At 43.9% G+C, this 106,970-nt stretch overlaps 2 protein-coding genes and 2 long non-coding RNA genes across 7 annotated transcripts; 1 reads left to right on the forward strand and 3 right to left on the reverse strand.

Annotated features, from left to right (window-relative positions):
* Window positions 1–33,493: 33,493 nt before the first annotated feature.
* Window positions 33,494–50,281, forward strand: pnoca (prepronociceptin a). The gene is made up of 3 exons (XM_062446883.1): window positions 33,494–33,609; window positions 46,223–46,373; window positions 47,988–50,281. Exons 2-3 carry the CDS (start codon window positions 46,251–46,253, stop codon window positions 48,606–48,608), a joined length of 744 nt encoding a protein of 247 aa, XP_062302867.1. The 5' UTR covers window positions 33,494–33,609; window positions 46,223–46,250; the 3' UTR covers window positions 48,609–50,281.
* A 1,469-nt stretch (window positions 50,282–51,750) lies between these two features.
* znf395a (zinc finger protein 395a) lies at window positions 51,751–63,290 on the reverse strand. Of its 4 annotated transcripts, XM_062447021.1 has the most exons (11): window positions 63,087–63,287; window positions 62,881–62,978; window positions 60,715–60,984; window positions 58,718–58,932; window positions 58,514–58,620; window positions 56,435–56,634; window positions 56,141–56,241; window positions 55,759–55,990; window positions 54,038–54,091; window positions 52,853–52,971; window positions 51,751–52,621 (listed from the first exon to the last, which is right to left on the reverse strand). In XM_062447021.1, exons 3-11 carry the CDS (start codon window positions 60,973–60,975, stop codon window positions 52,510–52,512), a joined length of 1,401 nt encoding a protein of 466 aa, XP_062303005.1. In that variant the 5' UTR covers window positions 60,976–60,984; window positions 62,881–62,978; window positions 63,087–63,287; the 3' UTR covers window positions 51,751–52,509. The 4 variants fall into 4 exon arrangements, with proteins under 4 accessions (XP_062303005.1, XP_062303003.1, XP_062303006.1 ...); XM_062447019.1 differs by having other exon boundaries at window positions 62,881–63,287; XM_062447022.1 differs by having other exon boundaries at window positions 56,435–56,631; window positions 62,881–63,279.
* A 25,183-nt stretch (window positions 63,291–88,473) lies between these two features.
* LOC134007938 (uncharacterized) lies at window positions 88,474–89,124 on the reverse strand. The gene is made up of 3 exons (XR_009928087.1): window positions 88,929–89,124; window positions 88,733–88,835; window positions 88,474–88,568 (listed from the first exon to the last, which is right to left on the reverse strand). It is a non-coding gene; the product is annotated as an uncharacterized LOC134007938 (long non-coding RNA).
* A 161-nt stretch (window positions 89,125–89,285) lies between these two features.
* On the reverse strand, window positions 89,286–90,390 carry LOC134007939 (uncharacterized). The gene is made up of 3 exons (XR_009928088.1): window positions 90,344–90,390; window positions 89,477–89,527; window positions 89,286–89,366 (listed from the first exon to the last, which is right to left on the reverse strand). It is a non-coding gene; the product is annotated as an uncharacterized LOC134007939 (long non-coding RNA).
* Window positions 90,391–106,970: the final 16,580 nt, after the last annotated feature.

Genomic DNA, 106,970 nt, shown 5'->3' on the forward strand with positions numbered 1-106,970 from the left:
ACTCTAACCAAGTTCGAGAGTGATGCCCTAGGACAGGGGTGGCTAACCAGTCCAGCATAAAGAGCCACAAAAAAAAACACACCATAGCAAAGAGCCACACAATACATGCACGCCCGCACTGTGCACTGACTCAAACTTGGGAAACTTGGCAGTCTTTGTTATCCACAAGCCTTTTCAGGTCTGGCTTGTACTCAGTTGTGGCCACTCGAAGCAACTCCTTCACGTGTGTGTCGGTAAGAAGAGAACGATGTTTTGACTTAAATTGTTTAAGTGTAGAAAACACTGATTCACAGACATAAGTTGCTGCAAACATTGACATTAGCTTGAGTGCAGCCTGTTTAACATTGGGATATCTGTCTGTGGGCACTGTTTTCCAGAACTCTGTGGTTCCTTCTCTCAACACAGATTTCAGTCTGTCATCCTCACAAAGTTCAATCATCTCCAACTGGGACGCTGCTTCATCTGTCACTAAAGGGGCTTTCAAACAGTCTGATTCAGCAGTGAAAGGGTTAATGAGGAAGGTGATCTGTGGCCGTTTTTCCCTCAGGTTGCAGAATCTGTCCTCAAAACTCTGCTGCAGATTTTCAACCAGTGTTGCATATTATGCCGTGCTCCTTTGTAAGACCTCAGCTGCTCCTGCACTTGCCTTCAACAAGGAGGGGAAATGTGTGAGCTCTCTCTTTTGAAGATGGGTCTGGAATAGCTTGAGCTTGTTGACAAATGTGAAAACACTTTGCACCAGGTCAGGCAGCATTTTTAACTTTCCTTGCAGATCTACATTCAGTTTGTTCAGATGATGCAGCATGTCAACCAGAAACCCCAAATCTGAAATCCACTGGGGGTCATGTAGCTGAGGATATTCCTTATGTTTCTCTGCCAGAAACAGCTTCACTGGGTTCAACATTTCAAAAAAGCGGGAAAGCATGTTACCTCTTGAAAGCCATCTCACAGTGCAGTGGAAAAGCAGATCACTGGGAAGATCTTCATCAAGTTCAGCTATGAGGTTTTTGAACTGTCTGTGATTGAGAGCATGAGTGCGAATAAAATTCACAATTTCTAGCACTGGTTTCATGACGTGGTCCAAGTTCAGCTTCTTAGACACCAGCTGCTCTTGATGGATGATGCAGTGAAATGTCCAAAAATACGGGAAACGGTCGTCAGCTTTACACAGCCCAACAAGGCCATTTGCAGCTACTAACATAGCTGGCGCACTGTCTGTGGCTATTGCTGTCAGTTTTGACAACTGCAAATTTGCCTTCTCAGCAACAGTCATGAGTGTCTCTTTCAGGTCGATGCCACGGGTCCTGTCTTTTAACGGCACAATGTCAAGCAGCTCTTCCTTAATTGTGCAGTCTTTTGACACAGACCGTACAAATATTGTCCGGGTTTCCCAGATTCGTTAAGAAGCTCTTAACGCTAAGAGCTTCTTAAGAGCGTTCTAAGAACGCTCTAGAACGCTCTTAGAACGCTCCTAAGAAGCTCTTAGCGTTAAGAGCTTCTTAACGAATCTGGGAAACCCGGCCATTGCCAACTGAGGCTTATCTTGAATGTCACAACTCTCATCCAAAGCAATGCTGAAATGCAGGCATTTCTCAAGGTCCGTATGTAACTGTGTTTCAATGGTGTTGTTAATATCCGATATTCTCTGTTCAACTGTCTGCCGTGACAGCTGCAGGTCTGACACAGACCGCTTTAAACTGTTATTTTCAGGCGCGAGGATAGCGATGACATCTTTGAGACATGTCTTCACAAAGTCCCCTTCACTGTATGGCTTTTTAGCACGAGCAATGTTCCATGCTACCTGATATGATGCTAACGTGACAGTCTCTGAGTGCTTTGAAAATGTTTTAAGAGAGAGAGAGAGTCTGCTTCTCTGACTGCCGTTTCAACATGTTTACTTTGTGCTTGCGAAGTTCACTACCTTTGGGGAAATCCTGGGCGATTTTAGCATGCGGTGAGGTGAAATGGCGCTCCAGGTTTGATGCTTTAAAATGCGATAGCGAAGTCTCGCAAATCAAGCAAAAAGGCTTCCCATTTCGTTCCACAAAAAAATACAGTTCCTCCCAGTCAGATAAAAATGTCCTATGCTCCTCTTCATACTTGCGCTTAGCTTTACTTTTCCCTCCTGACTTTGACATTATTCACTCATTCACTAGCAGCAACTAACCGTCGCATGTGTAGTACCAACTGTACGACTGCACATGGCCTCGCGCCACTGGGGCCTCGCGCCTGCCTGGTTTGCAATCACAAATGTATTTATTTTTCTACTTTCAATTTTTTTTTATTTTTGTTCTTGACTCGATGTGCTCTAAAATGAAATGACCGTTTGTCAAGAAATCTTTTATAATATTTTTTCGTTCATGATTTACGTTACACCACAGGGCGTTAGTGCAAGCCCTGTGAGATTGCGAGGAGGAAGGAGACGGCCGGGAGAAACAAACGTCACCTACAGGAGAGCAAGACCGATTTTGCCAACATGAGTCGGGTGCTGAGAAAAGGAATAAAACTAAAAAGAAGCAAGAATTTCACAAGTCGATTCGAGGATCGCTGGATAAATTTGTCAGCATGTCTTGCAGAAATGGTGTGGCTCCGCGCGTGCGCAGTATATGACTATATAGCTGTCGGAATTATGGACAGCTCCCTGTGCGGGTTGAAAGTGATTCTTGTGAGTGGATCACGGGGCCTCGAACCCCCCCTGCGACGGCTCAATGATGTTGAAACTATGATGTTACCGACCGACGCAATACGAAAGGAATATATATACAGTATTTTTTTTTATTTTTTATTCTCCCAGCCGCTCAGTAAGAGCCTCACAGGAGCAGGCAAAGAGCCACATGCGGCTCGTGAGCCGCAGGTTCGCCACCCCTGCCCTAGGACCTTTGCTGAAAATGCACATGGGGTACGTTTGCAGAACAGGCTGCATTGGAGTGCTGTCATTCAAACAATGTTCGCCTTCACACACAGCAGCGGTAACGTTGGTACCTAGAGACAGGGAAGTGCTTCCACTAGGACCAGCACGCTCTGCCTGCTCTGGAGTATGAGTTTAATATCCCTGGTCGCAGGGGCAGTAGTAGATGGTTTGGGGATCAGAAATCGATGCATGATAAATAGGGATGGGTATCAAGAACCGGTTCTTGTTTAGAACCGGTTCTCAGTGAACCGATTCCTTGGACTCGTCAGCCAAATTCTTTAACGATTCTGCTAACGATTCTCTGTGCAGTTGCGCATACGCAAACGTGTATAGTTTATTCAGACTGCAGCAAACATGGCAACTAGGCAGAAGCGTTCTAAAGTTTGGTTGTATTTCATACGACAAAATGACAACAACGCCACTTGTAACGCGTGTAAAAAGTCTATTTCGTCGAAGGGAGGAAATGCAACAAATATGAAGAAGCATTTGAACACAGCATGGAATGAAGTTACTGGAATGTCATTAGCACAGCTAACGTTCACGCTTCATCTCTAACTATCCAAGGTAGAGCTAAACTCTATCTTCTGTCCCGTCGTTTCAAGCATACATTTTTGCTCTGACATTCGTCTCCCATTATTGATCACTTCACGTTAATTATCAGAGGGCGTGTGTTATCAGCAAACGTTCGCGTTGTCGTGTTATTGGGTTGTAACCCAATATTAATCTGAGCGACACTGTCATATTATATGATTTGACTTTGGCTGTAAATGGAAGATTCTAAAGCTAAGCTAGCGTAGCTTAGCGTAGCTAACTGACATAGCTTAGCTATAGAATCTTCCATTTTCAGCCAAGGTCAAATAGAAGTGTAGAAGAAGAGCAGCGACAAAATGTAAATGTGTATGTATACATACTGTAAATGGTGTGTAGCATTATAGAAAATGATATAAAAGAAAATTAATGTAAATAAACCCGTGTGTGCTCTTTTTCCCCCCCTTGCCCAATAAGAATCGATAAGAGAATCGATAAGGAATCGAATCGATAAGCAGGAATTGATAAGGAATCGGAATTGTTAAAATCTTATCAATACTCATCCCTAATGATAAAAGTTCTTTCTTTGTACAAACACGCACGTAAAGAACAATCGATGGCTAACCAAGCTAAAAGACTATTGTACTGTTAACGTCTTACTAACCTGGCTATCTTCGATGAAAACAAATAAAGATTAAAACTGAAACAGAAGTATGAAATTCCAGGGTTTAACGTTAAACACCAATGCTACACATTACTATTCGGCAAAAGCCCTCCACAAAAGACCGATATACAATAACTTCGAGAACAAGTGAGTGGCAAGAGATTCGAGGTCGATTTCACTTTTATCGGTAAACGTGGAGGCGGAGCTCTAACCTACGTTGCCCATTATCAACCAGACAATCACTGGGGAATCTTAAAAAAAAAATGCATTACTGAAAGCACTAACAGACTTTTTCATAGCTTCAACAATTAACATGTAACCTTTTTGGCTGAAGTCAGAAGGAGCTAGGGTGGGGCGCTGGGGGGGCGTGGCAGAAATCTGGGGGGGCGTAGCCCACCCCAGCCCCCCACTGGATCCGGCCCTGCTACATTGCCAACAGTCTTGAATGTGTTTCTCTTTTACCACAAGTATATGCACACCCAACAATCCGCAGAAGGTGCCCTCCACAAACAAGATAAATCATCAGGGAATTGGCAATTTGACCTTATGACCGTGTCCTATTGTGTATGTTTGTGTGTGGGTGTGTAAAATGTAGTTTAGAGTGTTGAATAATACTTGTAATCACAATGTAAATAACAGAGCCCCTGAAGGGACCTGTGCAAAAAAACAAAACATTTACTTTCTAGTCCGCAAGAGAAACTTTCTTGTCCGCACAAGAAATGTTTGAAAAGTTTCTCGTCCTCACGTGTGTGTGTATAGCTCATTTCCTATACCGTCATTGCCATCATTAATTTACACAAAGACACAAAAATCATGGATGCACATAAATGTATAGATATGTTATTTTAAACTTGGCATAAACACTATATTACCTGTTCCTCTTAAAGTCTCTCAATTGATCTTTCTCATCCCTTTCTCCTCTCATCCTCTGCAATGATGCAATCGGAAATAAGATATAAACACACCGGAAACTGAAACGTGTGTGCACAAGAAACCTGTCTTGTGCGGACGAGAATGTCTCAATTATTATTATTTTTTGCACACCTCCCATAAGGGGCTTCGTAGTAAAGAGCTAGTTTGACCAGAAAACACACTTTCTCAATCCCAATCTTTTTATCCATTCACCAGGCAGAATTTGTCCACATGTAACTGTCACAGACCATTTAGAAACCTATTTAGATCACCACTAATGTTGTTTTTGGCAGCCTGTTTTAATTTTAGTCTAGTCTTTGTGTCAGGCTGTCATTTTAGTTTTTATTAGTTTTAGTCACGTTCATACTCTTTTAAGTCAAGTCAAGTTTCAGTTGACTAAAAGTCTGAGTGTTTTAGTCTTATTTTAGTCAGAATTATCCATGACTATTTTTGTCTAGTTTTAGTCAATGAAAATTGTATTTTAGTCTCTTTTTAATCAAAACAGAAGTATTCTAAGCAGGGGAGGCAGGCATGTTAATGCCAATAGCCTACCATTTGTTTAAATGTATGTATTGGTCTAGAATAAGGTATTCAAAGTCATGTTGTTGATGCCAAATTCAGTTCAGTGTGATTGCTATGTGAATGACTAAACTAGCTACAGTATTTGGCCAACAAGGGATGCTTATGTAACGGATGTGAATCTGTGAAACTCACTCCTCAAGTATATAGAAGGCCACCCGCGTCAACAAAGAGCTAGCTTTTCGTTGGCGTAGCTGGTAGTGGTCGCGCTTGGCAAGTCAGAGGTGGCATGTTCGAGTCCAGCGAGTGGCGAACATCGGCCCGTAGACCTTGTGACGGACCTCACGCTACTCCTGAGCTACAGCTCCAAACTTTTCCCAAGCTTTTGTTCTTGCTCCTTGTTAATCGAATATATATATATTACTTAGTTTATTCATTTATTTTGTCCTTCCCGATTTAACCTATACATTTACTATCTTACTTATAGGTTTACTCGCCGCGGTTTTCTTCGCGGCTTCCTTCCTTGGAGCCCGACACTACTGTTCCTGTTGAACTAGCCAACTCAACGCTCTTGACGGATTTCCCTGGCTGGCATAAACTATTAACGTAAGTTAACTATAATGTCTCACACCCACTCACATTGTCCTACATGTGTCATTTTGCTCGAAAAGTTGACTGTTAGAGAGTCGCATTCAGTCGCTTGAGGAAGAACGTATGCTAGTAACTTTAGATGCGACTGGCGCAACATCACTGGCAGGGAGTCCTAGCGCTAGGGAGGACTCAAGATTAGCCCCACCGGTTTCACCTTTGCAGCATGGTGGGAGTGGGACTCCTCAGACGTTAGTGATCGGTGACTCTATCACTCGTAACATTAGATTGGAGCAACCAGCGACAGTTTACTGTGTACCTGGGGCCAGAGCTACCGACATAGAAGCTAATCTCAGGGTGCTGGCTAGCACTAGGGCTAAGGCAAAGGCCCAAGCTAAGGCACATGGCGCACGCACTGATGATAGGTATGAGAATATTGTCATTCATGTCGGCACCAATGATGTTAGGCTAAGGCAGTCAGAGGTCACGAAGGTTAATATAGCTCGGGCATGTGACCTTGCCCAAAAGATGTGTCGGCATCGAGTAATAGTCTCTGGCCCATTACCTGTTAGGGGGACTGACGAGATCTACAGCAGACTTGTCTCTCTTAACCGCTGGTTGGCTCGCTTCTGTTCAGAACAGGGTTTTGGATTTGTAGATAATTGGTCTTGTTTCTGGGCCAAACCTGGCTTGTTGAAAAGTGACGGGCTCCATCCGAGCTGGAGAGGTGCTTTTCTATTGTCTAGGAATATTGAAGCTATTTTAGAGCAGGCCTGACACTCACTAGAACAAGCCGGGCCTCAGTCTCTTAGAGAGTCTGATAGGTATGTTGTGAGCTGTTGGGGGCCCGATAGCCTAGCTTGTAGTGTAGTCAGTGAGGTTGCTGATGTCGTTTCTCCCATTGAGACGGTGTCGGTCCCCCGCCCTTTCTCTAAATTTCGGCCTTCAAGTATTAGGAATTATACCAATTTAATATGTATTCAGCCTTGCTCCCCCGTTGCTCTTCCTACTAAGTTTTCTGATGACAGTGCCGCCCTCTCTGAAGTATTATCTACGTCTAAATCTGCCAAAAACCCATACTGGAATGTTGGGCTCCTAAACATCAGATCTCTATCCACAAAGGCCATTTTGATTAATGATCTAATGTCTGAATACAGCCTGGACTTGATTGGACTCACCGAAACCTGGTTAAAACCTGATGAATATTCCCCCCTGAATGAAGCATCGCCTCCGGATTTTGCGTACTCACACATCCCTCGTGTATCAAAGAAAGGTGGTGGTGTTGCTATGATATATAAAGCTAGCTTCAACCTCAGCCTAAAATCTGTAAATACCTTTAAATCATTTGAAATAATTTGCATGAAACCACCAACTATTTTAAAAAGGAATAATGCTACTACTCCTGGCCCCCCTCCCTCATTTTGTATAGTTACTCTATACCGGCCCCCCGGCCCGTATTCCCTCTTCCTGGAGGAATTTGCAGATTTTAGTGCTGATCTTGTGACATATACTGATAACGTCTTGATTATGGGTGATTTTAACATTCATGTGGATGACCCAAAAGATCCTTTAAGTAAGGCCTTTACTGCTCTAATGTATTCCACAGGTCTCACTCAGGTGGTTTCCAAACCTACCCATCTTCACTCGCATACATTAGATTTAGTTCTCACGCGGGGAATCAAGATTAGTGACGTCATTGTCCACCCCCACAATCCTATATTATCAGACCATTGTCTGGTCACCTTCAAAATGGACCTCTGCCAGAGCCTTGGAGGCACTAAGAATATTTCTACTAGCCGCTGCATAACCCCAAACACAGCTCTGGAACTGGCTAATATTCTACCCGCTGCACTAGAAGTCCTTGACGTCCCAAATAAATCATTAAATACTAAAACGAGGGATCTGAATTTGGTTCTTCAGCTATCCCTAGACTCTGTTGCCCCTCTCAAACCAAGGAAAAGAAAGGACAAGAAACTGGCTGTATGGTATTCAGAGGAAACCCGCACTCTTAAGAGGTTCACTAGAAAACTAGAACATAAGTGGCGTACCACTAAATTGGAGGTTTTCCGCCTGGCCTGGAAGGACAGCCTAATGGTACAAGCAAGTCCTCATTAGGTCCAGATCAGATTATTTCTCTAGGTTGATTAGTAAGAACAAACACAACACTAAGTTCCTATTTGACACTGTTGCAAATCTCACTAAGAAAAGTACACTCTGTGTTAGTTCAGATTTCTCTCCCAATGATTTCTTATATTTCTTTGACCAAAAAATGTATGCAATAAGGGACAAACTACAGACTAGTCCTGGAGGAGTGGCCATCAACACTGAACTTTCCCCTATACCAAGCATGCTGCATGTTGAGGCTCTCACTCACTTTAACCCTATTTCTATGGAAGCGTTCATCGAGCTGATAGACTCCTCGAAACCCACTAGCTGCCTTCTCGATCCTCTCCCTGCCAAACTCTGTAGGGAACTTCTCCCTATTATTGGACCACCCATGCTTAGTATTATTAATGAATCTATTGTAATTGGCCAAGTCCCCAACTATTTCAAACAAGCTATTATTAAGCCCCTTCTTAAAAAAACAAACCTGGATCCAGGTTGTCTTAGCAACTACAGGCCAATTTCAAATTTGCCATTTATCTCCAAAATTTTAGAGAAGGCTGTGGCACAACAGCTCACTGAGCACCTCTCCTCAAATCAGCTTTATGAACCTCTCCAGTCTGGATTTCGTCTCCACCACAGCACTGAAACTGCATTAGCCAAGGTAGTCAATGATCTACTGTTAGCCTCTGACGCGGGTTCTTTCTCTGTCCTGGTTCTTCTAGACCTAAGTGCAGCTTTTGACACGGTGGATCATGAGATTCTCTTGGAACGTATGGAGAACTATGTTGGGATTTCTGGTACATCACTTCAGTGGTTTAGATCGTATCTATCCGATAGATCACAATATGTCCACTATGATGGCTGCTCATCCAGGAGCTCCACTGTAAAATACGGAGTACCACAGGGTTCAGTTCTAGGCCCTCTGTTATTTTCTCTCTATATGCTGCCTTTAGGAAACCTAATTAGAAGCTCTGGGGTAAATTTTCACTGTTATGCAGATGATACTCAGCTATATATGTCTATAAAGTCTGGAGAATTTCCACATGCTATGGAAAAATGTGTTTCTAGGTTGAGAGCTTGGATGACTGCAAATTTCCTTCTTCTAAATTCGGATAAAACCGAGGTTCAAATTTTCGGTCCTAAAAAATATAGAAATAATTTTTCCAATCTGACCTTAGACCTAGACGGCGTCAAAGTCTCTCAAAGCCAGCTAGTAAAAATTTTAGGAGTCACAATGGACCCAGACCTTTCGTTTGAGTACCATATTAAGCAAATTACTAGAACTGCATTTTTCCATCTACGTAATATTGCCAAAATACGAAAATTTCTCTCAAAGGATGATGCCGAAAAACTAATACATGCATTTGTTACGTCCCGATTGGACTATTGCAATGTGTTGTTCTCTGGCCTCCCAATTACCCACCTAAAAAATTTACAGCAGGTGCAAAATGCTGCTGCTAGACTATTGACCAGAACAAGAAAGTTTGATCACATAACATCTACTCTTGTCTCTCTACACTGGCTCCCTATCCAAGCCAGAGCTGACTTCAAAGTTCTACTACTAACCTACAAATCTCTGCATGGATTGGCACCACTGTACCTCTCCGGTCTCCTTGCACCCTATTGCCCCGCAAGGACACTTAGATCTCAAGATGCCGGCTATCTGGTGGTTCCCAAAATTAAGAAAAAAACAGCTGGAGGTAGGGCGTTCTCATATAGAGCGCCTCTTCTCTGGAATAAACTACCCGTCTCAATTAGGGAGTCTGATACTGTTTCGACGTTTAAAATTAGGTTAAAAACGTTATTGTTTAGTCAATTCTACGACTGTTAAAGGTAAGTATGTTACTAGTTGGAGGCAACGGGGGACGGGTTGTTTCCATCCTTATTCTTTAAGTATAACTTATTTTAGAGTTCTCTTCCCCTGGAACAGATTTCATGTTCCAAATGAGGGGGGCTGTCGCTGTCTTGGTGTGTGGGGTTGCATCAAATTCCCCTTTTTTGCTCTGTTAAATTGCTGCACCAGTCCACACTTGACCGGTGGGGATCTCATTCTATTATGACTGTAACTGTTAGCTGCTCCTGGCATTCTCTAATCCCTGCTCTCCTCTCTCTGTCCCCCCCCACACACATCCCTTGTGGTGTGGGGGGTTTGAGTTGTCAGCACCTGCCTGGTCGTCGGTCAGCCAACGCTGGACCTGGTCGCGAGTCTCCCGGTCCTGTCCTACATCTATAAAGTTGAATAATGGATTTTGGTGTTTTAAAAACCCATCGACACTGTATGACTATGTTTAGCCTGTGTTCTGCTCCTCTCTCCCACCAACCGTCTCTGGAGGAGGGGATCCCTCTCTGAATTGCTCCTCCCAAGGTTTCTTCCATTTTTTTTTCTCTTGTTGAGAGTTTTTTGGGAGTTTTTCCTTGTCTTCCTTGAGGGTTTAGGTTGGTTGAGGGGCAGTTCTATGGGCATATGTGAAGCCCTCTGTGACATGCTTGCGTGTAAAAAGGGCTATACAAATACATTTGATTTGATTTGACGGAGCGTGGCCACGTCTGTTACATACCTGTCACATTGATGCCGTGACCCGGATCACCTGCCGAAGTGAGTTCAGAGGGGTGAATGTAACGGATGTGAATCGGTCAAATTCACTCCTCAAGTATATAACAGGCCACCCGTGCAGGGGCATGTCTAGAACATTTTGAACAGGGTGGCCAGGCAGGGGCACAGCCTCAGAGCATGGTGGCCATCAACCACGTATCGAGACTCAAGTTCAATTTTTTTTATCTACCCTTTTTGTTGTAGGTAATAAAACACTGCGTGTTGTCAATAAACTAAGCATTTTCTATTAACATTTTCCTCCTGTGTGTAGTTGTTCGTAAATGGTCACATCCTTAATCTAAATTGAGCATCCTGCATATGGGATTTCCCTATTACAAATTATGATTTATTCTAATGTATTTATAATAATTTTCAACAGTCTAGAAATTAGTCTACAGTTTCTTTGATGGATTCCGTAAGTTCTACCAGTCATACACGTCAGAAACATTCTAACTGCAAACTTGAATATAAACTTGAGTAATAACAAACATAAACAATAATATAGCTGCAAGCAGCAATGAGGTGGCCAAGCAGTCAAATGACCCAGAAAACATTTTAGACATCCTCAGAACAGGGTTCCGAGTGCATGCAGCAAGTTTGGTGTGAATCCATCAAAGATTTGCTCAGATACGACCCAACTTCCTGTTTGAAGGATTAACTGCACATTTTGATTGGCTGTAACGGGCAAACGATTTCGAAAATCAAAAAACCATGTGATGGGCTTTGTTAGGCTTGGTCTGAAGATAATCTCTGCCGAATTTGGTGAAGATTGGACAACATTTGTAGGAGTAGAGAAAACGTGCTTTTTCTGTAATTCAAAATGGCGGCCGCATCAATTCGGCTGTTATCACTAATTATCATGTGTCACACACGGGATGTCCCAAGATATCATGAGACAAAGGAATCACTTAATAAAGGCAAACAAATCAACAGTTATTGGCCAAAACACATTTTTGCTTCCTGCGGCCACGCCCAGTTATCACATGACACCAAATTTATTGGACATCCTCAGAAGAGGGTTCTGAGTCATCATTCCAAGTTTGGTGTTGATTTCTCAAGGATTTGCTGAGATATGACCAAACTTCCTGTTTGGTGTCTTTGCTGCCGAATTTGATTGGCTGTACCGGACAAACGGTTTTGAAAATAAAAAATAATTTCGAAGTTTATAGTGAGGGTTGCTGTGACGATGCTGTATGCCAATTCTGGGGAAGATTTGACAAAAATTCAAAATGGCGGAAGATTTCTAGTGCAATGTTCTCTCTATTTTGCACACCAACCAGCTGCGTTCTCAGATGATGGGGCACGGATAGCCTTTTTGATAACGCTACTACGCGGAAGAGCGCTACAGTGGGATTCAGCCATCTGGTCCAGTGGAGGAGAGCTGACACGTTCATTTACGGACTTCACCAATAATTTCCGGGAAGTCTTCGATCATCCAGCTGAAGGACGGTCTGCGGGAGATTTTTTTTTTCTGCTACTCACGCTTCGGCAAGGATCGCAGTCAGCAGCCGACTACGCTATGCGCTTCCGCACACTGGCAGCTGCCAGTAGATGGAACGATCAGGCCCTACTGGCGGTCTTCCTTCAAGGACTGTCTCGTGAGTTGCAATCCGAGCTTGCCTGTAGAGACCAAGATGCAGACCTTGAACAATTCATTCAGTTAGCCGTACGCCTTGATAACCTGGTTCGGTCAAGAAGACACCCGCTGGTAATGCCCACTGTGCAGACGTACAGTTCTCAGACACATGCTTCCGCTCCCCAAGAACCTATGCAAGTCGGACGTAACCACCTCACCGTGGAAGAACGAGAGCGCCGGATGGCCAACCGGCTATGCCTGTATTGCGGAAAGTCCGTCCACTTTCGCAATCAATGTTCCATGCGAACAAGGACCGCATCCCTGAGACCTCCTCTATCGGTGAGTATAATTCAATGCCCCTTAGTGTCTCTTAAGCAAATGAAGGTGTCCGGGGAAATCAAGTGGAAGGACACGTTACTCTCTGTCTCCGCCCTAGTGGATTCCGGGTCTGCTGGCAACTTCATAGATGTCAACACTGCAGAACGTCTTGGTGTCCCCCTCCTGCCCTGTAAACCCCCTCTGCAGATCAGTTCAGTAGACAACCAACCAATTGGGACAGGACATATTTCTTATCGAACGGAAACCCTGTCACTCACAATAGGAGTCCTACACCAGGAACCAATATCAGAATCAGAATCAGAATGGGATTTATTCGCCATGAAAGTTTGCACAGACAAGGAATTTGCTTTGGCAGGAAGGTGCATACAATAAACATATAGGGACCTAAAATTTAAATATGTGGACTATCTATACTAAGGGTACATAAACTAGCAGTACTAAGTGGAATTAGAATTAAATAAAATATACAATAAAATAAAATATAAGTTGCCGTAATTTACAATATAAAAATACAAAAATACAAAAAATACAAATGTACAAGATAAAATTTTGTAATGCTGTGCAAAAAGCAGTGTGTTTTAAGCAGGAAGTCATTAGAGTCAGTGTGGTCCCTTGGCCTTGTTGAAGAGGCCAACAGCGGAAGGGAAGAAACTGTTTTTGTGGCGTGAGATATTGGTCCTGATGGACCGCAGCCTTCTGCCGGAGGGGAGTGACTGAAACAGGGAGTGTCCAGGGTGGGAGGAGTCGGCCACAATCTTCCTCGCTCGCCTCAGGTTCCTCGAGGTGTGCAGGTCCTCGAGGGTAGGCAGATTGCAGCCAATCACCTTCTCAGCAGTGCGGATGATACACTGCAGCCTGCTCTTTTCCTTGGCAGTGGCAGCAGCGTACCAGACGGTGATGGAGGAGGTGAGGATGGACTCAATGATGGCTGAGTAGAAGTGCACCATCATTGTCTTTGGCAGGTTGAACTTCTTCAGCTGCCGAAGGAAGTACATCCTCTGTTGTGCTTTGTTGATGAGGGAGCTGATGTTCAGTTCCCACTCCCGTGGAGTCCTTCCGCCCAGGAAGCGGAAGGACTCCACAGTGTTGACTGGGGAGTCACACAGGGTGATGGGGGTGAGTGGGGCTGTGTTCTTCCTGAAGTCCACAACCATCTCCACTGTCTTAAGAGCATTGAGCTCTAAGTTGTTCTGGCTGCACCAGGTTGGCTGCTTCCCACCTATAATCAGACTTGTCTCCACCAGAGATGAGCCCAATAAGGGTGGTGTCGTCCGCAAACTTCAGGAGTTTGACGGACGGATGACTGGAGGTGCAGCTGTTGGTGTACAGGGAGAAGAGCAGAGGAGAAAGGACGCAGCCCTGAGGTGATCCGGTGCTGATGGACCGGGAGTCAGAGACTTGTGTTCCCAGCTTAACGCACTGCTTCCTGTCAGACAGGAAGTCTGTTATCCACCTGCAGGTGGAGTCGGGCACGTTCAGCTGGGAGAGCTTGTCCTGAAGCAGGGCGGGGATGATGGTATTGAAGGCAGAGCTGAAGTCCACAAACAGGATCCTGGCATAGGATGCTGGGGAGTCCAGGTGCTGTAGGGTGAAGTGGAGGGCCATGTTAACTGCATCGTCCACAGACCTTTTGGCTCTGTAGGCAAACTGCAGGGGGTCCAGCAGAGGGTCTGTGATGGATTTAAGGTGTGCCAGCACCAGACGCTCGAAAGACTTCATTACCACAGAGGTCAGGGCGACGGGTCTGTAGTCATTATGTCCTGTTGGCCTTGGCTTTTTGGGCACAGGGATGATGGTGGAGGACTTGAGACAGGCTGGCACATGGCATGTCTCAAGGGAGGTGTTAAAGATGTAGGTAAACACCGGAGACAGCTGGTCAGCGCAGTGCTTGAGGGTGGCTGGAGAGACAGAGTCCGGCCCAGCTGCTTTGCGGGGATTCTGCCTCTTGAAAATTCTGTTAACTTCACCCTCCTGATTGGAGAGAGTCGTCACTGTAGAGGGGGGGAGGTGGGAGGCCTCCTGGGTGGGAAGGGGTAGTTCAGGACTGTCCAATTGTCTTTCAAATCTGCAGTAGAACTAATTCAGGTCGTTGGCCAGGCGGGAGTCGTTAGTGGAGTGGGGGGCTCTGGGCTTGTAGTTGGTAATCTGCCTGAGCCCTCTCCAGACAGAAGCAGAGTCGTTTGCAGAGAATTGGTGTTTTAGTCTCTCAGAGTACAGTCGTTTAGCCTCCCTCACCGCTTTGCTAAACCTGTTCTTCGACTCCTTGAAACTGTCTTTGTCCCCACTCCTAAACGCAGCCTCTTTCGCTGACCTCAACCTTCTGAGTTTAGCTGTAAACCAGGGTTTGTCGTTGTTGTAGCTCACCCTGGTGCGTGTTGGTATACAGCAGTCCTCACAGAAGCTGATGTATGATGTCACAGCCTCTGTGAGCTCATCCAGACTATTGGTAGCAGTCGTGAACATGTCCCAGTCAGTGCAGTCCAAGCACGCCCGCAGATCCTCCATAGCGTCACTGGTCCACTGTTTTGATGTCCTCACAGCAGGCTTACAGTGCTTTAGCTTCTGCCTGTATGCAGGAATCAGGTGGACCATGGCGTGGTCAGAGTGACCCAGTGCTGCTCGGGGGACCGCATGGTATGCTTTGCTGATTGTAGAGTAGCAGTGATCCAAGGTGTTTCCTTCTCTGGTAGGGCATTTGATGAATTGTCTATATTTTGGGAGTTCTTGAGTGAGATTGCCTTTGTTAAAGTCGCCTAGCACAATAACCAAGGAATCCAGATTTTCATGCTCCACACTCAGTATCTGGCTGGCGAGCACACGTTGAGCCTCGTTGACGCTAGCCTGCGGAGGCATGTAGATGCCAACCAGAATGAATGATGCAAACTCTCGTGGCGAGTAAAAAGATCTACAGTTAATAAAAAATGATTCCAGATCAGGAGAACAGTGCTGCAGAATCACTGTCACATCTTCACACCAGCCACTGTTAATGTAAAAACAAAAACCACCGCCTTTCGTTTTGCCAGAGAGCACAGGGTCACGATCCGCTCTTAGCAGTTTGAAACCTGCTAGCTGTAGCGCAGACTCTGGGATCAGTTCACTCAGCCATGTCTCCGTAAAGCACAAAACGGAAGATGAATGAAAGTCTCTGTTTTTCCACACCAGAAGCTGAAGTTCGTCCAGTTTGTTGCTCAGTGAACGCACGTTGGAGAGAAATATCCCCGGTAACGCTGTGCGTGCCCCACGCCGACGGAGTCGCACCAGAGCACCGGCTCGTTTGCCTCTCCTACGACGCTTCGCTGCTAGGACAAAGCCGAGGGTGGCTTTGACTATAATTCCCACTAATTCTGCCGCTGGAAGCAGAAAAGTGGGAAATAAATCCACAGGAGTTGTAGTCCTGATGTTTAGAAGTACTTCTCTTGTTAGAGAACTTCGGAAATCTTGGCAGAACACTGAATTAACAGACAAAACAAGACAAAAAAGAGCGCACCTAACGACCGAGGCAGCCTTCATCGGCGCCATCTTGTGAATGTATGATGGTGATCACTGATGGTTATCGATTCACCTGGTACCGACCTCATCCTAGGGCTGCCTTGGCTCTCCTATCATGAACCGGTCATCACCTGGAGCAATGGGGAACTGCAATCATGGGGGAATCGCTGTTTCTCTCGTTGTATACCTGCTGCCTGTGGTGCTACTCATGTGGAAAGTCCCGAATTGTCAGCGCCATCAGAATTCCCATCCGAATATCAGGATCTGAGTACTGTGTTCAGAAAGACCCAGGCAACGCATCTGCCCCCACATCGCCCTTGGGATTGTGCCATTGACCTCCTCCCAGGAACCACACCGCCTAGAGGTCGTGTATATCCCCTGTCCGTGGTAGAATCTGAGGCAATGGAGGTGTACATACAAGAGGCGCTGGAATTGGGTTTCATTCGCCCCTCCACATCGTCCGCCGCGGCAAGTTTCTTTTTTATTGAGAAGAAAGGAGGGGGCTTGAGACCCTGTGTGGATTATCGGGGCCTGAATGATCTGACTGTCAAATACCGCTACCCTCTACCGCTGGTTCCTGCTGCACTGGAACAAGTAAGAGAAGCCCGTTACTTCACCAAACTCGACTTGCGTAGTGCCTACAATCTGGTCCGCATACGAGAAGGTGATGAGTGGAAGACTGCGTTCATCACTACCAGTGGGCACTGTGAGTACTTAGTGATGCCTTATGGACTTGCCAATGCCCCTTCTGTCTTCCAGGCGCTGTTAAATGAGGTCCTGCGTCCGTTTCTGAACCGGTTTGTTATAGCTTACATCGATGATATCCTCATATACTCACCTACATGGTCTGATCATGTCTCTCAAGTACATCAAGTCCTCGCACGACTGCTTCAGCACCAGCTCTATGTCAAAGTGGAAAAATGTGAGTTCCACCAAACCGAAGTCCGCTTCCTGGGCTACATTCTGGATGCCATGGGCAGTCGCATGGATCAGACCAAAATCACAGCAGTGACAGATTGGCCACGTCCGCAGTCGATAAAGGAACTGCAGCGCTTCCTAGGATTCGCAAACTTCTATCGGCGGTTTATACGCAACTTCAGCTCGGTCGCGGCACCTCTGACTTCATTGCTGGGGGGTGCAGCACGGAAGCTGTGCTGGACGGACGGGGCTGCCCAGGCCTTTGACAAGCTGAAGACCCTGTTCACCACAGCCCCGGTATTGAGACATCCAGACCCCGTGCTACCCTTTGTGGTGGAGGTAGACGCCTCGGAGGCCGGAGTTGGGGCCGTCCTCTCACAACGTCAGGGTAAACCCCCGAAGCTGTTCCCATGTGCCTTCTTCTCTAAGAAACTTACTACAGCAGAGCGGAATTACGACATAGGGAGCTGCTGGCTGTTAAGCCGGCCTTGGAGGTGTGGAGGCACTGGCTGGAAGGAGCCAATCATCCGTTTTTAGTCCTGACTGACCACAAAAACCTGGAATACAGCCGCACTGCCAAACGCCGGAATCCCCGTCAAGCCCGCTGGGCCCTTTTTTTCACTCGCTTCCACTTCACTCTGTCTTACCGTCCAGGGTCCAAGAACACCAAAGCAGACTCATTATCCCGCCAGTTCGATGGCTATCAGGAACCCCTGCCACTGAACCCAGTAATCGTCTCACCCATCCGCTGGGAGATGGAGGACCAACTCCAAGCAGCCCTCAGACAGGATCCTGCACCACCTGGATGCCCACCAGGACTGACCTATGTTCCAGCCACTATGAGGCGCCAACTCGTCCTCTGGCTCCACTCCACTCCAGCATCTGGTCACCCGGGTATTCAACGCTCTATAGCCCTCACACAGACAAAATACTGGTGGCCCTCGTTGAGATACGATGTGAGAAACCTGGTCCGGTCCTGCCAGGTCTGTGCTCAGGCGAAGGCATCTCGCCAACTGCCAGCAGGACTGCTGGAACCACTTCCCATTCCACAACGCCCCTGGTCCCATATAGCTGTGGACTTTGTTACAGACCTTCCCCGCTCCCAGGGCCACACCACCATTCTAGTGGCAGTAGACAGGTTTTCGAAAGCCTGTCGCCTAGTGCCTTTGAAGGGACTACCCACAGCCCTAGAAACTGCAGAGGCACTCTTCACCTATGTGTTTCGGTGTTACGGGCTCCCTGGAGAAATAGTGTCGGATAGGGGTCCTCAGTTCACCTCTCGTGTCTGGGCATCTTTCTTTTGTCTGCTGAATGTCACCGTAAGCCTGAGCTCATGGTATCATCCAATGGCCAAACCGAAAGGCTGAATCAGGAGATCGGACGCTTCTTGAGATCATACTGCAGCAACCAACAGCAGGACTGGTGCCAATATTTACCATGGGCAGAGTACGCACAAAACTCATTGGTGAGCAGCTCCACCGGTCTTACTCCGTTCCAGTGTATGTTGGGATACCAGCCCCCGCTATTTCCGTGGTCCGGAGAGACTACCAACCTGCCAGCTGTGGATGCCTGGATGAAGAGGAGTGAGGAGACGTGGCAAGCAGCCCACGTCAGACTACAGAGAGCCGTCCAAAGACAGAAACAACAAGCCGACAAGCGTCGTTGCCCTGCACCCCAATACAGCCCAGGTCAGGAGGTATGGCTCTCGACCCGAGACATCAGACTCAGGCTTCCCTGTAGGAAACTCAACCCGAGGTTCATCGGACCATTCAAGATAATCCGGCAGGTGAATCCGGTTGCCTACCGCTTGCAACTGCCTCCTCATTACCGTATCGCCCCCACGTTCCATGTCTCCCTGTTGAAGTCGGTGGTCCGTGCAGCGGGTTCTCAACCTGACCCTGACGCCATCCCTGCTGCCAATCCACCTCCTCCATTGCTACTGGAGGATGGGCCTGCATAGAACCAACCCATCAGTCCACTCCCTTCTGCTCTGTATTTAAGCCAGTCACTCCCTTCATTCTGTGCTGAGTCTTGTTAACGTTATAGTGACATTTCTATGCAATATACGGATAGACCCTGTGATATACTGACCTTATTTTTGCCCCCGACCTCGTATCTGCTCCACCTGAACTATTCCTAGACGCCGTGATCCAGACCCTTCCCTGTGCTGTGGAACCTGACCAAGCCTTGCCTTCATTGCCCAGTCCGCCCCTGTTTGACCTACGCCAGTGACCTGACTACCCTTTTGGATTTCCTCTCTGGCTCTGATAACTGTGTATGACCCCTGCTTGTCCGACCACACCTCAATAAACCTGCACTTGGATCCAGTACCCGTTGTCTTGGGAGTCTGTCCGTTACACTAATGTTGCTAATGCTCTGACATTCTGGTTCTGCTTCGGATGCCATCAAGCGGGATCTCTGGTCGTAGTCAGTCCTTCACTAACCAATCAGCATTTGTTAGCAGAATGCTAGCGTGTTATGGGCAACAACGACTTGCCCACTCGAAAGGACATAAGTACTCGTTCATTCAACTTTCGACCTGTAATCCATGTTGAACATGCAAAAAGTACAATCAAATCTGAGATTTCTCAACGACAATCAGGTGAAAGAGGCAAATTTAGCCGTTTAGCTCCATAGACTCCCATTCATTCTGCACTCGACCGCCATCACTCCCAGGGGAACTCTGGTGGAACTGCAACAAAATTCGGTACAATGGGGCTTAATAGGGAGTGGCCAGGCTCTCCTTAACCCGTTAAGGATCCGTCACACATATGATCGTTCGAAAGCGGGCCCCACAGAGTACCGTCACACGTGTGATTCTGAACATTCCAACCGACTATTTTCCGATAGACAAAAACTATATGACAAACGCTATAGTATGGCTTCAAAATTTACAATTAGGAGGCTAACAAGTAACACTAGCAGGTAGTAGCATTGCTACGAGTATTATACTAGGTTGCTAGGTAACGGAAGCTAACTAAAGCTAGCTAGCTTCCGTTTTGGAAAAATAACTCACTCTGGTGGAAGCGTCGGTAATATTTAGAACTCACTCCTTAAAAGGTTAAACAGGCTCTGGTCATACGGTTCAAAAGTTACGTGTGTAAACACAAGTCCAACTTTGACCAGTTGGTGGCGCTAGAGTGCTCCAATGGGAGACATGAAACTTGGTGAATATAAAGAGGGGACTGTGCGTAATGAAATTTCACAACTTTTTACCATACGGTTCTAGGGGCTGCCATAGACTCCAATGGGAGAAGATGTGTAACTAGAGAGGGTACAATTTCTGGGGAAATTGTAGGGTGTGCTTGCTTGCAGATGGGTCCGTTTATTAACTGCTATTTTTACAACTGCTATTTCTGTATATGTTATATAAAAATGCCTACTTATTATTTATGCATAGATTTAAAAGCATAGTCTACATTTGTTGCTGCTCATGTACAATTCAAAATACAAAAAGGGAAGTGTAGCATGTCCCTGTACTTATTGTAAGTCGCTCTGGATACGGGCGTCTGCTAAAATGACAATGTACTGTAAATGTAGAATGAACTTAACCTATATGACTAAAACGCCACATTAAGTTTTTCCCTTCTACAGTAGTGATATTTTCAAGCATTTAGCCCACTCATATTGCATTCATTCATTAAGAACCACCTTTGAAACAAGCTGAAGCCCCTTGAAACAAGCTTTTCTAAGTAACAATGTTCTCACCGGCAGTATTATTAGCTAGATGAAAATATGCCCCCAAAAAACGTAAATAAGCTTGACATTTATTTAGGCGGAAATGGCTAATTCAAAAGAAGTTTGCTGGAAGCGATCATTGTCAGTAACAATGCCAAATACGACCATTTGATCTTAGACTAGAGCCCTGCACGGTGGAGAAGCTGACCTCAGTAAATTGTGCTACGAGCAAGCTAGCCTAGCTGCTGTTGCTAGCCAAACTTAAGGGGATTGTTTGACTGCGCCGGAAATCCAAAACGTTTCTTTTGACATCAAGTTTAGGTTGTGGCATTGAAGACAGCGACGCACCACACAAGCTTGAGTTTAAATACATTATTTAAGGTGACATTACTTACTGTACATGCAAGTCTTGATTTGCTTAAATGTAACCTACGTGTGCTGTTAGTACACCACGGCACGATACGATACTCGCTGTGCAACAGCACATCTATGCACGTTGTATCCATGCGTCGTTGCTAACGTGTGCTGACGTTATGACGTAGGCTAGCACCGAGTACCCTTTGTTAACAAAAGGCACTTTTTGCCACCAAAACGTAATTTCAACTTAAACCATGCAACGGAACGTAAATAAAAATACAAGCAACTCAATCGCTAGCAAGACGAAACTTTTGACATTAACGTTGTCTATGTAGTTCAAATATTGACAGATTAATATTTATTATCAGGGGTGGGAAAATAAATAATAATAATAAATAAATATATATGATAGAGAACAAAGGTTGTGCCCTTGCCGAAGGCAAAGCACACCCAATAATAGTAAGAAAAGGTAGAAACACTTAAGTGGCTCCGCAGCTTCGCTGCTTGGCCACCAATAATAAGAAAAGATAGAAACACTTAAGTGGCTTCGCCGCTTCGCGACTTGGCCACCAATAACTGATATCATACCTTTACTGTATTACGTACTTATTAAATCTTACTGATGTTCAGAGGACATACCTTGATGAGCAGACACTGCATCAGGCACTGTTGGGGGCTCATTGCTTCTGTGTCAGTCATTTCTTTGTTCTTCAGAAAGTTCACATTGTTCATTAATATTATGTTCACCTCATGTCAGCCGTATGTAGAATTCCAAAGATTTTTTCTTTTGTACTGTATGTGGAAGTAGGCCAGACATTATTTGTTCAGCTGTTTGAACTTGGACCAAATCTGACAATGCTTGCCATTGGAGAAACTGCTTTTTTTATTATCCAGTTGCTGAACTTTGTGTAATCCATGTCTGGGAATGGCTCAATTGGCTGAGGAGCTCAATTGGCTGGCTAAATTGGCTTACATTTGAATACCTGTTTAGTTAAACAGGATGACATCGTTCTGAAGTACCATGCACAATTTTACCTTGATATGTCAAAAGATCATTGAATTACAGCTGTTTAAATTTTGGCTGAATTTAACAATGTGTGCTACAGGAGAAACGGCTTCTTTGTTATATACAGTAACTGACCACACGTTCTCATCCTTGACGGTAGCTCAGTGGATTGAAACGGTGTCCTGCAAAGTGCAAGGTCACGGGTTTGAATCCAGCCACTGCCTTTGGGAATGTCATAATTTTGATTATCTGTTTAGTTAAACAGGATGACATCATTCTGAAATACCCTGCGAAATTTCATGCAATTTTACCTTGACATGTCAACCGTTTCTTAACCTTTGTCCCAAAGCTGACCAAAGCTAATACTCATATCACGCAGTCGGAGCACAGATAGATAATCAGCGTCAGCACCCTTGTGTACCCAGCATGCAGTGCGGCATGTCAAAAAACGCAAAGACTTGTGGAAAATAGTTTGGTTACAACAGCCGTGCGAGGGATTTCAGTTGTTGTGTTCATTCAGTTAGATGTTTGTAATGTTATTGTTTGTTAGTTAATATAATCTTGTTGGTCACCCTGATTGTGCATGTTGTGTAGTTTAATGGGACCAGAGAGTCGGCTGCTGTACTATCACAAGCTATTCTCGTAAGCAGCTGACCCTAACCCTAGCAACATGAGCTCTGCCTAGCCCCGTTGCCCACATCACTATTGTTAATTGTGCATTGACTGAGATTCTGGAAAGAGATCAACTCAAGAAGAGTTTTAATATCCTATAAAAAGCTAATACTCTACCCTTTCTATTCATAAAATCTCAACAGTTGCTGTGTAGCAGAGAGGGTAGAGAGACTGACTTGTAACCTTATGCTCATGAGTTCAAATCCCCATTCAGCCTATTGTCGTTGGCCAAACATGAAGTAGTTTTGCTCTCATGTTGTCCAAGTCTCGATCTTCTACAGTGTACATGTTTATAATATTTAGCCATTTTGCGGAGGAACCCGCATCGCTGCTTGCAGCTATATTTAGTCATAATTTTTGTTGACCAAAGCAACACTAATCACAACCATCACCTAATTATCTTCACAATCGTCATCACAATCATAATTGTAACAAATATCATCACCATCATCTGGGGCCTCATGTATAAACATTGCGTACGCACTTTGTGATGTATAAATTTACTTGACGTGAGAATGTGCGGGCCGTCACGGAAAGTTTTGAGCAGACGTGAGAATGTGCGGACCGTCCGCAAAGTCTTGTCTGGCTCTGTAACATGGCGAATTCTAACTGAAAAGTGCCGAAACTCACCAAACATTACAAAATAAAGTTTCAACTACTACGTTTATGACGTTGACTATTCAAAAAACATAAAAATAAACGTTTGATCATTAATGTGGATGATCACATAAAAATGCCAAAACCCAAAACGAGAAATGCTATATAGCCTTCTGTTTAATCCGCCACCACTTAATAACTTCTGTTAAACTTGAGGGTGTCAAACGAACGACAAAATCACTCAGGAAATGCATGTCACTAACCCTATAGCTGCCATGCTGTTACGATGCGCCACCACTTGTTTCTTCATTTAAAGTTTTACATCGGACCATTTCTTCTTAATTTCTGCCATGGTCCGGTTCTTTGAACCCACATCATTTATTACCCTATAATAATAATAATCATTTTATTTGTAATGCACTTTACATTTAGCTAAATCTCAAAGTGCTACAGGTTAAAAACAAGAAAGGGCGCAAATAGTGACAGTTTTCCACTCCGCCGACTTTCTTTTGTCGCTAATACCTGATGACAGACCGACAAACAGGACACATTTTCTCGCCTCTACCTCTGTTGTCAGAACCTCGATCTCACAGTCACCGTATTTCTTAGAATAAACGCTGCGGTGTTTATTAAATAACGTTCATTTTTGGTGCAGCGTTTATTCGAGGGTGGCGTTTATTCGAGGAAATACGGTAATTCAGACAAAAATGACCTCAGGAGCGCATTTATAGTCAATCTGCATATTCATTTATGGGAGGAGGCAAGGCGGGGTCAGTGGCTCGTTCACGTGCGGTCAATCTCACGTTGATTGTGATTTATAAAGGAAAGGTGCGCAGGACCTGGCGTACGACCGGTTTTATACATGTGAATATTTCTGTGCGTAGGTACTTTTCGAGTTTTGGCCGTACGCCATCTTCTGGTATGAAAGCTGCGCAATCCTTTATACATGAGGCCCCTGGTGATTCAGAACTGTAACTCCAGTAGAACTGATAGTTAGATCAATCTCTGTAGAACGTTTTTTCTCTATCACCCACGGGCGCGCCCACCCACGGGCGCTTGGGCACCTCAGGATGAAATACATATTTTGAATTCTCCTTCTTCAACCGTAATGAAGCAGCGATGGACGAAAAGAAAATTTTAGGACAGGAGAGAGACTAGTAAAAAGAAGAAATGAGAGTGGGGAAAGAAAATACTTAGAAGAAGATGGATAGAGCAAGTGTGTATGTGAGTGAGAGAGAAAAAAGAGAGAGAAAGAGAGAACAAGCAGAGTAATAGGTTATTGACCTCTTGTCCATATATCAACAGCAGCTAGCCACTATCTGTATCTTTCTGCCTGACTTCTTACCTACCTGCTTGGCTGTATGTCTGTGGAGAGAGTGACATAGGAAGACAGGCGTCATGTGTCTTCTCTATCAGCCTGTCCATGTGTGGGTGGGGCCTGGAAGTTGGGAATTTCAGGACAGGCTTGTTAGATGACTTCTTACCTCAATCACTATCTCATAATGAAGCAAAGATGAAAAGAGATGAACTGCCTGCCTGTCAAAGAAGCAAAGTTTTGGCACCCTCAGGATTGCCAGGTCCAGCAAAAATGTCCAGGTCCTGCAAAAATTTTCAGCAGTTCATTACAACAAATAATTTAATCATGACGCTTCCTATCACCACAGAACAGAGACACAGAGCAACAATTACTTTATGAAAGTGAGGAGACACTTTATTAAAGGAAGTGTGTGTAGGTTATGAACTCTGAACTCTCCCCACACACTTTCCCCATCCGTGCTGTTTCCCTCTCTCCCAGCGCAGGACACCACAGGGCAGAAATGTGGCGGCCGCATGTAGCCCAAAAACCCGCCACCCGTGACCAATACATTTTCACCTGCGCCACTGTTTTCGAAGTAGCCCAATTTGGCTAGAAAACTGAGAACATGGCATCCCTGGGCACCCTGCTTTTTCCGGTATTTTTATTCTTTTGACTCCAGTTAAAAAACTAAACTCTTTATAGGGAAACTAGCACCCCATTTTTTTTGTTTACATCAAGAAAAGTTGTAATTCCTGAGCGCCTGCTCAGCTTCCTGAGCGCCTGCTCAGCTTCTTGAGCGCTTGCTCAGCTTCTTGAGCGCCTGCTCAGCTTGGAGGCCTGCTCAGCTGGAGTGCTATGCCTGCTCAGCTTGAGCGCTATGCCTGCTCAGCTTGAGCGCTATGCCTGCTCAGCTGGAGTGCTATGCCTGCTCAGCTGGAGCGCTATGCCTGCTCAGCTTGAGTGCTATGTCTGCTCAGCTGGAGCGCTATGCCTGCTCAGCTTGAGCGCTATGCCTAGAGTAGATAGTCGCTGGGCATTATCCCAATGCAAGCCTCTTGTGTACCAGCTGAAAACATTGCCCGACACACAGTCAGTCTCTGATCTCAAGTGCTCATGAGTTCTGCGCTTCCACGACGTCCAGCGCGTCGTGGAAGACGTGGACACCAGAAGCAGCCGATCCGGAAGGAATACGCTGTATGCAGCTCCCGGGACAGGCCACAGCGCTCACACAGAACTCTGTGGCGTTGCGTGAGCACGATCTGGTCGTGGCCTTGCTGGCTGCGTCACTGGTAAACAGGGGCTCATCAGGTGTCGCCCCGGGATGGTACAGCAGGTACCGGCGCATGAAGGAGAGGGGACAAAGGCAGTTAGTTTAGACCATCACAATGGGGGTGCCTTTACACGTCACATCAGTTGAAGTAGGCCCTACTCCGTATAATAGAGAACATCCCACTTCCCTTTATGAAATTGGACATGCATTGTGAAATCGCAAGACGGATAGAAGTAGCGCCTCTAGAGGGGCATGTAGACATATTCACCGTACAGTAGAAACCCGTGAGAAACACTATTGAGCAGGGTGTCGACTTAGCACGAAGCACCCGTGTCTCGGAGCGGACACTACAGTAGTTGTGCAGTAAACACGGAAAAACGCTATTAAAATCGTTCAGTGCAGATCGCTCGTTCAACAAAAACCAACACGGCACTCCCGACAGCTTGTCGAAGATGCGCGGACTGCTGTGGCAGCCGAATGTCAACCGAACAGAAACTGTTACCACGCCAGCGCACACTGAACAGACTTTCACAAGGGGTTGTCGGTATTCACTTGCCCTTTTGACGAGGGCCCAGATCGGGGAAGCGTCCCCCGCAGGCTAACTGCAGCATGCAGATACCTATTGCAATCAGCATAGCGACAACCATTTACGTTGCAATTGATATTCAACATTGGGCCAACAGCGGACGACTGGTTCAGGGCTCCTCGGACGGAGAACCATCAGGAAGCAGCTCGAAACCTTCCTCCAGATCCCCAAAACACACACACGCCGTCCGGGTCCGAAGAGACGGACAGGGAAACGCGAACGACAGACAGGCCAACACAACACAGAGAACGGGGCGCGACCAGCAATGGCAGCAGCGCAGAACACAAAGGTAATCGAGGACACGTGTGCGTGCATGTGTGTGACTTTATAGCACCGCCTATCAAGCTAAGCCTATGGGCTGAGAACACGGCGATGGGTGATATGGCGTGCGCTGCCCGAGTGCCATGCCTGAACTTGCTATGCTCATTTCTTATTTCTGGGGTATTGTTCCTGCGGTGGAAATGCGGGCTCATATGACCACTATAGAAGAGAAGGCCCTTTGAAGAATCAACTTTCACTTGCCGGCTGCTTTGGGCTGGCTGATCAAAATAAAAGCAAATGGTCTATACTGGCTAGTATCTTTAGTAGATGTAGCAAAAAAACTATTGGTCAAGCATTTCTCCATGAATTTATGTAATTTTGACAGGAAGGATTTTGACTGTTTTCATGTGTTGCCTCTGTTCTGTTTTATCCTAAATAATATTATATTACTTAAAATTGATCATTACAGGTCCATGGGTGCATCATGGTGCAGGTGCCCTCCTCTTTTTGACAACATGTTGATGCAAAAAAAGAGGTTTGGAATAATATATGCTCTCAGCCTACACAGTAAAAACTATTACCTTAATCTAACTAAGAAGGAGAAGGAGGTAACATTTACCATTCATTTTGTTGGGTGAACTCCTGGGTATTTTTTACTTGATTACTGTATTACTTACTGTAACTAGAGAGGGTACAATTTCTGGGGAAATTGTAGGGTGTGCTTGCTTGCGTCGGTTGCACAGGGGTCCGTTTTTGAATGACATTTTTACAACTGATATTTCTGTATATTTTATATAAAAATGCATACTTATTATTTATAAAGATGACATAGATTTAAAAGCATTTTTTTTTTGCTGCTCATTTACAACTGAAAATACGAGTGAAGTGTAGAATGAAATAGATGTCTTCTCATTTCCCCTGCAAGAGGCAGCGTCATCGTTGAAACAAAACGAATAAATTGGGCAGACCGGTGTAAAAATTGACCTAATCTCTATGACTTAAACGTCATTTTAAGTTTTTCCCTTCTCATGATATTTTCAGGCATTTAGCCTACTCATTGCATTCATTCATTAATAAAGAACCCCCTTTGAAGATTATTCTACGACGTTGCCCTGCAGTAGAAGATGGAATCGCGATTCAAACAGTACCATCTGCTAACGGAAAATATGCCCCCCAAAATGTAAATAAGCTTGACATTTATTTAGTGGAAAATCGCTCATTCATAAAAAGCTCACTGGTAGCGATCATTGTCAGTAACAACGCAAAATGCGATATAGCCCTGTGTGGAGAAGCTGCCCCGGTAAATTGTACTACTACGGCACAGTACTAGACTACTGCTGTGTTCGTCTTGGTAGCGATTGCGTTGGTTGAATTGGATTTAACGTTCCGTTGTACGGTTTAAACTGAAATTAATTATTTTCATGAACAGATTGACAACGTTTAGGCTGTGGCAATGAAGTTCAGGTTAGTAGTTAGATAGACTTTTGATTTAAGTAAGGGGTGTGCCAAACATGTTCTGTCGCCGTTTGACTTCCTACAGCTGTGTAGATGTTTTTGTAGTGTCTTGCGTAGGCTACAGCGTTGCAGTGAGCAACACTGGTTTGAAACCACAGGTAATGGTAATTTCACCAACAAATCGTTTACTAATGTCAGAATAAATCCTACAACGAAATGTATATGTGAGGAATGTTTATTTTAACGATTGAAAACAGATAACGCTACATCATAGACCACTGTAGTATGTGTTGCCCGGGCAACACAGGCTAATGTCATGATGCTAATACTTCAGTGAAATAGTAGACTACTGTTTCCGAAAGTAGATGTACTTAATAATATCAGCTTATATTGTACATTACACATCACAATTGTGTGTCATATCACAAAGTAAAATTAGTAAATAGTTATCACCTGGCCTCTTTGCTTGTGGCGTTTCTGCATCTGCCTTGCAGTAAAGCTATAGTTAGCCTAGCTATCTCCCAGAAGTTAACGAGCTGCTAAACTAATATTCTGCTAGAGGTAGTCACACGAGTTTTCGTGACGTAAGTAGCGTCATTGACTGTGGTTAGCAAGTTAGCCACCGTTAGCTTCACTTTTCGACACAAAAACGTAATTTCTACTTAAACCGTGTAACGGAACGTAAATCCCAATACAAGCAACTCAATCGGTACCAGGACGAAACGTTTGACACCTAGGTTGTCTATGTAGGCCAAATATTGACTGAGTTTTAGGGGGGCAAAAAGAATAATAATAATATATATGTGAGAGAACAAAGGTTGTGCCCTTGCCGAAGGCAAAGCACACCCAACTAGAGAGGGTACAATTTCTGGGGAAATTGTAGGGTGTGCTTGCTTGCGTCGGTTGCACAGGGGTCCGTTTTTGAATGATATTTTTACAACTGATATTTCTGTATATTTTATATAAAAATGCATACTTATTATTTATAAAGATTAAATAGATTTAAAAGCATTTTTTTTTGCTGCTCATTTACAACTGAAAATACGAGTGAAGTGTAGAATGAAATAGATGTCTTCTCATTTCCCCTGCAAGAGGCAGCCTCATCGTTGAATCAAAACGAATACATTTGGCAGACCGGTGTAAAAATTGACCTAATCTCTATGACTTAAACGTCATTTTAAGTTTTTCCCTTCTCGTGATATTTTCAGGCATGTAGCCTACTCATTGCATTCATTCATGAATAAAGAACCCCCTTTGAAGATTATTCTACGACGTTACCCGGCAGTAGAAGATGGAATCGCGATTCAAACAGTACCATCTGCTAACTGAATATGCCCCCCAAATAAGCTTGACATTTATTTAGTGGAAAATCGCTCATTCATAAAAAGCTCACTGGTAGTGATCATTGTCAGTAACAACGCAAAATGCGATATAGCCCTGTATGGAGAAGCTGCCCCGGTAAATTCTACTACTACTGTACAGTACAGTACTACTAGACTACTGCTGTGTTCGTCTTGGTAGCGATTGCGTTGGTTGAATTCGATTTAACGTTCCGTTGTACGGTTTAGGCTGAAATTAATTATTTTCATGAACAGATTGACAAAGTTAAGGCTGTGGCAATGAAGTTCAAGTTAGTAGTCAGATAGTTTCACCTATTGAAAGACTTTTGAAATAAGTAAGGGGAGTGCCGAACATGTTCTGTCGCCGTTTGACTTCCTACAGCTGTGTAGATGTTTTTGTAGTGTGTCTCGCGTAGGCTACAGCGTTGCAGTGAGCAACACTGGTTTGAAACCACAGGTAATGATAATTTCACCAACAAATCGTTTACTTGTAATGTCATAATAAATACTACAACGAAAATGTATTTGTGAGAAATTTTTATTTTAACGATTGAAAACAGATGCATCATAGACCACTGTAGTGTGTGTTGCCCGGGCAACAGAGGCTAATGTCATGCTAATGCTTCAGTGAAATAGTAGACTACCGTTTCCGAAAGTAGATGTGGGCCTACTTCCTTAATAATATCAGCTAATATTGTACATTTCACAATTGTGTTTCACATCACAAATTAAAATGAGTAAATAGTTATCACCATGGCCTCTTTACTTGTGGCGTTTCTGCAGCTGCCTTGCAGTAAAGCTATAGTTAGCCTAGCTATCCCCCAAGTTAACAGATGCGAAACGAATGTTCTGCTACAGGTAGTCACGCGTGTTTTCGTGACGTTAGTGACGTTAGTAACGTCAGTGACTGTGGACAGCAAATTAGCCACCGTTAGCTTCACTTTTCGCCACAAAAACGTAACTTCAGCCTAAACCATGCAACGGAACGTAAATAAAAATACAAGCAACTCAATCGCTACCAAGACGAAACTTTTGACACCTAGGTTGTCTATGTAGGCCAAATATTGACAAAGATTTAGGGGGGCAAAAATAAATAATAATAATAAATATATATGTGAGAGAACAAAGGTTGTGCTCTCACCGAAGGCTTGAGCACACCCAATAAGCGGAGTTAGTTCAGGCATGGCAATCGGGCAACGCGCGTCATCCGCCCATTACTATACCAGTGTAACCCATTGGGCCACGTCCGATAAGGCGGCATTAAAAGCCACGCGGATACGCACACACTCACCCTGGTTGTTGTATGATCAGTGCTGCTGCTGCCACCCTCCACCATCCCCTTCTCCCCCATGCTGTCTGTATGTTCTATCCATCAGGGGGATTATATCTCTATTGCTCCCTGCCTCATATGTCATGTATGTGTTGCATCGAGGAGGCAGGGAGTGCTTCCCTTAGATCATCCACTCCACCAAAGTCAATGTCCATATAATGGTATCAAAAAATGGTCAAATCTAATACGTGAGTGTCTTGATTGGACTATTACTAGCTTAACAAAATCTACTTCACAGTCATCCGCACAGCAGCGGTGAACAACAGAGGCCACTATAATTATAATACACTGATACATAAAACTTTGTGTTGTACTTGGTAGAATTACAAAAAGGCTAGTGGAAAATGTTTCCTAATTCTTTTTTGCGTTGACCCATTTCTTATCTTTTAGAGTGTGTGTGCGCTGCGTGGGTCATATGTTGATACATTTTCATTGAGTTTAATGAACTTAATTTATCAACATGTTCTAATTTGTTGCTTAAAATATTTGGATTTTAAAGAAAGTAATATGTTGATTGTGATTTAAAAAACATGAAATGAAAGTTAATTTTTTGGAATCAATTATACACATAAAATGTTTGTAGCCTAGATAATGCAATGAATTCATTTTACAGTGTTGTTTTGCCCTTGTTGATCTTGTTTTCTCCTCTGTCAGAGGGGAAACCATACATTCCTACTCCTTTCTCAGAGCGATTGGAGCATCCCTATGCAGCACAGCAAACCCTGGTGGAAACAATAGTGCAGACCCTGTCAGACCCTGCCCCGGAACCTTTACGGTTCTAAATTGTCGGCCCTAGAGTAAACACTGGAGGCCTGCAGTAGCCTATTCTTTTTAAAGAAGCCAATTTAAGACTGCCTTTGTTGACACAGGGAGATAGAATGCAACAAGCATTGCTGTAACACACACAGCCTTCCAGAAGTTGAGTTGAATGAAGGATAGATGGCTTATGTCTACATGGGATTTTAGATTCTCTGAAGAGAGACATTTGGTGCTCTCCACAGAACTGAAACATTCTTGTTCTTGTGTCTGCACTCTTGTTGAAAACCTCTACATATTAACATTTACCTCCCAGTGCAGACTTCAGAATTTAGTTTTCTGTTACTGTTTTTCAGTCATTGAGACTCAGAGGTCAGAGGGGGAGTGGTTTGTCTATGAGACAAACAAGAATGGCAACAGCCTAAAAGTGTTTTAATTGGATAAAAATTAGATAATCTTATTCCCAGACTAGCCAGGTGTGCACAAAATGTATTGCAAGGCCAATCACCTGTCAACATGCATGATGACGTGTGTTCGGTTCAGATCCGAAATAGGTCAGATTTGACCGGGCTAATGGGACCTTGCATAAGTGTGCGTCTGTGTACAGGGGATATTGGAGATATTGAGCAAACCTTTCTTTGATTTTGAAGTGGGATTGTAAAGAGGCTGTATCAGTCTAAATTAGACTCTTCTATCGAGGCCTGATTCTGATGGGCTGATGGATGTTGTTGTTGTGTGTTCCTCCTCTCAGATCTTCTCTGCACCGGATGAATATAATGAGAGTTTTTTTTGTCTCAAGCATCGAGAGTGGTCTCAGATAAGCATGAACGATTTATGTATTGGCTCATTGATTCAGACCAGGGTTTAAAGATAACACAAGGAGATGAAGAGGAGAGTGCTGTGTCATGTCACAATGTCATGTTTTGAAAGTAAACAGAATAGTTAGAAAGAGAGATTGAAAGAGAGAAAGGAGGAAGAGAAAGTACCAGTTCTGTTTTCATCCTTCATGGTCTCTCCATTCTGGAGGTGTCTTGGGTGAGACCCTTACGAGGGATGGAAGGATGAAAGAATGGATCGAAAGATGGCATGACATGGAGGAATGGACAGAGGAAGGGACAGACGAAGAACTAAACATGGGTACAGAAGCTTGGAGAGAGAGAGGGGGGGGGTGGGGGTGGAGGGAGGCACAGTGTCGGGGGGGGGGGGGTATATGGAAAAAGGTCTTGGGGTGATGATCGTAACCACAAACTAGGAACTTCCGGTGTATTTTTAGCCTGATAGTGCGCAGGATGTGTGATGTCTGACGTAGGATGTATTAGGCTCTACCTGCTCCATCCGCCTCTACACACTGTTGCTCCTGCTCCATTTAATACTGTACACTTGTTTCCTCCCTCTTACTTCCTCCCTCTTACTTCTTCCTCTTTCCTCCTCTTACTCCTTTTCCCCCTTCCTCTCTCCCATTTCATCTCATCCTATCCCATCCCACTCTTTCACTTACTCCTTCCCTCCTTCCCTCCCTCACACCTCACATCTATCTCTCTTCACTCTCTCCCTCTCTCTCTCTTTACAGCTTCACTCACACATCTCCCTTCCTCCCTCAGACCCCTGCAACCCTCCCTTTCTCTCTCTGATGAAAGGGGGGAGTTTTGAAAGAGGGGGATGCAGGGGGGCTGCACCATAGAGAGAGGGAGGGGGTGTGTCTCTATAAAAAGGCTTAACAGCAGCCTCTACATAGATGAAGCAGACTGGGGACAGAGTACCAGACTACCATAGAACCAGGACAACTGGACACATACAGCCACTGCCCTACACCTCCCAGACTCCCAGGAGCCACGCCTCAAGCTCCGCTACTGAAGCATCGGTAAGACCCCCGGTTGGGTTCTGACTATAGAAATCACTACTGCTCAATTACTTATGAGTAAAAAGTGATAGTTATTATTTTATGTATATATCTTTATTTATTCTTATTTTAATACATGAGTGATGATAAAGAAGTGAGCAACTGTCCATGGAGAGAGGAGTGGGTATTTTGTGTGAACCTTGGCATATTGTTTCTTTTCCTCTGGGTTAAACATACTTGGGGTGGAAATTTTGCATCTCTGACCTTTTATTGTCTTTAGAGAATCAATGGACTTGGAACACAGAGTTTTGACTGTAGTTTTTAAAATGTGCAAGATAGGTATAATCTCTTCACTTTGAGTTTGTCTGTCCCATGCCTGAACAGATAGTAACTGGGATAGAGACAGACAGGACAGAGGTAGTGACAAAGAGGGTGACAGCACATTTGCAAAACAGGTTTCCCTTGAGGGACTTACATTACAGTTTTCATGACATTTGATTTTTTTAATGACTACATTATAGTAGTTTATGATCACATAACAATTGTTTATTATTACAGTATAGGTGTTTACAGACTTCCGGGAGTGTTTGAACTTAAATCCAGAGTAAATACTGTCTCAGTGGCTCTCATCTCCTTTTCCCCTCCTGTCTGTCTGTCTGTCTGTCTGTCTTCTCTCTCTCTCTCTCTCTCTCTCTCTCTCTCTCTCTCTCTCTCTCTCTCTCTCTCTCTCTCTCTCTGTCTCTCTGTCTCTCTCTCTCTTTCTACATACAGTATTCCTTTTTCCCTTTCATCCTGTTTGTCTGTCGCTCTCTCTGTCATTCTCTGTCTCCACTAGGACAAGAATGTAATGCTCCCATCTTTCTCATTTTCATTCTATTTATTCCATGTTGGAATCAATGTGTCTTCACTGAGGCTCAGTACTGTAACATGATTATTGTTTTCAATGTATGTAGGTGTGTGGAGGCAGAAAGAGCAGATCCAGAACCTCAGTAGAACATCACTGGTTAAATCAACACAGGCTTTCATCTCTGCTACTTTTGTCAATGGACCCGCATAGTTCACTCAGTTATGTACAGAGAAAGGCTTAAAAATCACAATGGAATAAAACCAGGTCATTTTTTTATGAATGGGAGAGAAAAGCCATAGTGTTTTCCTTCATGGAATAACATTCAGCCAGCCCAAGTCAATCAAGGTGAGTGCAAGGATCAGACTAATTTCTGGATTTAATTCATTGCTCCATTACAATGATCATTGTAGTTGCAGTATATTACTAGATTTTTTGCAGTTAAATCAAAATACTTTGTCTTCTCCCTTTCCCTTTGAAGTCACGTGTATGCATATTGATTCTAAAAGGCTGTTTATCTAATCACTTAAGCCTGTGGAATTTCATTTGAGGGTTATTTCTGTGTAGAGTGGGGAGTTTATTTTGTGAAGGGTCTCCCTCCTGAGAGGCAGAGGTTAGGAGCAGAGGATCTTTCCCTGAGAGGAAGGTTGGAAGCAGATTGTGTCCCCCCTGGGAGAGAGATGACAAAGGAAAGAAATATTAGAATTATACAGAGGTTAGAATAATATGGTCTCCTTTGAGAAAGACAAGCTGTGGGGGGACTTTAAGGGTCAAGTTCAACCCTGTTCTGGTGGACTGGTGGAGACACTATGTTTTCACAAGAGAGATGCGTGTTTCTTGGAGTGGAATCAATCAAAACAAATGTTTTATAAAGCGCACAATTAAATTTTCTTTTGAGTATCTAATTCCAACTCTCAAGAATTCTTCTTCTAAATGTTATTAGTTAACTGATGCAGATGTGAGCCATTTTGAAACAGACGGTTTTAAACTGAAAAGAGGTACATTGCAACAAGCTAAACGGGTGCAGTGTGTAAATGTGAATTTAAAGTGATGCAAAGACAATTAGATAGTGCCTACTACTCTACTAGAATTCAAAGCCTCCCCTGGCCGGCACGACTCAGATTTGGGGGAGCTGTGAAATCAGATTTTGATGAGATTCCTGGTGCGTTCCTCCACAGCAGCACATATGGGAGGATGGTGGAACAGATAGAGATAGGAGTAACCAGTGGGTGATTAAGAAACATGCTTTATCTGGTACTAGTTGGGTGACAGTTTAACTAGCTCTTTTTGGAATTAAATTTTTGTTGTTGCTTGGTTTCCTGGACACAGTAGATATACAAAAGAATAAACACATTCATGAAACATTTGGGACACATACAAAAAAGAAAATATGTGAAAGGAAATTATGTGAGAAAAGGGCTTTTTTTGTTCTGGGCTCTACTTAGAACAACAATGGGGTATGATTTTATGATACGTTGCCACTTGAGGAATTATTCTAGGCTAAGTAGGTAACCATAGCTTTAAGTTACCATTCCATGTACCATACACTCATATATAAATTAACATTCAGATTTTGTCAAATTCATGCAGACAGGCCCAGCTTTCAGTTGCCGATGTACATTGTGATTTTCCTTTGGCCTTTTAGGAGTGTGATTGGCTGTCAGCAGGGGCGTAGCCAGGACATTATTTCTGGGGGGGCCAGCTCTGGCCAGTCTTTTATTTGGGGTGGCACTTTATTGTCAAAAACTACTATTTTAAAACTCACACACTGCATCACTCAAAGCAGCAGTTTTCTAACGGTATCCAGTGGTTAGCTGCTTGTCTCCATTGAAGCGCTGTCAGAATGCAGGTATGTTGGTTTGTGTCTTGCGCTGTTGATGGGGGCGTGACAAATGCCAATATAAGACGACTTTATAAAAAAAAATACTAATGCATTTATTTCAGGTTCATACCGTTTCTGTCCAGGAAGGTAAAAAAAAAAAGTGAGGTGGGGGGGGGGGGGGGGGGGGTGGCAGGGTGGCCATTCTCTGACCAATGGTGGCCGTGGCCCCCCCTGGCCACCACGTGGCTACGCCCCTGGCTGTCAGAGAGTTCACAAGTTCACCAACAGCAGGCTTTACTGAAAAACAGATCAGGAAGATTCCAGTAAAAAACATCTCATCTGAAGGCGTCTTACTTCTTCAGGAAAAAGAATGGAGGAAGTGAAAGGAGATGGTTGCCATGCTCTACCCGCTAACATCCCAGCAGGTGTCTTTTTTTAACAGGGATCAAAGATCATGAGGCTGCTGTACACCTGGAGATTGAAGAGCTGTTGGGGGTTTTGTAGATTAGATCAGATTAATGATGTTATAATCCAGACACAATAGACACATGCTGTGGGGTTTTCCTCTCTTCTTTTTCTATGTCTCCAACTCCTTTCTCTATCTCTCTCTTTATGTCTATCTCCTGCCACTTCATGTCTTTTCTCTTTTTCCATCCACCTTCATCTGTATTCCACCTTCTCTCTTTCTTCTTCAGCCTTTCTTTGATTCTGTCTTTTCTAGGTATATTATCCTTCAGTATGTTTGATAAACAGCCACTTCCAGGGCTTCCTGGTAAATAGACACTAAATAACGCTTTCTGTGTGTACGTGTGTTTTTCTGTGTGTGTGCCCTTACATCTTTGTACTCTGAAACTCACACCTTTTTACAATCAACTTTTTACAACCACCTTTGCTTCAAAGTTCCACCTTAATGTAATTCAAATCAATAAAGGGACATATTGATTAGCGCCAATGTGTATCAGACCCATAATGCCTTTCCTATCAGAATCCCCCACAACGCGTCACGCATGTCATACTGCATCATGTCTGGTCTTTACCCCGACACGACCCATGCCCACTAATATCATCAGCCTTTATTGGCTAATCATCACGGAGGCATCCCAGTTTCACCTCAGTGGAATGAGGGCCGAGGGTACATTTTTGTTTTCAATTTCAGTTTGTCTGTTTCCATTTGCGTGTGCCGACACTTGATTTTTAGGAGTGTTGTAAAGCTTAATCTGAAAGGACAGGCAAGGATTCTGGTATGGCTCTCTTTCCAGCCACTCAAATGAAAATAAGCATGGATAATTGCTAGGTGACATTGAGCACTGAACGTGTACGTGTATGGTTAACAGAAGGGATTTATTGAACTCTTTAAGATATACAATACACAGTTCCGTGTTGGCCATGCAAGCCCTATCCATCCGCATTTTATTGGGCTCAATCTTAGGAGGGCCCATCTCCAGAATGCTGGAGACCCAATTGTATGGGGCTCTGTTGGATTTGTTAATGTCACTGATCCATAGGGTCTGACAGTGAGCAGTATCTATCTGTATTGATCTGACTCAATGTATGTGTTTGCTTCTGCCCAAATGGATGGATTGAAAAAAGATTTAAGCCTGTTTAAGCCAGAGCTGCTCATTGATTAAAGAAGTTTAAAGCAAAGTAAATCAGTGACCTCATAAACATCCATCTGGTCATTGATCCTGTCTTCCATGTTTTAGGTCAGGGGTTTGTTTGTATGTGGAGCGGGTAGAGGAGTTTCCCGTGTATATGTTATGGCCTTAGCCAATTCAGTACCGTGGATAGCATGTACAGACAGTGTCTTTGTTCCCATGTCCCAGTCAGCAGAGCAAAGACATGGCTGGGGCATATCAGCTCATTGGTAAGGCAGCAAAGTAAAAAAAAGAGCCAGTTCACTTGCACAAGAGCGTCAAGTACCGAGAGAGAGGGTGAGACCCAGATGTCAGCCAAGAAATTGTTTGAAACCTTGTTCTGCCTTATTGTTGCAGACAACTGTTGACCATGGTGGAGAGTTAGAGAACTTCTATGACTTACCCACCGAGAGGAAGACCCTATTTTGTTTGTTTTTCAAACTTTAACTTGTGTTAAAGTTGAAAATAACTTGCCTTGACTGCGTTGTCTGCCTAAATTGTATGTGGCTCATGCCGGTATTGCTCAGTGATTGCCACATTGTACAGTGTGTGTGTGCTAGGCAGAGTGTGTTTGTGAGTGTGTGTAGTTAACATCCTGTCTATATTGTTAAATGGTTAATGGACAACTGTTATCCTTTTATACATTAACATAAAAAGGGGGAAAAAACTAATTTTGAAGATTAAACGACAAGAGTCCAAAATAATTGATTGTGCAGCAAATCAGAGGATTGTGTTGAACTCGTGGAGCTGAACCAAAGGGCCCTGGTTGTGTCTGTGACCAATGTGTAATGGAGGTAATGGCCTCCTCCTCTCCTCTCTTCACCTCACTGGTGCTTCTCCTGAGGTTTTATTGGTCCTAGACAGATAAATAGAGAGAGAACGAAGTGGGGGGAGGAAATGATGGAGATTCTTTGTCAATGTCAGGTTGGAGAGTGGAAGTAAATGGACCATAAAAGAGGACCGTGTGTGACTGTATTTGAGGTGAGGTGAGAGTTATAATTCCTGGTAGTGGAGCATGCAACAAAAAGTTATCATCATGTCATGGAGATGGGCAACTCGGAGGAAGTTCAGCCAGCACTTCCTGGTGATGTCCAAAGAATGTGCAAAGAAGCTCCAGAGATGTTCCACGTGAGGCCATCTGGTTACAGGGACTTGGTTTCACTTCCTCTTAGATAGATTTATGTACAGCCGGGGCCAAAAGTATTGGGAGCGACATACATTTTGTGTTGGCAAAGCTTGCTGGGCCTTGGTATAAAATGACTGCTAACATAATTTCAGTTCAGTCAAGACACTCACGTGATTGATTTCACCATTTATTCTTACACATGACAAATGGTTTTACATTGGCGGAATGGATGTACATGGGGAAGCGCTGCCCGCCTTCACTGCATAGCAAGACATGAGGCAAGGAGCAACGAGTTAAATCCCCCACGGGGAGCACAGACAGACAACACGGGGGTGAAGGGGACGGTGGTGGGTGGCAGCAACGCAGACGGCAGGTTCGACAATGCGTGTGCGTGCATGGAGCGGCTTTATAGCGCCGCCTATCGAGCTACGCCTATGGCCTGAGGGCACGGCGATGGGTGGTATGACGCGCGCTGCCCGAGTGCCTTGCCTGAACCTGCTTCGCTCATTTCAGTCAAGACACTCACGTGATTGATTTCACCATTTATTCTTACACATGACAAATGGTTTTACATTGGCGGAATGGATGTACATGGGGAAGCGCTGCCCGCCTTCACTGCATAGCGAGACATGAGGCAGGGAGCAACGAGTTAAATCCCCAAACACCGACACTCCGCCAGTCTATACTATGTGTAGAGCGGAGCGTCGCTCCTCTTGAGACCGCATGACATCCCACCATTTACTGGTGATAAAATTCTGGATGCCCGGTCATGCTACCATTACAGTGGCTACGGCTATGTGTGCGTATCCTTAACGTCACATACCATCCGATGTGCGGTCCGCGGAGCCGGCCCACGCGCACGTCCCGTCAAGACCTAGCGCTCAACGCGACGTGCGCCCGCAACCGCCCCCGCACCGCCCATCACTCCGGTATCCTTCTCATCCGACGCGAAGATGGATGTACGGGAAGGCAGCACCATGCCGGAACGGGGATACGTTATCTAGTGGGAAGGAACACAAAAGAAATGTGACAGCACACAGGCGCCACGCCTCCACATGCTGATCCCGGCCGGTGTCCGGGCATCTCCTGAGGTACTCCCCGCTTACAATAGAGCGAGCAGCTTGCATTCGCACTGGCGGCGGAGTTCCCACGAGACATTCTAGCACTAACGGTCCAGTAGCCTTCTCATCCTGCACGGGGCAGATTTATGCTACCTCTAGAGACCCGTCCTCTAGCGCCCGTCGGCGACCCCAGGATGTACGCAAAGGCGCCTGTGTTCGTGCACCAAATATGGGTGTTACATGAGGATGTGAGAAAAATGTGTCGGCGGCGCATCCGCCGTTCCCTGGATATCTCAACGGATATCTCCATGCAAGCAACGTGGATTCTGATGGCCACTAGCGCATCAGAGCACGTCTGCGGATCACCACTGCTGCACGGAGATCCAAAGAGACATCCTAGCATTAGCAATGTACAAAGCCACCCAACCACCGGATACGTGCAGACCGCGTAGGTCGCTTAGTTCTCAGACCCACTCAGCTTGAGCGTCTACGTTGGACCACTGACCAATGACTGATTATTACTTGTTTTATTTCTTGCAAAACTGCTGTACAGACATGGCTCACGCAGTCTACACATGGGTGTCCATTCATGCGCTCATCAGCTTCTGAGCCTCCACAACGTCCGATGCGTTGGGGCGCACGTAGCGCTCGTAAGCCGATGACGACCAACGGCCCATCAATTTCAGCGTTGACATGGGCACCTTCGCAGAGGCCGAGGTGGCTGCCCCGATTCGGAAGGAATGCGCTGTGTGCAGCTCCGGAGACAGGCCACAGTGCTCGCACAGGTTCCGGAGCCGCTGGGTGAACCATGGTCTGGTCATGGCCTTCCCAACCGCGTCGCTGGCGAAAAGGGGCTCATCGGGTGTTGCCCGAGGGCGGCATGACGGGTACCGGCACATAGAGGAAAATGGACAGAAGGCACAGTTAGTTTGACCAACCACAATGGGAATCGGACATGGTGAGATCACGAGAAGGATCGAAGGCAGCGCATCTAGTGGTGTATTCGCCGCACCGCAGAAACCCGTAGAATGCCGTGAGAAACACCGTTTCGAGCAGAGCGTCGACGTACACCCCGAAGTATCCCCGTCTTAGAGCAGACACCAGTTTGTGCAGTATGGGGAGTGTGATGGGGAGACGTTTGTCTTTCCTTTCGGGCCTCTGCTTGCGTAGACCGTTCATGAGGAGGCGGACAGCCGGGCTCCCCAGAAGGCTGCCTGCCGAAGGATCCACGCACCGAAGGTGGAACTGGACACCTGCCACCAATGCCTTGATGGACGATGGTTGCAGCTTCCGGGATTCGAAGCAGTGCACCATGAAGGCGCACAGCACGGACAGATTCACAGGCAAAGGGCTCACAGAGAAAGCACTGCAGTACGTCGAAAATTGAAGCCAGGCAGAATCGTATGATTTTAATGTGGAGGTGCACACACCCAACCTCATGTAGCGACATGCAGACAAAACATGCTGTTGTAGCACCTCAGCAGACCCAACCGACCCTAGTCTAGTACGGCTTGGTGGAACATGGGGCATACCAGGCCGGTCGGTGACGAGTGAGGGCGTAGCACGTGGAAGTCCTGCAATTTGAATCGAGATAGGGCATCTATCAGCTTTGGTTGGCAAGCCCAGGGATGTAGGCTGCGCGCAATACAAAATTGCCCAGGACGCTTGTCCAGGTGAGGCGTCTGACCAGTCGGTTAATGAATGGCACCGAAGACCTCCCCTTATTAATAATGCAGACCGCTGCTTCGTTGTCGCAGAACACGGTGATCTTTTTCCTGCACCATAAATGCCCCCACAAAAGACAGGATATAACGATTGGGTATATTTCGTGAAGCGCGCTTGAATGGTGCTCCGGCGGAAGAGACAGGATCTCCTCGGGCCATGCAGCACAGAACCACTCACGACCGTGGTAACCCCCGAACCCGACGGACGGGGCGTCTGTGTAGAACTCCAGGGCGGCAGACGTTTCTACTTCATCGTTATAGAAAAACGAAATGCCATTCCATTCGGCGCACAGGAGAGCCCAAAAGGATAAATCCGACCTGCACCCGACGTCGAGCGCCAGGGTGTCCTGCAGGTTTTCTACGGTTTTGCATAGGTCGAGGAGCCTAGAAACGAAAGCGCGCCCTTAGCCTATGGGGCTAACCCTGAACGAGGAGAAAGGGGATTCATCGAAAGGCCCGATCATGAACCCTTTAGTTGTCTCTTTTTGAAGGAGTGTGTCCACGACCCCCGGCTCACGAAGTGCGCTCTGCAGGTTGTTACATTCATATTTGACAGTTGGCAGCTCAGATAGACCAGCACGAAACCCATGAGTCAGACCATTCAAAAGGTACGTTACAAAACACCGATCTGGATGCTTGTCCAGAGCAATTCTGAGTCTCTCAATGTTAATAGGGGTTGACACCAATTTATTCACTTGCCCTTCGGAGCCGGGCGGGCCCAACGAGGGCACACAGCTCGGGGATGAGCGTCCCCGCAGAAACTGCAAGCATGCAGGTACCTTCCTCCGACCACCTCTAGACACGGCCTGCAGGGTCGCCTCAGGTGTAGTGACGGGCGCATATGCGGTTCAAATCTAGGTCCCTCACTGACCAGTCCAGCCGCTGATTCCATTTCTGGAGGTGCAAGGCCGCCTTAGCGGACAGACATTTGTGGTACTCGTAGAACAAACTACCACCGTAGCGCAGGGCCAGATCACAAATAAGAGCCAGGTAGTCATCCATTTCGACGTGACGCTCGGGGTACGCCTCGCATAACGTGTCACGGTACACCCCGAATGCCACGCAAAATTCGGCCAAAGTCAAGTTCTTGGACATTCTGGGGTCGCTGCCCTTAAGAAACACGGACACTTCCCCGCAGTCGACCACACGCCGGTCCAGAAGGTCAGTCGCACCAAGCAATATCTGGACTAAGTTGATATCCATACCTGCAAGGATTTGGCTCCTCAGTTGTACGGACACGCCAGCCGCGGGGGACAAGAACGGTACACCGGAGGCCGCAGCCGGTACAGCCGAGGCCAGGCTCCTCCGTGGCACCACGGCTCGGTCGGGGGCCGCAGGAGCACCCACGAACCCGGAGAAGGTCGGAACGGGATCCCTCGACACCCCGGCTTCCAAGACGGCGATGCGGGAACTCATGTCGCCGAGGGAGCCCCGCTTCCCTTTCTCCGACGCTTTTCCCGGGGGAGCACCCAGGGGTGCGGATGGAGCAGCCGAGCCATGTTCCAGGAAGAACACGTACAGATCCTCGTGGCTGCATCCAAGGGGTGGTGTTATTCCCCTGGCGTACAGGGCGTCCAGGATCTTGTACACCGGCCAGTTCTTCATGGTAGCAGTTTTCCCTGCCAGACGCGAACTACGCCTGACTCGGATCCCCGAGTCCTCGCCATCCGCGCAGAGATCCTCCGAAGGAGACTCCTCAGGGGGCTGATCTAGACAATTCACCAGATCCCCAGAACCACCCGCATCGTCCAGATCCGAGGAGGACATGACGAAAGGGAGACAACGCAAAGACGACCACACAGATGATCAAACCGCGGACCGCAAAGAAATGGCAGCAACGCAGACGGCAGGTTCGACAATGCGTGTGCGTGCATGGAGCGGCTTTATAGCGCCGCCTATCGAGCTACGCCTATACGCTGCCCGAGTGCCTTGCCTGAACCTGCTTCGCTCATTAAGTCATATCATCAGCACAGGGGAAAGTGTGAACTAGTTCTAGCCAGGTGAAATCACTCTATCATTATGATTGGATTTTAAGAGCAGATTGACTGCTGTAAAAGAGGGGACTATTTGCATATATTGAAAATGTTCGCCCCAAAAAAGCTTTACAAAATATGAAATCTGCCTTATTGTGATTCCAGTATTCTATAGAAACATGTGAAAACATTTTCCTCAAATACTGAACCAGCAAACTTTGCAAAACACATTTGTCATTGCCAAAACTTATGGCCACGACTGTACATGCCCCTTGGTGACACAGGGAGGATTTTAGGTCACAATGAATGACCTCAAGAGAAGCAGTTTTGGAGATATGATGACAAAGTAAGTGTAGTAATTTTAAGTTGATGACCATACAGAATATGATGATTTGCATTCCAGAATATACTGAATAATGAATTGCTTTCCATTTGTATTTTTGAATTAGTAGTACGTGTGTGTGGTCTTTTAGGATGAGCAAAGTGGCCAATGGGACAGATAGTACAGGCTTCCACTTCAACCATGCGTAACTAATCCGGCTTTGACTCTTCTTCCTCCAGTTGACGCATTTATTTTACATTTCCGCTCCATAATGAGAAAACCCCAGTAATGAGGAGAGGAACGAGAGAACAATGAAGAGATACATAGAGAGAGATAGTAGACCACACAGACGTCACTCCAACAACTGTAATTCGTCACAGCTGTTTGTGTGTGTGAATGTGTGTTAGAACAGGCATGCTGTAACTCCCTTTGAGGCAGACAGAGGCAGAGATTCCACCTGTCAACTGTTTTATTTGCAATTTCACTTGCACATTTATTTCATCCCCCTCATCCCGCCATCCCACCAGCAGCAGATCTTGTTTGGCAGACGGCCCTTTCTGTAATCACTTAATCAACCATTTATGATGAAATCAATTAAACCAGGTTAATTAAACCCAGTAATTGGGTCATCAGAGCCCTCTGGTGTGTCTGTTAGTCGTCTTATTGTACCCCAGGGGTTCACCCCTGTATGCCTGTATGGAGGCAGAATGTAGCTTCTGTGTGGCCACATGGTTCTCTAGTTTAGAATGCTGCATATAGTTTCTCTAATGTGTGTGAGGTTAAGTGTTTTTTTTGTGTCTCACAACAGGCAATATTATCTTAGCATAACAGTGAAAAAATGCAGCTTTGTGAAGTCAGTAGCTGGGGAACTAAACCATAGTGTAAGAGCTTCTACCTCTCACGCCATTCTTGAGGCTTTGAGGTATCACGTGTCGCAACTGGCCTATAAGTCTCACACAGGCCTCTCAATACATCCCACATATTCCATAATATCCAGCACTACCACTTATCAAACACCTCCTTTTCTCTGATGATGGAACATCCTACCAATTAGATTTGCTCCTTTTAGACCTGTCTCACTCTAGCAGACAGTAGACACCATTCATCTCATTTAATAAGATGCTTTTTACAATCCCACCTCAAGAATCCTGTCTTCCTACCTGAGCATCCTGCATTTGTATTTGAAATTCACTCCCGTATCTCTCTCTCTCCCCCCCCTCTCTCTAAGCATTCAGTCAGACAACTTCTCTTTCTCTACATTTCTCTGAACAGCACTGAAAAATAGTCTCACTCAGAGAGAGTATTGATTGTGTAAGGAGCCGCCAAGACGCCCTTTGTTCCGTGGCTGAGTTAAAGGAAGCAAGAGGAAGCTAAATGAAACAGACCTCTTTTTCTTGTTTAGTGTCCAGTGAATAACTATTCAGTTGTATCCAGTTAATCAACAATTACCACAAATAAAAACACATTCTAAGGAAATCATTCAAAAGAAAGTTTGTATATGTCCCATTAGCATCAAAATACATTAATTGAATGAATGAATTAAGACACAAACGCACAGATATTATGTATACAATACTGCATGCCTCTTCATTTGTTTTTTGTTTACATGTGTGTCTGTGAATCTCCCATCTCTTTCAAATCAATTCTAAATCTAAAACTGACTAATAGGCCCCCTCCCTCTAAGTTTTTTCAGGGTTCCATTAAGGAGATGATGAGTTTGGTTAATGAGGTGCATGGACCCAGTTATTTGTGATAATTTCACAAGTCTTTGATTCAACGTCAAGGACGGAGACTTGACGAGGAACTATGCTGTTTTTCTATATGCCATTCTGTTGTTAAGTCAATCTTTCCACTCTTTCTTTCTCTAATTTTCTATCTCTGTGTCTGTCTGTCTCTCTTTCACTGCTTATTTTTTCTCTCTCTTGGTATCAATATCCCTCTCACTCTCCTCATATATTGTTCTGTCCTTGCTTGATAGTGTAAGCAGGTAAAAAGTCGAAACATTCACATCTACCCCTCTCTCCAATCCGGTCTCTTTACTTATTTCTATCCTACCTTTGTATTCTCCTCATCTACCTCAAATTTACCTCTCTTCTCCTCTGCCTATACTGTTCTTTCCTTCCACCAGGTTGTCTGCTCTCCGCTGTGCCACCACTATGAAGAGTCCTATGTTGGCACTGCTGTTGCTGTGTCTTTGTGTGCCTGGGCACTGTAACTGCCAGGCTGAATGCCTCTCCTGCGCCCAGCTTCTGCCAAAAGAACTAAACTTTAACATCATGGTGAGATAACCTGCCCCTTGGCCCTTATTCTCTCTGTCTTTCTCTTAGTCTCTCATCTCTCTCTTCATACTGACTACATGGCTCCATTCAAGGCCATAGCTAAGGCCACAAAACCACATACTCAAACCTGGGTCTGAATCCTGGCCAGCGATGCCCTGTCAGTCCCCCTCTCAGTTCTCCTTATGTTGTTATAGATGAAAGAAAGAACTATTCAATCAAATCCCTTTAGCTAATACACTAATTTAGAATTATTGAGTTGATGACCAATGAGCTCAGAGACTATTTAAGATGACAATCAAGAAAAAGCAGCAGGTTAGACATCAGCTAGCACAAATAAGGGTTATCTTTGCTGTGCACACTCATACAAAACATGGACATGCAAACACACACACTAATTACACGTTTACACACACACTTTCAAGTTGTAAGAGTCAATAAAGAGACATTATCACCAGTGTCACTAGTCTCAAAGTCTCTATCCCTCTCTAGCCTCTAAACTCTCACCCCCACAGCTCCACATCCATCCATTAATCACTTTACCACACTCTTCTCTTCCCCTTATCTCCCTCGCCCTTTTCTCATACCTCATTCCCTTTCTCTGACTCATGATATTACCCCCCTGGCATTTGAGTTTTAATTTGTGTTGACTAATTGATTTCTGAGGATAGATATGTCCCCCCTCCCCCAAACACACACACAACCCCCCCCCCCCCATTGCCCCCCTCCTTGTTCCTTAGCTCTGTGTTTGTTTGTATTGCTGTCATTCCCTTTTGCATCCGGGACTATGAAAAGAAAATTCAACTCAGTCGTTTTGCTGACCATCCCCTTGAAGGAGGGTATTGGCTAAGAATATAATAAAATAATACAATTAACTCATCATCCCTTTCTTTGGTATCAAAACTAAAGCAGCTGTGACGTCTACTGGTCGACTAGTCTGGGCTTGGCATCATACACACAAGCACATACAGGCACACACTCCTGCGTACAGAGTTCTCTGGCTTGGTGCTTGTCCTTGAGCTGGAAGAAAGGCAGTCAGAGATAAGGTTAGCTGTGAAAGTGGTGTCCATTTCAATTCTGACGTACTGAAACATCTCCACTGAGAGTTTTACAGATGAGGGTAAAAGGAAGTAAAGAGGTTTAATTTGTTGTTGCTTTCTCTGTCTTTCTCTTTCCCTGAGTTTTTATGTTCTGTTTCTTTAACCCTTGTGTTATCTTCGGGTCATTCTGACCCATCAGTCATTGTGACCCACCGTCGTATTGCGACAACTTTACCGCATACAAAAACAAAGTGAAGCATTTTCTTTTAACCGTCAAATTATTTTTTGTTTTTGTATTGGGTAAAATTGGGTAAACACAACAGTGCTTCGTTATGAACCTTTGGGTCATGTGACCCGAAGGCAGCACAAGGGTTAAAAGCCACATCTGCACCAGGCCAGGGTGCATTCACACAGGTACTCCACAGAGACCTTAGGGTTATGGGTATGGGCACACTCTTCACAAATTTGTCATTATGTAAACATGGAATTGCTTTTTGTTTTTCAAATACTGTGATGTAGCTTTAACACCACAGTCTGTGTGTTTGCATGCGTGTTTGTCTGTGTTTGCATTTCTTAGGTATGTGTGGTGGAGTGTGAGGGCAGCATCTCTTCAGCATACACCTGGGACCTCTGTCGCAAGGCCTCTGTGGCAGCACAGTTCCCCTCCCTGTCTCTAGGGGGCACCATGCTAAAACGAGCACAGGAGCGGGTGGAAGCTCTGCTGCCAGAAGCAGAGGAAGAACAGGGGGAGGAGGGACTCCTGTACGGCCCAACTCTTCAGCGTTACGACCATGTGTCCCATGCTCTCGGCCTGGACCAGCTGGATCTGGACAGCTGGAACAATCAGCTTGCAGGCTCCGCTGGCTACAACTCGCAGCAGCCCCGGGCTGAGGAGGAAGTCGAGGGGGAAGGGATGGAGGAGGGAGAAGATGCAATGGAGCAGGAAGGGGCAGGGCTGAGCCTGTCAAAGCGCTTTGGGGGCTTTCTCAAAGGGAAGCACGGTTACAGGAAGTTGATGGACCCAGGGAGGTCGTTCCAGAAGCGTTATGGAGGGTTTATAGGCGTTCGTAAATCTGCCCGCAAGTGGAACAACCAGAAACGCTTCAGTGAGTTCCTGAAGCAGTACCTGGGGATGAGCACCCGGGCCAGCGAGTACAACAGCATGTCTGAAGACTTCAACCAGCAGAGCGAGGTGTAGCTCCACCCATAACCCTGTCCGTAACACATGACACATGGCCCAGGCTCTAGACCAGGGCTCAACCACCACATACTGAAGGCTGCTTTATACCCCATCGCTCGACATGTCGTGCAACAGTTTTTGGGCGATTCACCAACATTCTATTGTTGGATGATTTCAAAGATGTAATTGTTGTAATTCAAAAGTATATACCCAATAGCGATAGCGGGTTGCAACACTGTACTGCCACTCCACTTTGACAATTCATAATTAAACACATGCTTGCCTTTATTCCCTCTACAAATTGATATTACAATTTGTTACTTTACAAACTAGTAATAAATCCATTAACAGAGTTGCTAACGAGCCTAATATTTTACATTTACCAAGATATCCATAAACGTGTATTGATGTATTGGATCCTGATGCTTTGCTCTCAAATAACCATGGCAAGTTCAGTACTTTTTATGTCTCTGCGACATGCAGGATAACCGTCGCAATGTCACCAGAGAGAAGTAGTTCCGAGATAAGGTAACTTAGAGTATAAACTATCATTGCAACATTTTGATGCTCAGTTGTAGCCCGACATGTTGAGTGACGGACTGTAAACCAATCTTATTACCTGCAACCTGCAAACAACCCTGTTTTAACCCTGCCCCGTACACACATGAACACGCACACATACTTATACATACATGGGCGCACACACACATGCATGTACATGAATACACCTCTCAAAGTAAAATTTGCCACCTTGGATAATGATCTATCCTGACCACAACCTCATGGATATGTACAATGAAGTCAAACACATGGATCACTATCAGCTTCAGCCTTACATATTCTCTCATAGATGAGAATTATAACATGTTGATAACAATAAGGTATTAAGCATAAACTATTAATGAAGTGTGTATAATTTGATTATCTGAAAAATCCCATTCAAATACTGTTACTTTACAGGACGACAATAAACAACAGTAAAAAAAGGCAAACTTGCTTCATGCTGTTCTATCAGATGCATCATTTTCAAAACCATTTAGCCTTTATTCGTCATAAGGATGCAACAGCAGTTTCTGTTGTTTTAAGTTGTTATCATTTTGTTGCTTGGACATTCAGTGAAAAGATGATGAACACAACCTTCTGGTCACCAAGGTACCAATGGCTATCTGACATCAAAGCAGTTTCCACCAAGGAATATTTTACGATGGGTTACCACAAGTTAAGATTTGATTAAGTTGTCATCCCAGTACCACCTAAGTATTACATTTCACCTACCCCATCACTCTTTTTACTGGTACAAGGCTCAGGGCATGTTCATTATTACGCCTATACCACCCCTTGTGGCTGATAGTAACATTGCAGTCCATGAATTGGAGCAGAATCGATCACAATTAATGATAATGGGTGAGTTTCAACCAATCCCTGTATTCCAAATATCTCTTTCAGTCAATCTTTTAACTGAAAAAATTGCCTTTAGATAGCTTTCAAGGAAACGGTTCTGTCATGAGTATTGACCTTGAGTGTTTATGTATGCAGACAAAGCATATTTATTGTATAAATTGTGTTTAACTATGATTAAAATTGTTGCCATGTGTGAATTTGATGTGGTTGTTCAATATAAAACCTGTACATAACAGATATTGGACAATAAAGATAGTTTACTATTTCCTTTGTGACTTTTCATGCAGCAACTGATTCTGTGTCTGGAATTGTTTTGTTCCGTAATGTTCCACAAGGTTCTCAAACTTTACATAGTTCTACAACATTTTCTTTTCAAATTCTACAACTCTGTTAGAGTTCTACAATGCTCTTCTGTATGCATCTCATAGATTTTCACAATAAAACTGCGAAATGGTGTATACACTCTCATTACATACAATATTGATGCTTCAGCTCTCTTCTCTTACTCTGTCAGATTGTTCTGCATATAAATTAATTACAGGAGCGTTTAGACAGCTGCGACAGTAAAGAGTCACAGCAAAAAAGAGCTGCAGGTCTTATATTGCTTAAGAGCGGTTTTGTTCATTATTATTTTAAACAAAGCATTTGTTCAACATTCTTTTTGGCACTTTAGGATGACCATCTTTACTTTCAGATACCCTTGAGCTGTTTCAAACCAGCTGTTAAAGCAGTCTACATTCAATCTGCTACGATACATAGCAAAGATTCAACAGGGCTGCGTTTTCCCGATAACGATGGATCGTAGCAACGATCGAGCAAAAAAAGAAACCATCGATATTTCTTACATGCGTTTCCCAAACATGCTCGTAAGGAGTAGGATAATCTATGCACTTTCAAGAGTTACAAATTTTCAAGAGACACTTTAGCTACGATGTCTTTAGGAACGGCCCGTAAAACTAAGATTCGTCCTACGATGGATTCTACGATCAATTTAGGCTTACGACGCTTTCGGGAAAAGACCCGACAAATGAAGAATCAGTCTTTATGAAGAGTTTTTCAACAACAAACATTTCAGATGGCGTAAAAAGAGTACATGGCAAAAAAATATTTTGGCTAAAGTATACATAGCACAATATACATAAATAAACTTGATTTGCTTTTTTGCTCTGTGGATTCATGGCTGCAGGTTATGTTTTTAAGGTTTAAACAAGTTGAACAAGTTTGTGGGTCGTCTGCCTCGGCAAGTAAAAGTTATGACATACATGCTTTTAATATAAGACTAATATACATAGCAATGTAAATATATTTTACAATAAACAACCCTTGACCTTCTCTAAGAAGTTTAATGAAGACTCCAGGTATCCATGTCAAGTTGTCACGGACATATATTTCCTCAACAACACAATGTCATGTTTGGCATGTAGACTGGTATAGAAGTTTCTAGCAGGATGGATCTGTATTCTCTCACAGAATATGTCCTCAACACCCCACCGGAGATAAATGAATAAGGGAGTTACAAAACAACATATTTCTGTCACCACACCTCACTAACAATGATGTCCAATATACTATATTAGCTTTTAAGGCAATAATGAAATTACTGGTTTGTGAAAAGATGTTTCACTTGGAAGATAATGCACAGGTCTGAGAAGTAAAGGGGTTCTGGTTCAGAAGAGATCCAATGTGTTACCTCATGGAAGCCAGGTGGTTCAGTAAGTATTAACCAGGCACGACACCTGAGAGAAACCTTTCTCAGAGCAACAGCGGCAACACAAAGACAACTTTATAACATACAAAAACGCACAAAATACACATACAAAACATGTTTTTTGTTCCCAAACGAAAACGTTAATTTCATCAAAAAGCTACATGCAGTTTTGAAGGGAGAAACACATGTATTTATGTAATCCAGAAACTAGGATGGTCCAAATATACACTTATCATCAAATGACGTTTGTCCAGTTCTGAGTGTTCAGACATGTTGACCATTAACTGGTTGACAGAAACCTATATAGCGGAATCAGGGAATATAACTTCCTATCAGTGCGAAAAGGCATTTATCAGGAAATGGAATCGATAACATAATTTGAAAAGACAACAGACCCCAATTGTTCAGTCAGAGGTCACAGAGGACAAATGGCATGGCTCATTTCCTCTGAAATAATTTCAGTCAGATAAACTGAGGGATAGGGTGCTGTTAGCTGCTCTTAAAGATCATATTTGATTACAGCTGCCCTCTCCCTGTTCAACGCCAGCACCGGCACAAATTTCAAGACATACACAAAATACACAATTACACTTTAGGAACCCCCCCAACCATAAAAAAACATCACAAAATGTACAAAGGTACAAGTTAAAAAGAGACACCAACACATACACTGGTGCTCTGCTGGTTGACTCCAGGTATCATCTCCTCAGTGTTTATTAAGGAGGTGAACCCTCCTCTGTTATAGTCTATCTTCCTGTCTCCTCATCCACATCCCCCTCTCCTTCCCTCCATCCCTCTCTCTAAGGGCAATCAGTCCAGAAAGCGCTGGCAGGCTTTTTTCCAGCGGCATGCGGTACACCACTGGTCCCGGTGCTCTATGCCATACACCTTCCGACACTTCTTAGCCTCCCCACGCACCCTCCTGGGAGGAGAGGAAGAGGGAAGGAAGGGGTGGGGGAGAGAAAGAGAGAACTTTCAAATGAGTTAACGTTAGTACATGTAGTGCAATTATTGATTAGTAATAAATGTAACACTACTATTATCATTATTATTGATAAACTAATAAATTAACTTCATTATGTTCCAGTTTTGTAACTAAATATAGTTAGTTCAGAACAATGTAGTAATATTGTACAACAGCTAGAACCTTTACCTGGAGGTCCAGTGCGTGCGTGGGGGAGAGGTACCGGCGGGGTGTGGCCTGATGGAGGTGCTGTGCTGCTGAAGCCACTGTTCCCCGACACTGACAGAGCGCACACGGAATGATCCAGCCTGGAGGGAGGGGGAGAAAGAGGAGTGAGGGGAGGAGAAAGGAAAGGAGAGGGAGAGATGGGGAGATGGGTTGGACAGATCAGATAGATGAGGAGAGCGTCATGGGAGAAAGAGCAACATCGACACTCCCCCCCCCATCCTGGTGGTTAACCAACATCTATAACTAGAAACAGCAGATAGAAACAGCAGATAGAAAGTAATGGTGATGATTATGGAGTGGAAGGAGTGAAGTTCTAAAGAATCAACATCAATAAGGGCAAGAATATGAGCATCATTATGAAATGCAACACAGATCCGTTGATTAAAGAATCATTTGTTTTTACCATTAATATTTCAAACCTTATAATCTCAAAACGAATTATTGCATGCTTATATTACGAAACAGGGACCAATAGTGTGCACATATTAGTCAGGATGTCTGTGTTTGCTGCTAACACATGGAGGACCCTGATCTCTACTAATGGCTCTTTGTCCATGTTGTTTACTGTTAAAATATTAGCTGCAGCTCCCACTGCTGCCCACTGGGTGGAAGTGTTGCACCAGGGTGAATGGAGGTTGGACAGACAAAGGCAACTCAGTGATGGAAACTATGATCAAATCAACAGGGGAATTGCTTGGTAAATATCACTGACAGATGATTGGCTAAGAAGCAGCTCTGGGGCAGGACTAAATGGAGTCTTGAAAACAAGCGTTCTTTGTCCAAATAGGACAAATCCCGAAGAACACTCACTGCCAACCGGCTCGAGCAATTGGCTCTGGGAAATATTTCTGCACATTTTCCACGCAAAGTATGTGATCAATTTAGCCTGGCTGCAGGACATGTATAGACGGGCTGGTCTCTGAAGATACAAACACGGCCTGTATTATATCTATAACAGTTTCATACAGAGAAAGACAACCCCTACATTGAGCGGTCACATCAGTATCGATGTGGTTGCAGATCTGTGTGTGGAAATCAGTCTGCTTTTATCCAAAACGACACACAATAAGCGCAGGTTTGTGCTAAAAGGTTAACTATGTCTAATACTGGAGTTCCCAAGGTCAGAAGGTCAAGATTCAAGCCTACCTGTTTGCAGTATGAGGTGGGGTTAGGGGCAACCACACAGACAGGAGCAGGGGCCTGTGGGTTATTAATAACATGATCAATACAGACTTACAGACACCTGTGATCGTCATAGCTACAACCCATGGCCACGAGTGTGTGGACACCTGACCATCACACCTATATGAGATTGTTGGACATCCTATTTTATGACCATGGACATTAACATGGAGTTTTCCCCTTTGAAGCTATAACAACTGCCACTATTCTGGAAGGCTGTCCACATTAATGTAGAATGTGTCTGTGAGAATTTGTGCCTATTCAGACACAAGAGCTTTAGGGAGGTTGGGCACTGATAATGGATGAATAGATCTGGCTTGCAGATGGAATTTGAAGCAAATGTGTTTGATGGTGTTTAGGTCAGGGATCTGTGCAGGCAAGGTCAAGTTTTTACAACACCAAATGCCAAATATTTATATAGACCTCGTTTTGTGTATGGGGGCAATTAACGGAGGGGGCTTTTCTCAGGGTTTTGAGGCTAGAGTCCTTAGCCTACTGGATGGAATATTAATGCTAAAGCATAAAATGTAATTCTAGAAAGATCTGTGCAAAACTTTGTGGCAACGGGGAAGGTCTTTGGGAAAGGCCCTTTGCTGTTTTGGCTTGATACCTGACCTAAACACCACCGAACACATTTGGGATGAATTCCAATGCCACCTGCAAGCCAGGTATAATCACCCAACATCAGTGCCCAACCACCCTAATTGGGCTAAATGGAAGTAAATCCCTTATAAAATAAAAGTGAAGGAAGTTATAGAAACAAAGTGGCAACCAACTTCATATCAATGCCCATGATTTAATGTACATCGCCTGACACTTTAAGTAACATAGTGTGTTGTAGCTCCTTTAGCATCAACAGTATCGGAGTTTAAAACTATATCTGCCATCATAGGATACAGCATTTAAGAATATAATAGTTAATCATCATCTACACCACATATATTTATTTTATATTTCTTATAAGAACCTATCAAAAAAATACAGTATCAATACAGTGACTCTGAGAAATCTATGTACGTCAGTGTTTCCTCTATGACTAAATTTCTGCCGCCACGGTATCAGAAATCGGGCTGTACAAAATTTTAGGCCGTCTATCAGCAGTGAATGTTAGAGTGCATGTCGGCTAATAGCACTGACACGCACTTCATACCGCAGTTGAGATTGCGTGTGTGCGTCCTTGAGAACTGTAAGTCGTATAACTTATGTTTTCAGTTCATTTAAGCCTGCTATTGTATTAGTCTATAGTTCTTGCAAATTTAAATTAAGTTAACTGGTGATTTTCGTTGTTTGTATTCTTCCCCTGATAGCTAAATTGCACATGTCTGTTGATTCGATAGCGATTGCTGCCCTTACTCACGTTTGTATTTTAAGTGCATTATTAAGCTGAAGTAGTTTTAATCAATAAATAGTGGGTTTATTGTTATTATTTGCTACAGAATGCTTAGCCTATCAAGATCAAATGAAGCAGACAGTGTACATGCTTCAGAGTGGCCTACCTTAATCAGTAGGCTAGGCTACTGACCATTTACAATAAGTTGTTACGTCAATTATTAATTCGGTTCGGACAGACCTGCCCCCACTGCAAAAAGAAATCCTAGCGGAAACACTGTACGTGTATATTAGAATCATCATCTCTTCACTCCTGTGAGGGATGGTGAATTAAGAGGATGAAGTGTGCTCCCTACCTGGTAGGAGTGTTCTGAGTGGACCTGCCAGATGCTTCCGGAGGCAGAGGGAGCTGACAGGCTCAGCGGGCTGGGTTGGAGGCCTCCGTCGCTGGGGGATTCAGGTCCGGAGAGTGTGGGGCTGGAGGGGACCGGTGGAGGAGGAGTGAGAGGGTGAGGGTCTCTCTGATGGATTTCAGTATAGTAGAAGTCCTCCTCGCTGCGAGAACAACGCTCATGTTCACCACTTTGGCTGAGGGAGAGAGGGATGAGGGAGGGAGGAAGCGGAGGAGAAAAAATATGGATGGAGAAAAGAAGGTTTAATGTTTATGCCAAAAGCACTGTCTTATCAGTGTGACAGCTTCATGAGAAGGTGGTGTTGAGGTGGATGTATGTCACTCACCCCAAGTGGAGTGTACGAATGTGGCGTTTGATCCCCACCACTGATGTCAGCACCTTTCCACAATTTGGCCACAGACACCTGTAGGCCAACTTCACTGAGTTCTGGAGGGAGAGATGGGGGCGGAATAAGTGAACGAGGCAGAGGGAGGAACAGGGAGGGAGGTAAAGAGAAGAAAAGACTAGGAGGGAAAAATAAATGGTGAGTGTGTAGAAGTATGCAGGAATCTTTCTTGGGTCTTAGGTTTCATAAATCACTCTCTCTGTCTCACACACACATGTTGGTCTGTCCTCTCACCCTGCGTCTCCTTGGTTCTGGTTCATCAAACAGCACCTGCTCCAGCTCCATGTCCAATCCCTCGTCAGGGGGCATGGCCAGGCTACCCTCAGCCTCAGTCATTGGTGGAGAGGGATCAGGACTTCCGTTGCCACAGTCCAGGCTCCAGTAACCACTGCTGCCACTGTCATAGAGCTCCCCTCCACCACACTCCACACCTGCTACACACACACTCCATAAATGGAATGACTAGCAGCAGCAAGAGCCAGTGTATTTAAAGAGTGCATCAATCTATGCCTGTGAGTGTCTATGTGTGTCTGCATTTGGGTTTGTGTGTGTGTGTGTGTAAGTGCCTCTGTCTGTGTGTACAGTTAGGTCCATAAATATTTGGACATTGACACAATTTTCATCATTTTGGCTCTGTATACCACCACAATGGATTTGAAATGAAACAATCAAGATGTGCTTTAAGTGCAGACTTTCAGCTTTAATTTCAGGGTATTTACATCCAAATCAGGTGAACGGTGTAGGAATTACAACGCATTTTATATGTGCCCCCCCCCCCTTTTTAAGGGACCAAAAATAATTGGACAAACTAACATAATCATAAATCTAATTGTCACTTTTAATACTTGGTTGCAAATCCTTTGCAGTCAATGACAGCCTGAAGTCTGGAACCCATAGACATCACCAGACGCTGGGTTTCGTCCCTGGTGATGCTCTGCCAGGCCTCTACTGCAACTGTCTTCAGTTCCTGCTTGTTCTTGGGGCATTTTCCCTTCAGTTTTGTCTTTAGCAAGTGAAATGCATGCTCAATTGGATTTAGGTCAGGTGATTGACTTGGCCATTGCAGAACATTCCACTTCTTTGCCTTAAAAAACGCTTTGGTTGCTTTCGCAGTATGCTTCGGGTCATTGTCCATCTGCACTGTGAAGCGCCGTCCTATGAGTTCTGAAGCATTTGGCTGAATCTGAGCCGATAATATTGCCAGAAACACTTCAGAATTCATCCTACTGCTTTTGTCAGCAGTCACATCATCGATAAATACAAGGGAACCAGTTCCATTGGCAGCCATACATGCCCACGCGATAACACTAACTCCACCATGCTTCACTGATGAGGTGGTATGCTTTGGATCATGAGCAGTTCCTTCCCTTCTGCATACTCTTCTCTTCCCATCATTCTGGTACAAGTTGATCTTGGTCTCATCTGTCCATAGGATGTTGTTCCAGAACTGTACAGGCTCTTTTAGATGTTTTTTGGCAAACTCTAATCTGGTCTTCCTGTTTTTGAGACTCACCAATGGTTTACATCTTGTGGTGAACCCTCTGTATTTACTCTGGTGAAGTCTTCTCTTAATTTTTGACTTTGACACAGATACGCCTACCTCCTGGAGAGTGTTCTTGATCTGGCCAACTGTTGTGAAGGGGTTCTTCACCAGGGAAAGAATTCTTCTGTCATTCACCACAGTTGTTTTCCGTGGTCTTCCGGGTCTTTTGGTGTTGCTGAGCTCACCAGTGCGTTCTTTCTTTTTAAGAATGTACCAAACAGTTGATTGAGCTACACCTAATGTTTTTGCTATCTCTGATAGGTTTGTTTTGATTTTTCAGCCTAACGATGGCTTGCTTCACTGATGGTGACAGCTCTTTGGACTTCATATTGAGAGTTGACAGCAACAGATTCCAAACACAAATACCATACTTGAAATGAACTCTAGACCTTTTATCTGCTCCTTGTCAATGAAATAACAAACTCCCATGAGGGAATAACATACACCTGGCCATGGAACAGCTGAGCAGCCAATTGTCCAATTACTTTTGGTCCCTTAAAAAGGGGGGGGGCACATATAAAATGTATTGTAATTCCTACACCGTTCACCTGATTCGGATGGAAATACCCTGAAATTAAAGCTGAAAGTCTGCACTTAAAGCACATCTTGATTGTTTCATTTCAAATCCATTGTGGTGGTATACAGAGCCAAAATGAGGAAAATTGTGTCAATGTCCAAATATTTATGGACCTAACTGTATATGTGCATGTGAGTCTTTGCCTTTATGTGCCCATTCCTGGATGTGTGTGTGTGCATGACTCTCCCCTCACCTGTGTCTCTCTGAGGTGGACTCTGCAGCACTGGGCTACAGGAGAGGCTGGTGAGCACCAGAGCTGCCATCATCTCATCCATGTCCACCGCCTCAGGGCTGTGGTTGCTACACGTCAGGGTGGACAGGGGAAGGAGGTCAGGTTCTCTCACACACACACACACACACACACTCAAAATACATACACATACCACTGTAGCCTTACCTCCTTGGTACGTCTATGCAGGAGGAGACAGTGAGTGGTGGGCTGACAGTGCTTGGGGGGGGTGGAGGGGGAGTAGAGGGGGTAGTCCACACGTCTTCCATCTTCCTCAGGATGTGCTGTCCCAGAGCAGGAAGCAGGATAGACACCTGGTTATCCATATGGTTATGCTGCTCCACCACCCCACAGCACTCCTGTCCTCCACATAACACATACACCTGGAAGAGACCAATAATGTACACATAAATACATACAGTTAGGTCCATAAATATTTGGACATTGACACAATTTTCATCATTTTGGCTCTGTATACCACCACAATGGATTTGAAATGAAACAATCAAGATGTGCTTTAAGTGCAGACTTTCAGCTTTAATTTCAGGGTATTTACATCCAAATCAGGTGAACGGTGTAGGAATTACAATACATTTTATATGTGGCCCCCCCCTTTTTAAGGGACCAAAAGTAATTGGACAATTGGCTGCTCAGCTGTTCCATGGCCAGGTGTATGTTATTCCCTCATGGGAGTTCGTTATTTCATTGACAAGGAGCAGATAAAAGGTCTAGAGTTCATTTCAAGTAAGGTATTTGTGTTTGGAATCTGTTGCTGTCAACTCTCAATATGAAGTCCAAAGAGCTGTCACCATCAGTGAAGCAAGCCATCGTTAGGCTGAAAAATCAAAACAAACCTATCAGAGAGATAGCAAAAACATTAGGTGTGGCCAAATCAACTGTTTGGTACATTCTTAAAAAGAAAGAACGCACTGGTGAGTTCAGCAACACCAAAAGACCCGGAAGACCACAGAAAACAACTGTGGTGGATGACAGAAGAATTCTTTCCCTGGTGAAGAAAAACCTCTTCACAACAGTTGGCCAGATCAAGAACACTCTCCAGGAGGTAGGCGCATCTGTGTCAAAGTCAAAAATTAAGAGAAGACTTCACCAGAGTAAATACAGAGGGTTCACCACAAGATGTAAACCATTGGTGAGTCTCAAAAACAGGAAGACCAGATTAGAGTTTGCCAAAAAACATCTAAAAGACCCTGTACAGTTCTGGAACAACATCCTATGGACAGATGAGACCAAGATCAACTTGTACCTGAATGATGGGAAGAGAAGAGTATGGAGAAGGGAAGGAACTGCTCATGATCCAAAGCATACCACCACATCAGTGAAGCATGGTGGAGGTAGTGTTATGGCGTGGGCATGTATGGCTGCCAATGGAACTGGTTCCCTTGTATTTATCGATGATGTGACTGCTGACAAAAGCAGTAGGATGAATTCTGAAGTGTTTCTAGCAATATTATCTGCTCAGATTCAGCCAAATGCTTCAGAACTCATAGGACGGCGCTTCACAGTGCAGATGGACAATGACCCGAAGCATACTGCGAAAGCAACCAAAGCGTTTTTTAAGGCAAAGAAGTGGAATGTTCTGCAATGGCCAAGTCAATCACCTGACCTAAATCCAATTGAGCATGCATTTCACTTGCTAAAGACAAAACTGAAGGGAAAATGCCCCAAGAACAAGCAGGAACTGAAGACAGTTGCAGTAGAGGCCTGGCAGAGCATCACCAGGGACGAAACCCAGCGTCTGGTGATGTCTATGGGTTCCAGACTTCAGGCTGTCATTGACTGCAAAGGATTTGCAACCAAGTATTAAAAGTGACAATTAGATTTATGATTATGTTAGTTTGTCCAATTACTTTTGGTCCCTTAAAAAGGGGGGGGCCACATATAAAATGTGTTGTAATTCCTACACCGTTCACCTGATTTGGATGTAAATACCCTGAAATTAAAGCTGAAAGTCTGCACTTAAAGCACATCTTGATTGTTTCATTTCAAATCCATTGTGGTGGTATACAGAGCCAAAATGATGAAAATTGTGTCAATGTCCAAATATTTATGGACCTAACTGTATATACAGAATATAAATGCAAATCGTATATTATATACACTGTTAGTAATAATATAAACTACCGACAATAGGCAAAGGCCTTCACCTTCTGCCCTGGGTGCAGCTTGATCCTGCCGAGGTGGGGCTGGGGTCCAGAGTCTCTGTGTAACCCATGAGACTCCATGGAAACCTCCTGGGAGGGGTACACCAGTGCTCCCATTGGAGAACGCTTCCCTAGACGAGTTTTGTGTATCATGTCTGTCTGTCTGTCAATCTGTCGCAACGTTTGTCTCTCTGTACAGTCACTAGCACCACTCTCCTGGTCTCCTGCTTCTGGCCAGGTAGTAGTAAAGGACGACAGAGACATGGAGGAGATCTGTGACAGAGGGAACAGTTTGATTAGTGGTTGGTTAATACCACACACAACTAAGAATGCATGGCTCATGTAAACCTGGAATTCCAGAGACCTTCTATAATATGTTGATGCATTTCAAACTGACACATGGATCAAACTAAATAGAAACCTTAAATGCCAGAACTTCCTGTCCAGACCTGGAGGAAGTTAGGTAGTCCAAGCTAGGCCACGCCTCTCCACATTAACTCAATCTGACCTTCCTACACCTTCAACATTAACTTTTAGGCAGTCATCGTGGTTTTTACATCATGAGTGATGCAAATGTGCACATCAAAGCTGCATGAATCCCCGAGTGGCCTACCCATACCGCCTGAAGTTACTGTAGTGTATGTGTGTGGATGGGTGTTTGTTGTAATGTGTCACATTATGTGTGCATTTGTCTGAATGTGTATGTTATAGAAAACTAACAACAGTATAAAAGACCCCCCCCCCCGACAGATGTCTTTCAAATGGTGACTCACTGACCCATTGGTAAACTGATCACACCAATTTGTCCCGATTCTGATTGTGAAACATGGTGCTGACAGTGTTACAGTGATTGTCCCTACTGTACGTTCCTGCAGTTGCATGGGCAAGAGGAGCCTGTTACAGGAGAGAACTTGTATGAGGCCGGCCACAAGGGCCCTCACATAGCACCAGTAGAGTCGTCGATGGTATAAAGTATTAAGAGTACTCTTAATTTCATGGATATACACATGATAACCACTTCTTAACCTCCACTTATAGTAAAAAGAATCCAGTTATCCACAAATGTGCTATAAGTTTGTTGGTAGCATTTGTGCGCATAGCAGCTGTGTAATTTTGTGCATCTTTACTCTGGTAAAGCTGGATATGATCATGAGGCTATCATCACAGTTACATGTATCATCATCTTTGTCAATCTTTGTCATTGTCATAATTACACTTTAATACAAAAAGTCCATGTAGAGGACGAGATATGCCATGTTTATTCTACAAAAAAAAAAAGATCAGCCGACTGCATTTTCTCCAGTAACCAGATTATGTCACCGTGACAATGGTATTTAATGTCCTGTGTCAATCAATATGACATCATCATGTTGTTAGGTAGGCTGAACCATAGATATATGGGCTGAACCTTAGAAAAACAAGCCCCTCCGTCATATGCTGGAGGGAGTGTCTATCCCCTACCGTCGAACCGAGGTATAACATCACATACCAACACACTACTGCAGCCTGCCTTCATTGTGTGCTTCTCTTACCATAACAAGTCTTCAAAAGTCGGTCAAAGCAACCATAATGTTTAATAACATTGTAGTTTCATTTCAAAATGGACGTACATTGTCGAGATAGCAACTGTTGCACTGTTTCTCGCATTCCCTAATAATTTTGATAGATCGTGTTTGCAGAATTTATATCAGGCTATTTATTACGATACGAGTACGAGTGCCACGTACGAGTGCAAATAGTAATCTTTTATACTGCATAAAAGATTACTATTTGCACTCGTACGTGGCATTAGTCTATGGGGCGTATAAAGTGGTAGGCTACTGTGGGACTACTCGTAAGACTACTTTACACTTTAGATTCTGCCATCGTAGGTTACACTGCAAAATGACAACTACTTCAAAGAAAATTAACAATGTTTCAAATGGCAAAACTATTGCCTATAGCTCGTAGGTGGAATTGCATAGTCCCATAAAAGTTGATCTACGAGGTAATTGCAGTAGTTCCAATACAGAACTAAGTCATTAAGTCTAAATCGAAATAATACACACTAAACTGCTACACTTGTGAATGTATTCGTCAATAACATATGCCGAGGGACCACGCCGAATTAGGCCTACTAACGCTACTTTTCGTTGAGAACAACAACACAAAGTTTCAATGGGTGCTTACCGTATGTTATAGGCTACACACCCCCTTCCCTTCCAGCTCGCTCTGACCGGCTGTAACTTGAAAATGCTCTGTTCTCTCCCTGAAAGGGGCTATAGTGCCTGTTAAATCCAAACACGCAATGGATTTTTCTCCAACCAGTGGAACGGATTTGTTCACTTGCAGAAGTATGTGTGTTCAATCAAACTACCAACAGCTCTCATACGCACATCGATGTATATAAAGTGGATAGCGTCAACGCTATGGAAACACCATTCGTGACGTTTAATACAGCCTCAAACATGAAGAGGTTTGAGGTGAAGTGGTAAAAATCCATGTCCGGGTTTTCGACAGTGTCTTCCAGCAGGTTTTCAGGTTTTGTAGTAAACAAGCCTAACCATGTGGCAAAGATGTCGAAGCTCATTGGTCAAACTATGTTTTCCAAGACACGACCCACGATTCTGTACTGTTTACAGTGTGGCCTAAAATGTGACCACAATGGATATACATCAGTTACCATCCGATCTAATCTAATCTGAACATTTTAATACTGCTAATAGTTAGGCTACTTTGTCTCAGCGTTGAAAGCCTTCCCCGGTGCTTTTAACATGCAGCAAACATGGGGTTTAACCGGATGTTACAATATTATAAGCATACTTTCACATTTTAAATTACATTTCTTTGGCAGTAGCCTAACTGACGCCTCACCAAAATGGCATCGACACCACTGTTCAGTTATCACGCTGAACTTTATTTAACGTGAAGTCCTGTTCACAACAAAGAATGCAGCTGTGTCTGCATGTTTGCGGTTCTGCATTTAAATCACGAACGAGGAGGAATTCCCCTATGTAGGTTATATAACAAGCATAAGCATAATGGTAGTCTCTCTGTAGGGAACGTGTGAGTGTGACGTCTCACTGCACAGCCGGCGATTCAGCTCCACCTACGTGCAAATCAACTCTCTCTCTCTCTCTCTCTCTCTCTCTCTCTCTCTCTCTCTCTCTCTCTCTCTCTCTCTCTCTCCGCTCTCTCTCTCTTACACACACACACATACCACCACGTTCTGCACGTACAACACGTCATCATCGTCGCAGCAGTTCATCAGCGCCTGATGGAGCCTAGGCTACTTGTGAGACAGATCACCCGACTTGGCAATTGCAAAAGAGAATTGCGACTAGTGATCTCGCCGATAAGCGATCGTGTCGTTCTCAATCGTTCCAAACAGACAGCAACACCAACTATGTTACAGCAATTTTCAGTATACTAACATAATAATGTAGATCGGTTACATTTCATGCTGTTAGGGTTCGCAATCCCTAATCATACCACTCTGCTTACTATTCTTTCTGTTAATACTGTATTAGCACATGCATAATTACCTACATACTGTTTATCCTATTCTATTGATATTTATGTAAATCACACAGCACTGCACTTTAATGCTTATTTTGCACTTCTGGTTACTTGTATGCACCTTCCTGCCATAGTAAATTCCTTGTTTGTGCAAACTTATTTGACGAATAAAGCTGATTATGACTGATTCTGATTCTGGTGCTAAACTGCATTTTAGGGTCTCAGTAGAAGTTTGGTCAATAGTACAGAATATACAAAGCAACCAATTGCATTCAACAAAACATTTTATTATCGTCGTCGTCGTCATCTGCCGCTTGTCCGGGGGTCGGGTCGCGGGGGCAGCAACCTAAGCAGGGAGGCCCAGACTTCCTTCTCCCCGGCCACTTCCACCAGCTCTTCCTGGGGGACCCCGAGGCGTTCCCAGGCCAGCCGAGAGACATAGTCCCTCCAGCGTGTCCTGAGTCTTCTCCGGGGCCTCTTCCCAGTGGGACAACAATGTCTTGGTCAGGGCTACAGTAACAATCACAAATTCAGTGTGTGAATGTGTGTGTTTGCAATAAACGATCATCCCTTTTGTGAAGTGTGACGTCATGTTTTAAGAGTAACAAGACAGAAAGTCCCAAATCACACACAAACAGGTGCAACTCCCCCCGCCTGTGTGTACAACGTCAGCGTGACGCCTACGTGACATGTGTGTGAACTCTAGGGGTGCAACAATTCAACAAGCCCACGGTTCGGTTCGGTTTTATGCAGTGTTGCCAGGTCCGCGGTTTTCCCGCGGAATTTGGCTACTTTTGTGTTGCCGCGGGTTGAATTTTTTGTCCGCCGGTTCGGGTAGACCTATTTTGCATGCAAATTACATGAATATCTTTAAATAAAAATCCATATTTTAAATGAAATAATTTATATATACCCAAATCCTACCAAACTGACTCTCAGTTCAGCACGTACACACATGGACATGGGACAAGCCCACATACACACACGCACTGTGCGTGCGCACACGTGCCTAATGCTCTCAGGGTGCTTTCACACCTATTAGTCCGTTTGCTTGGTCCGAATCAGTGGATGAGTTGCTACTTTGTTGCATTTTTCATTAGGTCCGGTTAGTGTTCACACGGTCCTGTTTTAAGCGAACCAACGTGTGTAAAAAAACAATGACGTTTGTAAAAAAACAATGACATACTGTCGTACGTCGTAAGGGTTGAAGCTACTTAATCAATTGTCCCTTTAGCCCGTTAACATTAGCGAGATGAGTGAGAACAGCAAATATCGGTTTGTCAACGGCTGATCCGCATCCAAATCATGTGGTTAATTTCAATCAGGCTAAACTTATCAGGGAAATTGCACGTGCACGTCCTACTTCAAAAGGCAGGAAAGGTCGATCACCAAAACCGTGATTTTCTAACGGTATGATGGCGGAAAAGACGAAAGAGAGAGCGGTGATAGGCTATTCTCGCCATCCGAGCAAACTATTATAATGAGTCTCTAGACAATAAGCATATTATCATGGCTAAGTCAAACACCGCCACCGCTGCCAGAGCAAAACAAGCAGCTTGGGAAAAAATTGCCGATAAGCTAAATGCGAAAGTTTTGGGGAAATGTATAGGCTCATCTTAAATGCCTCATTACCCCAATCAATCAGATCACATTTGTTTAATTGTGCCTGCTGGTATAGGCTTAATGGAAATTAATAATCGAATGAGATCTTGCTAGCGAAAATAATGATCTCGACTCTTTCAGAATAAGTAGGCTAAATAAAAACAAGGCCAAAGAGTATCTAATTGATACGAATTCATAGACAATTATGAGGATATATGTAGGCTACTGCGCTTATATCATGTACTATATATGTGTATATGCCTGTAGGCATATGTGTAAATCCCTCTTTGATGTCATTGACTGGGACATGGCCAGGGAATATGATGAATTGATTCATCAGCTGGTTAAGCGCCAAGTAGGCCTACACTTTTCTTACAGCAACGCATGCTGCGGCTTTGCCAATGTTTTCTGCATCGCCTATACTGTATAAAAATGTAGCCTATAGCCTACCTGACGCAAAAAAACTCAAGGCTATGCAGTCTGAAGCACAGTTAAAGTTTCAAGTAGCTTTATTGTCAATTTCTTCACATGTCAAGACATAAAAAGGAATCGATATGACGTTTCCCACTCTCCCACAGTGAAACATATAAAAAGCACAGGCACAACAGATAAGACAAGACATTTCGTAAAATATAGCGTTACATATTCACATACAGCAGCATAAGCTCATAATAAAGCATAAAGCTTGCTGCGGCGTGTGATATTTGCAATGTACGGCCCGAGAAGGTCTTGCAAATAAATGAGTCCATGTCGGCTGAATCGATATCGCTCAAACAAGAACTCATCCGTGTGAAATAAAGGATCTTGGCAATCGCGAAGAACTCTATTGGTATGGAAAGCTAATCGAACTAAATTATAGCTCCTTGGTCAACTGGGTCTCTCAAAAAGGGAGCTGCCATGTTATTTTCTGGGGGTGTGGCAAGCTTATCCAGCTACACTTACGTTAGCCTGCTCTGGAGCAGGTTAGTGCTAATTTATATGTTACTATGGTGATTTATCGAAAGTTGCTTCCACGAACCAAAAATAGGGGCGTTTTTTATCTTAGCCTGAAAATTAGCTCGCTAAACCGCTTAGCGAGCTACGACGAATACCCCCCAGGTTGTTAATCTATTGGACAGAATGTGTGAGGGAAAATCACTTTCTTGTAACGAACAACAATGGAGCAACAGTAGCGTATTGCGATTACAATACTATAGGCTAACTAATTGTTATGATTTGGTGTTGCACGACCAAGTTTTTTGGGTTGCTCGTTGGTCTTTTACTCAGAATTATATCCAGGTTATCAAACCATGGGAATTATTTTTTCGACGAGCTACCACTTTTCCATAGAACATCCGGCACTTTTAGCTGTCTACGTTTTTTTAACTTTGAACCAACATTGGTCCACCGTGCAACAATGACCCTTTATTTCAGTATTACTAAATAATTTTAATTCCTCACTACTCGAGTTCGAATGCGTGTTCTCACCTCTCCAAACGAACCGGACTTTCAGAGAAAACGAACCATGGTCCGATTGAAACGGACCAAACATGTCAGGTGTGAAAGCACCCTCAGTGTCCTGATAAAACCTCCTGAAAACTGCTTTTAATGCTGGCATACTAAACATTTGGTGTTACTTTGTAGATATTACAATACATTTGGCAATGATAGCAATGCTGTTGGACTTTAACCCTCGTGCTGCCTTCGGGTCACATGACCCAAAGGTTCACAACGAACCATCGTTGTGTTTACCCAATTTCACCCAATACAAAAACAAATAAAAATAATTTTCTTTTAACCATTGCAATGTGGGGGGTCTGAGACAGCCCGAGAGTTAAAAGAAAATGCTTCACTTTGTTTTTGTATGAGGTAAATTTGTCGCAATACGACAGTGGGTCACAATGACTGATGGGTCAGAATGACCCGAAGATAACACAAGGGTTAAAAGCAGTGTATATGGTTTGGCAGGGGCGTATTTTGAGTTCTGATATTGGGCTGGTTTTGATTGGCCATTGGGCTGGTTTTGTCACACAGACCCGGCAACCCTGTTTTTATGGGTCACGGTTTCGGTTCGGTTTTGTTTCGCACATTTGGGGGAAGAAAAAAACATTACCATTTCAGTGTTCTCTCTGTATTTTCGGTGTATTTTCGGTATACCCGGCGTAGATGCCCCATCATGTTAGATGTACCGTTAGCACAGGGCTGCTAACTTTTCAAAAAACCTTGGAGTGAGATTTGGAGGGGCCAACCCAAATTTGGCTGCGTTCCACCCTCTAACCCAGCGGTCGGGAACCTATGGCTCGCGAGCCAGATGTGGCTCTTTTGATGATTGCATATGGCTCGCAGATAAAACAAAATATTCTCACTTGTTTTAATCCATCCATCGATTTTTCACTGCGCATGTCCTGTTCAGGGCTGCAGGAGCAATTGTCCATTATTTTAATTGGATGATACTGGCCTACATTTGCCGTTGCTGGGTAAAACAGGTAAACGCCCCCTTTTGAATCAGTCTGAGACTGCGTCTGCTCGGTCATTAGCTCAAAGCTAACCCTTCGACGAAGAAGATGGCGAAAAGAAAAAAAGACGACGAGTATCGTACATTTCAGGACGAATGGACCGAAGAATTCGCCTTTGTGGAGAGAGCGGGTTCTGCTGTGTGTCTAATTTGCAATGACAAAATTACATCGTTGAAACGGTCGAATGTAAAGCGGCACTTCGACACGCGCCACGCTACCTTTGCATCAAAATACCCTGCGGGAGACAGCAGAAAGAAAGCGTGCCAAGAGCTTCTGAGCAGGGTGCAAGCTGCACATCCAGTCTCCTACAGTCCTTCAAAGCACGCTTTGGAGAATTTCGTGAGCACACTCGTCTTTTCAAGTTCATCACCCATCCAAACGAGTGTTCACTGAACACAGCCGACCTGAATTACATCCCTGGTGTCTCCATCAGAGATTTTGAAGCAGAAGTGGCTGACCTGAAGGCCTCAGACATGTGGGTGAATAAGTTCAAGTCACTGAATGAAGATTTGGAAAGAATCACACGACAGAAAGCGGAGTTGGCGAGCAAGCACATGTGGACAGAAATGAAAAAACTCCAACCCGAAGACCAGCTGATTCTCAAAACTTGGAACGCGCTTCCTGTCACATACCACACACTGCAGCGTGTGAGTATTGCTGTATTGACCATGTTTGGATCTACGTATGCATGTGAGCAGTCATTCTCACATCTTAAAAACATCAAGTCCAACCTACGATCACGTTTAACGGATGAAAGCCTCAACGCTTGCATGAAGCTTAACCTCACCAAGTACCAACCCGACTACAAAGACATCAGCAAATCCATGCAGCACCAGAAGTCGCATTAATGGTGAGTGTTATAACAACAGTATTTAAAAGAATAAATTCAGAGGCTTATTATACTGACATTTAGTTGAATTCACTTTTAAAATATATTATATGGCTCTCACTGAAATAAATTTCCAAATTTTTTGCTTTCATGGCTCTCTTAGTCAAAAAGGTTCCCGACCCCTGCTCTAACCCCTTTCACGGGTGTTCGCGCGTCTATGTTGCTTCATACCGTGTGCCTGCGCCTCCACCATTACTGTTTACAACGTTAGCAGGACTACATGATTGGCGTTGCCTTCTCAGTTTGAGAAATACATGGTGTGGCGTAAGAGCATGTGAACTGGTTGAAATACGTGTCTCACGGCCAATGCGAGAGTTGGCAGCCCTGGTTAGCATACTTTAGGCCTACAGGTGCCTATGATTTGCCTCTCTCCAGCAATGTTGCCATCTCCTCAGTAAGGAAAGTAGCAGTGCTGCGCGAGGCTATAGCAGCGTTCCCCAACCACCGGTCCGCGGACCGTTACCGGGTCATTTGGTACCGGGCCGCACAGAAAAAACAATAATAACATTATTTCCTTTTAATTGATTATCAGAGTCTGAAAGACGTTTTATTCTGAAAAAATTACCGGATTCTCTCCTTCTCTGTGGGCCTTTTCCCCTGAGCAAAAAAGCTCTGCAAAGACGTTTGTTTACTCATTTTTTAGCAAGTTTGTGGGCTTCATTGAGCGGTAACTATCACGCGTGTCTCTTCCTCTTGACACATGACACGTGATAGTTACCACTCAATGAAGCCTGTTTGAGACAACAACTCTGCCGATGTTTTGGATGAAGGCTGAATATCCTGAGATCGACACAAAAGCACTGAAAACACTGCTTCCATTTCCAACATCCTTTGTGAAACGGGATTTTCTGCCGTGACAGCAATCAAACAAAATCACAGAATAATCTGGATATAAGGAACGCACTTAGGGTGTCACTGTCGTCTCGTTTACACACAAAAGTGGGACTGACAGATCGAAAGCTACAGTAGCTAGTAACAATATAGCTTAACGATGGAAAACCAGGCTAAGAAACGTAAAGATGGGGCTGAAAGATTAAGATACAAAAATACATCACATTCATTAGACAATGTTTTACCAATTGAAAAACGGCTATGTTTATTTTACATAAAGCTCCAAAACCTATTTTTCTCTGAAATCAGCACAAAAAAAATTCTCGCGCAATCCGCGCTCACATTAGATGTGAAAGTCGCTATCTAGGATCACATCCAACCCAGAATGTGCATGCATTAGCAGGGCAGCTGTGGTCGCGTAGGCCTATACGGGGGCCGGTTGTGGTGGGCCAATTTGGATCAAAGTCCATGGCCTATCTTTCCTCCCAGTCCGTCCCTGCCGGTCCGTGAAAATATGTCTTACATGAAACCGGTCCGTGGCGCAAAAAAGGTTGGGGACCGCTGGGCTATAGTGAGACTGACCGCCTGTGAGTGCTTTGGGACGGCGGACCCGCTGCTGCCGTGAGCTCCTCCGCAAGTCCTTACAGTGCTCGTTGAGAACAGTAGCCTACTGCAAAACGATCCGTGCTTTCACGTCAGTCTCTAAAACACCAGCAAGTCTCCAACAACACCGGAAAAAGTTGCTAGATTTGTCGGTAGTCGCTTTTGACAATAAAGTCGACAGGAGGGTTTGGAAAGTCGCCAGATATAGCGAGAAAGTCGTTAAGTAGGGATGGGCGGATCGATCCCAAAATATCGATATTTTTGATACTGGCATTGTATCCAGGGGCGTAGCCAGGACATTATTTCTGGGGGGGCCAGCTCTGGCCAGTCTTTTATTTGGGGTGGCACATGATTGTCAAAAACTACTATTTTAAAACTCACACACTGCATCACTCAGAGCAGCAGTTTGCCACTCAGAACGGCTCATCTAGTCTTATGGACACTAAAGATGTCTTATTGATAATCCCATGTTATTGGAATGGGTGCTTGGATAATGTGCGAGTGCGATGTGTCATGATTAAGTGAGGGGGTTCGGGACCTTAACATGAGACAGGGATGTTTTTAGTGCAAGTGACAGAAATACATGATATGAATTGTCATTTCATCACACACACGTCTCATAATACATAAAGAAAAACAAATATCAAGAATATGTACAATGTACATTGAGCAGTATCACTACAAACAGTGAACAATATCACTAGCTTACTATATCAAACAGATTGTGGTGCTGAATGAAAACAGCACTGACAAACCAGGGGCCTGTACTACGAATCAAGATCAACATGCTCTGGATCACTTTCAGTTACCCGGCTACGCGAAGCGTAACAATCGCAATCACGATAAGTGGTATCACGACTGCGGTTATCAACTCTCTAACTCAACCCAGATCTTTCCAATCTAGAGACGTGCACGTTCACATAAAGGCGTGGTGTTTGCACCGTATGTCCAATCACAAACATGGACAAAACAAGAGCCGCATATTTCACGCAGGAGGAGCCGACAATAATCTTCCAAACTTTGTCTACTCCTCCTGCGTGAAATATTGTAATACAAACATATCAGGAATACAGACATATAATACAGACCAAAATCAACAAAGTCGCTCCTGCCAAGCTGGCAGAAAATAGCAGACGCTGTAAATGCGTAAGCTACATGACTTACTGATATATTGTGCCCCAAGCACAAGATGTGACCATAATTACACGTGTGCATTCCATAACGTTAAACTTTTGTTGCTGTATTATTTTACTTGCAACCCTGGCAGTGGCAAACGATCGTGGGAGCAAATAAAAAATAAATATAAAACCATAATTCAAAATAAGTAGCAGTAGGCAATACTTGCACAAATTTTAAGGCCAACAGGTACAAGGCTGAATTGCTTGAGTCAATCCCTTTTGTAGGATATTGGTATAGCTACAAAGGACCTATAGAACAATGAAATTGCTTGCAAAATAAGGCAAAGAAAACTGGGTGGGCCCTTCTCCACAGGACTTCACTCCTGCTGAGGAGCTTGCCCTCTCCAGCTATCAGGGTCGCCCCATGATGAAAGGTGTGGAAGGGGGCATTTCTTCAGACCCTGGTGGCAGCAGCTCGGAAACCCAAGCATATGTATGTTTCAAGTAATCTATGTGACCATGTTCATTCAACAATTATTTATGAATATTGTAGGAGTGAAATGTATTACTGTTCTCTGCAGTGACAGGAAATACAGTGGTGTTGCTGCCACCACCCACTGTCGTCCCACTGTGCCATACAGAGGTAACAGTGAAACTAATAGTCATACACCAGTATGTATACCATATGTGGTTGCAGAATATTGATCAAATATGCCATTTACTTTCTCAACTGGAGGTCCTAGATGTAAATAACCCCATAGAAAGATTATTATTTGGGGTTGATTGCCTGCTTTGCATTTGTCTTATTGATATTTTATGTGTGCCTAAATAACAATGTATTTGAAGAATTTATTGATGTTTTATGTCACCTTCTCTCTTACATATAATTAGGACTTTTATTTTGACAATGTAAAAGGTATCGCAGATTTGGTGTGTGTTAATGTGAACTTGTAAGTAGATTACAAATTTAGTTACGAACGGATGCACATGCATACATTTCTAAAGTTTAATGGTTTAATGGACCCGTATGAGGCTACAGCTCTTACGGTGGTGATGGTTTACTAGTTCACTGAATGTTTTTCTATGCAAAGGAAGAAAATAAAGGAGTAAATTCAACCAGCAGTAAGTTTAATGCCACGATACATACGGGGATCCGTTACAGTAAGAGCTACACCTCTCCACCAAACCTGCTGCATCGAAGATTACAACGGACGAAAAGGATAACCTCTACGGAAGGCAAGGAACACTTTTACGGACGAAAAGGATTAGAGCAGCGGTGAATTGAAGACGGCGTGGTAGTACAGATAGCAAGAAGACGGATAAAGGCTAACGAAAATGGAGGAAATCGATGCTACTTTGCGCGGCAAGGATAAAGAGCAGCAGATCAAAATCCTTCGAAAGGTAATTCAGGAATACAAATAAATGCTAGAAAAGGAAACAGAACAAGGTGCTGTCAGACAAGAACTAAAAGAGTCTTTACAAAAAAAAAACAGAAAACTCTTGCTGAACTGTTAAGCGATGAAGATGATGATACAGATTTAGCTAACGCTAGACGTCCTGAAAGGGCGCGAGTTCCAACTGAAAAGATGCTAGCATACCGTGAAGAAGAAAAGAGCAAACGGGTAAAGAGACTTGTTAGCCTTTATGAACAGTGGAAAGCCCATGCTCGTCAAACACGTCAAGAACTAAAATCTGAGCTAGCAGAAAGACGACTGGCATCCCTTGCAGACAATTTAGAAATAAGGAAAATGGATATCATGAAAATGTATGATGAATTGAGAGACCACCGCACGCCCGATACTGAGCTAAGGCGTAAAGTTGATGCTTGTGCAGCAGTAACGAGTGACATTATCAAAATCCTGAACGAGAGACTGACTGGCGTAAATGGAGAGTATGATGCAGAACATGAAGGACGGCGCTTGCGTGATCTACTTGAGCCTGACTATGCCCGGTCAATTTATGGCTCCTCTGCTTCAGTACTGACTGGCAGTCATCGTTCCATGCACTCAAGTGTTGCAACCAAGCGAGCAGAAGCAGCGGCAGAGTTAGCTGCTAAGGAGGCTGAATATATGATGTTAGCAGAGGAAAAGAGACAGATGGAAAAAAATCTGAGCTTTAGAGGAAGAACACAGGAGGAAAGAAGAAGAACACAAGTGGGAATTAGAAAAACATAAGACCGAGTTAGAACGATTGCAAGCTGAAAAGGACTTAAAGGCTGCCCAAGCCAGACTTGAAGCATACAATAGAGAAGTTAACCCTCGTGCTGCCTTTGGGTCACATGACCCAAAGGTTCATAACGAACCATTGTTGTGTTTACCCAATTTTACCCAATACAAAAACAAATAAAAATAATTTTCTTTTAACCATTCCAATGTGGGGGGTCTGAGACAGCCCGACAGTTAAAAGAAAATGCTTCACTTTGTTTTTGTATGAGGTAAATTTGTCGCAATACGACGGTGGGTCACAATGACTGATGGGTCAGAATGACCCGAAGATAACACAAGGGTTAAAGAGGAATCTGATGGTCAGTCTTTTAAGCCATGTCATGACTCTATACCACTCAGCTCCATTCTCCCTGTCACAACGCACCCTCGCACAGCTGTCACTCCATCTCTTCCCATTGATGTATCCTGCCTCGCACAAGCTGTTCAGGACAGCATTGCTATTAACAGACTTCCTATGCCAGAGCCCACAGTGTTTAATGGCAATCCAATTGACTTTGTTGAGTGGAAGGCTTCATTTATGTCACTTATAGATAGAAAGAACATTCCTACTACCGATAAGCTGCACTACCTCAAGAGATATGTAGGTGGCTCAGCTCATAAATGCCTAAAAGGGACATTCTATCGTAGTGACAGCGAAGCTTACAGTGATGCTTGGAACAAGCTCAATCAGAGGTATGGCCAGCCGTTTATCATACAAAGGGCATTTAGAGAAAAGTTATCGAACTGGTCAAAAATACAGTCGAAAGATGCTGAAGGACTGAGAGATTTCTCAGATTTCTTAAATGCCTGTCTACAGGCCATGCCCCATGTAAAAGGCCTAAACATCCTAAATGACTGTGAGGAAAATCAGAAGTTGATTCGGAAACTACCAGAGTGGATAGCCTCACGATGGAACCGGCAAGTGACATTGCGTATCACGGAGGGAAAGGATTTCCCTAGCTTCAAGGACTTTGCCAAGTTCATGTCCATGGAGGCCGAAACCGCCTGCAATCCAGTCACTTCTTTCCTCGCTCTCCATTCAGCTGAATCCTGTCAAGACAAGTGGAGCACAAGGGTAGGCAAAAGACCCAAAGCCAGTGCCTTCAACACACAAACAGTGGTGGAAATCAATAAACAGCCATCAATAAAGGAAAAGGTCAAGGCCCCTTGCATGTTATGTCAGGATATCAGTCACCAGCTTTGCAAATGTCCAGACTTCATGAAAAGAAAACTGGAATACAGGAGGACGTACGTCAAAGACAACAGACTGTGTTATGGATGTCTAAAACCCGGTCACAGCGCAAAGGAGTGCCGGCATCGACACACATGTGACTCATGCAAAGGACGACATCCCACATGCCTTCACGATGACAGCTACAGAAAAGGTGAAGACAAGGAATGGGCAAGGAGGGAAAATCCAGCGCAACGCAGTGAAACGGAACCAACACCTGCTCTGTCCCTCAATGTCACCAGCCAAGGTCAGTCAGAAAACACCTCCATGATAGTGCCTGTGTGGGTATCGAACGACAAGAATCCATCCAAAGAAAAACTTGTGTATGCCCTGCTGTATACACAAAGTGACACAACATTCATTGAGCAAGATGTAAGTAATGAACTGCAGCTGACTACTTGCCCAGTTAGACTGAAACTCACTACCATGATGGGTGAAAATATGGTTTTTAAAAGTGAACGGACATCTGGTCTACGTGTAAGAGGATTCAATTCCTCTGTGCACATCAAACTGCCTCCTGCATACACCAAAGACTGCATACCTGTGAACAAACAACATATACCAACGCACGAAACAGCAAAAGGATGGCACCATCTCACAAGTTGTCCAAGAACTCTCGTACCCAGACGGGTCATAACAGGAAAGGATGACGAACCCTTTGCCATTCTTACAGACTTAGGGTGGAGTATTGTTGGCTGTTCAGCACCTCACTCTGATTCGCAAATGTCAAACAGTCACTGTCACAGAGTAATCGTAAAGGAGTTGCCTGCAGTGACTCCAGTGGACGCAATCAGAATTCTGGAAACTGATTTCAGAGACACTCAAGGAGATGACAAAACAGTCTCTCAAGAAGATTTGACTTTCCTTGACAAACTAAAGGAAACCATAAAGACAAACAAACATGGACATTACGAAATGCCCCTCCCCTTCAGAGAGAGGCCATGCTTACCTGATAACAAGCAGCTTGCTGCTGTGAGGCTCACTCACCTGAAAAGGAAGTTCATCGCAAATGAAAGTTACAAGAATGACTACTTTAACTACATGAAGGACATCATTGAAAGGGGTGACGCAGAGGAGGTAGGTGCTGAGGACACCTTTGGAGAAAAATGGTACATACCTCACCATGGTGTTTATCACCCAAAAAAGCCTGAAAAGTTGAGAGTAGTTTTCGACTGCTCGGCAAAGTACAAGGGAAGCAGCCTAAATGAACACCTTCTCCCAGGCCCAGACATGCTAAACAGTCTGACAGGTATTCTCATTCGTTTCCGGCAGCACCACACTGCTCTGATGTGTGACATAGAAAAGATGTTCCATCAGTTCCATGTCTCAGAGAATGACCGTGACTACCTACGCTTCTTATGGTGGAAGAACGACGACCTAAGCACACCTCCCCATGAATTCAGGATGAATGTCCATCTCTTTGGAGCCGTATCTTCACCAGGGTGTGCAAATTATGGATTAAAGCAGCTTGCCAAAGAACACAGTCACACACACCCATTAGGCTCACAGTTCATTGCCAGAGACTTTTATGTAGACGATGGCATCATTAGTGTGGAGTCTGTTGAAAAGGCCATTCAAATAGCAAAGGAAGCACGTGAGCTGTGCGCAAAGGGAGGTTTACGCCTTCACAAATTTGTGTCGAACAACTGTGCTGTTCTCCAGAGCATCCCTTCAACAGAACACGCCACAGACATCAAAGCAAAGGATCTTAGATTCAATGACACAGCCTTAGAGAGAGCATTGGGAATATACTGGAACATCGAGAGTGACCGTTTCACATTCAAAGTCTCACCAAATAACCAGCCTGCAACACGGCGTGGCATCCTGTCATCTGTTGCCTCCATATACGACCCACTGGGCTTCGTAACTCCATACCTCCTCAATGGAAAGAAAATTCTCCAGGACATGTGCCATCAAGGAACAGGATGGGATGACCCAATTCCAGAGCGATTGAAGTCACGGTGGGAGAAATGGCAAGAGGACCTTGTTAAGATGGAAAGGATACACATAGCTCGTTGCTATCAGCCAGCTGGCTATGGAAAGGTGATCAAAACAGAATTACATCACTTCTCAGATGCCAGCACCACGGGCTATGGCCAATGCACATACCTGAGACTGAAGAATGAAAGAGGAGACATTCACTGTGTTCTTCTCATGGGAAAAGCGTGCGTCTCGCCACTTAAGGTCACAACTATACCCAGGTTAGAACTTACAGCAGCAGTTGTCTCAGTCGCAGTGAGCAATATGCTCAAAGAAGAATTAGGCTACTGTAATGTAGAAGAGTTCTTTTGGACAGATTCGAAGGTTGTCTTAGGCTACATTAATAATGACTCTCGCCGCTTTCACACCTTTGTAGCAAATAGGGTGCAGAAGATCCGTCATGCCTCAGACCCCAAGCAATGGTTCTATGTACGAACTGATGAAAACCCAGCAGACTATGCTTCAAGAGGGAAAACAGTAGATGAGTTGCTTTCCTCTGATTGGTTCACTGGCCCTAGCTTTCTGTGGAAAATGGAGATACAGAGGTGCCTTCAGAGCTACCTGTCAGTGACCCAGAAGTTAGGAAGGCCCAGACATTCCAGATAAAGACCTCAGAACAAGTTGACCTTGTGGACAGACTGAATACGTTTTTCATGCTGGTCTCGGGCCATTAAAGCAGTGGCGCGTCTCTTACGGTGTGCTAGAAAGGTCAAATCATATGACCTCTCAACAGTTAGTGAAAGACAAAGTGCAGAGCAACTCATCATCAAGAACATACAAAGCCAAACATATGGAGAAGAGATAAAGCTACTCAGCAAAGGACATCAGCTACCAATACACAACAAGTTGTATCACCTTGATGCTTTCCTGGATGCAGAGGGTGTGCTCAAGGTGGGAGGTAGGCTCAGCCGCTCATCTTTCCCCAACACATTCAAGCACCCTACAGTCATCCCTCAGGGACATCACGTGACGAATCTGATCATCGCCCACCATCATGAAAGAGTGAAACATCAGGGCAAAGGCTTCACCATCAATGAAATTAGGTCCAATGGTTATTGGATCTGTGGACTGAGCAGAGCAGTTGCAACCTACATCCGTCACTGTGTGACATGTCGAAAGCTGAGAAGGCCGGTTGAAAGCCAAAGGATGAGTGACCTTCCTGTTGAACGAACAGAACCCACTCCACCATTCACATACTGTGGGATGGACTGTTTTGGGCCATTTTGGACAAAGCAAGGAAGAAAACAAGAAAAAAGGTATGGGTTGCTCTTCACCTGTTTCTGCTGTAGAGCCATTCATATCGAAATGTTAGAGGACTTGTCCACAGACACATTCATAAATGGACTGAGATGCTTTATTGCTTTAAGAGGTGCTGTGCGACAAATTAAATGTGACCAAGGCACTAACTTCATGGGTGCAAAAAATGAATTGAATGATGCATTGCAAGAGTTGGACATGAATAGACTGAATAAATTTCTCACAGACAAGCAGTGTGACTTTGTAATGAATGCACCTCATGCCAGCCATGCAGGGGGTGTATGGGAACGTCAAATAAGAACTGTGAGAAGTGTTCTCAACGCTACTCTACTACTCTCCCCTGGTAGGCTAAATGATGCGTCATTGCGCACCTTCTTTTATGAGTCCATGGCTATTGTGAACAGTCGTCCACTCACATCTGATGCTCTGAACAGCCCCCAACAGTTTAGAGCCACTTACTCCTAACCACTTGATCACAATGAAATCCACCACAGCCTTGCCTCCACCTGGCAAATTTGAAAGAGAAGATCTTTATGGACGAAAGAGGTGGCGTCAGGTGCAGTACTTGACAGAACAGTTTTGGAGTAGATGGAAAAAAGAGTACCTCCACAACATCACAACAAGACAATGCTGGCATAGCACTAAAAGGAACTTGCAGGTCGGTGATATAGTAATGGACGCTGAGGACACTTTACCACGAAGCAAATGGAGACTTGGGACAGTCTCAGAAGTCATCCAAGGCAAAGATGGACTTGTGAGACGGGCCAAAATCTTATTTGGAGAGAAGGAACTGAACCACAAAGGAGAGCGTACCAGCAGGCCCGCTTTGGAGCGCCCTGTCCAGAAATTAGTTTTATTGCTAGAAGCTGTTTAAGCACTATGCAGTTGTGAAATGTGATAAGGTTATCTGTGTGGTATAGCCTATACGTTTGAATGGTTATTCTTGTAAGTGGAAATTCTGTGATTTAATGTTTCCATTTTGTAAAACACTAATTTGGTGGGAGTGTAAATAACCCCATAGAAAGATTATTATTTTGGGTTGATTGCCTGCTTTGCATTTGTCTTATTGATATTTTATGTGTGCCTAAATAACAATGTATTTGAAGAATGTATTTATGTTTTATGTCACCTTCTCTCTTACATATAATTAGGACTTTTATTTTGACAATGTAAAAAGTATCGCAGATTTGGTGTGTGTTAATGTGAACTTGTCAGTACGATTACAAATTTAGTTACGAACGGATGCACATGCATACATTTCTAAAGTTTAATGGTTTAATGGACCCGTATGAGGCTACAGCTCTTACGGTGGTGATGGTTTACTAGTTCACTGAATGTTTTTCTATGCAAAGGAAGAAAATAAAGGAGTAAATTCAACCAGCAGTAAGTTTAATGCCACGATACATACGGGGATCCGTTACACTAGATGATCAGGAAACTGTGTCTGCCTGCTCAGAGAGCATTTTGGGGGTACACTTTTGAGTTTTATTTACCACTTGCAACACAGATGGTGAGTGTGTGAACGTGTGGCTGTGATTGAAGTGTCTGTAATGACTTGCTAGTGGTGGTGGTCTGAACATGAGACACAAGTCCTTACAGTGCTCATTTCAAATATGACTCAATTGATTAAATTGCTATGGTGTTAAACTCAGCAGGAAGAGGAACGTCTTCCTCCCCCTGAGCCTAGGGCCTCCACTTCAAGGCCAAGACAAAGACACAAATTATAAGCAATGAACCTTGAAACACTGTAGTCAAACGGACACCTTCAACTTTCTCCAAGTGTGCCTTGCAAAGGGACAATGTTCTTTATTTGTTTCAGGTTGGAGCAGACAATGTGAGGGCCCTGTATAATATAACCCTGGAGCTCGATATAGAGTATAAGAGGCTCGATATAGAGTATAAGAGGCTCGATATAGAGTATAAGAGGCTTGATATAGAGTACAAGAGGCTTGATATAGAGTACAAGAGGCTTTTAATTTAAAAAACAAGGCTGGCTTTTCTGTGTTCCTAGGGAAGGGAGAACACATAAGGATGTATTTGTTATACTTTTTTCGACGTTTTGGTCTTTTTATACCTTTTTGTGGCTTTTTTGTTGTGCATTTTGAGTCTTGTGGGGGTTTTCAAAATTTCTTTCAATGTCCTATTTATTCTTTTTGAAAAATGCTATAAAAGTGAATGAAACATCCAAATTCAATGAAAGTAGTGAAATGATCATTTATTTAACTTGTGAAGAGCATGGTATGGTACCATACACATTGTTCTTTTTGGTTTGAAATGTTTTGGTTGAAAGAAACACACATTTCTGATATGGAAATTATTAGAAAAAGGCACAAAGCAACCCAAGGACAACAGAATGGGTTAAGGGGAGACACCCCAGTGAATAGGGATAACATATCAACATGAAACCTCCCCAGTTGATAACTAATATTAGGTCAAATATTGTTTTCATTACTAGTTTCCTGTAAATGTATGTTTAAATGAGCAAATGATGCATTAAGTTGTAAAATATGATATAATGTGCATACATTTCCAGAACGGAAATAAGAACATTGCATGAATACAGAATGAAAATCCTTGTTTCATTTTGTCAACATATTAGAGTCCAAAGTTTTTACAAAGGGCACTTTGGATATCTCTTTTTCATCACGCCATTAATCAGAATATGGTGGCAACAGCCATTGAAGAAAGTCCTTTGCAAATTGCGCGGCAGACCGTGTTCTTCCTCAGGTTCTCCGCATCACCCACACTAAAAGTAGGTAGCGAAATAACGAAACGGTATATAGTCTGTGGGACTGTGAGCGCACGGCTTCGATGTGTCGCATTGGCAACATACGGCTCAAGAATCTGGCAAAGATACGTAATTCCCTCTGCTGAGAATCTATATCTTTCATAAAGATACTCAAGAGGGAATGCGAAAGGGTTTTGTCGGCCTCTAAATGTTCTGGCTCTTCTGAGCGTACCTCTCACTATCCGCGCACCGAGCTCCACAGGATCTTATATGAACGGTGACGGCATTATCCTCAAGAATGAGTTAGTGGGCGGGGCTTTTATAGCGGTTGATCTCTGATCTCCAACTTAACCTGCTCCCGACCAGGTTAGCCGTTCAGCATGTGTTACCATGGCGATCTACCCCGGTAACAAGTGATCCTCCGTCGTAGTACAGAAAACCCTGGGTTTAACCTGAAGTTACCTCGCTAACGCCAAATCTTGATTCGTAGTACAGGCCCCAGGTCCAGAAGGGGCACTCTTTGTTTGTTTGTGTGTGTGTGTGTGAGAGAGAGAGTGTAGGTAGATCCATGTAAATAATTTTACATAATTGTCTTTTTTGTTTGTTAGATTATTTGTTATTCTCGAGAACATATCTGAGGGTGTTTGTCTGGGAAGCTGACCAGATATGTCTAAATAGAACAGACATGTATCAACATCGCAATACCTATGTCCCATAATACACTCTAGGAAAAACTAAAGATGTAAGATGAACAATATGACTAGCTCGTCCTCTTTATTGTTGAGGCTGTTTATGGTCCAGAACCAGGGATGTAGTGGGGGCTAAACGTAGCCTACGTAAACGCCGTTTACGCACCTCCCGAAATTCGGAAATTGCGTTTATCCACCTCGAAATAGCGTTTACGCGCGTTTACGCACATGTAAGTTCCCTGCACCTCGTATTCTGCCGTTGGAATAATCCGAAATAAATTTGGTGTAATTTTAAAACACCAAAGACTATAAATTTCATGTTGTTTAACATATAAACGCTGTAGTCTGAATCATTTCATCTGCGCTGTAGGGTCTGTGACCCTTTAATCAATGCGTTGCGGCTGCGGCGGCAACACCAATCAGGATCCATCAGGAGACCATCGAGTGCTCCCACTCCCACAGATGCCTGCAAAAGGCCTTAAGTACAGAGTGATCAATTCACATTTGTAAACGTTGTTTTGGTTTGCACAACATCGCATTAAGACAGGGACAAACGGATAGCCTACTAATAATAGTAGGCTATCCTCACCAGGGAGGCGTTCAGGAGGCATCCTTATCAGATGCCCGAGCCACCTCAACTGGCCCCTCTCGACGCGGAGGAGCAGCGGTACTACTCTGAGCCCCTCCCGGATGGCCGAGCTTCTCACCCTATCTCTAAGGGAGAGCCCGGACACCCTGCGGAGAAAACTAATTTCGGCCGCTTGTATTCGCGATCTCGTTCTTTCGGTCCCTACCCACAGTGCGTGACCATAGGTGAGGGTAGGAACGTAGATCGACTGGTAAATAGAGAGCTTCGCCTTTCGACTCAGCTCCTTCTTCACCACGACGGACCGATGCAGAGCCCGCATCACTGCGGACGCCGCACCGATCCGCCTGTCTATCTCACGCTCCATTCTTCCCTCACTCGTGAACAAGACCCCGAGATACTTGAACTCCTCCGCTTGGGTCAAGATCTCCTCCCCGACCCGGAGATTGCACTCCACCCTTTTCCGGTCGATAACCATGGCCTCAGATTTGGAGGTGCTGATTCCCATCCCAGCCGCTTCGCATTCGGTTGCGAACCTCTCCAGTGAGAGCTGAAGGTCACGGCCCGATGAAGCCATCAGGACCACATCATCCGCAAAAAGCAGCTACCCGATCTTGAGGTCACCAAACCGGACCCCCTCAACGCCCTGGCTGCACCTAGAAATTCTGTCCATATAAGTTATGAACAGAATCGGTGACAAAGGGCAGCCCTGGTGGAGTACAACCCTCACCGGGAACAGGTTCGACTTACTGCCGGCAATGCGGACCAAACTCTGGCACCGGTCGTACAGGGACCGGACAGCCCCGATCAGGGAATCCGGTATCCCGTACTCCCAGAGCACCCCCCACATGAGCCCCCGAGGGACACGGTCGTCCACAAAACATGTGTAGACTGGTTGGGCGAACTCCCATGCACCCTCCAGGACCCTGCCGAGGGTGTAGAGCTGGTCCACAGTTCCACGGCCAGGACAAAAACCACATTGCTCCTCCTGAATCCGAGGTTCGACAATCCGACGGACCCTCCTCTCCAGAACCCCTGAATAGACTTTCCCAGGGAGGCTGAGGAGTGTGATCCCCCTAAAGTTGGAGCACACCCTCCGGTCCCCCTTTTTAAAGAGGGGAACCACCACCCCGGTCTGGCAGCCGATGTCCGCGCGATGTTGCAGTGTCGTGTCAACTAAGACAGCCCTACAACATCCAGAGCCTTAAGGAACTCCGGGCGGACCTCATCCACCCCAGGGGCCCTGCCACCGCGGAACTTTTCAACCACCTCGGCGACCTCAGCCCCAGAGATAGAAGGGTCCCCCCCAATGTCCCCAGATTCTGCCTCCACGTCGGAAAGCGTGTTGGTGCGTAAGACTATCCCGACCCAAATCAAAATTTAGAGTCGACAGATCAATGGGGAATCACTTTTTCTTCTAAAGGCTGCCATCCTCAACCTTTTTGGCGCATAATTCACCGAGATATAAAATTGGAAACTGGAGGCATCTTGTGTAAAACAGCAACATGTCAGCATAGAGCGTACAGATCCGGAAGTGATGTCTGTTTTACCGAATACGGAAGTGTTTTCCGCATAACCCCTATTAAACCACAGGTCAGGTAATAAAGGATAAGCACAGGGCAGCAGCATTTGTCAAATCATAATCAATCATAAGGCCTTGCAAGCCCTGGAACTTTAAAGGGAAGTGAATGAAATCCCAAATCTTGGTTAGTGCTCTACAGTTTACAGAAATAATCCTCCCAGAACTTCCCTCTTAATATTAAAACTTCAAGTAAATAGACAACAAATAGACATTATGGCTGTTAGAAAACAAGGTATAGGTGCATTACTGCCACCTACTGGACTGGAGTGTGATACAGGATAAACCAAACAAGTTTCTTTCTCCCACACAAATGGACTGTCCCAAATACTAAATGATAGCTACGTAAGAGCCCACATGATCACAGTAGGACTACGTACAGCCTAGCGCAGACACTACGTCAAAAGGGGGGTGGCTATGTTGGTCCCAGCGTCAAAAAGGGGGTGGGTGTGTTGGTCCCAACGTCAAAAAGGGGTGGGTATGTTGACGCCAACCAATAGCATGGAAGCATAGATGGTCCATGTACAGACGTTAAAAATGGCCGTGTACCGACGTCAATTTATGTCGTCTGTAAACAAATGTTAAATTTGGGGTTTTGGCCTTCCATACGGTAATTACGCGTGGTTGACACACGGGGACGTCTTATTAATTTCCCACTGGGCCTTCCATACTGAACACACACGAGAACCCTACATAGACTTACAATGGACACAGGCGTTCACTAGGGGTGCACAACCGAACTGAAAAAAAAAAATTGTTCAACACACAAACCATTTTGTGGTTTTTACATGTAAACTGCGGTTTTTCAGATCTACGAGAAAACAACCTAATGCCCTTTGTCCTTCCCCTTTCCCGTAACATTTCCCGGAGAGTACCTGTCCAATTAACTGTCAGTATATCAATGACGAGTCACGCACTGGAAGGAACTGGAGAGCAGTGTTGCCAACTTAGCGATAGGGATGGGCGATACCAATCATTTTCTTTTCGATCTGATACCAAGTAGCCTACTTTCAAGACCAGTATTGTCGATACCGATACTTCTCTGAAATATTTTTTAGTAATTTTATAATGCATTCTGAAAGCCATCGTTATTAATATTAAATAAACCGCAATAGGCATTACGTGTCTGTGTTGCGTCCTCTGCTCGCGTCAGATGTACTTTGTTGTGCTCTTTAGGGTGTTTAACTTTTAGATGCTTGTCATGTTTGTGGTATTGCCACAATGGCGTATTGTTTTTGACAAATGTCACATGAAGCTTCATCGTTGTTAACTGGAGTGAAATACCTCCAGATTATACTTTTTCTTTCAGTCATGACCGCAGCAATGCACTCGAATCTGCACTGAGTGTGCTTTCACTGAGTGAGAGAGCGCGGCGCGCTGCCGCTGATGAACTCATGATAAGCACAGACACAGCGGAAGGAAAAACAGTTCCCATTGACTTTCTTATTTAAGTAGGCTACATGTCTATACTATACGGCCTACTACTATTATAAAAATATTCTAAAATCACTTGTTTAAAAGAAATCCCAGGTAGGATCGATATTTCAAATTGAGAATCGATCCTTTTGGCCACCCTGCCGGCCCCCCCCAACCTCACGGCAAAATTTTAACAAAAATAATACAAAAAACTGTATAAAACTGAAATAAATGCATTAGTATTTTTTTTATCAAGTCATCTTATATTGTCATTTGTCACACTACAACATAGACTTATATATTAGTAGACACAGCTACTTTTGTCTTCCAAGATGGCGTCCCCATTCATTTCTATGAAAAGTGCTGAGTGGCGCAGTCAGGCAAGCGAAAGTTGTAACAATATAACGACCATATTGTGGTTATCAGACATGATAACCACATCTTCCTCATGTACCTCATCTTAGTCTTTTTAATATCGCCACGATATTATAACAAATTATATTAAGCTATAATTACGTTTGTCATGCCATGAGCATAATAACGATCATTACAAAATGGTTAAATTTGCTTTAAAATAACGGAAATAAACGTTACAAACAACCGTCATATGTGTGTGCAACCATTGTTAAAACTTGCTAAAATAAAGGCAGGCAACTGTAGATTATCAAGCCCTTTCTCCTTGTTCTCATTCAGCTCAGGTAGGCTAAATCAGCGATTTGCTATATAATGTTCCCTTTTGTGCTCGTCCCCTGTTCGTATCCGCGAGCACGTTTCCAGGCAACTTTTCTTGACAAGCAAATAATTGGGGTGCTTGTTTACCCATTTGGGATTGGTTTCAAATTTAGCAAAAATCATTTTAGAAAAATTATTCAATGAAAAAGCTAGTAGTATGAGCCAGATTTGAGAATGCAATACCATCTACATCCACCGGGGCCGTTGCCTCGCGGCAGCCCCCATCAACCAAGAGGGTATGGCTGCAGCCTCCCGTCTCATGCCCTCCCGTCTCATGCCCTCCCGTCTCATGCCCTCCCGTCTCATGCCCTCCCGTCTCATGCCCTCCCGTCTCATGCCCTCCCGTCTCATGCCCTCCCGTCTCATGCCCTCCCGTCTCATGCCCTCCCGTCTCATGCTTCTACTTTTCAAAATAAAAGCTCGCGTCTGGTCCGCTATTTCTCCTTCCGACTTTGGTTTTTCTTTGAATCTTTATTCAAGCATCTTCTTCTTCTTCTATTTCTTCCAAGACACCTTTCAGCGCCTTCAAATCTTCAGCTATTAAAACCGTTCAGCTATCATAAAATTCAGCAGTTTCAGGCCATGGGTGCTATGACTTTTCAGCTTTGTACCTCTTATGCTTGAATTAATATATATCAATATTCATAATATTTTTAACATGGTTTTCCAATGGAGTTTTCTTTCAAATCCTCTCAAACTTCTTAAAACTTCTTCAACTTCCAAATCCTTCTTCTTCCTCAATCTTTCAGCTGGAGCCACCATTTAAACTTTAAAATGTTGACAAAATCTTAAACATTTTTTTTTTAATTCATCATTCATCTATTCAACTTTTTTCTATATCACTGATTATGTTTCATGAGTTTTTCAAACCGTTTCTGAGATTTACATGGGTTTCTATGTAGAGAGCTAGAGTGAGGCATTGGAATGTTGCGCAAATTCAGAGTGACAGCAGAGTCCGAAACCGTTTTTTCTTTAAATGGCACTTTTGCCCTCACGGCCACAATATTAACTTTTCAAGCTTCATTTTGGATCAAAACGATGCCGTGCTTGTGCTGGTCGGACTCATGGGTATGGAAACCCACAGTTATTTACTTTTTGCGTGAGGAGCCCGAGAGTGAGACAAAGTCTGTCTCAAGCCCCATAGATACTAATCTGGTGACAAAATCGTCAGAGAAAGCAAAAAGAACAAGATTTTGAAACTGCCGGTAGAGTCGTATTTCTGACCGCACAGAAATATAAAGGACATCTCTGGTTTCGGCAGAGTCTTGGGTCTCGGAAAATATCCTTATTTTTTGGATTGGACGTATAGTTCTGCGTCTAGGTTAACTTGTTTGAGGTGTGGATTCTAGCTACATTTCTGTTATTCTCTGCCCTCAGCGCGTTAGCAATCATAGCTGCACCATCACCGTGGCAACGACAGACACGCACCACTCAGTCTCACGCAGGTGATTGGTGTTAGCTGATTAGTGGAGTCACAAGACAAAGTTTGATAGTATTTCAACCTAATACAATTTACAAGAGGTGACTCTGCAGGTGCTGCTAATATCTCTTTTACTACTATTGATAATGGAACTGTTTTATTCTACTACGCCACTGAGTGCGTTCACTTGACCATCAGAAACCCGATTACTAGCAATTGTCGGTTTATGCCATACGATTACCCCAGCTAACACAGTTACGTTGCCCTTACGTTGCCGCAACGTCACTCGATGACCAAACATACGTTGCCGCAACGTCTTTGGCGACGTTGCGGGACCGTGCATCTGTGGGACGCCAGAACGTAACCGCAACGTAATCTTGTGACATTGCCAGTCCGTAACCGCGACGTCGTGGCAACGTTATTTTTCCGACGTTGCCAGTCTGTAACCGCGACCTCCTAGCAACGTCATTTTCCGACGTTGCCAGTCCGTAACCGCGACCTCCTAGCAACGTAATTTTCCGACGTTGCCAGTCCGTAACCGCAACCTCCTAGCAACGTCATTTTCCGACGTTGCCAGTCCGTAACCGCGACCTCCTAGCAACGTCATTTTCCGACGTTGCCAGTCCGTAACCGCGACCTCCTAGCAACATTATTTTCTGACGTTGCCAGTCCGTAACCGCGACCTCCTAGCAACATAATTTTGTGACGTTGCCAGTCCGTAACTGCAACGTTAACTAAGTAACCTATATTTCTCAATTCTACTGCTTATATTGGGGCGGTTCATATGCAGACCTCATTTGCCCAAAATGCTACTTGTTCTTGTATAATAGGCTACATGGTAGCCAACTTTAGGAGGTTTGTGTGATGTGTAGCCTAACTCCAGCTAATCATAAACAAGGCAGCATTTCCATGTAACATTGTCATTTTATTTCAAACAAAGTGCCAAACAGTGAATTAAAATCTTCTGCCAGTCCCCGCTACAGGTCCTGTCTGTTGGCCCTGACAATGAAGCACAAAATAAGTTAGTGTTCTATCAACATAATTGCACGTGTAAAAAGGCGCTATACAAGTCATACATCATCAAAAAAACATGTGATTCTAGATTTGTGTCACATAGCCATGTGAAAGGTTGGATATGGAAGCTGCAATCATGATTCATTCACCTGGCTTGTTTTGAACGGGCTGCCGGGTTGTGTTTGAGTGTCTCCTCTATGAGGAGCTCCACAGCTTTCTCTCCCAGTCCCGTCTTCCACTTCATCACAGCGTCTGGAATTAGAAGTCATGAACTTATTGTCAGCACCAATGTGAACGTTGAACGCTGCGTGTAAGCCATAGTTCATGGCATCTCCAAACACTTACCACTCTCTTTCGCAACTCCAGCACCTTAAGGCGCTCCTCGCTTAAGGCGTCTTGGAGTTCAGCCTGTGTTTGGGCCACCTGTAGGTCCATCACTGGCACCTCTTCAGTGTGTCTGCCCTGTAGTCGCCTGAATAGGAGAGCCTCTCGCTGGTTCTCCTCCAATGTCTCCATCTTCCGGAGCATAACCTGTAATGTGTCTGTCATTAAAGACAAGTAAAACAAGTTTACAAGAGTTAGCATGATTGGCATACACTGTGGTTCTTCTAGATTAGCTGTAACATTTATGTAAATAACAAATGTTACCTTGAATGGTTGTATACAAAGCATACATTTTTTTGAGTGTCTTATATTTGCACTTGCCTGGCTGCCAGCTGTTTTCCTGGGCCCCCAATTGGTTCACCTCCACCAGACCAGAGTTGACATCTAGGGGTATGGAATCTGGTGATGCAAAAGTTTTAAGTAATGCTTTTGCTTCAAAACATAACCTTTAGGTTGCCATGGCTCATACAATTATTGTCACTGTTTTAAACGGTCATTCATTACTTTACCATCATTTCCCAGGGACACAGTGCTAGGCCGTGTGACGGTGGCAGGATAATCTGTACAGAAATGAAAATGGAATGTAGTTTATGTACATAGTTATAGCATATTGATATAAAAGGAGTAGCATTGCACATATGTGATCGTTCGAAAGCAGGGCCCCACATCGTAGCGTCGCACATGTGTGATTCTGAACATTCCAACCGACTGTTTTCCGATAGACAAAAACTATATGACAAACGCTATAGTATGGCTTCAAAATTTACAATTAGTAGGCTAACAAGTAACACTAGCAGGTAGTAGCATTGCTACGAGTATTATGCTAGGTTGCTAGGTAACGGAAGCTAATTAAAGCAACCTAGCTGCCGTTTTGGAAAAATAACTGGTGGAAGCGTCGGAAATATTTAAAACTCACGCATCTAAAAGGTTAAAACGAATAAACTTATCCAAAAAAAGATGTCATGTACAAATTGGAAAAATTAGTGACATGATACTTTTATAGACGCCATTGTTGTGATTAAAACGTGATCAGCCACGCTAGCTCCACAGTCTTTGAAAATTCCGGGCTAAATAAACTATTTTGGGACAAGGTTTTTTAACAGTTCTGAACGTTTATTTTCACTGATTCTTTTGTGGGTGATTTGTGAGAAGCTAAACTTTGAAAACATGTAGGCCTATGCATTTTCAGTATTTCAACATAACTTTCTGGAGGGTTTAACCTCTACTGTACTGTAGATATCGAAATCCTAACGTAAACAATGTGAATCTGATAGCACATAAACAGGCTAAATGGCCTATATTTCAAACATATACGTATAAGTATGCCCCATCAAATTTCTTAAAATATGTTTATATATTTCTGTAAAGAAACTCACCTTTGAAGTAGCTAATTTCCAGTTGAAATCCAATGCGTACAAGACGGTGTTGAACCCCTGCAAAATCTCTTCTGAAACCCCAATTTGAGCGATGCGTTGAAATGGGCATGCGCAAAGTTGTTGCTCAGGGGCAGACTGAGGGGCAGGTTTGCTTAGGAAGAATTGTAATATTCTGTGATGACTTGTCTTTGGAAATGAAACTCTTAAGAGTCGCTTACCTTTTGGTCACATTTAACAATTTTGTATCACAAAAATTATTGGAGCACAAATTTGCATTGTGTGTCATACAGCTTTGGTGTGCTATACAAAGAATGTTTGCTTAATCATGTTACACATCACACATTGATTGCTTTTGTACATGTTTATAGTAAAGAATGAAAGACTAAATTATATTCCAGATTCAGTCTTATTTATTAAAGCTATGTTTCTGCATATGAGAAAATTGATGACCAATGACATGCTGGGGCTGAGCTGCACATGAATTACATGCATTGTCTACATTTATACGTGCTGGGTGCAACATTTAATATTGTGTGTGATTGAAATTCATGTAGACTATGGGTACATTGCAAAAGTGTCAGAACTGAGAGCAGTCCAGTGTGATCTCTCCATCTCTGGATAAACCACTATATGCACTCGAGATCCGTTGTCTGCGACCAAAGAGCGACTTAGCCGCAACTTAACCCATGGTACCAAAATTAATGTATCCAGCCGACCAAGGTACAACGTCTCGGCAACGTTGTCCACGGGACCAAAAAATAACGTAACCAGCCGACCAAGGTACGACGTCGCGGCAACGTTGTCCACGGGTCTAAAAATAAGGTAATTAGCCGACCAATGTACAACGTCGCGGCAACGTTGTCCATGGGACCAAAAAATAACGTAACCAGCCGACCAAGGTACAACGTCGCGGCAACGTTGTCCAGGGGACCAAAAAATAACGTAACCAGCCGACCAAGGTACGACGTCGCGGCAACGTTGTCCAGGGGACCAACAAATAACGTAACCAGCCGACCAAGGTACGACGTCGCGGCAACGTTGCCCACGGGTCTAAAAATAACGTAACCAGCCGACCAAGGTACAACGTCGCGGCAACGTTGTCCAGGGGACCAAAAAATAACGTAACCAGCCGACCAAGGTACGACGTCGCGGCAACGTTGTCCAGGGGACCAACAAATAACGTAACCAGCCGACCAAGGTACGACGTCGCGGCAACGTTGTCCAGGGGACCAAAAAATAACGTAACCAGCCGACCAAGGTACGACGTCGCGGCAACGTTGTCCAGGGGACCAAAAAAGAACGTAACCAGCCGACCAAGGTACGACGTCGCGGCAACGTTGTCCAGGGGACCAAAAAATTACGTAACCAGCCGACCAAGGTACGACGTCGCGGAAACGTTGTCCAGGGGACCAACAAATAACGTAACCAGCCGACCAAGGTACGACGTCGTGGCAACGTTGTCCATGGGACCAACTGGCAACATTCCCTTTATAACGTAGCTACGACGTTGCCACGACGTTGCCAGAAGGTAACGTCGCGGGTTACCAACTGAGCACTTACTGGCAACGTTGCCGCAACGTCATGTGTTAGCTGGGTACTCCGTTTACATGTGTAATTAGTTATGCGATTACTCAATAAGCGCGTCTACATTATTCTTTTTATTAATCGTTGTATGCTCCACGGACAAAACTTGCACCATCATCCTTCAGCAACAAAGTGTCGCCGTGTCTTCCTGTATCGGCCCTACTGCTGTATGTTTCATTCAATCAACACATTGAATCCTATTAAGAAAGCCGAGTAAACGCACTCAATGCACACATCTGCTACTGCTATTACTATCCCAACTATAATTTCAGCTGTTAAGACTATAATATTCGTTTTATGACTAGCTAGCCTAGGCCTACTTCTTCTTCTGTTTAACAGTTCAGCTTTCAGCTTCTCCCGCATTGTATTTCAGCTCTTAGCGTTGTTAGATGATGCAGTTCAGTTTCCACACTGCCTCTTTTGTGTGACTCACATTTTTGACATTCATTTCAGCTTGCGGGTATTTTCTCATTTCTGTATTTTCTGCAATTTAAGAAAAATAATTTCATCTTTCAGCATTCCAACGCATTTTCAGCGTTGTTTTTTATAGCTAGACTACAAACTAAAAATCCATTCTACGGCTGCAGCCTGGGAGGCCCGGTTGAGTTTAGGCGTCACAACGACGGTTGAGGTTAGGATTAGTTTAAGGCCTGTACTACGAATCAAGATTTGGCGTTAGCGAGGTAACTTCAGGTTCAATCCAGGGTTTTCTGTACTACGACTACACTTGTTACCGGAGTAGATCGCCATGGTAACACATGCTGAACGGCTAACCTGGTCGGGAGCAGGTTAAGTTGAGATCAGAGATCAACCGGTATAAAAACCCCGCCCACTAACTCATTCTTGAGAGGATAATGGCGTCACCGTTCGTGGAAGACCCCGTGGAGCTTGGTGCGCGGATAGTGAGAGGTGTGCTCAGAAGAGCCAGAACTTTTAGAGACCGGCAAAACCCGTTGGCATTCCATGATGACCATCTTTATGAAAGATATAGATTTTCAGCTGAGGGAATGACCTATCTTTGCCAGCTTCTTAAGCCGTATGTTGCAAATGCGACACATCGAAGCCGTGCGCTCACAGTCCCACTATATATATAGCGTTTCGTTATTTCGCTACCTACTTTTATAGTGTGGGTGATGCGGAGAACCTGAGCAAGAACACGGTCTGCCGCGCAATTTGCAAAGGATTTTCTTCAATTGCTGTTGCCACCATATTCTGATTAATGGAGTGATGAAAAAGAGATATCCAAAGTGCCCTTTGTAAAAACCTTGGACTCTAATATCTTGACAAAATGAAACAAGGATTTTCATTCTGTCTTCATGCAATGTTCTGATTTCCGTTCTGGAAATGTATGCAAATTATATCATATTTTACAACTTAATGCATCATTTGCTCATTTAAACATACATTTACAGGAAACTAGTAATGAAAACAATATTTGACCTAATATTAGTTATCAACTGGGGAGGTTTCATGTTGATATGTTATCCCTGGGGTGTCTCCCCTTAACCCATTCTGTTGTCCTTGGGTTGCTTTGAGCCTTTTTCTAATAATTTCCATATCAGAAATGTGTGTTTCTTTCAACCAAAACATTTCAAACCAAAAAGAACAATGTGTATGGTACCATACAATGCTCTTCATAAGTTAAATAAATGATAATTTCACTACTTTCATTGAATTTGGATGTTTCATTCACTTTTATAGCATTTTTCAAAAAGAATGGGTGAAAGAAATGGTGAAAACCCCAAAGACCAAAACATAAAACAAAGTTTAACAAATACATCCTTATGTGTTCTCCCTTCCCTAGGAACACAGAAACGCCAGCCTTGTTTTTTTATTTTATTAAAAGCCTCTTATACTCTATATCGAGCTCCAGGGTTATTTTATACAGGGCCCTCACATTGTCTGCTCCAACCTGAAACAAAGAACATTGTCCCTTTGCAAGGCACACTTGGAGAAAGTTGAAGGTGTCCATTTGACTACTGTGTTTCAAGGTTCATTGCTTATAATTTGTGTCTTTGTCTTGAAGGAAGACGTTCCTTTAACACCGCAATTTAACCCTTGTGTTCTCCTCGGGTCGTTCTGACCCATCAGTCATTGTGACCCACCGTCGTATTGCGACAACTTTACCGCATACAAAAACAAAGTGAAGCATTTTCTTTTAACCGTCGGGCTGTCTCAGACCCCCCACATTGCGAAGGTTAAAAGAAAAGTATTTTTATTTGGTTTTGTATTGGGTAAAATTGGGTAAACACAACGATGGTTCGTTATGAACCTTTGGGTCATGTGACCCGAAGGCAGCACGAGGGTTAATCAATTGAGTCATATTTGAAATGAGCACTGTAAGGACTTGTGTCTCATGTTCAGACCACCACCATTAGCAAGTCATTACAGACACTTCAATCACAGCCACACGTTCACACACTCTGTGTTGCAAGTGGTAAATAAAACTCAAAAGTGTACCCCCAAAATGCTCTCTGAGCAGGCAGACACAGTTTCCTGATCATCTAGGACCTCCACTTGAGAAAGTAAATGGCATATTTGATCAATATTCAGCAACCACATATGGCATACATACTGGCGTATGACTATTAGTTTCACTGTTACCTCTGTATGGCACAGTGGGACAACAATGGGTGGTGGCAGCAACACCACTGTATTTCCTGTCTCTGCAGAGAACAGTAATACATTTCACTCCTACAATATTCATAAATAATTGTTGAATGAACATGGTCACATAGACCACATATAGTCACATACTTGAAACATACATATGCTTGGGTTTCCGAGCTGCTGCCACCAGGGTCTGAAGAAATGCCCCCTTCCACTCCTTCCATCATGGGGCGACCCTGATAGCTGGAGAGGGCCAGCTCCTCAGCAGGAGTGAAGTCCTGTGGAAGAGGGCCCCCCCCAGTTTTCATGCCTTATTTTTCTTCCTGTTGGCTGCAAGCAATTTCATTGTTCTATAGGCCCTTTGTAGCTATACCAATATCCTACAAAAGGGACTGACTCAGGCAATTCAGCCTTGTACTTGTTAGCCTTAAAATATGTGCAAGTAGGTATTGCCTACTGCTACTTACCGTTTTGAATTATGGTTTTATATTTATTTTTTATTTGCTCCCACGATCGTTTGCCACTGCCAGGGTTGCAACTAAAATAATACAGTAACAAAAGTTTAACGTTATGGAATGCACACGTGTAATTATGGTCACATCTTGTGCCTGGGGCACAAGATATCAATAAGTCATGTAGCTTACGCATTTACAGCGTCTGCTATTTTCTGCCAGCTTGGCAGCAGCGACTTTGTTGATTTTTGTCTGTATTATATGTCTGTATTCCTGATATGTTTGTATTACAATATTTCACGCAGGAGGAGTAGACAAAGTTTGGAAGATTATTGTCGGCTCCTCCTGCGTGAAATGTGCGGCTCTTGTTTTGTCCATGTTTGCGATTGGACATACGGTGCAAACACCGCCCCTTTATGTGAACGCGCACGTCTCTAGATTGGAAAGATCTGGGTTGAGTTACAGTGCGTTCACACTGCAGCGTTTTTTAACGCTCTGCATCGCTTGCCTTCCCACAGTACACCACGCTCGGGGGCGTGTTAGACAAGTTAATACAGAGTTGTAGTTCTCTAAGGTCACTGTTGTAGTCATGGCCAAGCGTGCAGATTTGGGTTAATGTACTCACAATATCGATCAAAATACCACTTTTACACAACATTTATGTAAGTGCAAGATTTTACTAGTGCAAGATTACAGTAGAATACATGTTACGCCACCGGTCACTCAACCAGTCGTTTGTAGGCTGGGCTAGCGAGCTAGCAGTGGCACAGAACAGTCACGTAATGTGACGACTACATTTAAAAGTAGGCTATAAAAACACACTAGGAACAATGACGACATTGGCAACCATGCACCATGCATTATTAGTTTAATGTAATCTTTAAATTCAGGCTCGTCACATTAGTAACTTTGTTCTGAACAGAACTGGGTGTGCAGACACATACGAAAAGTTTCTCCTCCATCTTGAAATTGTCAAACCTAGAAAAGTTTACCATGACGAACACGTTACAAGAAACAAGAAACCAATCCGATTGGCCAACGCTAGCGTTTTCACGCTTCTCATTTACATAAAGTTGAGAAAATCCAACTTGCAACGCTCCGCTCCGCTCGCCTTCCCACAATGCCCTACGCGAGCGTCAACGCCTGGTTTCATTGAAAATGAATTGGAAGCCGACGCCCCGCGCCGCCCGCTCCGCTGCAGTGTGAACGCAGCGTTAGAGAGTTGATAACCGCCGTCGTGATACCACTTATCGTGATTGCGATTGTTATGCTTCGTGTAGCCGGGTAACTTAAAGTGATCCAGAGCATGTTGATCTTGATTCGTAGTACAGACCCCAGGAGTCGTAGTAGAGGAGAGAGGTTAAGGTCAGCAAGCAGAGTCAAGTAAGAGCAGAGTTCGAGGTTAAGGTTAGGCACAACCACGACGGTTGGGGGACAATGATGGTCGGTACAGCACACCATGCATTTTGTCACCTGCGGTGTGTTCTTTTTTTTTTAAACACTGATGTGTACCTTAAGGAAAATCACAAAAAGAAACCATCAAAGTCTGCAACCATAAATTTCTCTAACGTTAGCTAATATTCGCTAACAAATGTCAACATAAAATGCTGATGCAGTTTTAAATAAATGTCATCGCAGGTTTCATCAAATATACGTTAACATCAGGGACAGAACAATAACATACAGAAATCAGCAAACTATATAGATAAAATTGTTAATTTAACAGTTTAAACGTTTTTCAATTTATTGCAAAAAACGTGCTCACGAATTTACCTTTAAAAATGCTACATTTATTATTTTTAAAGCTCTGAATTTACTGTTGGACAGCCTGGGCATGAGATGGGAGGGCATGAGACGGGAGGGCATGAGACGGGAGGCTTCAGGTTGCAGCCATACCCATTATGGGGCGTGATTAGTGCCCTCACACACTCGGACAACATACACTGCGTACTAGCTTTGCCCACAATGTGCGTGTCGTCTCAGCCTTTTTATCATTGGTTCTCAATGGGGGTGATGGCGGCGACGTAGTACGTGAGGGAACTTTGATAGCGGCGACGTATATGGCGACGTTATCTTTGTAAACGTTACATTAGTGCGTGTGACGTGAAGCCCGTCTGACAATCATGGAGGCCGCTACGCCAAGCGTCTGCAAGCATGGAGGTCGCTACGCCAAGCGTCTGCAATGATGGACGCCGCTACGCCAAGCGTCTGACAATCACGGACGCCGCTACGCCAAGCGTCTGACAATCATGGACGCCGCTACGCCAAGCGTCTGCAATCACGGACGCCGCTACGCCAGCGTCTGACATTATGTGGTGGTAAGTTAGCTATGCTATTATGTGGTAAGTTAGCTATAACCGGTCTCAAGTTGGCAACTGTATGCTAAGTGGCTAGCTAGCTATCAATGGGAGAAAAACATGAAAGTACAAATGATGAAGTGTGGCTATTTCAGCTAGCTAGTGTTGGGCTGTATTGGCAGACCTGAATTAGACTCCGAAATGACCATAGAAAATTGTGTTGTGTGTAAATATAGTTTGAAGCAAGTTTTCATGTCATGTTTGGTATCAATTTCGTATTTTATGCATCACATGATTCTAGTAATGTTTTCAGTGTTGTAAAATGTATATTTGCTGGTTATATTTGGCTTACTGCAGCCAAGTACCGGTGATGGGCCATTTGAATTTGTATGTGTCAGGCAATTGTTTCTTCATATAGCCGGTGTCGCTATTTTAGTATGCAGGATGGGTTTACAAAAGGAGATCACTGAGTTTGATTAGCCTCCTATACTTGCTCAGGTGCGCTATGTTTATTTGCATTTAAAATACCTTTGTTATTGTTTGCTCTGAAGGTAGTGTTTGTTTCTGTATTGATTTTGTTACATTGTCATAATGTATTGATTATCTGACTATTTTGATAATAAACTATGTTTTTGCATTTAAAGTTACTTGTCCTTGTGCCTGCTTTCAATGTTTGGACAATATTATTTGCTGGACTCCTAAGTCACTATCAAGAGAGAGCCTTTTTATGTGTCCCTGACAAACAAGAGGTGAATATGAGTTGTATGTGCTGGTTTTAAAATGTAATACCATTTAATGTATTTTAAGTTGTTTTGTGTCCACAGGAGGATTGGTTTTCACCACTGTTCTACCATTTAGTCTGATTGTTAGCTGAGTTCCAGTTCAAGCCTTTTATTGTCAGATGCACAGAACAACACAAGGTCAGACTGGGCACTGAAATTCTTAGGACAAGACAAAGCAACCTGGCATAACATATAAGTACTCTGAACATAGATTACATCTATGATAAGAAAATAAAATAAAAACTCCTAAATATACAAAATAATATACAATACAGTATACTAAACCTGTAATACACATATTAACCTATACTAACCATATAAACCTATACTAACCTAAAGACAAGTGGGGTAACAATTAGTGCAATATTGCTGATAGTACAACCAGTAGCTGAAAGTGACAGTGTGTAAAGTGGTTAGTAAGAAAGTGGTGAGAATGTGTCCATTCAGAAGCCTGATGGCCCTTGGAAAGAAACTATTCTCCAGTCTGCGTGTGCGAGACCGAATGCTTCAGTATTGCCCGCCAGAAAGCAGCGGGGTAAAAAGACTGAAGGATGGGTGGTAACAGTGTCTTCGAATCTAGCCAGCTTTCCTGAGGCATCGTGTGTGGTAGGTGTCCTGTAGGGCTGGGAGCTTCCTGCCGATGATGAACTCAGCAGACCTGACCACACTACGTAGGACCTTGTGGTCCCTGTCTGTGCAGATCCCATACCACACTGTGATGCAACCAGTCAGTATGCTCTCTATTGTGCATCTGTATCTGGTTCTCTGGATAAGAATGTCTGCTAAATGACTAAATGTAAAAGTTAGTGAGGATGAGGATGACTCAGTCCATGCCAAACTTCTTCAGTCTCCTCAGGAAGAACAGGCGTTTCCGGGCAGCTTTAACTACCGTGTGAGCAGACCAGGTGAGATCATTGCTGATGTATACCCCGAGGAACCTGAAGCAGCTGACTTGCTTGCAGCTGACCTGAAGCAGCATGCTCCTCCTCCTGCCGCCTCCTATAGTCCACAATAATCTCCTTAGTCTTGCTGACATTGAGAGGTTATTGTCCTGGCACCATGATGTCAGGGTATCAACCTCCTCTAGGCTGACTTGTCACTGTCAGAGATGAGGCCCACAATGGTAGTGTCGTCAGCAAACTTAACGAGGAGGTTGGAACTGTGCGTTTCAAGGAGAGCAGGAGAGAGCTGAACACACAGCCCTGGAGGGTGCCTGTGTTGGTGATCAATGTGGATGAGGTGCGGTCACTGATTCTCACCACCTGTGGCCTCCCCGTCAGGAAGTTGAAGATGCACTTGCAAAGGGAGGTGCTTAGTCCCAGGTCCACAAGCTTGGAGACGAGTCTGGAGGGGATGATGGTATTGAATGCTGAGCTGTAGTCAATGAACAGCATCCTCACATACATATTCCTTTGTCCAGGTGGGAGAGAGCGGTGTGCATAGTCAGGGTGATGGCATCGTCTGTAGACCTGTTGGACCGGTATACAAACTGCATAGGGTCCAGAGTGAGAAACAGCAATGAGCAAATTAATGTTTTGACTAGCCGCTTGAAGCACTTCATGATGACAGAGGTCAGTGCTATCGGGCGATAGTCGTTCATGCAGGTGACCTTGGTGTTTTTGGGCACAGGGTGGCCCTTGGTGGTCCTCTTGAAGCAAGTGGGGAGTACAGACAGGCTGAGGGAGAGGTTAAAGATGTCTCACCTAAATATAAAAAGGTTAAAATCAGACTATTATTGTTATTAACAATTGTTATTGTTGATTTATTTGTTGTTACTTTTAGAACATACAATAATAGCATTTATAGGCCTACAATTACTTAAATGTGTAGGCATCATTATTTGAATACAAAAAAACTGAAACAAGTCAGGAGTGGTTATAGTGGTTTGATTCAATATTGAAGAATTACATGAATTAGAATATTTGGGTTTGGGTATTGTGTGCCGCGTTAGATGGGTCTTGATCTGGTCTGGGTCCCCAGGAGGTATAGATGTACATTCATAGGATGGTCTTATTTTAATGGAAAATTCATGAGTCATAAGACTCTTAGACATTGTATTCATTGAAATTAGCAGACACCTTTATACAAAGTGACATACAAATATGGGGTTTAGTGCTAGTTGGCACAGCAAGTAAACTAACAATTTAGTGTAATTGAGAAGGATATATCGATACACATTTGTACTTTTCTCCAAACTATCATATTCTTACTCAACATATCGATAACACAGGCAAACTGACTAACTAACCAAAACAACGTTTACAAACGTGAATTGATCACTCTGTACTTGAGGCCTTTTGCGGGCATCTGTGGGAGTGGGAGCACTCGATGGTCTCTTCAAAAATCGCCTGATATCCATGGATAATTAATCCATTCCGAACAGGTAAACTAATCCACAACGTGTGTGTACATACTTCGTGGATCCTGATTGGTGTCGCCGCCGCAGCCGCAACGCATTGATTAACCCTTGTGTTATCTTCGGGTCATTCTGACCCATCAGTCATTGTGACCCACCGTCGTATTGCGACAGATTTACCGCATACAAAGACAAAGTGAAGCATTTTCTTTTAACAGCTAGGCTGTCTCAGACCCCCCACATTGCAAAGGTTAAAAGAAAATTATTTTAATTTGTTTTTGTATTGGGTAAAATTGGGTAAACACAACGATGGTTCGTTATGAACCTTTGGGTCATGTGACCCGAAGGCAGCACGAGGGTTAAAGGGTCACAGACCCTACAGCGCAGATGAAATGATTCAGACTACAGCGTTTATATGTTAAACAATATCAAATTTAGTCTTTGGTGTTTTAATATTACACCAAATTTATTTAGGATTATTCCAACGGCAGAATACGAGGCGCAGGGAACTTACATGTGCGTAAACGCGCGTAAACGCTATTTAGAGGTGGATAAACGCAATTTCTGCAATTTAGAGGTGGATAAACGCTATTTCCGAATTTCGGGAGGTGCGTAAACGACGTTTACGTAGGCTACGTTTAGCCCCCACTACATCCCTGGTTCTGGACCATAAACAGCCTCAACAATAAAGAGGACGAGCTAGTTATATTGTTCATCTTCCATCTTTAGTTTTTCCTAGAGTGTATTATGGGACGATGTTGATACATGTCTGTTCTATTTAGACATATCTGGTCAGCGTCCCAGACAGACACTCTCAGATATGTTCTTGTGAATAACAAATAAGCTAACAAACAAAAAAGACAATTATGTAAAATTATTTACATGGATCTACCTACACTCTCTCACACACACACGCACACACACACACACACAAACAAACAAAGAGTGCCCCTTCTAGACCTGGTTTGTCAGTGCTGTTTTCATTCAGCACCACAATCTGTTTGATGTAGTAAGCTAGTGATATTGTTCACTGTTTGTAGTGATACTGCTCAATGTACATTGTACATATTCTTGATATTTGTTTTTCCTTATGTATTATGGGACGTGTGTGTGATGTAATGTTTTTGCTTTTCTCTCTCTTTATGTATACATAGTATATGTATATATTATCGAAATGAATGGAATATTGCACTTAAAATGCTACAGTTTACCCAAATAAATTATCGCCTAAAATGACAATTCATATCGTGTATTTCTGTCACTTGCACTAAAAACATCCCTGTCTCATGTTAAGGTCCCGAACCCCCTCACTTAATCATGACACATCGCACTCGCACATTATCTAAGCACCCATTCCAATAACATGGGATTATCAATAAGACATCATTAGTGTCCATAAGACTAGATGAGCCGTTAGAAAACTGCTGCTGAGTGATGCAGTGTGTGAGTTTTAAAATAATAGTTTTTGACAATCATGTGCCACCCCAAATAAAAGACTGGCCAGAGCTGGCCCCCCCAGAAATAATGTCCTGGCTACGCCCCTGTTCGGGTCCCATGGCAAAAATTCAAAGTGGGCCCCTCCCCCCCTCTAGCTGGGTAGCTAGATAGCTTATATGGACATTAAACCAACAGGTTAATACCACTCACAGATTGGCTACCCACCTTTCTTGGTAAAAAAAACTGGGTTACTGATTGAAACCCTCTCTTTTGTCTATCCTCTCTTTCTTTTTTCTCTGATCTTTTCCGAAACCCTGATTTGTGTTTACGGCCCGACATTCTAGCGACTAGCGCATCTACTGACTGCAACTAAACACGTCACCAATAAGTGCGCTAAGGCAGGATCAAACCATATCATGCAGATACAGGGGGATGGTCGGTCAATATGGATGTTTACTTTTTGGTCAATAGGGATATTTAACCTTTATTGCCAAACACAAGTAAAAACAAAGAGATCATTCATTGTATTATTATATTTTAAAAGTATTATATACTCGATGATGGTTTATATAATATAATTTTATATAACTTTTTGCCAATTTTTTGGGGCCCCTGTCAGTCAGGGGCCCTTAGAATCGTCCAAACTTTTCCCCCCTATACGGCGCCCCTGGCTGCAGTACATGAACACGTTGCAAAAACGAAAGCACACAAACCAAAAACGCTGCATCCAGTTTTCACAACGGAAGTTCTCCAGGCCTCTAGGGGGAGCGCTAAGTGGAACAGCTTGATTTTCGGCCGCGAGAGAGAGAGAGAATATGAGAAGTTTGGACCAACATCGAAGTAAAGAGGCGACATAAAAAGGTTAGTATTCATTTTTACATGTGGCCCTCCTCTTTTACAGTTTTTCAAAAGAGCAACTTCGATTTTGGTCCCATTTCCAAAACAAACTTCTCATATACTGCCCGGGCTGGTCTGGAGAGTCGGGAAATTATGTCTGTGACTGGGCACAGATGTGAGGGCAGTCTGAGGAGCTATTGGAGTCCATCCCTGACAGACAGGGAAAAGTGGAGCAGAGTCCTGTCCTCTCATCCCGGCAGCAACAGATCTGGTGAGTTACAGCTACATAGCCTAACAAACTATTTGAAATGTCAAAATTGTTCTGGCTAACATGCGTTTTTCTGTTTCCATGGCAGCTCCCCCCCCCAAGAAATCCGGAATGAAGACAGGAATATATCTTTCAATATTCCGAAAGAAGCCCTATTCTCCTTGTCACATTTTACAATTAATGGCAATGTACAGTTCAACAAGAATAAATAAAATCTTAGGGTCACACCAGCTCAATAGAATTTCAGCAGATGATTGTGCAGCTGTAGAATGTTCAACGTTTTTGAAGATCAACGTCTTTGGAGAACTATTTCTTTGCTGATCAGATCAACACTACGAATGGTAACAAATAAATTGTAAAAAGACACACTGTGTTAAGTTATTTTTTCGTTTTGGCAAGTAGCCGTGTAATAAGCGGGATAATGTATATGTGACAGGTGGGAGGGGGATAAACCAGGGAGCCATCTGGTTCATAAAGAATATATTGTGCTTAGTAAAGTTATGCATTGTGCTTATTAAAGTTCTGTCTTATGATCTGAGAAGTGTGCTCAGGCTTAAACATGGTGTCTCACACAGGGTGTGGGAAGCAGGCTGTTCTTTGTGTCTCTATCTCTTCATTTTCAGAAACAACCTTGAAACCGGCTGGAGATGGCACCCGAGCAGGTGGGACGCATAGGCAAGAACAACTCCCTGCTGCACAGGAGAACAAGCTCGACCCTCTTCTTATCTTTCTGTTTAATTGCACTGTATAATATATGCTGGGGAGGGAAAAATTGCCAGTTGGACTTCGTGAACCAACCCAAACTCTGTTGCAGGTAGGGAAACGTAGACAACCCCAGAGCTCTGTACTTGTTGATTTCCAACTGCTGCATTAAAGCTGATATTATCGGACCTCTGCGACTCCAGACCACTCTTTCTAGAACACAGATTTGTGTCATTGAATACCATCATTACATATTGGAATAGACACAAAGAATTTGAGTCCTTCATTCACCTGGTTCTGTCACGTGACCACGTTAATTTCAATTAAATACAGGTAGATGGCACGCCACAGTTAGTCTTTTGTTTTTAATCAGAGCTGGCCGGCGGTGATTAATGTGAAGCGGGTAAGGACAAGCGTCACCACGTAGTCTATGCTTACCAATGTTTGTACTGCTTTGTATTGATTATGCACTTATTGTCGTTGTAGTGTCCTGTGCTAGAAATACATGTTTTCCGTCTGCAGTCTGACCTCAGCACAGACGTACAGGTATTAATTGCACCAAAGTTGTAATTGCATGTAAAACCAGTATGTTTTGATGCACAAGTGGCTAATATGATGTTTGCTACTTGTTTACTACTCAGGGATCATTAGTAGCCACTGTTTTTCCCCACCGTAGATTTTTACTAAATCAACTATTTAAAACCATTCGCTGTTCCTAGGCAACTACTATAGGACAGCAGTTCAGGGTTTGCGGTTTGCCGTTGTGTGCCTTTTAATTACATGTGAAACCACCTCCAAGTGTTGTTTTGTGTGTCACTTATTTTGTTGGACGGGCCTTATTCTGTCTTTTCATTTCTTTGCAGTGAGAGTACCCTCTTTTGGGTTGATTTAATTACGATAGTTTGATTTGACATTTTGTAACAGGCATTGTAACGAAATTGCAGCCTTGGTGCAGCTTGTTGTACTAGTAGCTCATGTGAGCACCTTACCGTACTGTGAATAAAGTGCATTATTTTGTACGCCGCCTCCTCCCCCATTCATTTAATTGAACAAACCATCGTGGGAAATACCGTTCTAGCTACCGCTGGCTCTTAGTGAAGAGCCAGTAGGGTGTAGGTTACATATAGAACGTATAAAATGTATAGAACGCCGGTCAGGGCTTATTTTCCCGATAATGACCGGCGTTCTATACATTATCCCTTACTTATTTTCCGTTAGGAATATAGGAATCTTAAAACTTAAATATGTGGTCTAACTATACAAAAGGAACAAAGTCTAGCTAATACTAAGGGGATTTAGAATAAAAATAAAATATAGAATATAAAGTAACCATAATTTACAATTAAAAAATACAGATAGTTCAAAAAATACAAATAGTACAAAAGATACAAATAGTGCAAATTGCAATGTGGCAAGGTGTCATTGTGCAGATTGTGATTGAGTCTTTAAAGTCAGTGTGAGCCCTTGGCCTTGTTGAAGAGGCCAACAGCGGATGGAAAGAAACTGTTCTTATGGCCTGAGGTTTTGGTCCTGATGGACCGCAGCCTTCTGCCGGAGGCCAGATCGTGGCTCACGCAGCGCCACCGAATCCTGTGCGAGCGCGGTGGCCTGTCCCCGGATATGCATATGGCGCATCCCTTCCGGATCAGGGCGGCCACCTCTGCTTTTGCGAAGGTGTCCACGTCCACGCTGGACATTGTGGAAGCACAGAAACTAATGAGCGCTTGAGAACGGAGACTGTGTGTGTTGGGCAATGTTTGCGCTGCTGGTACACAATACAGAGGCTTGAATTAGGTAACGCTCAGCGACTATCTCTACTCCAGGCATAGTGCTCAAGCTGTGCAAGTGCTCAAGCTGAGTGGGTCTGAGACCTACGGAGACCAATGTAGTCCATAGTATCCTGTGGCTTCATACATTGTTAATGCTAGAATGTCTCTTCGGATCTCCATGTAGCCGTGGTGATCCGCAGACGTGCTCTGATGCGCTAAGCTAGCCATCAGAATCCACATTGTTTACATGGAGACATCCGTTGAGATGCCCCGGACTTCCAGAGAACAGCAGATGCTCTGCTGACACATTGGTTTTCACATCCTCATGTAGCATCCCATGGCTGCCGACGGGTGCTAGAGGTCAGGTCTTTAGAGGTAGCATAAATCTGCCCTGTATAGATGAGAAGGCTACTGGATCATCACTATGCTAGAATGTCTCAGAGATCTCCGTTACTGCATGCATACTGCATGTGCTAGCAATCTTTCTGGAAGTATCTCAGGAGATACCCCGGATACCGTCCAGGGAACAGCATGCTGCTGACACTTTGTTTTCCTTCCCACTAGATAACATATCCCTGCTAGATGGTCAGCGCTGCTCTAGAGGTCTGCCCGCCGTCGGATGAGAAGGGTACCGGGGAGATGGTCGGTGTATGGGGCTTGGTTATGGGCGCAAGTCTCGTTGAGCACTGGGTCTGGACGGGATGTGCGCGTGGAACGGCTCCGTAGATAGCACATCAGATGGTATGCAACATGATGGATATGCACACATAGCCTTAGTCATCGTTAATGCTAGCATGATCCGCACTGTAAAAAAAAAAACATTGTAAAAAAAACAGGAACAATCTGGCAGCTGGGACGCCAGATTAAACCCATTAAATTACAGTTAAAAAAAAATTATCATTAACATTAATTAACCGTAAAATAATTTGTATTTTCCTGTACCAAATTTACAAGATATATCTGTAATATTACATTACAGGCTGTTCTTTGCCAGTAAATATGACTTTTATTAATTGAACTTCTAAAAAAACGGAATTTTCAATAAAATACAAAAAAAACTCAATAAAGCCAAAACAAGATATAACGATTTAACATGTTCATTCAAAACAAGTCGTGTCCAAAGCGACTTCCAAGAGAGAGCTTTACTAAAAGTGCATTGGTCAATGATCATAAACAACTAGGCTTTTGTAGTCTTTGATATTGACTGGTGATGCTGGGAATGCATGACGTCAACTACCCGAGCTCAGTTCACAATTCAAGGTTCCTATGTCTAAACCAAAAATGTAACAGTTATCTGCAAAATAACTGTTAAAATAGATAGTTTTGATAAAGTGAAATTGTTTTAACAGAACATTTTGGTGAGAATTTGATTAATATTTGTAAAAAAAAAATAGTGTATTTTTAACAACATTTGGCTGTAATTTTTATGTAAAATTATAAATTAGCAGTTTGCCATTGTTTTTCTATCTGTATTTCCTCTAATTCAGAAATACAGAAAAAACACGTATAATTTACAGAAAAAGTGTGGTAATT

The sequence above is a fragment of the Osmerus eperlanus genome, chromosome 21, assembly GCF_963692335.1.
Source record: "Osmerus eperlanus chromosome 21, fOsmEpe2.1, whole genome shotgun sequence".
NCBI classification, from domain to species: Eukaryota; Metazoa; Chordata; class Actinopteri; order Osmeriformes; family Osmeridae; genus Osmerus; species Osmerus eperlanus.

Coding starts and splice junctions, on each gene's coding strand:
- znf395a (XM_062447021.1), bottom strand. CDS start 60,975: ATGTCTCTGTCGTCCTTTACTACTACCTGGCCAGAAGCAGGAGACCAG. Junction 58,933..60,714: donor AGCTGCACCCAGGGCAGAAG/GTGAAGGCCTTT, acceptor GGTCTCTTCCAG/GTGTATGTGTTATGTGGAGG. Junction 52,972..54,037: donor CCACCTCATACTGCAAACAG/GTAGGCTTGAAT, acceptor CCCTCCCTCCAG/GCTGGATCATTCCGTGTGCG.
- pnoca (XM_062446883.1), top strand. CDS start 46,251: ATGAAGAGTCCTATGTTGGCACTGCTGTTGCTGTGTCTTTGTGTGCCT. Junction 46,374..47,987: donor AACTAAACTTTAACATCATG/GTGAGATAACCT, acceptor TGCATTTCTTAG/GTATGTGTGGTGGAGTGTGA.